Below are 144,179 nucleotides of genomic sequence, written 5' to 3'. Positions count from 1 at the left end.
CCATATCCAAATGGCTAGATATGGAATGACATTTACCTCTCCATAGGCCTCAGCATAAGCTGAATGAATGTACACAGTCCTGCCCACAGGGATTCAGACTTTTTGCACAGCATCAAGTCAACTTTTGCACAATGTTTACTAGGTGTGTTTTTCACACAAATTGAACAATTCAGAGACAATAACAATACCTAATTAGTATAATAATCATGCCCAGACATTTGTATCTACATGACATAAGTGTGACAAGAAACACAGGCCCTCATTGTGCTACAGAAGAAAACAATGCAGCAAGAGTTTTATTCCTGACAAGGGTGAGTTTTGCAATGAATTTCTTCAACCTAATGTATTTTATTGTATAAGGTAAGTGTTACTTCTTACAAACCCATTCATTTATATAGTGGATTCTTTTACCTGCTTTTGAACCTGCTGCCTATAATAAGTGTCAGTTTGTCAGTGTTGTGCTGGCCAAAGTGTACTGAGGGGGGGACATTTCAATGGTACAGCAATTATCAGAGAGAACTGTTAAGCTGTGTGGGAGACATGCAACTGAGTTATATTTAGAGCACTGTTAAATACTACTTTTGTCTTTATGCCATGGATCCTTGGTCAGTTGTACTTCTGCGATTGTTTTGTAATAATGGTTAGTAAACCTAGATGCCTGACATTTACTTAAAGAGTGTAGATACAAATATCTAACAGTTAGGCATAAATATGGCATGCTATATGGCCTAGAAGGATATTATTAGTGTTACAATTTGTAAGGCTCATGCAGTAACCAAGATTATTAATTTTATTGTTTTTCATTCCAACAGAGCAGTGCCTAAAAAACAGGACACTAGAAAACAAATACTGCATCTGCTGAGTAATGGACATCTGCCAGTAAGCCCAAATTCCCTGATGTGGAGAATGAGGTGATACACCAGGCCCATCATCTCTATGGCTGACGGATCTTTGATGTCCATGCAGCTGACCCTCCCTATTGTGGCCATGTCTAGGCTGTGATCATCACCACTGTGAAAGTGGTGGGTGGACAGAATTGGAAATACATAATGGTGATTTGCAGGACCACAGATATGTTCCACAATGCCACTCATATAGCAGAAACCATGGCATGGAAACTTCATTGAGTAAACTACCTCTCATGGGGACAGAGGAGTTTCTGGCCCCTCTTAAAACAGTATTACCTCCACAGAGTCCCACAGTGAGATGATGGATTTTGAGACTTAGCTAGACAGGCCACAGGGAATGTTCTCTGTGGATGCCCCAGGTAGGTAATCCTATTTCATTTTCTTTCTCTTTTTCTTTTGTAGTGAATTTATTAAAATTTATAAACATTGTTCCAAGAAACAGAGAATATCAATGTCAAGCCATCACTTAAAAAAAAAGCATAAAACAAGATGCATAGAATATTCCATAAAAATAAACTTGAACAAAGTTAATGACATAGTCATGAAATACATGAGTTCCCATTTTAAATGGTAATACATATGATCTTAGCTAAGGAAATGTAAATTAGGCTAGCACTAAAAGAAGGAGGAATTGATGAACATGTTAGAAACTAGAAATAACAGAGTTTAAGCAATGGTTATGACATCAAAACTGGGTTAAACAAGCCTATTTTATAAAAGTAAGGAGAAACATGTTAGATTTATTAATAGGCATCCCACTAGTAGAAAACGACCAAGGTCCATCCTTAAGAGATCTGGGACATCTGAAACTTCAGGGGAAGAATCTTCTTCTGGGCTGGATAATGATACTCTCTCCTTCACAGGTTCACCAGCACAGAAACGAAGAAATTCTAATAATTCCATGCAGTTAAACCTAGAAGGAGGAGGGGGGAGGCAGGAAGCATATGAAACATAGAGAACATAGAGTGTTTACTTTGCAAATATGTACAGAAGTAAAGAATGATAATGTTTTGAACATTTCTTCCTACCCCCTCTCCCCTCTAGAGAGAAATATCTTGAATAAAGGTTTGACATATATTCCTGGATGTTTTGTGTCTGAAGAATCTTTTGCAAAAGATGTTGTTGACTTCTGTTGAGCTCTCAATTTGAGATTATTTTTTCAACATACTGAAGCTACATGTGATAGTGATCAATTCAGATACCACAGGTCCTCCTTTGTACCGCCTATGAACCACAATGTATTATTATTCCAAAACTCTACTTTAAACGACCTGCATTTTCAATCCAGGTCTATACAGGCAAAGGCGAGTAATGTAACGAAACAAGAAATGGGAATTATCTCCAAGCTGGCTGATAATCATAACATTGTGATTGTAAGGGCGGACAAAGGAGGCGCAGTAGTTGTATAAAATTAGGATCAATATAATCTGGAAGCCAATAAGCAATTGGCAGACCAACGATATTATTTACAACTTAATTATAATCCCACCAATTTTTTTCAGAAACAAATTGATGACTTCCTCTCAGTAGCGGTGGAGGAAGGAATTATCACTGACAACACGAAAAAACAACTTACAATTCTGGATCCCAGGAACCAATATATCTACTTCCTACCAAAGATTCACAAAAACTTATATCATCCCCCTGAGAGACCAATTGTGTCCGGGAGAGGCTCATTAACCAAGCCCTTGTCGCAATATTTGACCAAATATTTGAAACCTCTGCTTGGGTGGGTTAGGTCCAGATTAAAGGACACCACTGAATGTATACAGGTCATCTCTGAAATGTAACTTGAACCTGGTTGGTTGCTTTGTACACTAGATGTCAAAGCTCTCTATACAAATATCCTGCATTGGGCTGGCCTGGAAGTCCTTGAATATTGGTTATATAGGTCGGGATTATATTGACCAGGTTTCATTACCTTTCTCCTTGGTTTGGCTGAACATATCATCATCTTCTTTCGGCTGTTCCCGTTAGGGGTCACCACAATGGATCATCTGTTTCCATTTCTTCCTGTCCTCTACATCATGCTCTTTCACACCAACCACCTGCATGTCCTCTCTTACCACATCCATAAACCTTATCTTAGGCCTTCCTCTTTTCCTCTTACCTGGTAGCTCCATTCTTAGCAACCTTTCCCAATAGACCCAGCATCCCTCCTCAGCACATGTCCAAACTAATGCAATCTCGCCTCTCTTGCTTTGTCTCCAAACTGTCCAACCTGAGCTGACCCTCTAATATACTGATTCCTAATCTTGTCCATCCTAGTCACACCCAGTGCAAATCTTAACATCTTTAACTCTGCCACATCCAGCTCTGACTCCTGCCTTTTCATCAATGCCACCGTCTCCAACCTATATAACATAGCTGGTCTCACTTCCCTCTTGTAGACCTTCCCTTTCACTCTTACTGGTACCCATCTGTCACAAATCACTCCTGACACTCTTCTCCACCCATTCCACCCTGCCTGTACTCTCATCTTCACCTCTCTTCCACACTCACCATTACTCTGAACTGTTGATCCCAAGTACTTAAACTCATCCACCTTTACCAACTCTACTCCCTGCATCGTCACCATTCCTCTACCCTCCCTCTCATTTACACACATATATTCTGTTTTAGCCCTGCTGACCTTCATTCCTATCCTCTCTAAAGCATATCTCCACTTCTCCAGGGTCTCCTCAACCTGGTCCCTACTCTCACTACATATCACAATGTCATCTGCAAACATCATAGTCCACGGGGCCTCCTGTCTGATCTCATCTGTCAACCTGTCCATCACCACTGCGAATAAGAAAGGGCTCAGAGCTGATCCTTGATGTAATCCCAGCTCCACCTTAAAAGTATCTGTCACTCCCACCGCAGTCCTCACCAATGTCACACTACCCTTGTACATATCCTGTACCACTCTTACATACTTCTCTGCCACTCCCGAATTCCTCATACAATACCACAACTCCTCTCTAGGCACCCTGTCATATGCTTTCCTCTAAGTCCACAAAGACACAATGCAACTCCTTCTGACCTTCTCTGTATTTATATTGCACCTGTAGTGCTCTTTCCTGGCATGAAACCATACTGCTGATCACTAATCATCACCTCCCTTCTTAACCTAGCTTCCACTACTCTTTCCCATAACTTCAAGCTGTGACTGATCCATTTTATCCCTCTGTAGTTACTGTAACTCTGCACATCACCCTTATTCTTAAAGATAGGTACCAAAACACTTTTTCTCCACTCCTCAGGCATCCTCTGACTTTCCAAAGTTTCATTAAACAATCTGGTTAAAAATTCCACTGCCATTTCTCCTAAGCACCTCCATGCTTCCACTGGTATGTCATCTAGGCCAACAGCCTTTCCATTCTTCATCCTCTTCATAGCTGTCCTTACTTCCTCCTTGCTAATCCAACGCACTTCATGATTCACTATCCCCACATCATCCAACCTTCTTTCTCTCATTTTCTTCATTCATCAGCCCTTCAAAATACTCTTTCCATTTACTCAACACACTCTCCTCACTTGTGAGTACATTTCCCTCACTGTCCTTTATCACCCTTACCTGCTGCACATCTTTCCCAGCTCTGTCCCTCTGTCTAGCCAATCGGTACAGGTCCTTTTCTCCCTCTTTAGTGTCCAATCTCTCATACAACTGTCCATATGCCTTATCCTTAGCCTTCACCACCTCTCTCTTTGCCATGCGCCTCATTTCCTTATACTCATGTCTACTTTCTTCATTTCTTTCACAATCCCACTTCTTCTTCGCCAGCCACTTCCTCTGTATACTCTCCTGTACTTCCTCATTCCACCACAATGTCTCCTTGTCCTCCTTCTTTTGTCCAGATGTCACACCAAGCACCTTTCTAGCAGTCTTCCTTACTAGCTCTGCTGTAGTTACCCAGCTATTCGGTAACTCTTCACTGTCTCCCAGTGCCTGTCTTAACTCTTCCCTGAACTCCACCTCACAATCACCCTTTTTTAACTTCCACCATTTAATCCTTGGCACTGCTTTCACACCCCTCCTCCTCTTCTTGATCACCAACGCTATCCTACAGACCTCCATTCTATGCTGCTTAACTACACTTTCCCCAGTCACCACTTTACAATCTACAATTTCCTTCAAACTGGCCCTCCTACATAGAATATAATCCACCTGCGTGCATCTTCCTCCACTCTTGTACGTCACCCAATGCTCCTCCCTCTTCTTAAAATACATATTCACCACAGCCAATGTACATCCTTTTCGCAAAATCCACAATCATCTGACCTTCTGCATGCCTCTCCTTAACACCATACCTACCCATCACTTCCTCATCCCCTCTGCTCACTTCACCAACATGACCATTGAAGTCCGCTCCAATCACTAGTCTCTCACCCTTGGGTACATTCACCACCACTTCATCCAACTCACTCCAACATTTTTCTTTCTCATCCATCACACACCCAACTTGTGGAGCATATGCACTAGCAACATTCATCATTACACCATCAATTTCAAGCTTCATAAACATCACTCTATCAGACACTATCTTCACCTCCAAAACACTCTTGGCATACTGTTCCATTAGGATAACCCCTACTCCATTTCTTCTGCCATCCACACCATGATAGAACAATTTGAACCTGCCTCCTATACACCTGGCCTTACTTTCCTTCCATCTGGTCTCTTGCACGCACAATATATCAACCTTCCTTCTCTCCATCATATCAGCTAGCTCTCTCCCTATGCCAGTCATACTGCCAACATTCAAAGTTCCTCCTCTCTTCCTGCCTTTGGGCATGCCTTCCCCCTCCTCTTCTCCTTCGGCCAACAGTAGCCCAATTTCTGCCAGCACCCTGTTGGCTAACAGTACTGGTGGCCTCGACCGATCCGGTATGGAAATATAAAATGTTCTCTGCATCAGTAATTTGGCAGAGGTTTTACACCCTTCCTGACACAACCCACCCCATTTATCAGGGCTTGGGACCGGCACAAAGAAATGCACTGGCTTGTGCATCCCCAGTGGCTGGGTTGGTTTGGCTGAGCATATACTAACCAAAAATGTGTTTTTCTATCGTGACTCATGTTTTTTACAGATCAAAGGGACAGCTATGGGGGCTTCTTTTGCCCTTATATATGCGGATATTTTATGGCATATATTGAGGAACAAACAGTATATGATTCTACCCATAATTTATATCTTTATATCTTGATCAAATGGATATTTGGAGGCAATACCTGGATGACTGCTGGATGGTATGGAGGTCGGATGAGGAATATCTCGGGGACTTTGTTGGATATCTTAATGAAAATAAGTGGGGGATTGAATTTACTGTTAATTGTAATAAGGATAAGATTATTTTTCTGGATGTAATGATCATCAGGGCCCCAGATAATACCCTCACCACTGAAGTGTACAGGAAATTCCCCGAATATAACTTTCTGCTCCATTCCTAAAGTTATCATCCACCCCATATATGCAAGAATATCCCTAAATCCGAATACATGAGGGTAAAACGTATATGCTCAGCTGAAGATTCATATTTGCATTTTAGAGATGACCTTACTAATAGGTTTAAAGAAAGGGGTTATCAGACTGGACACATTACACATGATATGGATAGAAATGAACTTGTAAAATATAACGAGAAGAATTCTGACACTACAAGGCAACTTAGATTGGTGACCACATATGGGAGGAACACTGGGGCACTTATTGAAAGTGTACGCCAGAATTGGAACATTCTTATGGCAGATAGTAGATTATCAGGGTTCCTTGGGGATAGGTGCTTTTTCTCATTTAGGAATGGGAAAAATTTAGCATCACATTTTAACCACTATAAACAGAGTGGGTTCAAACCAAGGGACAATATACAACGTACAATTGAAGGACAAATTGCTAAAGGGAGCCACCCATGCGGGCATTGTAAACAGTGTTGCAGAATGCTGAAAGCCACTAGCTTTAGTAGCAAAAATACCAGCACAGTATTTGAGATTCCATTTTTCACTAATTGTAGTTCGGAATGGGTTGTTTATTTGGCAACTTGTCAAAGTTTGGCTTTTTATGTTGGGCAAACATCCAGGGCTGTGAGATATAGAATATCTGAACACATGAGTGAAATTAGGAATCAGCGTGATACTAATGCTCTTTTTAAACATACTCTAACCCACAAGACAGCATCTTTTCATTTTACAATTATAGACAAAATTGTTGGTTTCCAACAAAATAAATCTGGATGGCATGAATTGCTTAATGTCAAGGAGAAAAAATGGATAATTAAACTAGGTGAATTATTTACACCAGGGTTAAATGAACATCTGTGATTGGCTTCTGAATTGATGACACAGTATAAATAGGGTGAATTTTTTCTGTATTTTTACACTGATGAAGGCTTGATATTACATAAGCCGAAACCGGTTTGGATAAATATATTTGATTTTATTCTGTCTCCACTGTCTGCTGGTCAATTATTTGTTAAAAAAGCCTATACAACACAATTTATCTAAGCAAAAATAAAAACAAATAGACCAGTATTCGTGCTAGTGTTGCATCTCCAGATAGCCATTGTTCCATGATCACATTCTATAACAAAGTCTGTGCACCTGATTTTCATAATTCTCGAAATAGGCTTCCATCCTGAAAAAATAATCCACAAAATTGTAGCAACCACATATCTAATCCAGAAATAAATAGTCTTGGAAAAAGCTAGACCTTCCTAGTTTAATACAAGCAACCAAAATTTGACATTTTTAATATTAAACAGCTGTGTTGTAGTAGCATAGTAGATGGCATACCACATACAGTCCCCATACTATGGCAATCCCAAACCAGATTTGCATAACTGGAATTCCTTAAGGAAAACCTGCAACACCCTATAAACACTCTTCCTGTCCTTTTTTTCAACATCTATATAAAAGTTAGCAATTTCAGGAAGGTCTCCATTTAACCTGTTTAGACAATTGTTTGCCATTCTCCTTTCAAGTGGCTCTATACTCCATTAACAAAGCAAATATCCCTACCAAATACCTATAATATAACCAATCCTAGATACAGATTTGGATGTTCTACTCGGGAAGGACATCCCAGCTCCTTCTTCAACAGTTAACCAGCATGTAAGACTAGCCTTAAGATGGCAATGTTGAATTCTCTGTTGTGACTGTAGATGCTGCCACCAAAGCACCCTCAACTGACCAAATCTTTTCTTGAGCTGATAAGGGAGAGAGGAACATCTAAATTGCTATCCCAGATGTCTTGTATAGCCATAATTCATCATGAGATGCACAGTTCTCAGTATAGACCCTTGCTGCCACAAGAGAGTCATAGAATGCAGTGTGAGGGCTGTGACTTTCCACCCTTGGTGTTTACTCCACAGACTTAAACCTGCTGGATCCTAGACTCTCGTAATGTAGGAAAGTATTGCTGTATGTTTTTTTCCTGAATAAACATACAGTAATACTTTCCTACATTATGAGAGCTGCCACCCACATTGCATCAAGAAAAATGTAATAAAGGGTCAGATGATTAGGTCATCCCATATAATAAGTGATGATAATATATTTTTAGAAGAAGTTGATAAATTAATTGATTTATTTATGGAAAGAAGTTACCCCCATGGATTTATTAACATCAACCAAGAAAGACATTGTCCAAAGAAGGGGAACAGACTTTAAACCTATTCTAATAGATAATCAAAGAGATACAGAAAAAGCTGTTGAAAAACATCATAAACATACTGACACCCAGGCAGGGATGGTGCTGCAGTACAACACTATGTCTGGTAAGGTGAAGGAAATTATTGAAATGGGATGGCATAACATATTCCCTACAGATATGCTAAAAGCCATAGGAGATGGTCCAAAATTTATTGATAGTAGGGGCACAAATATTAAGGAATTCTTAGAGAGAATTCATAAACCAGTTGGACAAAGACCTGCAAGGATGGCAAAATGTGGAAAATGTGAGGCATGTAAATATACTAATGATGGTCCGTATATACAAGTTGGCAATTACAAAAGGACACTGGTGTGTCCAGGTTACTGCAATTGTAACACAAATATGGTGATATATGTGGCCACTTGTTTATCATGTCCAACGTTTTACGTTGGTATGACCACAAGGAAATTAAAACAGAGAATATTGGAACACACCAGGGATATAAAAAATAAAAAGTCAACTAATTCCTTGTACATGCACAGTAAGGACTGTTTGAATTTAAAAAAATTCATATTTTTTGTCATTGACAGAATTTATACAAAAGATTTTGGGGTGATTACAAAAATATACTTGAAGTTAGAGAATGCTTATGGCAAATTACAGTAGATGCCAGTACAAGACCTGGCATCAATAACACTTTATCGTTGGCATGTATATTAAACATAAAGCTTCAAGTATTTGACACATTTTGGTTTCTTTTAAAAAAGAAAAAGAAAAGAAAACTATTGGTGGAATTTACAGGGTAAATGTTTTGTGATATGTTACTAGCAAACAATTGAATGAGAAGTAAAGTTTTTTCTGATTACTAAAATTGTGCTGTATTGTTAAGAGTTAATTCAGCAACTTTATTACATTTGGATGCTTATTGGTTGTAAAGTTGTTTGAATTCCATTTATTAAGGACTGTTAAAAATTTTACTAACTGACTCTGAGGATGCCCTAGTTGGGTGAAAGCACTAAGTCAGTTGTATTTGTACTTTTTATTTGTCCTATTAAAGCTGATGGTGGTTTTACTTTTAGTTTCACCAGTTATATCTTTTTACAAGTACATTGTTATACTTTAAACTGTATTTTATGCATGCCCTTCCATAGAAAAGGCCATTGTAGTAAGTTGAAGGTTTTGCTGAAGTCCATCAACACTGCTGCCATCCAAATAATATTTTGAAGGAGCCATGTCTGGGCATTAAGCTATAGTCTAATAAAATCCTAACTTCCTTTACTCCCTTTAATAAATCCTTGGTGATTATCCAGTACCACCTGAATCAAGATATTTTGCAGCCTCATAGCTAACACTTTAAAGCAAACATATGTAAAAGAGAGATGGTTCTGTAATTACGTGTAACATACTTTTTTATGGGTTGAGGCAACATAGTGACCTTTGCTAGCATACGATTAGGTGGATTGGTACCCTGCTCAGTTATCTAGTGATAAAGCAAAAGGAGTTTACATGCCAAAATATGTTGGTATACTTTATAAAATTCTGCTAAGAATCCATCATATCCTGGCACTTTGCCTAAAGTTAAGCTAGCAATAATGATTAAAACTTTGTGGCAGATAATGGTTTAGCCAGCTCCTCCCTATGTTCCTGTGTCAGTAGTTTGTTTGTGTCTTTCGGCTTTTCCCGGTTAGGGGTCACCACAGCGGTACTCCAGTCCGCTAATGATTGGCAGATGACTTTTACATACCAGCTTGGCAGGCCTGACGCACAACCTGCAACAAAGGTACGCCCATTCACGCATGTCTCCACGCAGAAGACGCTCTAGCTGAGAATCGAACCAGACAGTGTCTTACTGTGAGGCGACAATGCTACCGCAGCACCAGCACCACCGCGGGTCTTCCCCCAAGAACTTATCTCTATTAAGAGCATCATAACTCCGAGGGTATTTGACCTTTACTCACAAGCCAACAATCTATTTATTTCAAATGAGTCATGTGTGATACTGCCATTTTCATTTTTAAGGCTAGCAATCTCTTTTTGCTGCTCTTTACATCTGAGAACCATTATTTTCTGAGAGTTGAACACCTTGGCCCAGAAGAAAGCAAACTGCAACCAACTGAAAGTAAAAAACAATTAGATGTGGATCGGTAGACACCTCCTCAAGATAAAGCTCGTACACGAGAGAATAAAATCAATCCTTTATTCCACAATGTAACAGTTAAGCGCTTTCAACTGGTAAAACCCAGTCTTCTTTAGAACAGTTTCAAAACACTCACATACAAGTATTTATAGTCAAAGTGAGTCAGTCAATTAAAAAAGTCCGCCAAAACTCTTAAAGCTGTACTTCTCTCTATACAACTAATTTTACATAAAAAATAAATAAAATAAAATATACAGTTGATGATATATGAACAACTATATATCTACCTAACCAATGTGTATGTAAAAGTATCAAATTGTGTTAAAAGGAGCATATATATGAAAATAAAATAAAATCCTTTCGGATCAAGGTAAACCATAACGCAAAGTACATTTGAAAACTTCAGTTATCTAAATACATAAACTGAGGGGAATGTATCAAAAATAATAATACCTGAGTCCACTAGGAAAATATGCTCAAAAAAAATATGCTCAAAAAAAAAAGCTAACCTGTTGGTAAAATATGTAAGGAAGCGGTGAAAACATATAAACCTAGTCCTATTAGGAAAGTATCAAAAAAGGTTTGATACTAATGAACTCATTCAATCCAGGTGCTCTAGTAGCATCCAATACAATCTGCCACCTGCTCTCCAAGGCTGCCAGCTGCATCTTCCAATTCCCTCCAAATACTGTACTTTTCACTTGATCTATAATGGCAAAACGAAAATGGTGCTCCCCCCCATAGTCACTTATATGTCTGTATAGAGCATTTTTTAAATCTTTTTTCTGAATACGATATAAGTGTTCATAAATACGTTTTTTTAGATGTCTTTCTGTTTTGCCAATATAGTACGCAGGGCAAGATGTACAAGAGGCAGGTGTCTACCTTGGCCCAGAAGAACAGCCTCATTCTCTCCAATTTTTCATCTTGCATCAAAGCTACTATTTATCTATTTTGAAATCTGGCTTCTCATATTGAATGATTCAGGTCTCTATGACCTCCTCATTTAATTATAAACTGTTGCTCTAGCTTCCATACCTTAGTCTCTGTCTCCTCAAGCATCCTGCCCCATCTTTCAACCTCTTTTCTATTAATATTAATAAGAAATCTCTTCATCCTATACTTAAACCAATCCCACTTGGAAGTCACTGCTAATTTGTGGAAATTGCTGGAGTCCCAACATTGCTTGATCCATTTGTGAATATCTTTACAAGATTCATGGTGCTTAAGCAACAGGGAGTCAAGCATCCAGAGTGACCTACTCCTAGTTTTACTAGGAAGAAGAATTTCCAAATGCAAGAAGGGATGATCTAAGAGGGGTGCTGGATGAGTGTTTGTCCCCTCTGACCTTTATCACCAAATTCCTAGAGACAAAGCACTAATCAATCTTACTTGCACAGTTCTGATGATAACTATAGAATGCAAATTCTCTATCTTCTGGATGCAGCCATCCAAATACATCTACCAAACCTCAAGCTTTAAACAACACCTTTAATTCCTTGGCTACTTTTAGATGATGTAGTACATTGATAGGAAGTCTGGCCATAGACGGATCAAGTGCCACATTAAAATCCCTCCAACTATGACACAATATGACAAAATTCCCCTCCCTTACCTTTCACTAATGATCTTAACATGTTCATTGCTCCTGGCTTATTGCCATTGTGACCATAAAAATTAGCCAACTACAGTGTACATGTGTGGAGTGCAAGCCCTGAATAAGTCATCTTGCCTCTTTGTCGGTTTTAAGCTTGACAACTTGTTCTTGGATTGACTTTTATAACAAAGTCATATCCCCTTCTTTGATGCATTGGCTGAGCACAAATAACATGTCCTTATCCATTTATTTGAGACCAGAGATTCATACTTCTTTTGTAATTTCCCTGTCCTAGAAAAACTATCTTTCTCTAGATCTTTTAACTTAGCTCAGCAAGCACCTGCCTGGTGCCCTGCAGAATTCCACAGCAGCAGAGAGACAAAAGAGAGACTTTGGAGTGATTAAGTATAATTTTTTTGCATTTTCTTGCTGCCTTTAGCTACTTCCACCTAAAACACCAATTTTCAAGAGTTTCTGTGATTTAAAAAGCTTGTTTCAGCTACATATTGTACTTATTTTACTGCCTGCACTTTAACAAAGTTGTTCTTGTATTTAAATTACCTGTTTAACTGTTGTAGGCTACACACTCAAGTGTGATAGCCATTTCTGTGCATTTAAAGTGTTTTTTTGATTGCATCTGCTTTATGTCCTGAAAAAAACAAAAATACAAAAAAATATATTTATTTTCCTGCCTTTCTAAATTAGTATAGTCCAGTTTTCAGGTGAGTGCTGAATTCAGGGCTGTGTTACACGTTTCTGTGTTTGCCCATGCTTTTCTTGGATAGAAGGAAGTTTTTCTGTTCAGTGTGAGAAAGGGAGCTTTGAGCAGCCTATCTATCCCTGGAGGAGTGGTTTCAGCCCAGAAATTAGTAGTTTATTGGCCATTTTGGGCTAATTTCTATCTCTTTCATTTCCTTGCTATAACACCCACATTTGCAAGGTTTTTCTGCTAGTATACAGCTCAGCAAGCTCCTGCCTGGTGCCCTGCAGAGTCCTACAGCAGCAGAGAGATAAAAGAGAGACTTTGGAGTGATTAAGTATCATTTTTCTGAATTTTCTTGCTGCCTTTAGCATATTCCTCCTAAAACGCTAATTTTCTAGAGTTTCTGTGATTTAAAAAGCTTGTTTCAGCTACATATTGTACTTATTTTACTGTCTGCACATTAACAAAGTCATTTTTGTGTTTAGGTTACCTGTTTAACTGTTGTAGGCTACACACTCAAGTGTGATAGCCATTTCTGTGCATTTAAAGTGTTTTTTTGATTGTATCTGCTTTATTTTCTGAAAAAAACAAACAAAAAACAAACAAAAAAAAATACTTGTTTTCCCGCCTTTCTAAGCTAGTATAGTCCAGTTTTCAGGTTAGTGCTGAATTCAGGGCTGTGTTACAAGTTTCTGTGTTTGCCCATACCTTACTTGGATAGAAGGAAGTTTCTCTGTTCGCTGTGAGAGAGGAAGCTTTGAGCAGCCTATCTGTCCCTGGAGGAGTGGTTTCAGTCCAGAAATTAGTAGTTTATTGGCCAATTTGGGCTAATTTTTATCTCTTTCATTTTCCTGCTATAAAACCCACATTTGCAAGGTTTTTGTGCTAGTATACAGCTCAGCAAGCACCTGCCTGGTGCCCTGCAGAGTTCCACAGCAGCAGAGAGACAAAAGAGAGACTTTGGAGTGATTAAGTATCATTTTTCTGCATTTTCTTGCTGCCTTTAGCTAAGTCCACCTAAAATGCTGATTTTCTAGAGTTTCTGTGATTTAAAAAGTTTATTTCAGCTACATATTGTACTTATTTTACTGCCTGCACTTTAACAAAGTCGTTTTTGTGTTTAAATTACCTGTTTAACTGTTGTAGGCTACACACTCAAGTGTGATAGCCATTTCTGTGCATTTAAAGTGTTTTTTAATTGTATCTGCTTTATTTTCTGAAAATATATATATATACTTGCTTTCCCACCTTTCTAAGCTAGTATAGTCCAGTTTTCAGGTTAGTGCTGAATTCAGGGCTGTGTTACAAGCTTCTGTGTTTGCCCATACCTTACTTGGATAGAAGGAAGTTTCTCTCATCACTGTGAGAGAGGGAGCTTTGAGCAGCCTATCTGTCCCTGAAGGAGTGGTTTCAGCCTAAAAATTAGTAGTGTATTGGCCATTTTGGGCTAATTTCTATCTGTTTCATTTCCCTGCTATAAAACCTGCATTTGCGCAGTTTTGCGCACCGGGCAGCACCTGTTAGCTAGGGTATAACTATTCCCAGCTCTACAAAGTCTACTCTTCAATTTTTCCCTGGAACTAGACACATTTTCAACTTATGCACTCAAACCATTCACTTCTCATACTGACACTTGCTCAAAACTCAAAGCAAGCGCTAATAAACCTTAGCACTTGACCCCCCCTATACTGTAGAGAAGGACAAGGCTCTCTATTCGACCTTACCAGCCAATCAGTAAAACAATTCACTGTACCTATCCATGCATGTACAAAAGGGCAGTTTCAGGTGTACTCTCCGATCCAACCGGTGAATCTGGGCATTTTGAGGCAATGTTACAATTGCATCATGTACACAGACAACCCTCTCCTCCTTCCACCAAACACTAATACATGCGAGAGATGCAATTATAAGGCCAAACTGGAGGCTAAGCTCTCTCAACCCAAGTCTGGACCAGGCAGTCAAGAGGAGAAGGGAATTACTTGCATCACACCACCAGTCTCACATAGACCTATGAAACCAGCACTGGCAAAAAACACACACATAAATACACGAAAACATACTCTGACACTCTAAATAAAAATCTTCAGAAGCAACAGAGACCTCCAAAGCAGACATCCAAGCAACCTCCATCCCCCAACACAAACCATGAAACACATATTTAACAAAACCTGTGTGCCACACAATCATAGCCCTTAAGGCAAAATAACATACCCAACACACTAGTAATAGGTGACTCTATAGTCAGGCACACTGTTCCCACTCACTAGGCTGAACAAGGAGAAGGTTACTGTTAGCTGCCTGTTGGGTGCCAGGATCCACCACATAACACAAGCACTCAGGTCACTCCAGAACAAGTACAAATATGACTCTGTCATTGTCCATGTTGGTATGAATGACCTGAGCCATACCTCCCTGGCCTACATGAAAAGAGACATGGAGGGGCTCTCTGATTCCGTAGCCCAGGCCGGTATGACCCTAACCCTGAGTAGCATCCTGCCCTCACCAAGAATGATACCACAGTATAGAGAAAAAATTATCAATTTTAACAATTGTCTAAGCTTCTGGTGTCATTCAAAGGGGATCCAGTGTCTGTCAGCCTGGGATGACATGCTCGACAAGCCACGCTGCTTCACTAGAGACAGCTTGCACCTGTCACCCTTAGGCTTTCCAATACTGGCCAAGGCTCTTGCCACCCCCATAGTGCCTTTTTTAGGCAAGGCTCAAAAGACAAACCCACCACCGTAAACAGCACAAGTAACAAAAAACTGAGGGTAGTGCTACTCAATGCCAGAAGTCTAAACCTCAAAATGCACGCACTCGAGGCACTCCTCAGTATGAAGAAAATCAATATATGTGCAATAACAGAAACCTGCTTTAAGGCTCCAGAAAGCACCCCAGCACTACCAGGCTACAACTCATACCACACATTTCAGCCACAGAACCCGGACTGAAATACAAAAGGTGGGGGAGTATCCACATATTCATCAAGGATACCCCCACCTCTAGGTTAGCGGCACAGCACAATGCTTCAGAGATCATCCACGTGCAACTAACAATGGGAAAAACTGCTATTCAAATTATGGCTTGCTACAGATCACCTACCATGTCCCAGGACCCCCACTCCGCATTCCTGGAAACACTGGGAAACATAAAGGTCCTACCAAACACCCTGATATTGGGTGATTTCAATTACCCAAACATTAACTGGGAGAACTACTCAAGTACAAACTCCCTTGCCTGACATTTCCTAGAATTTATAAACTCAAATGCCCTAGATCAACTGGTCAACACCCCCACCATTAGTGACAACATATTGGACCTGGTCATCACCAACATGGGTGACCGGTGTTCCACACCAGAGGTCAACCCCTTGCTGGTTAGATCTGACCATAAACTAATCACTCTGGATATCCACATTCCGCCACCACCCCCGATCAAAGAAACAAACATGAAAAACTTTTCAAAAGCAAACTTCATGTTACTTAAGACTGAGATGGGAAGTTTCAAAGCTCCCATGCTAAAGGATAACGCTGTCCAAGCTGCAAAATCCTTTACTAATGCACTCTACGGGCACATACAAGAATGCATGAATCATGTTATCCCAAACAAAACTAAGACTCACTCCTCCAAGAAAAGGAAACCAGTCTGCTGGACCCCTGCCATAAACAAGCTATACAATAGAAGGAGGAAACTAGTACAGAAGAGAGTAAAATCCCAAGAAGAGAAGACATCCCTGATCAGTATCAGGAAGAAACTACGTTCCCTCATAAAATCATCCAAGGCTAGCTTCTAAAGAAAAATTGCCATGGACTCCAAAGATAACCACAGGACATTCTTTAGCTATGTCAAGAATCTAAGTGGCAATTCTCAGATCTGCTTGGAGCTGAACCGACTGATATAGCCAACATCCTGGCAGACAGGTTCAGTGCAAACTTCACCCCCCTCTCACCCCCAGAAAGGCCCATAACTATACCAGAAGAATGTAGTGCCCTGAAATCACAGACGGTCAGGTTAAAACAGCCCTCTCCAAAGTCAAAAACACAGCATCAATGGGACCAGACGGTGTCCCAGGCTGTGTCCTACTTGAGCTCAAAGATGAACTAACCCCTCACCTAAACACACTGTTTAAACTCAGCCTCTCCACAGGCTACGTGCCCACAGAGTGGTGCACAGCAATGGTTATTCCACTCCACAAAGGTGGAGCCACAACGGACTCCGGGAATTATCACCCTATAAGACTGACTAGCTTGGTCTGCAAAGCTACGGAGCGCATCATCCACCCACCCACCAGCAGACCCTCCCCACTGCACTACACTGTCACATCTAGCAATGGAACAATTATATCTCCTGATTCTACCACAAAACTACTTGGAGTACTAATGACAACAACCTTACCTTTGAGCCTCATATTAACAACACAATAAAAACAGTAAACAAGAAACTAGGCTCTCTCTACAGGATCAAACCTTTTCTGACTCCACTAGCCAGGACCACCATTGCCCACACTCACTTAATCTCAACCCTAATATATGCATCCCCTATCTATACTAAACTATGTAAAAGCAATCTCAACAAGCTGGCTATTTCCTACAATAATATTGCCAGATTTGCTATTGGGTCTACCTATAGAATCCATCATTGCAATAATCTTTATCAATTCGGATGGTTAGAGTTGTCAAATCTTATTCTATTAAACCAACTAACTATTGCCCATAAGATTCTGTATCAACCTACAAATACTCCAATACTCACTAACCTAATCACCCCCTACAATAACCTAAAGACCCTGCAGTTTTCAAATAAATTATTAGTAAAGATAGGTAAAACCAACAATCTAGCCGGAGACTCACTATTCTCTAACACAGTGGGTAAAACCTGGAACACCCTCCCTAACAACCTAACCTCCCTACCCACAATTACCCTATTTAAAACCAAACTCAAACCATACCTTAAATCACACTGGCTATGCCCCTGTGCAAAGCCAGAATAACTGCCTCCCTTGTCTCCAGACACTAATCCTCTCACTCACCCAATCTCATTAATATTTTACTAACAATAATATGCGTGTAATCCTTTTAGTTTAAAAGTGCCCTATTTCACTTACCTTTATATATTTTCTGACATATATCCATACTTATGTAAATAGGAATGTATTTCATGTAACTAGGAATGTATTTTTTTTCCTTGCTCATAAACTAATATGTAATGTACTGTTATAATTTGTCTAAACTTGCTATTGTACCTGTGTTTCTGTAATACTATTCTGATGTGCGGAGCTTTTCTCCCCAGGCCTCCACTGAAAATGGACATATATCCAGTTGGACCAGCCCAGTCAACAAATGTAAAATAAAAAACATAAAAAAATAAAATCGTCATGGATTTCATTAACAGAGACATTGGAAACCTTCAAACACAGGACCCTACCCAGTTCGGCTTTGTTAAGGGCAGATCATGCCTCCTAAACCTGGTGGACTTCTTTGAGACAGTTACCAAGGCTATAGACGAGGGAAAGGTTGTCCACACAGCCTACCTGGACCTTGCAAAGGCCTTTGACACCATTCCCCACTCAGGTATTATAGACAAGCTCACCAGCCTGAACATAAACCCCTACATCACAAGATGGGTTGCCAATTGGCTCATGGACAGAACCCATATGGTAAGAGCTGCGGGAGCTAGGTCTGACTCTAAACCAGTTATAAGTGGTGTTCCCCAGGGCTCAGTCCTAGGACCCCTCCTGTTCGGCATATACTTCTCAGAGGTACAGGCAAGCACAGGAGGACTATGGCTGACTAAGTTCGCTGACAACTGCAAACTAGGGACTATAATTGACTCTCCGGCTGACACAGACATCTTCCAAAAGGGTCTCACTGAGACAGATACCTGGTGTCAAAACCACGGCCTCAAGCTAAATGCCAAAAAGTGCATAGTCATCCCCTTTGGCAAAAACAAAGTACCCGCAAACTACCACATAGGTGGTAGCCCCCTAAATACGGAAGACGTAATAAGGGATCTGGGGACCCAAGTAAATAGTAACCTCTCCTTTGATAATCACATTGCCAAAGTGGTTAGAAAATCCTTCTATGTGGCCCACCTAATCACAAAAGGGCTTGCATCCAGATCGAAAGAGGTCATTGGGCCCCTTTATGCATCACTCATCAGACCCATCATAGAGTACAATGCCCCCATTTGGGATTTACCTTACAAGACACCTGCAACAACTGGAAAGACCACAGAAGTACCTCGCCAAGAGGATCACTGGCCTCAAGCAGATGCCCTATGCAGCTCGACTGAAGTAACTCCAGCTGTACTCAGTTGCATACCGCCTACTCAGAGATGATCTCTGCCTGACATACAAGGCTATGTCCAACCCAGAATTGATGGACATGCTCCACCTAAAGAAAACCATATCCCCCCGAGCCACACGCTCCAGGGATCTAAACCTCATTACAACAATAAATAGTACGTGCAGAGGGATAGATTCCTGTCCCAGAGATTTCCCATGCTCTGGAACAAGATTCAAATCTACATTAGGCAGAGCTCCTCACTAACCCTCTTCAAGAGAAACCTTGACGAGTGGATGGGAAACAGAAAGTTTACCCCGGGGATCACTTCAGTGGCTCTGCTAGACAGAGGCACAGGGAACTAATCTAAGGGGGCGGCGAAAGCCAACACATTTTGGCTAGGCTTATAAATGCCTTCAGGTAGATAGCCTAGTACCTACCTATGAACCTATGAACCTATGAACATAATAAGCAATCTTTTTACAGGGGTAAAGATCCCCTTTACATTCCATGATACCAGTCAGAGTCTAAAACTATCATCCTGCCACCTATCGTGACTCTCGTTAATTAATACCACAAAATAGTTGCCAGATACAGCTCTATGATTATCTACTGGGTTCTGATAAGTCAGAATTACTAATCAGTCAATGATGGTAATCTGGCTATTTGATAAAGCACAAGCACAGAGCTTCGCTCAGACACTGACTATTTCTACTAAAACCAGGCAGCAAAGAAGGTATAAATGTAAACCAAAGACAACTAAATGCTTAATGTTCAAAGTAGTTGCCTACTTTTAGAAAATAAAAAAATCCCAATTTCTCACCTATTCAGTAATTGGGTAATGAATCTCCTGCCTTAAATGAGACCTGGCACGCACTATCAGAAAAAAAAATGTAACTCCTTTGAGCAGTATATCTTTAAGTCCAGGCCTTATAACACACTTATGTAAATAAGTTCATTTCAAACCAATGCTCCCATAATCCTTATAAGCCTGGTGTCCAGATATCCCAAGCAAACAGTAAACACTGGACAAGCAGTAAACCCCAAAATATGCATCCAGTGGGGAAAAAACATTAGAATAACTCAGTCAATCCAGGTCTTTGCTTTATTAGTCGAGCCCCCTAGTAGTTGTGCACATGCTGTACTATTCTTAAGAAGTTATTAAGCCTTGAGCCAAAATCCTATACACAGAGCCAGTTTATTCTCTCATAGTACAAGGATACAAAACATCGTTGTTTGTTTCTCCATCTGGCTTTGTGATTCCTCCATTGAATCCACCCAGTTAGTTCCTATGGCTGAAATCTCCTCTGGTGGTTATCCATCCTTCCATCTTTCAGCAGTTTGTTCACTAACAGCTCAAAGCTATTAGAAACAGACATTGTTGGTGCAAACAAAACCTGTTTCACTGTAGAGGGGAGACTTTTTCTGGTCACTGTCTGGTTTTATTCCACATTACTGTCCTTCTTATGTTTTGGGGATTTAGTCAGGATTTTATTGGAGCTGTGATACTGGCAAAGGAGGTGCACACTCTCACTTCTTGGCTGCCAGAAGGAGGACAGATCTTATTGCCTCTGTGTGTGTCCTTTCTTGACCCATGCCTCTGTTACAGATGAATGCTTCAGCCTGCATTGGGGAAGTAAAAGAGAAGGAAAGGGACCCTCTACTGGCTGTAGAGATTGCTAGAAACTGGAGTTTCACTGTAAATGCCAACTCTCTACAGGGTTGTAAGAAAGGTACCGTGGCTTTCCTGCTCATATACAGGCCTTTGGAATAATCTGGTGCGATACATACTTTATACCCAGCAAATCTGACATTCTGAGCCAGCTCTCTCACTCTTTTCTTCATACCTTCCCTATCATTATAGTCCGAACACTTGAGTATCAAGATCTTGGGGACAGTACTGACTCTGTTCCAGTGGTTGATGCTGTGGGTTCCCTCTAGTACAAGAACGTGTGGTGCAGCCAGGAGCTTTCTAACAAAATTGATAGGATCACTTCCTTCGATTTGTAACTGCGAATTACTGGAAGTTAGCAACTGGTGTTCCATCATGTCAGCCTGTTGTTGGGCGAGAGTTTGTCGTATATTGGAGAGCTATATCTTATATGAGACAATACTGCTTTTGGTGTTCTCAGTATGTAAAGCTATTGACTTCATCAGATCCACTAACTCTTTTAGAGTATGATTAATAGTTGAGATATCATCTTCCCCAGCATGATGTTGTAAATTGCTCTTATTGGCCTCCAATAAACTTCTAGCCAGTACCACCAAGTCTAACAACTTAGCTGGTGACTCACTATTCTCCAATACCGTTGGAAAACAATGGAATCTCTTGCCATCTGACCTTACCTCACTTCCATCCCTTCCTCTCTTTAAACAAAGTCTTAAGAAGTACCTTAAAACTCACTGGCTATGCCCTTGCTGTTACCCAGACTGATCCTCTGGATTTCTCTTTGTCATCTCTTGACTTCCTACTTTCCTCCACTCTTTCCTGTCTACTCCTCTGAATTAGTAGCACCTATAAGTTACCTCTACTATTTAGGAACCAATTACATATCTTTTCTACTTGGCTATGAATGTATCCTAAAGGTAGTATTCCTGCCATTTTCGTTATAGCTCTTCCTTTTTCTACTGTTACCGTCTAACCCTTTGGAAATAGTAACTGTCTGGAGTAAACTAGAATAACCAAGGATTTAAATGTATTCTAATAATGTCTTGGGGCTGCCCAAGATATTCATACTGTAAAATGATCTGTAGGTGTATGATGTATTTATTATAGTGTGTCACATAGTCTTCCCAGAATTTAAACTGTAATACCTTTCTTGTTTATTATAAACATTTTTTGTGTGGTGGTGGTTGTTTATATGTGGAGCTTTTCTCCCCGGGCCTCTATTGAAAAAGGAAATATATCCAGCTGGACCAGCAAATGTAAAATAAATAAAATAAATAAATATTGTCCATATCAGAGTCAGCAGTTCATATACCATTGGGTACAAACAATCATCTGTTTTCCAGTAAAATCTCACATTCAGACCAAGCAGGGCCTACCACCTAGATCATCACAAATGTTTACTGCTGGGGCAATAACTTTCATGAGAAGAGTAAAACTTTGAGTTGCTATAAAAACATAATTGCTGGTCCATGACAGTAGCTCAAAAGACTCATAGCATCCTTCCCTTGTGCATACCCATGTGCACTTTCAGGTATGTAGTCCTATTTCACTGTATCAATACCTACAACTCCTTTTTATATTGGTCACTATATTCACTAATTCTGTCTGACTTGTGGTATACAGGTGCATTGGGGATTCAACAGTTACAACCATCTGTTCAAGCTATAGGCATAGGTATTAGTTTTTATCATAGTTATAATTGTAAAAATCTCAGATGGATGTTTAGGTGGTGCTGGGTCTTACTTTAAATGAGTAATTTTTTTTGCTTTGGTGTATGCATACTTGATTAGTTAGCCTGCACCATCACTGTGGAACTGCCCCCATCTGATGTTGGAGGATCTGTAGCTTCTAAAAATGATGGTGAGGATGAAATGCCACAGTCAGTGGTACAGAGTGTGTGTTTGCCTCACAGAATGTGACTATGGCATCCCCAACACAGACTATAGACACCAGGCAGATACCTAGGCTACACAAACATCAGAGAGAGCACAGGTTGATGAGGACCTTATCAGTCAGGGAAGTGTGCTGGCCTCTAGCACTCATAGGCGGAGAAGTCCACAAAAAGGGGATGTGATGGTACTTACTGAGGACACGGTTACTGCTCTTCCCTTGAGGCTAGTCTATCAGCAGCTGCAACCCAAAGTATATGAGTGCCATCATGGAGGCACATGTTTGTGCTACTACAGCCATGGCAGAGATAGTGAAGGGGTGATCTAGTGTGCCATGCTGACTTACAGGAGTGCCTGGCCTATATGAGTGATTCTTTGAATAGACTGAATCACACATTTGGAATGTGCAATGCATTTTCTAGCTCATCTCACAGAGGTGAGGGGCTTTCCTCAAAGCCAGTCATCTGTTGCATCTGCAGATGTTAGCCAACGTGGCCAAGAACACGTGAGATCCTGATCCCGCAGTGATAGTTCTTCCATAGCAACATCTAATGTGGAGATGTTCACCCCAAACAGAATCCATCCCAGTGATTGTGGCTGCCATCAAGCTGTCATATCTTCTAGCAGACATCACTTGATGCTGTACAGCACACCAACATTTAGACAAGATTGTAGTACAGCCAGTGCAACTCATAGCAAAGACAGCTCTCATGAGCAGTGTCATGCATGGGATGCTGAACCCTCTGTCATGCACACCTTGGACCTGTCCACTATGCTGCATGTCTCAGTGCAGTACCAGCTGTTGAGGCTGTGTCCCTGCAAGCTCACACTTACACCACCACAGCCCATGCGTATCAAACACACATCCACTGATTCTGGCCCTACGTGACATTAAGTCCGCTCCATACCAGTTATTACACATTACATAAATTCACTTTTTATATTTATACTCCTCAGTACTTATGCTTGCACACTTCCCTGTGAAAGACATGCAGTCCTGATCTCCCATTTTTACCTGTAAAATGGTTATAACTGTGCCCTTCCCCTTGTACACTGTTACTAGATTTGTCTTTCTCTGCTGCATAGCATGGCCAGCTAATGCAAGGGTGTTGGTTTTGCATGCATCATGTTTACTGTAGTGTATCTGATTAACTCTTTCTTACAATGTTGTGAAACTATGTGCAGTTTGCTGCCTTTTTGGTAGTGCACAGCATTATGTGCAAAACTCCATCTAGCATAGTCATTCCCTGCTGCAAGATCCTTGTCTACTACTGGACCTGCAGCAGCCCACCCAACTATAATTGCTTTGTAATTATATGTGTATGTAACACTGCACACATGACCAGTATTTTAGCACACATGGCAGGGTGGTACTGCAAGGTACCACCTGACCTACAGGGTGCGACCTGATGAAGCCAAACAGTGAAAGCGTGACTTCAGCAGCCCAAAGATACATTCTATAATGCTTCTGGCTTGTAATAGTTGTACCCATATTCTGTCTAATTGTGTGGATTTCTTATGGGTATTATGAGTGAGGGTTCCAGGGCATATCCAGCATCATCAACAAGAAGCCACTATTGGATGCCACCCCTCACAAATTGTTGATGCAGGTTGCATGTGCACCATATGTAGGAGTCATAAAAACAGCTTGGAAGGCCTTCACACACATTGTAGATGATACCCTGTACATTACAGACCACATGTAGTTCATGTATCTCTTTCCCAGTTCACTGAGTGTGGCCTTTATTTCAATATGGATACAGTCTATGTCTCCCAGTGCCTCAGGAAAATAGGCTGTATTAACCTGCATGGTGTTGCTCTCTCTCTCTTTCTCTCTATCTCCTCTGGGGGTATATTGGAACCACGAATGCTCTCCCACATAGATAAGCATGGCATCAAGAAACTTATGGAGTATTCTTGAGGTAGAAGGCTGAGATACCCCTATTCTTTCTCCAGTAGGTCACTCAAAGGTTCCTGTGCCTAATATATGTAAAGCTACACATACCTTGGTATCTACTGGGAAAGGTACACCATGATTCACATGCAGCTGCAGATGAGGCCGCACATTTCCATGATTTGTTTAATGGTTTCTCTATCAACAATGTACCAGCCTACAAAGTTAGTGCTGTGGAGGCTTTGAAATGTTAAGTGCAGTCAAATGACCTGGTGCCTCCTGGGGTGATGCCCCACATAAACCAGCACAGCAGGTACAATTAGAGCCTCCTGCTCATACATATTTACTATGGTTGTGGCAACCTTTAACATAATTCTGTGATTTACTTCATCTGAAAATGGCTGCTGTCTTGTTTTGCTTCATTATCATACACAGTGCTTCATTATATGGTCATTAGCATGTAGTGTGATAAACCACATTATTTGGGCTACCAATGTCATGTAACTTCATTCTCTGAATCTCACACACCCGGCACATGGTTGCTTGTCATGCAAATTTGTTTATCATGATGCTGTAATGTTTTCTGAATCAAGCTCACTATCTAGGGTAAGGTTGGGACTACATTCATGGCAAAAAGAGCTATATTCTAGAAGCTGATTAAGCTGCTGTAATACTCCAAAGTTGCTGGTTAGGTCCCTATGCTCAGATGTTTCATCTGATGAAGATGAATTAATTTCCTACGATCAGAGCTTCTTCTATACATCTCTGTAGGTGGGGATGTGAAGTCTGAATAAACTCAACCCCTCATGGGGGGTGCAGGTGGGAGTTGCCCCCCTGCTAGCAGCGTGAAGGTAAGTTTTTGTTGTTTTTTTTTTTTGTTTTTATTCAGTGGTTGACATTTCAAATCTCGATCATATGGTCTTGGCCGTATGGTCTTTGACATTCTGAAATGTCGATCATGTGAAGGGGACCCATATATACACACACACACACACACACACACATATATATATATATATATATATATATATATATATATATATATATAGGCACACACACACACACACACACACACACACACACACACACACACACACACACAAACAAACACACATATATATATATATGTCATTTTGAAGTGTGATTTAAATAATAAGATGACATTTTGACATGTCAACTATATGAAGTAGATCCATATATATATATATATATATATATATATATATATATATATATATATATATATATGTATATATTACATAGTTTTTATATATATATATATATATATATATATGTTCATATATGTTTTCTTACAGGGATGAACAGTCTTTCCATTATAAAATTATAAAATGCAGAACATTACTCACATTGTAAGATGTAAACAATTCAAGAAAAATTTAATGCAAAATATCTCTTTGGATGCTACTCAAACCTATAATTTTCTATATTAAGTACTGACTTTCCAGAAACAAACTCACGCTGACAATATGACCCACAAACTCACATTCACTACATGCCCAACATTTGTAAGTACCATCACTCTTATTTTTGTGACAGCGTTGTTATGCTCCAATATGTTACTCATAGTGTTGTCCTTCTTAAAAACAAAGCAAGGGGCATAACCCAGGGTGTCACTCAAAACTTTGTCTTGCAAGTATATTTTTCCGGGTTCCGGCATGTAGCTCGCAAGACATTTCCCTGGAAGCTACATCGCCGAAACCAAATGGCTGCAGCAGCACTTTGCCATAGTGCAATATGGCTGAAAAGCATAGCCGCTGCAGCCGTAATCTATGCACGGAAATTTTATACCTGGTGGCGATCCTTACAGACAGCTGTCCGGCTGTATTCACGCAGAGACAGCCATAATGGATGTGTAACACATTCCTTATTCTCATTCAAGGAATGCATTTATTTAATTATTTATTTATTATGTTGTCATAATAAATAAATAATTAAATAAATGCATTCCTTGAATGAGAATAAGGAATGTGTTACACATCCAGTATGGCTGTCTCTGCATGAATACAGCCGGACAGCTGTCTGTAAGGATCGCCACCAGGTATAAAATTTCCATGCATAGATTACGGCTGCAGCGGCTATGCTTTTCAGCCATATTGCACTACAGCAAAGTGCTGCTGCAGCCATTTGGTTTTGGCGTTAGAAATAATATTTCTAACTTTATGTGCTGCATGAGAGAAAGTAAAAATCATACAGTGTGAAAACAATATTTTCATCTAATTTTATGGCTCCTAGTTTGGCCAGTATAATATTACATAAAATAGCAGTATGATGTGTATCCCTAGCTACTCCATAAATTTATTGTAACAGATGGCAGATCAAGTTTTTTATGTATGTTCATATTTTACATTTTTAAGGTAACACTTTTGCTTATTTCATCATATCTAACATAATTGATTCTTTATTTCATGGTGTCACATGATGTTTTTAATTAAGTTTTGTATAAAAAAGGGAATGATGCAGAGCTGGTTTCTTTTTGTTTTGTGGAAGCGTTTAGTAATTTCAGATGAAAGTGCTAAATGTTAATAGGGTCGACTGGTACTGCCAATGGTCAGTGTTTTTGTTAGTTGCTTTGCTTCTACACTGTTGTGCCCACTTGGCTTTTCATTTATTTTTTACACATTTTAGCCAGATAGGTACACATTGGTTCACAGACCCTTTTCAGAAATGACCTGAGCCTATATAGGCAAAAACAAAAAACAGACACATTAAAAACATAAATATTAGTATACATTCACTACACAATCACAATCCTTGGTAGAGGATTTAATTAACCTGGGCCTATTTCGTGAAAAAAAAAAACATTGAAATATATGATCAGTAGTATATATTCATTACACAATCAAAACCCCTGGCATAGAGTTCAGAACAACACAACAGCAACATGCACGTCATTCTCACAAGAGAGTACAATTAGAGCTTTAGTGAAACTAAAACTGAAAGGGTTGCAAACATGTATTCATCAGAATATATAGGGTTGTGCTAGAAAGAAATAGAAATATATCTTATATGTGCAGAAATTATCATGGGAACATAAACGATGAATTTTGTAACCTAGAATGTGGTACATATAAGAGAGATTACATATATCAGAATAAATGGGATGGCAAATTGTTGTGCATCAGTCAAAGTAAGGCTAATGATCCTGTCTTGTTGGTAAGAAGGTGGCTATTTTTAATATCTAAAGGTGTAAGGGAAGTGACTGTTGACATGGTAGAAGTTTGTTGTCTAACAGCCAACCATCTTTGTATCACTGCAGTTTGCTCCCATTATTTTGCTTGTAACTAATCTCTGTGGGTAATTTACCATCAAATTCACCTCTTATTACCAGAGATTCCTATTCATATCAAGCACCACTCATGTCCTTTATGTTAGGAATTTGCATAAGTGTCAACATCTGCCATCTTGTGGTTACTTTTGTAAATGTTTGGGAACCAAGCTGCTCCTTCCTGTACTCTTGTACCCCTGGCCTGCATATAAGTCAGCATCAGCTGCTGAGGCTGTACTGTGATTGCAGTCACCCTCTCTTTTTCTCTCTGTAAGACAAGCCCTAAGATGTTTGGTACTGACTGCAAGAACTGCTGTAGTAAATAGGTCAGACATTTGTTCCACTATTTTGTTTTTTAAGTAAGTGTCAAGTTTTAACGCAAAAATCAGCAAATGTTTCTCTTGTTTCCTGTTTCCTTTCTGACACATCTAAATTTAGTTCTGTAAGCTTAACAAGTTAAATTGAAATATGCAATTAATATAGGTTTCACACATTCATAATCTCTACATTCATGACTGCTCATTTTACTAACAGGAACCAAACCCTTTCTTGCAAGTAGAGAGTTGTGCCTTCAAGCCCATTGTAATTGGTTAGTCTGGTGTGTAGTATTCATCTGTTCAAACTATTTTAAGAAAATGTCAAAACACTTACATGTAACATAGCCAGTAAACAATTTATTACTGACCTTAATAGCATGAAATGGATGCTCAGAGCCATTAATGACAAGAGACTAGCACAGGCTGAGAAGTTCTTTTTCACATTGATAGTACTTCACTTTTTCGGTACTCTCTCTCCTTTATGCTTTAAATTCTTTTGAGGCTATCAGCAGCTGATGCTGCCTTTCTTTATGTTTCTTCATTTTTATTCTTATTTTTTCTCTTTTTTCCCCCACATGCCTCATTTCCCAGTACAGCTCCATGTTATGCAATTCATCCTACAATCTCATATCATCAGATGATTTCTAATGTTTCACCTCAGTTTCTATAGCATCTGCCAGGCTGTTATGACTATAATTTAGGAATACTTTGGACCATACCATGACAACCAATTGGCTTCTCATATCACTGCTTTCTCACCCTAATCGCAGTCTTTAATAATTTGAATATTTGTACTCCTAAGCACTCTACAATAAAGACATATTACGTAAAAGCAATAGCAAAAATAATGCATGCAATAAACATAGTAGGATAACTATAAAAAATTTCAAAAATGTAAGTCATACCACAAATCTGGCCAAATAAATGGAATTTCAGGAACCTTCTAAAAGGGTCCTTAAATTCAAATGTCCTCAGTGAGAGATTTGAGTTCCACAGGATGTATTCCAGATATGCAAAGAAATGCCAGTCATCAGAGATTTCCATGTGTGTTCTGGAACCCATCAAGAGCCTTGGTCTAGCCGAGTGTAACTTGTAAAAAGAACAATAAGGTATTAAAAGTCCATATGGGTAGGCAAGACCCATGCTGTACAGTGTACAAACGTTTAACATGAACATATTAAAACATGTACTTCTTTTCAATGGGAAGCCAGTGTGGATCATTCAGGAAAGTGGGAATATGGCAATGCTGTGACATGCTAATCATTGCAGTTATTGTAATCCTCCAGTTTATAGTAAAGCAAGTTACAGTAAGCTTGCTTGGAAGAGATCACGGCATGTCCAGCTGTTGGAAGGTCACCAGGTAGAATAACATTTTTAATTCTGGAAAGTCTGTAGAGATGAAAAATGCAACAATTTCACTACATTTGCTACATTGTCCTTTAGTGATAGCATGAATCCAAATATATGCCTTGTGGTCTTACTTGAGACAACACTCAATGCTATTTGCTCTTTAAATAATAATAGGCAAATTTAGAAATGGAATTTTAGCTGACCAAACATTAGCATGAGTGGCCATTATCTCCATTTAGTGGCATTGACCTTAATAAGACCAACCATCATCCATTCAAGGATGCCCACCATGCAGCTGTCCACATCTTCTTCTGAGAGAATGAGAGGTAAAGTTGGATTTCATCAATAAAGCAAGGATATCTATGATCTTTACAGCAAGTGTCATCTCCTAGTGGCAGCATATATACTTTAGACAAAATGAGAGCAAAGACTAACCCCTATAAACTCTATACACAGCAGGGACAGGTTTAAATGCTGCCCTTATATACTAAAGCTGCTAGAAGAATACATTTTACATTACCATGCATTTTTGGAAGGATATGAAGTCTGAAACATAAATGTTTGTCATTATTTAGTGACGGCAATCCTTATCAATTTTCCAGAAAACCATAAATTTTATGAGGAGTACACCAAAAGACGTGGGCAGTCAAGATCTATGCCAAATAATTTGTCATGGAATACTTTAAAGCAGAAAGCACTCACTGGTTTTGCCCTAACAGATAGGAAGCGAGTCATTTAAGGACTGTGGAATTCACTCTACAGTGGACTGAGACTCCATGGCCTACAGTGTCAAATGTCATTGAGAGCCAAGCCTGAATAACAACTTTAATCTGTCACCATCAGGGAGCCAATATATTCTCTCAAAAGGGCAGTGCCTGTGCTGTATATGGTTTTAAAGCTTTACTGATCTGGATCAAAGATATTGAGATTCATATGATCATAGTAAGTTACTAAGCTATTATCCCTGAGGCCCTTACAAGCCTAGCCAAGAATTTAGCCCATGTTCTGACTAGTCAGCACTCGATGCCCCTCTCCAGCAGGGACACAGGTGGAATCCCAGAGGTGTATTTTCTGTTCCCCATCCAGTTATTCATGCTGCACTTAAAAGGGGTTGATGAGGTACTCTGCTTGATGTGGAGAGGGAGTCTATTCCACAGAAGGGAGAGTCTCTGGGACACAAATCTGTTCCACCAACAAGTCCTACTGATGTCACAGACCAGGTTGAGGCCATGCGTGCGGGTTACTCGAGTGGAGCTTGACCTGCAGATATTCAGCAGTCCTATCAAGGCAGGGTATAAGATTGCTTTGTATGCCAGACAGAGGTCACCTCTGATGAGTCTGTATGAGACTGAGTAGAGGGACAGGGCTTTTAGCCTATCTGTGTAAGGTAGGTGTTTGAGGCCCTGGATTCTCCTGTTGAGAAACCTCTGTGGTCTCTCCAGCTGCTGCATGTGCTTTGTGAGGTATATGCCGAAAGGAGCATTGTACTCAATAATGGGTCTTATAAGGGAAGAATACAGGGACATTATGACCTCCTTGCCCCTGGATGAGTTACCCTTACTAATGAGGTGGGTCATGTAGAAAGCTTTCCATACAATGGAGGCAATATGGTGGTCAAAAGTCAGTTTGCTATCAACCAGGGTGCCCAAGTCCCTCATGACTGTTTGTGTGCCTAGGACCTTGTTACTAATGTGATAATTTGTGGGGACGTCACTCTCCCCAAAGGGGATGATGATGATGCATTTTTAGCATTCAGTTTGAGACCATGTCTCTGGCACCAGTCATTTGTTTTGGTAAGACCCTCTTTGAGGATGCCCACATCACTAGGGGAATTGATGGCAGTGACCAGTTTGCAGTCATCTACCAACTTGGTCAGCCATTAGCCATAGCCCACTGGTTTTGGCCTACCCCTCAGAAAAGTATATGCCAAACATCAGAGGCCCAAAGACCGATCCCTGGGGTACACCAATCTTTACAAGTCTACTGTTTGAGGTGGCTTCCCCTATTTTGACTAGGTGGGTTCTATCAGTATCACACTAACCCACGCACGTTCAAGCTTGCACGGCCCAACAGCAGAACAGGAACAAACAAGAGCCAGCATACGGTCCCCAAGGCTTTATTGAAATAAATGTAGTGTCGAAGACACTAAATCACTCTCTTAACCATAAATGTAACAAAGACATGCCTCAAACTAGTTTCGGTAAAATACCTTCTTCAGTGAGGAAAAATAGCTATCACAATTCCATTAAACAGACTCCATATTTATATAGTTGTTTAGCCAATGAACAAATGGCTAGCAATCAACTAAAAACTTGTGATTATACAAATCATTATTTAAAGAACATGCACTTCCAAAAAACCTATATTATTAATAGAAATACATAGATGCACTAACTGTGCATAAATAATACTATATCAACAAAAATATTATGTCAATAATAATATACAGCCAAGGTATGGTGTAAAATACCATATAAATATATATGATAATTTATAAATGGTCATTTAATCCAGGTGGAAAAAGGGCTCCCAAATGTATAATCCAATATTTTTCTTTCTTACTTAGAATGCTCTGCCAGCCTATCTGATTTAGTCTATTTCCCTGTACTTTATCAATAGCACAAAATATGAATTTAGCAGATGAATGCTTAATAGTATGTTGATATAGGGCATTGCTAATTTTGTGAGTCCGAATGTCACTACGATGTTCTCCTATTCGGATTCTAAGGGACCGTGAGGTTTTACCAACATAAAAAGCCTGACAATGACATATAGCTAAATAAATCACCCAACTGGTTGAACAATTTGCAAATATGCGAATATCAAATATCTTACTAGTATTAGCACTAGAGAATTCCTTAGTTTTATTAATACTTCCACAGGAGGTACAATGACCACAAGGGAAAGTCCCCAATAGCTCATCCCCAGTGATGGTGAGTTGTCTGTATGTTGCACCTCCACTATCCTGATGTTTATAATGGGAAAATAACATACCCAAAGTTTTGCCCCTCCTGTAGGAAATGGAACATTGATCAGTCAGAATATGACGAAGATGTTCATTAGCCATAAGTATGTTCCAATTATTGTTCAACACATTTCTAATAATTTGGTGATTTTTCCCAAAAGTAGTGATGAATCTAATGGTATCTCCTTTAACATCATCCTTGATCTGATATTGTAAAAGATCTGATCTCTGCTGTTGATCTGTCCACACCCTAGCACTCAGTATTCTATCAGTATGCCAGTTTGCTACCCATCTGATAACATGTGGATTGATGCCTAGTTGACAGAGTTTATCTATTATACCTGAGTGAGGAATAGTATCAAAGGCTTTGGCCAGGTCAACATAGGTGGTGTGCACCGTCTTCCCCTCATCCATGGCTTTGGTGACTGTCACAAAGAAGTCGACCAATTTAACAGCCACGGCCTCCCATTGATGAAACCAAAATGTGTGGGATCTAGTGTTTTGAGGTTGCCAGTGTCCTTGTTAATGAGGTCCATGATAATCCGCTTCATGGTCTTGCAGATCAGGCTAGTTAGGATGATGGGTCTATATTTTCCTGGATCAGGGGATACTCCACCTTTGTGCAGAGGGATGACAGTGGCTGTCCTCCACTCAGCTGGGATGAAACCGGTACTCAGGCTTTGGTTGAATAGGCCGCCTAATGGTGCTACAGATTCCTGCCTGAGTTCATGTAGCATGCAGCCTGGGATGTTATCAGGTCCCATGGAGGCTGTATTTTTTTGCCTTTGAGAGGGCAGTGATGACTTGCTCTCTAGAGATAATGTGAGGGGGGCAGGTGCTGGGCATGTCCAAATTTACTGATGGAATGGACAGAGGGGTGAAGATTTCACTGAACTAGTCTGCCAGAAGGTTGACTATATCTATGGCATTTGTGTATGTGGTGTCCTTGACCAGTACTTCTGAGCAGATCTGAGGGATTCCTCTGAGATTGTTGACATATTTAAAGAAGGCCTTATGATTGCCTTTAGTAGATTTGGCCAGTTTGGACACTAGGTTTTCTTTGGAGGATTTCACTAGTGCTCATATTTGCTTGTTCAGGCTAAGGAGAGATTGCTTCCAGTTAGGCAGCTGCTCCTTGTTGGTCATGGACAGCAATTTTTCCTTTTATTATAGAGTTTATGTATTGCAGATGTCAACCAGAAGGGTTTACTCTTCCTTGAGGAGAAGGATTTTGTCCTGTCAGGTATTCCTGATTCCACGCAGCTATATAAATGTTCGTATAGTACTCTGGTGTAGGTTTGGACATATGTGCCAGTTCCTATGGAGGGGGACTGTGAAGCTGTATATACCTTCCCTCAGGAGGTTGTAATCAGCTTTGGAGAAGTTTTTTGTTTGACCCTAGCTGGTGGGGGAGGGGGGGTCAGGGCAGATGATGACTTCAAAAGTTACCACTTTGTGGTGGTCGGATCATACTAGGGAGGATGACACTGTAGAGATGCTGCAGTGGTTACTCATGTTGGTTAATACCAAGTCCAAGATATTATAATCTCTTGTGGGGGTGTTGATGAAATCAAGGAATCTCTGGGCATTTATTTTTTGGCATGAGTAGTCCTTCCAATCTATGGTTGGATAGTTAAAGTCGCCCAGGATCCTTCCTCAAGAATACACTAAATTGGTCCCATCCTACCATCTGAATCATTACAAATTTGGTTCAAAAACAATAGTGACACCACTGTTAGTGTTATCCTGTCAAGGGCTATGAAATATAATGGAGAAATCTGGTGGGTGGTAGTTACCAGGTAAGGGCTGTAGTTCTCCTCATGCTAAGTCTCCTTTATGAAAACCAGGCCATCTACTTACAGTAAGTCAGACATTAAGGTTGACCTTGCATATTGACTTGACACTTATTATTACAACCCAAGGATAGGACATTTGATTACAAATATTGTCTATAGAACAAAGATAGTGTACTGCTTAGGTGCTAGACTTAACTCAGTTTCATCCCAGGTTGATCAAGATAAGTTCCGATTTTTATTTACAAACCCTCTCAAGACCTCAGACCTGAGCCAAATTCCACCCTTCCCCAATTGGCTCTTAAGACTTCCAGACCGACTAAAAAAGGTTCATCTCTGCATCTGAAATTCTCCAGCCAGTAAAAGAGTGGAAGGCTATTAGAAGATCCCTGTTATGCACAAGATTTATAGCTGCTGGACTGAAGGACAGCACTCAGTTATATCCCTTACTGAAAAACCTCAAAACTAAGATGAATTAGGCAAATTCAGTATGGTTCAGATTGTTGATTAAACAAAGTGATAAGCTGGGAAACATAGCTTTTCAAAGCTCTAACTGGACAAAATTGTTCTTCAATAAAATTAATAACAGTGCAATCGCTTTAAAACTGGTTCACCTAGACGAGTGTTCACACACTACAATGTAGTCACTGTCTTACAAATGTGATTGGCCTACTTTTGAAATACTGTCTTATTGAAAACTAAGAAAATAACTTTTGCAGCTGTAAGCCACAAACAAATACTTCACCATTGCTAACCCCAAAATATGCAATGATTAATGTCTCATTAATTTGGTTAATTCTTATACATGCAACAGATAACTAAGAGAGGTCAATTGCTGCCCATCAGCATATGTGTCTCTGATAGCTAGGACAAACCTCACTACCGCCATCCCAGTATGATTCTGTTAGACACTGATATGGATCCCTCAATGCCCAGCTTCAGATTATAATGGCTGTGGCCTAACATTTCTTCACACAAAATAAAGAATCTTTGAGTGCCCTGGCAATTGATGCCAGCGTTCTAATGTCCCAAATTTCCACAGCTTTCTGCTTGCAACTTTTCATTCAGAATTAACTCAATAAAGTAAACTACAACTGCTAACATATGTCAAAATTCAGGGACATACAAGCTACCAAGGCTTGAAGTTCGAACAAGAGGTCCACTTTAGTCAAACTTTGAAAGGAGCAACTAAGTAAGGACTTATTACTAGAGCTTTTTGTAAGCCTATGATTAGTGCCTCCATTTTTATATCTAGGCCATAAAAGGCAAGAAAAAAGGTTAGAAGAGGCTGTGACTTGGATATAAGTGCAGGACTATTACAATTTAAGCATGATATGTACCCAGAAAAGTTTCTGTAAAATGTTCTACCAAGCTGGGCTTAAGCGCCACAGCACATAGAAAAGCTTTGATAAAGACTTTTCCTAAATACAGCCTAACCACCATAGGTACTTAGAAAGGTTTTGGTAAAAGTTTCTAATAAAGCTTGCATTGACAACTAATTCAATCATCTTGTGGTGGGTAAGCATCTCCATTGACCTGTAGGAATATGGACAGTTCTGCCCTAAGATCCATTCCAACTACATATCCTTCCAATCCAGTTCTACTTATATCTTGGCTGTTGCTCCACCCATCACTGAAACCTTCCATTCAAAACCAGCCATGGAATGTCCATTCATCTAAAGTCCGCAGGTAATACTCAGCATGTGAAAGTTAACACTCTTGAATGTTTTCTGCACAAAAGCAGCTAACCTAACCTAACTTATCCTAACCTAACTAGCTATCATGATCTTATTCCAACTTCATTTATCCATATTCTCATAACTTGATTAACAATGCTCATCAGAGAGATACCTTAAACTTTCTCTTAAGCTTTATATCTAAGGATATCTTATAAGAAACTCTTTATGTCTTAAAAGTTTTAACATATAGGACTTCCATTATCATCTGTATAGATACCCTTTTATCAGAAAAATTAGGGATCACTTGGCAACCTCTATCATTAACAATGTCTTAAAATATGGTTTTGTATAACCAAATCCTTGATACCAACTTCATTCTAAAGAACCTAATGACTCTCTCTGGAGGCTTTCTAAAAGGTTGTAAATAGTCCACTTAAATGACTGATGGCTGGAGAACATATCAGGGTCCATCAAATATCATAGCAGAGGGCCCAAAATGTGCTTATGCATAAATCCATACCTTTTGAGGGTGGCATAATACATACATTTACCATCGTGGGGGGGGGGGTCACAGCCTATACAGTCATAGCTCTTATGATGCCAACAGATGTGCAGCAAAAACAAATTTTATTGTTAATTGTCATAACAAATGAACAAAAAACAGCAAAAATAGTTGACATTCTAAGACCTTTTAACATAATAGAATAATGAGGCATAGAGGTATTGGATTATAGGATCAGCACTTAGTTCAAACCACAAACAAAATGATGCGCATTAGGGAGAAATGCCCTGGGTTCCACTAAATTAGCCCGTCATCTAGCACTACACATTATCTTACTGCCAGCAGATTTGGAACCAATTTAGCTTGTGAGTGTTCCAGACACTTCACATTAATTGGTAACTCTCAGGTCATCTGAAAAAATAAACACACACACAGGAAGTGTATGCAGTAGGTACAAGGTTTTTCTTCTACTTCCCAAACTTGCTTTTCTCCAGCATCAACAGAAACAAAAACAAAATCATTGCCAATAATTTTAAAAGAGTCCTCCCTGTTGATACAGTCTCTATCAGTAATAATCTCATAGAGACCTTGCAGTACATACACCTAACATAACCAGCACAATAGATTTCCACTCTACAACATAGAACAGAGTGATTAATGCAAAAAAGTATTAACAATTTCTGGCCCCTATATATTTTAAAAAGTCTGGAGTGCTAGGCCTCGTGCATTCCTTGGTAAGGTTAAAATTTCTGCTGAATTTCTGCTTCTTTCTATTCTATATAAAATGTATAATCTAATTTTTCAGGTGTTGCATAAATCTGCCCTGTAGGGGGCCTAATAGAGATCCTATGGGAAGACAACCTAATTGACAGCTCCCAATCTTTGAAGCATACCTAAACAGAGCAACCTTCACCGCTGCAGCAGTTTCCTCACTTTTGGCAATAGCACTCTATTATTGACCTCTATAGATGGCTGAAGAGAAGATACCAGCATCACACCAAGGCATCTAATGGCAACATGCCCATAAAAAAAATGTTGACACTTTAACAACCAGAAAGACGTAAAGTTTATTTTAAAAGCTTCTGTCTTCTTTATGTTAACATTATACCCTGAAAACACTCTGAAATCTCCCAAAATACAAAAAAACTCAAAAAGGATCTTTCTCTGGGGCAGACATGTACACCATAAGATCTTCCACACACATTAATACTTTGTACTCCAAACCCATCAATCTATACTTAGCTATATGAGCTTGCCTAAGTTAAGTTGCCAGTGTTTCTAAATAAATCGCAAACAATAACTGGAGAGTGGACATCCCTGCTTTGTGCCTCTAGTAAGAACAAATGAAAAGGACAGTTTTGTTTCCTATCTGAATCCTTGCCTATGAACTCTTGTTTAAACAATGAATGAAGTCACATATGCTGGAGAGAATGTCAGATGCCTCAAGAATAAAAAAAGGATAATCTCAGCAGACTTCATCAAATGTTTTCTCAGCATCCAGGATAACTATCAGTAGAGGGGTTCCTCTCTGGTGTGGGTCAGCAGTTATCAAAAATTCTTTAAATATTATCAAATTTCATAGAACTCTTAATAAATCCATTTTGATCTAACCAAACCACCCATTTCGGGTGTGTAGCAAGCCTAGAGGCCATAGTAAACATTAATAACTTATAATCATGATTTAAAATGGAAATAGTCCTATATGAAGTAGGCAACCTCAAGTCCTTATTCAGTTATAGTCTTAAAGTTATAATTGCTTGATGCCATACTGAAGAAGGGTTGACCCATCCAAGCGCTGTCTGACTGGCCAAGCCAGTAATAACTCCAGCCAGCCCATTTACAAATCTCCACTGGCTCTCCCTCTGGGCCCAAGGTTTTTCCTCCTTGCCTAACTTCTAAGGGCCTGCATGACCTTAGACTGGGTTATAAAGCCTGTTCATAAGTCCTATTGCTACTGCATCAAGACTGGAAGAGGAGTCAAATTCATAAAATCCTCAACTCTCCTCCTATTGGTTTGATCAAGGGAGTAAAGCTTGGAATAATAGACTTTAAACTGACTTAAGATTTCCATAAGGAGTATTATTTCCCTTCTGGTATCTGAGTCCTAGTACTTCTCTGTTATTTATAGCATAGTGCTAGAAGTCTGTGTGCCCTGGGAGAGTTATTGAATCTTTCAAATGCAGGGCTATTTTAGCAAATTCTATCATCTAATCTAAGAATGTTGCTATCTAAGTCTGTAACTCTTCTATGTAAAGCTTCTACCCTGCCTTCTCCTGCACCAAGCTCATTTGCTCTTTCAGTAATGCTTTTTGTAAAGCTGACAGCTTCACCAAAGAATGGCAGGAGGTTGGTCTTCTATGTGTCTCATGTAAGGTCTTCAACTCTGATTTAAATTTCTTCCATTTTTAAAAAGTGGGAGGTCCAGAAATCTGAAACCACGTCAGTTGTACCAACATCTGTTTACATAGTCTATCGCTGAAAGTCTGTCCCTTACAGTAAAATAAATTAAGCTTCCAATGTTTGTCATAGACTTCTCTATCAATCTGCAGGTTAGCTGTTACTGACCCATGATCTGAGAGGTGAATAGCCCTATAGAACAATTTGCTTATGATATATGCATGTTCCTTAGTAACATAACACATAATTATTCTAGAATAAGTGGAAAATCTATAAGAAAAGTGTGCATAGGATGACATGGAAAACTTTAAATGTTTGTGAATATCTACCACACCTGCTAATGAAGTAACATTTCCATGAGCTTTATCCAACTTTGGCAGTCAATTACAACAGGGATTTGGGTGCACCTCATATGTCGAGCAGACTATGTCCCAGTCTCCTGTTGAAATGGCCACCCTTTTCTGGCATTCTGTCTACTGCCTTAGCATAACAAGTAAGATATTAGGATGTGTGTTTGGAGGAATATATGCACTTAGTTAAGTTACTGTCCTCCCTTTCATTTTCCCTTTACCAGCACAAACCTGCCTTCAGGGTCAAGCAGTTGTTCATCTGGGTCAAGAACATCCCCTTTCTGATAATACTGCCATCCATCACTGATGACCAGCCAGTCTGGTAGAGTAATAACCATAGCATTCTGCAGATTAGCTGTTCCTGACTCACAATCTGAGCTCCAGCTTCAGATGCACATCTATTGACATATGCATTTCCTGCAGTAAAAAAGTGACAGATGCAGTTGCTGAAATAAAATACAGTATATCTTTACCTGCTTGAGGAATGCAAACACTCTAGCCCTTTTAACAATGCTTGAGAGTCCATTTATGTTTCAGCTTATAGATTTACAACCATACATTTTTAAATACAATCTATTATCGCAACTGTAAGTGTGCATGTAAACAAATAAAACTTGCAATGACTTCCAGTTCCCAATCCTGTATTATTTTAAATGTAATGCAAAACACATCTCTGCCCCACACTTAAGACCTAACAATCGAAGAGTAAACAACTTAACATAAAACTTAATTACAGAATTATACAGTCACACATTCCTAACCAAATATTTACATGTGCACATATTTGTCTTCCAAGAAGAAAGGAAAATATTTTCTATACAAGCGACCATTAAGTCTTAGCATTGCCCAAGACCATAAGAAATTACAAGTCTGATATTCTTTCTTTCTAGATTTCTCCTGAGATTTCAAATTTAATTTGCCATAGAACTTTACCTTCCCCTATCAGTAGCCAATTACGGCCATGTATGATAACCTATTGTAGCTAAACCTGAGAATTGCCTGGAATTTACAGGCAGTGCTGACTTCTTCTGCTGAACAAGACATGCTTGAAATAAAGGAAATGGCTCAACATCTTCACTGACCAGGCTGATATAAATAGATTCACTGTTGTGGAGTGAGCCCTGTTCTTCAGACTGAGGCATGAGAAGTCTGAGCACCAACTTCTACTGATCCACGAATGCACGTAGCCTCTTAACCACCTCTTCAGGTAAATCAAATATGTGCAAACCCCTGGTTAGCCAAACCTTTACACTGGCTGGGTGTTGCAAATGAAATTTCTGTTTATTCCACCTAAAATAATTGCAGCCTGATGAAACTTCACTCTGTGAGCCATCTTCTCAGGTGAATACACATTACTGGCTCATATTTGTATTCCTTTGAGAACAATAGCTCATCCTGGTGACCAAAAGGCAGAACTCCTTAATATGATAAGAAGAAAAACATACTACTATAGGTTTGAGAAACTTAGACCTCTGGACCAGATGGATGTACACATGATGGGCACATTCAATTAACAACCCTGTTTCAGCTACCTCAAACAATTCTGACAGTTTCTGCTTTATATATATGCAACTTAATCATTCTATTTGACTTATGAACTCCCATAACATGTATATTTCTGTGGCTTCCATAGTCCTCTAAATCCAATGAGTTCACTGCTGCATAGTCTAGCTGTGCCTGTGCAGTCTCTAGTTGTTTCATTTTCTCCATTTCAGAGGCCTGCTGTTCTGTCTAATATGAATTATCAGTTAAGGCAGTCTCTGTGTCCTTAAATTTATAGCCATTTAAGCTATGACTTCCAGACATGAGTTATTAATTTCCGCTATCAAAATTGAGTTTCCTATCAATCCTCTCCATCATTTGTTGCTTTGTACATGTCCACAGGGTCATCAGGAAGTGTTCACTATTAACACTCACATCCACCTGCTTGTCCAAGATGCACTAAAATTGTTTCCTGACAGTGTTCTCCCTTAGTCATGTGAACAGGGTTCTCTGAGCATTGAACTCCTGAGGGATAAATAGCTTGCAATCTATGTAGGGTAGTTCAACAACTACATTATAAAATTTAACCGGGAGAGAACTGCCAATGCCATAGTCTGCAAAACATTCCAGATTCACAGCATTTTTAGTGGATACTTCCGCTGCACATATCAACTGTAAAACTAACTTCTAGTCATATTTCTGCATGTTTATTTATTCATTAGTCTGTTGTATACTGGGAATACAGAGCCCCTTTTTAGTGGAGGCCCATGGAGAAAGGCTCCACATGAAACATAAAAACATAAACTGATTACATACATTATAAGTGAGTTCTTAAAGAGCATCAGATTGTAGTACATTACAAATATTGTGACAAGAATTATTTCTCATATTATTGATGGCTGAAACCTATACATAGTTTACATGCTAAATAAGAGAGCAATTAGAATAAATTATGCTATTTACTACATGCCATCTTATGAAAGCATCAACAGGACAAACAAAATGAATGCACAACACAAATTATGAGAAGTACTAAGAAGATGATTGTATCAAAATTCATAGCTGATGCAAACATTTGAAGATGTCAGCGAAAAGAAACTAGGTAGGAGCTAAACATGCAAGATCATAAAAAACAAAAATCTTAGAAAAAAAGAGTAACTTATACAAAGGAAAAATATATTGAGTAAGATACTGATACAATATATCGTGAGTAAAAGCTTGTGCATGCATATAAAAGTAGTAAAATGAGTTTAAAAGAGATTATGTATACTTAGGGGGATAAGATATTATGCTGTTGGAGATGAGCAGTGAGAAATTCAGCTGTTGAGGAGACAAGATTTTACTAGCATTTTGAACTGGTGAGTCCTTATATGCACAAAGTTATTGTAGGCAGGAGACCCATAATCTGATTACACTGAAGGAGTAAAGGGCGGCAATTTGACAGTTATTAATATGAGTAACATTTGATGGGAATGAATCTGAGGATATAAGTTTGCTTGGGGGGGGGGGTTAAACCACGAGAGTTGAAAGAGTTGGGCATTTTTCTGGAGTGTGAACAATTCTGTGGGCTTGTCTTAGCTGTTGCAATTTAAGGTAGCCTAAAAAATTAAAGAATACAAAATCACAACATAGCCACCTGGATAATCAACACTTTTAATGCAAAACCAAGTGCTTTCATCTCAATACATCTAGAGACTTCACCAGAGTTAAAGTCACAGTACAGTCCAAGTCCACACATCACAGGAATTTTTAAGTTAAAACATTTTCATCATTGAAATAAATGTATCAAGAATAATGAACAACCAAGAGCACTGTAAAAATAAAATACTACTCATTTAACATAACATACAAAGAATAACAGTGGTGATGTTATTCTGTGCCTTTAACTCTGATGAAGTCCCTAGATGTATTGAGACAAAAGCTCTTAGTTTTGTTGTAAAAGTGTTGATTATCTAGGCAGCTACTTTGTGATTTTGTATTCATTTGTTTTCATCTGTGCTTGCGGTTACTAGTTTAGATAATTCTAGGCAATTTAGTTGTTTGATAACGGCAGTTTGGATTTAAGTTATTTTATGAGTATGTTCAGGTTTTAAGAGTTGATCAGAGTGAAGTTTGGTGAACGTCGATGCTGCAATGTGAGAGATGGTAGTACTAGCAGGGATGATGCAACACATTTTCAGGCAGAGCCAGTGGTGAAGGATTTTGTGCTGTATAGCTGACCTATTTTTTGTGATTTTTATTTTAATGATTTGTGGTATATGAATATTAAAATTAAATTTTTCATCAATAGTGAGGCCAACTAATTTTATGTTACTGACGGTTTGAATGTTAGTTTTGGATGAGCAGAGTAGAGAGAGAAATATCTGATTTAGTATTTTGGTTGTTGCTTTCTGGGGTAAACAGCATCAGTTTCTTGGTCTATTTATGGAAGAGAGAGTATAAATAAAACAAAGGGGAGGTGATCAGTATGGGAGTCTGGTAGGACTCCAGCATGGGCTATTATTGGGATTAGTTGTTAAGATTAGATTGATAACAGTTTAGTACCTGAAGGCTTGTTGAGTTTGGTGGGTGAAGAGATTAGTTGGACGAAGGAGTAAGGAGCAGAGATGACAAGTTGGACAGGAAATGCGGGATTCAGTTATAGTGTAATATGGATTACAAGTAATCCAGTTGGTATGCGCATCACCTAAAATAACTGTTTCAAAATGTCTGGGAAGGATATCTTCAATTGCTAGATATTACATGTATGTTTTATATATATATATATATATATATATATATATATATATATATATATATATATATATATGTATATGTATATATATATATATATATGTATGTATAGATATATATATATATATATATATATATATATATATATATATATATATATATATGTATTTGTGGTTATTAACATTTAGAATGGAAACAAATGTTTCAGTATAACTGAATTAGGGGATTTCTTTGGAACATGGCCATACTTCAGAGTATTTGAGTTGAAGATAGCAATGCCACCTGCTCTTTTAGAGTGCCTGTCTAGTTGAAAAATATTTTATCCGGAGGGGTTAATTTCTTAATTAGAGTTGGTTGGTTTTAGTCAGGTTTCAGTCAATATTAGAATGTCAGTTGCATGTTGGAAAATCCATGCTTTTAACTGATTACTTGTTACAGATGCTGCAAATGTTAACACAAAATAGTTTAAGATGCTGTTGTGAGAAATTAGGAGGGCATGCAGAAGTCAAAAACTTGCAGGGGTTAATTAGGAGAGGTGTTAAAGATGACTGGCAAAATGTCGATGTCAAAATGTTGAAAAAGTGGTCACTGACATGCTAGTATGAATGCACTCAGCACTTGCAAACTTTTCATTTTTTAAAAATGCACAAAAACATTGTTTTGCAGGAGCCATCTCCCTGTACCCCCACACCCCCTACTAATTTTATATGTATGTTGTAGATCAGTATGTATGTATACCTTTAAGAAGCTTTCCATGGGCTTGCACATGTGTATAAATACTGAGCAGGTGCGAGTGAGATTGCCATTTTGTAGAGAGCTGTTGAGATGTAGGCATGAATATATGTAATGGTCTGTCAGTTAATCAGTTTGTTTATATTTTATGTTGCTGGTATCCATCCTGATGTGTTAATATATAATAAAGCATATAAACAAACTACCCCGCCTGTTTGTCTTGAATCATAACATAGGATGAGCGACACGGTGTCAGAAGTGGGAGCAAGAGTCAAGACCAAGAGACACTCAATTAATGTTGGAGGAATATAGAGGAATGGATCATCCCTACTGCACTTACAACTCACAAAAACAGGTTAGAAACGAATTCCAGCTACTAAAACTTGCTTAAATAGTTTTTTACTCGATGAATATAAACAATGCACTCAGAACACTCAAAACAAATTTCTAGTTAAACTAAATGTCCGAAACTGTGACATACTGATAAAAATATCTGAAATAGTCACGAAAATGTTTGAAATAAGGTCTGAATCACATAAAATGTATAAAATAAGGAAACTGACACATTTTTTCACATTAACTAAGGTTATTCGAGATATCCAAAATATACAGAGTGTTTGCAAGTTTGTGCAGTATTACAGTACAGTTATTTCACAAAATACAGCCATTTCAAAACATATTTCACAAAGTACAGTATTTCAAAGAGTTTATTAAGCATTTGAATGCTATTACAAGTACCTGGTGTGTGTGCATGTTCATACATAATTACAAGTAGGCCAGGACTGCATTGTGTTTTACTATAATTTGTTCACATGACTGAAGGATTTTGTAGATGACTCCACTTGTATTTGATAATAATATTCCAGAAAACTGAAGAGTGTTTGAGAAAGAGTATGATATTTTCATACAAGCTGCATTTTCTGATAATGATCCATGTACAAAGGTATTTATTCTGCTTAATTTAGCTGGTTTTGAAGCCATAGAAAGAGAGTGTTCATTTGTGTACACACCTGCTGTGATTGCAGGAGAGGAAAGCCATCATATTGTTGTACCAGCTGAGTCAAGGGAGGACCCTGAGTCCTTAAAATGTAAATTTAGAGAAATGTGTAACCCCCAGACAAACATTACAATGTAAGGGTACTTATTTTACAGAAGGGATCAAAAGCCTGGTGAAACTTTTGTAGCGTATATAACCGACTTGAGAAACAAGGCTAAAACGTGCACATTTGGTCATTTAAAGGATGAGTTGATAAAAGACAGACTTGTGTGTGGTATTAAAGATGATGCTGTGAGAAAGATTTTGCTTTGTGATAGTGATTTAACTTTGAATAAGGCCATTGAGATTTGTCAGGTATATGAGCTCACAGAAAAGCCCACAAATATGCTTACAAATGAAAAATGCATACTTCCAGTATCTTCTAGTGCTAATGTTGATAGCATGCAGCATGTGGTTAAAAGAAACAGGCCCAAGCACATGACAGCAACTGCAGGTCCTGTGATAATCCCTGGTAAACCCTGTAGCTTTCTAGCAAATTCCAGAGCATGCATAGTCTCAGTGAAGTATAGGGGTGACTCAGCAAAATCAAAGAATGTGCCTCTACCCAGTTTCATAGTCAGTTGTCATAACTGTGGTGCAAATCATGAACCCAAAACAGAAAAGTGCTTAGCTTTTGGTCAGCAATGCAACAGATGTAAAAAGTGGAATCATTTCCAAATATTTTGTAAATCAAAAGAGGTCCATTATTTTATTAAGAGGACATTCAAAGAGATAAGTTGATCAATTAGAAAGCTGTGACCCAAATTTTTATGTTGATGTTGTGCTTGTGCTTAATGAAACAGTCATTGCAGTAGATTTGTGGACAAAGAATGAAGTATTTTGTACTGTTTGGATAAATGGAAGACCCATAGAATTCAAAGTTGACACAGGTTCAAAGTACAATGTCATGTCAGTAGAAACATTTGCTAGAGGATGGTCTGGTGAGAAGCTTGATTTGGCAAAGTGTGCAAAGCTTGTTGCTTATGGTGGTGAAGAAATTCAAACAAAGGTTCAGTAGTACTTTCATGTTACTCTGCTGGGAACAGCTATGACTTGCAATTTTACATAGTCAAAATACATGTGCATTGGTGGGCTTCCAAGACAGTTTGAGAACTGGACTGATTTCACTTACTAAGGAAATCTACCATGTAAGCTATTTTCTCTACCTATGCTGATCTTTTTGAAGACAAACTAGGCAAACTCTCAGTTGTGTACTCCATGAAGTTATACCCTAAAGTCATCCCAGTTGTCAGAGCAGCCAGGAAAGTTCTAGTAGTTATGCAGAACAGAGTCAAAGCTGAGGTAGATAAAATGGTGCAGCAAGGTGTGATTTGTCCAGCTGATGAACCAACTGAATGGGTATCTTCCATGGTAGTAGCTCATAAGAAAAGCTCAGATGATATAAAAATATGTATTGATCCAAGAGATTTGAACAAAGCACTGAAAAGACCTCATCATCCGATGTGTACAGTCAAAGAAGTCACTGCTGTTATGCTAAATGCCACTGTTTTTTTTTGTTCTGAATGCAAAAAGACCATTTTGGCAAATTTTACTTGACCGAAAATATTCATTGTTAACTACTTTCAGTACTGCTTTTGGCAGGTACAGATTTTTGAAAATGCCATTTGGGATAAATTCTGCCAGTGAAGTCTTCCAGCATGCAATGGACCCAATTTTTTCTGGATTTCCGTGTGCTATTATAGTAGATGATATTCTAGTAGGAGGTAATGGTGAAGCCGAGCATGACTTAAACCTCAGGAAAGTTCTGGAAAAAGCAAATGAAGTGAATCTTAAGATGAATCCTCAGAAGTGTAAGTTCAGTCTATGAGAAGTTACTTATGTTGGTGATTTGTTTACCAGTTCAGGCTTATGACCAGATCCTTCCAAAGCAAACAGTAATTCTTTTGATGCCAGCTCCAGACAATGTTCAAGCCCTACAATGTTTTCTTGGCATGGTTAACTACCTAGGAAAGTTAATTCCTGACTTGAGCCAACTTTCAGCACAACTCCGAGAGTTGACACACAAAGGTGTATCCTGGTCCTGGTTAGAGCAGCACCAAAGAGCATTTGATGTCCTGAAACAGAGAATTGCCAGTCCGCCAACTCTCAGATACTATGATGTTCACAAATCAGTCACACTTTCTTGTGATGCTTCAAAATGTGGTCTTCGTGCAGTCATTCTTCAAGAAGGTTAGACCAGTAGTCTATGCGTCCAGAGCTCTAATACAAACTGAGATGCAGTATGCGCAGACTGACAAATTGTGTTTGCATGTTTGAAGTTCCATGATTATATTTATGGTTACCCAATTCAAATCGAAACAGATCACCAACCTCTAGTCACTATTTTGAGAAAGCCTATGCATACAGCTCCTGCCAGATAGCAATGCATGACGCTCAAATTACAAAAGTATAATTTCAGTCTAGTCTACACAAAAGGCAAACTTCTTTATCTTGCTGATACTTTATCCAGATCACACAGAAATACCACTGAACAGCATGAAAATGAGCAACTTTGTTTGAAAGATTTCTTCCACCCATCTTGATGAGCTTAGAAGTCACACAGCCTCAGATCCAATTCTTCAGAAGCTCAACCACTTTATCAGTCGAGGATGGCCAGTAAAGCAATCTTGTTTACCTCATGACCTGCAACCATATTTTCCTTACAAAGATGAGATTTTGTTTGACAATGGTGTCATCATGAAAGGTTCAAAAGTGATTGTTCCAAAATCCTTACAACAAGAGTACATTACCATCTTGCATCGTAGCTACCCAGGAACTTATTCTACCAAAAGAGGGGCGAGAGGACTATTATTTGGCCATCTGTGTCAAAGGATATTGAGAAAATACTTTCATCTTGTTCTGTATGTAATAGTACTAAGCCACATCAACAGAAAAAAAAAACTTCAGCTAAACCAGATTCCTGAACTACCTTGGTTGACAGTGGCTACAGACATTTTCAAATGGAGTGGTCAACATTACCTGGTGTTAGCAGACTCTTATTCAAACAGGTTTGAGATTGACCTACTTCCTAATCTAGCATCTAGTACTGTTATTACTAATTTGAAGTGTCATTTTGCAATCCATGGTAGTCCACACAAAGTTATTTCTAACAATGATACACAGTTTACAAGCCAGCAGTTCAAGATATTTGCTGAAGAGTAGGACTTTATTCATGTTATGAGTATCCCTGAGTACCTACACTCAAATGGTTTGGCAGAACATGCAGTTCAAAGTGTGAAACCATTATTAGAGAAGTTAAAAAGAGACAATAGCAATGTTTTCCTGAATCTCCTGAATCTCAGAAATATTCCGCATGATAAATATATTGGTTCACCTGCACAAAGTCTTTTGTCTAGACAAACCAGAACTGCACTACCAATCAGTAGCAATCTGTTGGTTCCCTGTGCTAAGAACAACAAAGCAGTGAGAGCTCAACTCATGAAAAAGCATTTGTCTCAGAAGTCCTATTATGATAAGTTCATCAAACCACTCAATGCATTACGAGAAGGGGAGATAGTGAGGATGCAGACATCCAAAGGTTTTGATCAGACTGGAGTCATGAAAAGTGTCATCCAGAGCTGAAATCGTACTTTGTGGAATCACAAGGAGTGGAATTTAGGTGGAACTGGAAACATTTAATACTGGTGTCCGAGCCTGTATTGCAGCATCTTGCCTGTGAAAAATACGCTAGATCTCACAGTGAGTTATCCAGTGTTCCAGTTCCAGAGGAAATCTACCCAAACAGCAGAGATCACCAAGGCAGAGACACACTCGACCACCACAACATACCACAAACCACAAGACACATAGCTCACCTACACAGTGTGCCCCTCAACCAAAGCCCCTAAGGCAAAACAGCTTGCCCAATACACTAATCATAGGTGACTCAATAGTGAAGCACACTGATGTCCCACTCACTAGGTTGAATAAGGAGAATGTAACACTCAGTTGTCTATCAGGTGCCAGAATCGGACACATAACACACAGACTCAGGTCACTCCACAGCAAATACAAGTATAACTCTGTCACTGTCCATGTGGGTGTGAATGACCTGAGACACACCTCTCTGGTGTCATTCTAAGGGGATCCAGTATCTGTCTGCTTGGGATAACATGACTGACAGACCTCGATGCTTTGCCAGAGATGGCCTGCATCTGTCACCCCTGGGTTTCTGGATACTGGCCAAGGCTCTTGCCACTTCTATAGTGCCTTTTTAGGCGATGTTCCAAAGACCAAATTACCACTGTAACAGCTGTAAATAAATGCAATTTGAGGGTCATGCTGCTCAATGCTAGAAGTCTAAATCTCAAGATGCACTTGCTTGAAGCACTCCTCAAAATGGAGAACACTGACATTTGTGCTGTAACGGAGACTTGGTTTAAAGCAGCAGAAAGCCTCCCTGTGCTACCAGACTATAACTCATTCTACACCATTCAACCCCAGAACATGGACTGAAGCTCCAAAGGCAGTGGTGTATCCATATTCATAAAGGATATGCACACCTCCAGACTAGTAGCACAGAATAATGTATCTGAGATACTTCAGGTACAACTAACATTGGGTAAAACAGCGATTCAGGTCGTAGCCTGCTATAGGTGCCCATCCATGTCCTAAGACTTTCATTCCACATTCCTAAGCACCCTGGAAACTATTAGGGTCCAACCCAATACTCTCATACTAGGTGACTTCAACTACCCCTCCATCAGCTGAGAAAACCACTCATACACCAATACACTGTCCCAACGCTTCCTGGTATTCATCAGTTCCAATGCCCTGGACCAGCTCATTATTAACCCCACTAGAGGAAGCAACATCCTTGACCTGGTTATTACTAAGATGGGCAACTGTTTCTCTACACCAATAGTCAGTTCCTTCCTGGTTAGATCCGACCACAAACTAATCACCATGGAAATCCAGATCTCATCCACATCCCCCGCAAAGGAAACCACCATGAAAAACTTCTCCAAAGTTGATTTTTAGCTCCTAAAACAGAGGTGGCTAACTTCACAGCACCCATGTCAATGGAAAATAGATGCATGACTGCCAAATCATACACCAATGCACTGTACAAACACGTTTATAAATGCATGGAACTAGCCATACCCAACAGCACCAAGATGCTCTCCTCCAAAAAAAGGAAGCCAATCTGGTGGTCCCCTGCCATTAATAAACTCTACAACAGAAGGAAGAAATTGCTGCAGAAAAAGGTGAAGTCCCAAGACTGGAAAAACTCCCTTATTAGCCTCAACAAAAAGCTGAGATCCCTCATCAAAACCTCTAAAGTCAGCTATGAAGGCAGAATTGCAGCAGACATGAAAAACAACCACAAAGTCTTTTATAGTTGTAGCAAAAATCTCCACAGCAATACCCAGATTTGCTCTGATTTACTGCACAATGGTACCTCCTATACTGAGCCAACAGATATTGCCAACATACTGGCCGACAGATTCAGTGCCAACTTTACTCCTGTCTCCCCCCCCCCAAAGGACCAATCACAATACCGGAGAAATGCCAGGCACCCAGCATTACTGCAGCACAGGTTAAAGCTGCATTGTCCAAGGTCAAGAATACAGCTTCCATGGAAACCAACAATATCCCTGGATGTGTTCTACATGAACTACAAAGTGAACTGCCACCACATCTGTATGCCCTGTTCAATCACAGCCTCACCTCAAGCTTGCCCCTTCTGAATGGTGCACTGTTACAGTCATCCCTCTCTATAAAGGGGGAGTGATTACAGACCCTGGGAGTTATCACCCCATTAGCCTGATGAGTCTGATATGTAAGGCTATGGAGCACATCATCATGGACCTAATTAACAAGGATGTAGGGAATCTTGATCCCATGCAACTTGGTTTTGTGAAAGGTAGATCATGCCTGCTCATCCTGATTGACTTCTTTGAGTCAGTCACCAGAGCTGTGGTTGAGGGCAAGGCAGGTCATACAGCCTACCTAGATCTGGCCAAGGCCTTTGATACCATTCCCCACTCAGGAATTATTGATAAACTCATCAAACAAGGCATCAACCCCTATATCACTAGTTGGGTTGCAAACTGGCTCACAGATAGAACCCACAGTGTGAAATTAGTGGACTCCAAGTCAGACTGCCGACCAGTCACAAGTGGAGTCTCACAGGGATTGGTCCTGGGTCCTCTCCTCTTTGGCATCTACTACTCAGAAGTCCAGGCCAACACAGAGGAACTCTAGCTGACCAAGTTTGCAGATGACTGCAAGTTGGGAGCCATTATTAACTCCCCAAGTGATGTAGACATCTTACAGAAAGGCCTCATTGAGACCAATGACTGGTGTTGAAACCATGGCCTTAAGTTTAATGCCAACAAATGCGTCGTCATCCTCTTTGGGAAAAACTCAGTTTGGAGTAATTACCACACTGATGGGAGTCCACTGAACATTGAAGGCGTTATAAGAGATCTGTGGACACAGGTTAACAGCAACCTCTCCTTTGACCACCACATTGCCAATGTGGTCAGAAAGTCCTTCTATGTGGCACATTTCATTACCAAGGGTTTTGCATCCAGGAAGAAGGAGGTCATCATCTCTCCCTACTCTTACCTTATTAGGCCAATCATCGAGTATAATGCCCCATTTGGCATGTACCTCACTAGACACCTGCAACAGCTGGAAAGGCCACAAAAGTAACTCACAAAGAGGATCCTAGGCCTTAAACACATATCCTACATGGACAGACTCAAAAAACTCCAGCTAATCTCTGTCTCATATCATCTACTAAGAGGTGATCTCTGCTTGACTTAAAAATCCATGTCTGACCCAGCTCTGTTAGAAATGCTACCACTAATGAAATCCCAATCCCTCCACATCACACACTCCAGAGATCTCAACTTCATTACTACAATCAGCAGAGCATGCTGGAGGGACAGGTTCATAACCCAGGGACTGTCCATGCTCTGGAATAGACTTCCCATACATGTTAAGCAGAGCACCTCACTGGGCCACTTCAAGGTAAATCTTGATGAGTGGATGGGAAATAGAAAGTTCACCCTGGGGGTCTCTCCAGTGGCTCTACTTGATACAGGCACTGGGAACTAACATCAGGCGGCACGATGCCAGGGCTAGGCTTGTAAAGGCTCCAGGGCCAATAGCCTATTACATACCTATGAACCTATGAAATATACCTTTTCCCAGGAAGATTCCCAAAACTCCTGAAACAGACTGTTCAGCAATGACTGTCCATGTTGCTAAACCCAATCCTAATTACTATATCACTAGATCAGGTCACATTTCCAGACCATGCTCCAGATACACAGCAACTTAGACATGAACGTTGTATTTATTTCTCAATGTCTGTGTAATTGCACATCTTTTTTAGATGTCATTTTATTGTGGGCAATTCACTAAAGAGGAAGGATGTAGATCAGTATGTTTGTATACCTTTAAGAAGCTTTCCATGGGCTTGCACATTTGTATAAATACTGAGACCCTGCGAGCCCAATGGCCAATTTGTAGAGAGCTGTTGAGATGTAAGCACGCATGTATGTAATGGTATGTCAGTTAATCAGTTTGTTTGTATTTTATGTTGCTGCTATTCATCCTGATGTGTTTCTATATAATAAAGCATAGAAACAAACTACCCAGCCTGTTCATCTTGAATCATAACATAGGATGAGCGACATATCCAACTACTTCTGGTCCTTGATGGTAACAATAATCCAAAGCGAAGAAACCATTTAGTGCTGTATAATCCAAAATGAAAAACCATTCGGTTCTGATATCCAAAAACGTTTATTAATGTGAGCGCTTTCACGGCTATTACAGACCGCTTCTTCAGACAAATGACCATTTATATACTAACTCAGAGATTGCACAAATATGGGGTAAAGGCAAATTTCCCAATCTCACACACATGTTGATCCACTGCCTTGTAGACTACTATATATGCAGCTGACTATGCAGCTCACATCCTAACAATCAGCCTTCACAATAGCAGCTCTCTCTCTCTCTCTATATATATCTATCTATATATATATATATATATATATATATATATATATATATATATATGTGTGTGTGTGTGTGTATGTGTGTGTGTGTGTGTATACATTCAGTACATATATATGTGTAAATAAAGATGTATGTATATTTAGATAGATGTGTGTGTGTCTGTGTGTGTGTGTCTGTGTGCGTGTGTGTGTGTGTGTGTGTATACATTCAGTACATATATATGTGTAAATAAAGATGCATGTATATTTAGATAGATGCATGTGTGCGTGTGTGTGTGTGTGTGTGTGTGTGTGTGTGTGTGTGTACATGTACATACATATATTTATAATACTCATGCATATATTTATAATTTAAAACACTGTAGAGATGTACATACTGTTTGTTGAAGTGTGTTTATAATGCAAAAATGGAAAAAGGGGAAATAAGAAGCTGTAGTAAAACTGGGATACAATGCAGTTAGGCACCACACAGAAATTGTGGTTCTCAGCGTCTAGCTGATATCTTCAGAGCAAACAGTACAAGCAGATTGGGACAGGCAGCTCTACAAACTACAGTCTCTTTAAAGAAACAGAGACCAACAGATATTTTATTACAACTGGAACATTTTCAGTTACCTGGGATTACAAACACTTTACTTACCAAAAAAAAAAAAAACTCCAATAGCATCCAAAACATTTAAAACTTGATGAAAAACAAGTTAAAGGAACATTCCACAACCCTACAAAAAAGGACAAAAACACCAGCAGCAAACTTGCCAGTCAACAACTATGGTCTGAAGTCTGGTACTCATCATGAGAAAACCAAACCGGCAAACTACTGATCATACTGTAATTGGAATATGAACATAAAAGGAATAGTTCTTCCTTTGTATTATTTGATTAAATATACTTCATATAGGGACAGCCAGGGTCTTAAGTTCAGATTTTACTTAATATACTACATTCAGGACCTTAAGTCCATATTTACTTTCCCTAGAACTATGGTTGCTCTTACAAGAATAGCTCTTCTCTTTTCTCTGTATTCTATCCTTCCAGTAAAGAAGAGGTATAACTTGACAGTCTTATAGCAACTTAATGGGCAACAGACTGACTGAAGAAACAATCACAGTGCAGCGGTGCAGCAGTTAGTATTGTCACCTCACAGCAAGAGGTTCTCCAGTTCGATTTCCGACTGGGGTGCCTTCTGTGTGGAGTCTGCATGTTCTCCCTGTGTTCATATGGGTTTCCTCTGGGTGCTCCAGTTTCCTCCCACATTCCAAAGACATGCGTCTGGAGCATTTCCCCCTGGACTCCACTGAAAATAGGTTCTGTCCTAGTCAGACTTTCCCAGTCAACAAATGTTAAATAAAAAAGAAATAAATCCAAGAGGGGTTCCGGCATGTAGCTCACAAGACATTTCCCTGTGAGCTACATTGCCGAAACCAATTGGCTGCATCAGCAATTTGCCATAGAGCAATATAGCTGAATAGCATAGCCGCTGCAGCTGTACGCTATGCACAGTAATTGTACAACTAGTGGCAATCCTTACACACAGCTGCCCGGTCATATTCTAGCAGGGATGGCCATACTAGATGTGTACCACGTTCTGTATTCTCATGTAATAAATGCATTTATTGTATTATTTATTTATTTTATTGTCAGTCTGACAATAAAATAAATAAATAATACAATGCACTGTTCTCATCCATCGGGACTATGTCCAGCAAAAGCGATCTGTTAGTGTCAGCCCAGCCATCTAGATATAATTCATCAACTGTATATCACCAGTTTTGTTGCTTATACATGACATTGCAGTAATGATGGAATATGATTGAGCAGACTGTGTTATATGATTTCCCAGGCATCATTCATATTTCCATAATTTAATTCCACTGCTCCCTTTACAGGCCCCCCATCATGACCTATACATTGTAATTATTTTTCCTTCTATAAAACATGCATTTCTGCTTTTATTTCCATCCTGCTCACATCAGTAAAGATCATGCTGTCTCATTTTACTGTCTATTATGTTTGTATTTAAAAACCCTTGTATGCTTTCAAAGGATGCATGCATACCTGTGCTGATCTTATAGCAACAACTTTATACACAAAAAGCTGTTTTTTGTCCCAAAGTGTCTACAGGGTCACACTGACTATTCATTTAGTTTTAAATGCATAACTTTTTGTCTTAACCTTAATTTCATTTATGTATGTTTTCTGGATTCAAGCATTTGTTCAGAAGATAAACTAGACAGGAATGCTTTTTAGTGGTCACTTTGGTCACACAAGTGAATGACTTCTATTTTTAAAGGAAGAGGCAGATGACTCCCTCATCAGTAGATCAGTGCAAAATGTGCAGTGAAGGATGTATCGGGAATGTCGTAAATGCTCCCTGAAAGTGCAGATTCAGGGAAGGCAGTTTTACATTCCTTTTCAATAACAGGAATTGCAAACACTGCTTTATATGCTGTATTGCTGGTACAAACTTGGTACCCTAAAACTGAAAAGACAACAACTGCTCTTTACACCCTGCACTTAAAGTCACCCCATGACTAACAACCTCCTACAGAAAAAAAACTACACACGACCAACTGCTCCTTTTCTATTTTAGCCCCTAGAACTTGGGAATCCCCACCCATATCAATAACAGAAACCAGCACCTTCCACAAAATCAGAATAACTGTGAGAGGAAACATCTGTTTCAAAGAACCAAGCAAATGTTTCCTAACAGGTAAAGTTACATAATCTTTCAGGAGCCGCTACACCCAATTTCTCACACATTACTTACTCCCACTGCAAAGTTCAGGACTATTGCTTCTCAAGTCTAACCATATCTTTTTGTAAATGTGTTTTTTACGCATGATGATTATGTATTGTTCAAGTTTACTGCTAGTAATATCTGTTAATAGAACTCCTCAAACTTCTTGACTGAGTGTAACATGTGCACATATATATCTGTATCAACGTTTATGTTTCATTGTATTACTTTATTTCAGTGTTTCTCCAAGCCTGAGCCTGAAAATTGTCCATCGTGATTAGAGCCCTACCCCAGACAACAAATAGAAATAAATAAAAATAAATATATAAATATATAATGCTCTTAAATAATTAAGATGTGGAATGCCCATAATGCATAGAGAATCTTTTGAGAGTAAGAAGCTGTGATGGTGGTTGTCTTCTCCATAAGCTGTTACTTTGTGGGAAATAAAGCTTTATCCTAACTTTGAATATATGTGTCTAGTGTCATTACTAATATCCTACAGATATGCTCCTGTTGAGTCGGCCATGTCATGATTAATGTGAAATAGGCAATACTGTTTACTGATCTCCCTATTAGAGGTATGAGATCTATGATTTTTCGTCATGCAACTTAAAACAAAAACAAGAGTGTAATTGTAAGAAAAGAATACAGAGAAGGTCAAATCACTCTGTAGTATTTTGGGATTATTCTATCGCAACTCCCACATCCTTGCTACACACACACACACACACACACACACACACACACACACACACACATATACATATATATATATATATATATATATATATATATATATATATATATATATATATATATATATATATATATATATATATATATATATATATATATCTATATATATATATAGGTAGGTTCATAGGTAGGTACTAGGCTATCTGCTCGAGGGCATTTATAAGCCTAGATAGAGTGTGTCGGCTTTTGCCCCCCCATTGATTAATCAACTGATCCTCTGTCAAGCAGAGCCAATGAAGTGAGCCCAGGGGTGTATTTTCTGCTACCCATCCACTCGTCAAGGTTTCTCTTGAAGAGAGTTAGTGAGGGGCTCTGCCTGATGTAATTTGGAATTTTGTTCCAAAGCATGGGGAGTCTCTGTGACAGGAATCTATCCCTCCAGCATGTTCTATTTATTGTTGTGGCAAGGTTTAGCTCACTAGAGCGCGTGGCTCGCAGTGACTTGGATTTCTTTAGGTGTAGCATGTCCATCAATTCTGAGTTGGACATGGCTTTGTAAGTCAGGCAGAGATCACCTCTGAGTAAACGATATGCTACTGAGTATTGCCAGAGTTTTTTCAGTCGGGCTGCATAGGACATATGTTTGACACCAGTAATCCTCTTGGTGAGGTACTTTTGTGGTCTTTCCAGCTGTTGGAAATGTCTTGTGAGGTACATCCCAAATGGGCATTGTACTCTATGATGGGTCTAATGAGTGACGAGTAGAGGGGCACTATAACCTCTTTATTTCTAGATGGGAGCCCTTTAGTAATTAGATGGGCCACATAGAAGGATTTCCTAACTACTTTGGCAATATGATTGTCAAAGGAAAGATTGCTATCTATCTGGGTCCCCAGATCTCTTATTACCTCTTCTATATTAAGGGGTCCACATATGTGGAAATTCGTGGGTGTTTTGTTTTTCCCAAACAGGATGACTATGCATTTTTTGGCATTTAGCTTGAGGCCATGACTTTGACACCAGGTATACGTCTCAGTAAGGCCCTTTTGGAGGATGTCCATGTCAACCGGAGAGTCAATTATGGCTCCCAGTTTGCAGTCATCAGTGAACTTGGTTAGCCATAGCCCTCCTGCGTTTGCCTGTAAATCTGAGAAGTATATGCCGAACAGTAGGGGTCCCAGGACCGAGCCTTACGGGACACCATTTGTGACTGATTTAGAGTCGGACTTGAAGCCCGCTATTCTTACCATGTGAGTTCTGTCTGTAAGCCAGCTGGCAACCCATCTCATGACGTAGGGGGTTATTTTCAGGCTGGTGAGTTTTCCTGTAATACCCAAGTGGGGAATGGTGTCGAAAGCCTTGGCAAGGTCAAGGTAGGCTGTGTGAACCACCTTTCCCTCATCTATGGCCTTGGTGACTGTCTTGAAGAAGTCAACCAGGTTTAGTAGGCATGATCTGCCTTTAACAAAGTCGAACTGGGTTGGGTTAAGTGTTTTGATGTTCCCAATGTCTTTGTTAATGAGTTCCATGATGATGCGCTCCATAGCCTTGCAGACCAGGCTAGTCAGGCTTAAGGGGTGATAGTTACCAGGGTCAGATGTGGCCCCTCCTTTGTGGAGAGGAATAACCGTTGCTGTGCACCATTCTATGGGCATGTAGCCTGTGGAGAGGCTGAGGTTGAACAGCATGTTTAGGTGGGGGGTTAGTTTGTTCTGTAGTTCATACAAGACGCAGCCTGGGACACCATCGGGTCCCATTGATGCTGTGTTTTTGGATTTTGAAAGGGCTGTTTTCACCTGTGAGTCTGTGATTTTTGGGACACTACACTTTTTCGGTATTGTTATGGGCCCTTTAGGAGGTGAGAGGGGGGTGAAGTTTGCAATGAATCTATCCGCCAGAATGTTGGCAATATCAGTAGGTTCAGTATATTTTGTGCTAGTTTGCACTAGTTCAGTGCATATCTGCGAGTTGCCACTTAGATTCTTAACATAGCTAAAGAAGGCTTTGTGGTTATCTTTTGAATCCTTGGCTATTTTTCTTTCAAAGTTAACCTTGGACGATTTCATGAGGGACCTCAGTTTCTTACTGATACTGATCAGGGATGTCTTTCCTTCTTGGGATTTGCTTTTTTTCTGAACTAGTTTCCTCCTTCTATTGTATAGCCTGTTTATTGCAGGGGTCCACCAAACTGGTTTCCTTCTCTTAGAGGAGTGAGTCTTGGTTTTGCTAGGGATGGCACAATCCATGCATCCTTGTAGGTGCTCATAGAGTGCATTTGTAAAGGTTTCTGCATCTTGGGCAGCATTATCCTTTAGTGTGGGGGCTGTGAAACTTATTACCTCTGTCTTAAGTAAGGTGAAGTTTGCTTTAGAAAATTTTTTATTGTGGTTTCTTAGTGGGGAGTGGTGGTGGGATGTGGACATCCAGAGTGATTAATTTATGGTCTGATCTAACCAGTGATGGGTTGACCTCTGGTGTGGAACACCTGTCGCCCATGTTGGTGATGACCAAGTCCAATATGTTTTCACCTCTGGTAGGGGAGTTTACCAGCTGATCCAGGGCATTTGAGTTGATGAATTCCAGGAAGTGCTGGGCCTGGGAATTTGTACTCGAGTAGTTTTCCCAGTGAATGGCAGGGTAATTGAAATTGCCCAATATCAGGGTGTTTGGTAGGACCGTCAAGTTTTCCAGTGTCTCCAGAAAGGCGGAGTGGTGGTCCTGGGTCATGGAGGGTGATCTGTAGCAGGCCACAATTTGCATTGCAGATTTGCCCGATGTTAGTTGCACATGGATGATCGCAGAAGTATCATGCTGCACCACTAACCTGGAGGTGTAGGTATCATTGATGAATATGAATACACCACCTCCTTTTGTGTTTCGTTCCGTGTTCTGAGGCCGAAACGTGTGGTATGAGGTGTAGCAAGGTAGTGCTGGGGTGCTCTCTGGAACCTTCAACCAGGTCTCAGTTACTGCACAGATGTCGACGTTCTCCATACTGAGGAGTGCTTCAAGTGCGTGCATTTTGAGATTTGAACTCCTGGCGTTGAATAGCATAACTCTCAGTTTTTTGTTAATTGTGCTGTTTATGGAGGTGAGTTTGAATTTTGAGCCTTGCCTAAAAAAGGCACTATGGGGGCAGCAAGAGCCTTGGCCAGTATTTGAAAGCCTAGGGGTGACAGGTGCAAGCCGTCTCTTGTGAAGCAATGCGGCTTGTCGAGTATGTCATCCCAGGCTGACAGACACTGGATCCCCTTTGAATGATACCAGAAGCTTAGCCAATTGTTTAAATTAATCATTTTTCTTTATACTGAGGTATCATTCTTGGTGAGGGCAGGATGCTACTCAGGGTCAGGGTCATACCAGCCTGGACTACATGATCAGAGAGCTCTTCCATGTCTCTTTTCATGTAGTCCAGGGAGGTACGTCTCAGGTCATTCACACCAACATGAACAATGACAGAGTCATATTTGTACTTGTTCTGGAGTGACCAGAGTGCTTGTGTTATGCGGCGGATTCTGGCTCCCGACAGTCAGCTAATAGTAGATATATATATATATATATATATATATATATATATATATAGATATAGATATATATATATATATATATATATATATATATATATATATATATATATATATATATATAGATATATATATATATATATATATATATATATATATATATATATATACTAACTCTGACATGGCTGTACAACTGACTGAGAAGGTGGAATTCTCTGTATTACTGCAACCTTCGACTTAATACATATCCTCCATATTCAAACCTAGGGTCTCAGTATTTTGAGAATCACAGAACTGGTCTTTGCACTTTCAAAAAGAAGCTGAATCGTTAGTATTCATTAGCAAGGTGCATTCAGTCACTCAACATTGCTCCTTCTGTTCACAGAGGTCCGTGTGGTGAGCATACTGCAATTTGGCCTGTTAATTTACTGCATGCTGTAGTCAAGTACAGATTAATATTGCTGCCTAGCTGCTCCAGGGTTTGAGTTGTTCTCTTGACCAGTCATTATTATCTTGATACAATTTGTATGTCATCATCGCGCGCGCGCGTGTGTGTGTGCGTGTGTGCGCGCGTGTGTGTGTGTGTGTGTGTGTGTGTGTGTGTGTGTGTGTGTGTGTGTGTGTGTTTGTTTATTATGCATACTCCCCATACTCATAGATAAAGTACAGCCAAACAATTCACTTATGCTGTGCTGATGAGGCCACTCAAGAAGGACAAAACATGCATGTTCTCAGCTAGTGAAGTTTGGCCTGAATGTACTCATATAGACTTAAAAAGTAAAAAGTCATAGGCATTCAGAAGCCATGTAATTGAAACACTGGCCTCAAAGAATAATTTGTATATATCCCATGAGCCTCCATTACCAGAGGCTTAAGGTATAACATAGTGAAAATTCTAGCTAGGCTGTTTTTTTTCTTTCAGTCTTGGCTATTTACAAATATATACATTTCATACCATTTCTTCACAGATGCACTTGCACCATTATATAGGTAAAATAAATCCAAATGAACAAAGTGAATAACAAACAGGACAGCTTGCTGTAATCCCCACACACGTGTGTGGGTATTATACCATTATATAGGTAGTTACAGTTTAGCTTGTGATATGATGGGGAGAGGATAAATGGAATTTTTTTTAATCGATTACAGTGAAGCAAAGGTAAACTTTCCTGAAGCCAGTCACATAGACTGGAAAGTTGCAGGTAGATTATGCAGTGATCTCCTATGGCCAGCAGCAGCAGCAGGGACAGATCCCTCTCTACCTCAGTACAGCCAAATGGGTCGCTCACTGGGAATGCTGGTGCTGGTTCATGCCACTGACATACAGATATGTCGGCTGCTGACTGTAGTATTAAAGCTCCTAAGCATATGTAAGGGAGAGGAACTGTTACCATTATCAAAATAATGGACTGTCCATGGTTTTATGTATGTAACCATAGTAAAAATGATATATATATTGGGTAAAATCAAGTTATATTTGCTAGGCTTATAAGGGCTCTTAAGCTGTTAACCTAGTAATCTCCTATGAACCTATAAACCTATTAGTCATTGATTCAGACAGCAACATAAATGCAGTAGCCTGTTTTTCTGTCGTTTTTGAATATGCCCAGTACAAAGAACCTAAAATGTTCTTTATTTGCTAAATTAAGACAGTGAAAAACATTTTATTTGTAAAGTTTAGGACAAGAAAATATATTTCTCTGAGGCATAAACTAATGTCTGCTTGAAATTACTTTGGTCAGAAATGTTCTGTAGCAATTTATCTCCCTGTTTACCTAGGAACATTTATTCCTAAGAATGACTTTTTATATGTGATGTGCATAACTGCAAAATACATGTCTTTCTATAATTACTTTTAACCCACCTTCCCTCTCTCTGTTCATAGATGAATAAGCATTGTGATTTATGTGACTACACAATTCTAATTCAGTCCATAAGTATCTCTGTCTGTCACTCTGTCTTTCTCACACCCCAACAAAACACATTCAGCATTTATTGTGGTGGCTGTTTGGATCATCAGTTCAGTCTTTTGGTAATGAAATGTATGTATGTATTTCAACAGCTTGTTATTATTCTACTTATGCATAATATGCCCCCGTAGTATATTTTAATTGCTTTAATATAATTTTTTTACACTCTCTCTGTCCTTTGTATTCTTAAGGCATGAATCAATCTACTTTCTTATTAGTTATCAACTTAAAAATCATGATTTTTCATCATATTCTTCTCATGTAATTTTATTTTAATTTGTTTATTTTTATTGTACGTTTGTTTACCAGGAAAGTCTTTGTATTATCACCCGTCAACTTTGCAAGGGATAGTCCCTCTTTGGGCAGTTGTGTCCTGCAAAGAAATAAAAAAAATGGTTATTATTTTATGTAATAGTTGGATAAAACAGTTATTGTGTATCTGAAACTCATAAATGTGATAAGAAACAGAATAAGCAACTAAAATGCTACAAGAATAAGCTTTTATTTAGGCCAAAAAGTGAAGTTCTGTGCTTTGTACTGGCCGTGGGTATGTTTTGCCCTGCAAAATATGATGTTTATACCACAAATGTCCCACTTTGGGCATTTGAAAAGGTGGAAATCCTAGAATGTCTGACTGGGTTTGACAAGACTTCTTTAGCAGAGGCCAGGAGGGAGAAGTTCCAGATATTACAGACTACTGCATGCAACCAGATATTTTTACACACACACACACACACACACACACACATATATATATATATATATATATATATATATATATATATATATATATATATATATATATATATAAAACAGTGTCATGTACAGGTCTTATCAATTACAACATGCATAGAGAAAATATACAATGTGGAAGCTTAGAGCAGAAAGACAATCGCACATATGAAAAGGTATATTGGCCTTGCAAGGTTGAGTAAGAAAAGCTAGAATGTATAATATTCAAAGATTTTTTTGAGAATTAGACAAACAAGCTTATATGCTTGCAGCAGTAAATGAGTGGCTAAGTAGATTGGGAAGCAAAGAGTAGTAATTTAATTTCATAGTGGTGTTTTAAGTGTCATACCTTCTCAACCTCTTAGTGCAAGAAATCTGGGCCTGACAAAACGGTGAGACAAAGGCCTGAAAAAAGGGACAGGTTTTAAATATTGCTCTTATAAACTTATAAAGTTGCTAAAGTAACAGGGCTTGTGTTGGCATACATTTCTGAAGGATTTGAAGTCTGAAACTCAAATGTATGTAATTATTTAGTGACTTCATTCTTCAGATCATCCCAGTGATTTGTCAGAAAACCACAAATTTTATGAGAAAAAGACAAAAATATGAGGCAAATATCTGGACATTCTGCAAAAATTTGGATGAAAAGTATGGTGAAGGTAACCAGGAGAGATGCAAGAGAAGCCAGTTATATGTTAGCGATTCTTAGATGTGTTTTACTTCTGGAGAGAGAGCGAGCAGTGAATATGGTCTTAGTAGGTGACAACCCAGTGAAAGTTATCATAAATAGGAACCTGCAAAGTTTAGATACAGAGACTGTACAATTTGGAAGTGGTACACGAGAGACAACTGCATGCCAGCATGTGACAGTGCTGAGGAACAAAGAATAAAGACGCAAATGCGTTATCATTAATATATCTCCTTTTTGACCTGTTTTCACTTGTTTCAATATTCTGAAAAATTATGCTGCACTCCAGAGGTTTTTGTTTTCTTGGCTGCTACTCTCTAGAGTTGAAAATGGTTCTGCTTAGCAACTTCCTGTTTTATCTGTGTTTTCTCTCAGTGAAACCATCCACAGTCCTTTTGCCTGTCCATAAAGCAGTAAGTATACTAAGTATTTTTTTTACTTCAGCATAAACATACCCGCATACACACACACACACACACACACACCCACACACACCCACACACACACAACCCACACACACGCACCCACACACACAAACACACATACACACCCACACACACACACACACACACACACACACACACACACACACACACACACACACACACACACACACACACACACACACACACGCACACATGCACCCACCCACACACACACACACACACACACACACACACACACACACACGCACACACACACACCTACACACAGACACACACACACACACGCACACACACACTGATATAGACCTGACTGAACTAAAGTGTAGGACAGACACTGCAGTCCTTACAATGAAAAGAATCCAAACAAGTGCTAAAGAAACAAAATTCTTAATGTCCATTACATCAACGAGGATGACTAAGTCATGGCAATCTCTTCTCAACACATAAAAAGGGATAAATGTAGCAGCCAAATGAAACTAAATTGAAACTAAATTCTTAACCACCTTTGCAGGATTACAAACAACTACAGCTTAGTAGATAAAGATGGAAGCAAGGTCCCACCAACAATTTCATACCATACAAAGCACAAAATCCAGTGGAAAAAGAGATACAGGAAATACAATGCTGAAATACGGATCATTGTTTATGTAGGTTAGCTATGCTAGTAAAATTCATTTGTTAGTTCTTCCACATTCAATATCCAATTTCTCCAGTTCACTGTCACAGGAAGCTGGAGCCTATCTCAGCAAGCAGCAAGTGTAAGGCAGGGATCAATTCTAGGTTGGATACCAGTCTATCAGAGAAAACACACACACACACACACACACACACACACACACACACACACACACACACACACCCACATACACACACGCGCGCGAGCGTGCACACATATACACCCCACACACACATACACACCACCTTCAAGCGCTCACACACACAGGTATATACACGCAAATGCATAACCATACACACACACACACACACACACACACACACACACACACACGTGATACCAGTCTATCAGAGAAAACACACACACACACACACACACACACACACACACACACACACACACACACACACACACACACACACACACACACCCACATACACACACGCGCGCGAGCGTGCACACATATACACCCCACACACACATACACACCACCTTCAAGCGCTCACACACACAGGTATATACACGCAAATGCATAACCATACACACACACACACACACACACACACACACACACACACACAAGTGCACGTATGCACACATGCTCGCACACACAGATGCATACCATATAGATACATACTCAATGATAGTTTAAAACAGCATGAATCCATTTTCCTGCACGTCTTTCAGATGTAAGAGGAAACATGAGACCTTGGTTAAAATCCTGGTAGATAAGGGGAGAACATGCATTTTTTGCACAGAAAGCACCTTTGAATTGAACCAAACAAGACAATCAAACATAACATCCCCAAAGCACTACATCGTCTAGGTCATTGTGCATATAAATACTTTGGAGAGTAGTACCAATGTTGTTGTTGTTGTTGTGTCTTTCGACTTTTCCCGGTTAGGGGTCACCACAGTGGAACTCCAGTCCACTAATGATTGGCAGTTGATTTTTACATGCCGAGTTGCCAGCCCTAATGCACAACCTTCAACGAAGGTACGCACATTCACGCATGTCTCCATGCAGAAGACGCTCTAGATGAGAGTCAAACCGGTCAGCATCTTTCTGTGAGGCGACAACGCTACCGCAGCACAATATTTCTGGAAATTAAGGCTGTTGTATCACTGAAGAATTATTTATTTTACCGCAGATAAGGCAGCTTTCCTAACTGTGTTTTTTTCCTTTAATATTCCCTACTTCACTTATTTTGCCATATCATTTTATAATTATTTACTGGTACACTTTCTTTCTCTCTTCTATTATTCATAAATTGGTAATACTGCCAACACTGATTGCATTCTAAAGTCTCAGATCAGTCATATCAGATTAAAGTGTAGCTATAATTCCAAACCTCTTGGTTTAAGCACTTGGGCTTCAGACCAGTTGTTTTACATTAAGAAGGTTTGTGGTCTGCACTGTTGTGGCAGGACAGGTAGCTTACATCCTTCTAAGTTGGGAACTGCTGATTGAAGGCTCAGTGTCTGTTATTTTAAAAGTGTATTAGTTCTGGTTTAAGTACTTGGGCTTCAGGCCAATCATTTTACATTAAGAAGGTTTGTGGTCTGCACTCTTGTGGGAGGAGAGGCTGGACTCTAACCTTCTGAGCTGGGAATTTCTGGTTAGAGGCTTATAGTGCCTGCATATTTGAACTGTTTCTTACTGAAATTAGTGTGCCTTGTTTGCTGTCACATAAACTAGATTCAGGCCTGTTGAATCTAGCTTTGTTCGTATAACTTGAGCACTAATCCAGGCCTTCTTTTTTGGAGAAGGTTCCCCTGCACCCCAGTGGCAGAAATGTGCAGTTAGAACTTGTCTGATTGAAGACTACAGTAACAGGGCTCATTTTTGAGATTTTTTTACTGGTTTATTGGGTAATTTGTTTAAAAGCCTTTTCTGATTGCTTGTAGTTATTTAAAACTGTTTAAGTATATTTTTACTGTTTGTAGTTGTTTAAAGCTATTTTAAGTGTATTATTTACTGTTTTTGCCTTATCTTTTCAAAAAAACATTTTTCCTTGTTTCCCACCTTTCTAAGATAGTATAGTCCAGTTTTCAGGCTAGTGCTGAATTCAGGGCTGTGTTACAAGTTTCTGAGTTGCCCATACCTTACTTGGATAGAAGGAGATTTCTCTGGTCACCTGAGAGAAAGGGAGCTTTGAGCAGCCATCTGTCCCTGGAGGAGTGGTTCTAGCCCAGAAGTTAGCAGTTTATAGGCTATTTTGGGCTAATTTCTATCTCTTTCATTTCCCCTGCTGTAAAAACCATGTTTGCACGGTTTTGCATGTCTGGGCAGTGCCAGTTAACTAAGGCTAAATTATCCCCAGCTCCACGAAGTCTCTTCAGTTTTTCCCTTGAAAGTAGTCTAACTCTCAACCTAAGCACTTAAAATGCATCCTACAGTCCAGCACTTGCTCAGACCTAATAGCAAGCGCTAATATACCCCGACACTTGATTGCCCAGCAGAGCAAGGCTCATTATTCACCCCTCACCAACCAAGTGACTAAGCAGCTCACTCTACTATTCAGGCATGAACAAAATGCAATTTCAGGTATACTCTCCAGTCCAGCTGGTGAACCTGGGTATCTTGAGGCAATGTTACAACTGCCTCATGTACACAGACAACCCTGTCCTCCTACCCCAAAACATTAACATATGCGAGAGATGCAATTATATAGCTAACTTGGAGGTTAAGCTCTCTCCACCCAAGACTGGAACATGCAGTCATGAGGAGAAGGTTAACACTTGCACCACACCTCCAGCTTCACATAGACATACTAAACCAGCAATGGCAAAAAATACACATAAATACACAAAATCATACTCAGAGGCTCTAAATAAAAACCTGCAAAAGCATCAGAGACCTCCAAAGCAGATACCCAAAAAACCTGCACCTCCCGTCACAAACCAGACAACACATAAAACACAAAATCAGTGTGCAACACAGTCACAGCCTTTAAGGCAAAATAACTTACCTAACACACTAGTAATAGGTGACTCTATAGTCAGGCACACTGACGTCCCACTCACTAGGCTGGACAAGGAGAAGGTTACTGTTAGCTGCCTGTCGGGAGCCAGAATCCGCCACATAACACAAGCACTGAGGTCACTCCAGAAGAAGTAGAAATATGACTCTGTCTTTGTTCATGTTGGTGTGAATGACCTGAGATGTACCTCCCTGGGCTACATGAAAAGAGACATGGAAGAGCTCTCTGATCATGTAGCCCAGGCGGGTATGACCCTGACCCTGAGTAGCATCCTGTCCTCACCAAGAATGATACCGCAGTATAAAGAAAAAAAATGATCAGTTTCAACAATTTGCTAAGCTTCTGGTGTCATTCAAAGGGGATCCAGTGTCTGTCAGCCTGGGACGACATGCTCGACAAGCCTCGTTACTTCGCAAGAGATGGCTTGCACCTGTCACCCCTAGGCTTTCGAATACTGGCCAAGGCTCTTGCTGCCCCCATAGTGCTTTTTTTAGGCAAGGCACAAAAGTCAAACCCACCTCCGTAAACAGCACAAATAAAAAAAAAATGATGGTTATGCTACTCAACGCCAGGAGTATAAATCTCAAAATGCACGCGCTCGAAGCACTTCTCAGTATGGAGAACTTTGACATCTGTGCAGTAACTGAAACCTGGTTCAAGGCTCCACAGAGCACCCCAGTACTACCAGGCTACAACTCATACCATACATTTCGGCCACAGAACATGGACCGAAACACCAAAGGAGGGGGTGTATCCATATTCATCAAGGATACCTACACCTCTAGGTTAGTGGTGCAGCATGATACCTCTGAGATCATCCATGTGCAACTAACATCGGGCAAATCTGCAATGCAAATTGTGGCCTGCTACAGATCACCCTCCATGACCCAAAACCACTACTCCACCTTTTTGGACACACTGGAAAACATGAAGGTTCTACCGAACACCCTGATATTGGGCGATTTCAATTACCCTACCGTTAACTGGGAAAACTACTCGAGTACTACTCCCAGATGCAGCGCTTCCTGGAATTTATCAACTCAAATGCCCTAGATCAGCTGGTAAACTTCCCTACCAGAGGTGAAAACACATTTATATATTTATTTATTACAGTTTGATGACCGGGAAGGTCCACTGAGCTCGGGGAGCCAGTTTTCAGTGGAGGCCCGGGGAGAAAAACTCCAACAATACATAGTTACATGAATAATTACTAAGAAACTTTGCATTACTGACAAATAAACAGGTAGCATTCATAAAAAAAAAACAATTACAATTTTGTACAAGTGAAAAAGACAGGCAAATGGCCTTGAGGTTAGATTTTACAGTATAGTTATTTATACATAATACAAATGAGCGAGGTTAGCTAGGTGAGAGGTTAGCCAGGAGTAAAAGTGGAGGAGACCTTGAGAGGTATAGGGTGAAGAGTACAGTTGCATTTCCTGTTTGAGTAAAGGTGAGAATGAAGAAGAGTTTTAAAGTTTTTGAGGTTATCGCAGGTCCTAAGAGTGGAGGGAAGAATTCCATTTTTTGGCTAAGGTGAAAGAAAGCAGAAGTTGACCAGCTGGGTGCTTGGGTTTGTGGATGGTGATTAGGTTTTGGTGGGTAGATCTAAGTGTTCTATGGGGAGTATATGGTTGTAGGATATTGGATAGTGCAGGGCACTTGGTAGGTTGGAATAGTAGTCTATAGGCAGTCGTGATTTGGAGAAAGTCAAGTTGGTTACGGAGTTCAAGCCAGTTTAATGAGTGAAGGGAGGAACAGTGATGACAGGAAGATTTGGCTTTGGTAGCAAATCTGGATATTTTATTGTAGCAAACTTCTAGTTTGGAGGATAGTGAGGAGGATAAATTAGTAAGCAGAGGAGTGGGAAGGAGGTAAGTAGTGGCAGGAGTTAGTCTGGTAACAGGAGAGAGGAAGTGGTTGTTTCTATAAAGTAGGCCGAGTTTTATGTGGGTTTTATTTATGTTTAGCTGGGCATGAGTATTAAATTTTAGGTGTTCATCAATGGTTACACCAAGAAGTTTGGCGGAGGTAACGACCTCTAAAATGGAGTTGTTATGGCTGGTTATTTGGAATGAGTTTTTATCAATAGGAGAGAACTTAAAAGGAGAGAATAGAAGGATTTTAGTTTTGTTAGCATTTAATGAGAGGTGATTTTGGAGCATCCAGTTTTCGGTAGTTGAGAATGCTGTTTGTGTCAGTAGTTGGAGATCTATTAAGTTGGAGCTGCAGCAGATCAAAGTAGAATTATCAGCATATTGAACAATTTTAGTATTGGGTATGGCCTTGTAAAAGTCGTTAATAAAGATGTTGAATAGAACTGGGCCAAGTATGGATCCTTGGGATACTTCAATGGGGGTAGGACGGGAGGTGGAGGTGCCCTGGCACCATTTGACAGCCTGGGACCTGTTGGAAAGATAGCTGGAGAACTAGGAGAAAGTTTTGTGGGAGAGATTGAGATTAAACAGATGATTTAGAAGGTGGGTGTGGGAGATGGTATCAAAAGCTTTAATTAAGTCCAGCATAACTGAGGATACTAAATTACCAGAGTCACGGGCTAAATTGACAGTATGTAAGAAGGAGAGAAGGATGGTGTTGGTACCATGTCCTGGGTGGAAGCCGTGTTGGGTAGGAGAGAGTAGCTGGTGTTTGGTAAGGAATGGCAAGAGCTGAAGGTGGATGCATTTTTCAAGGAGTTTAGAGAGAGGGGAAAGGATGGCTATGGGGCAGAAATTAGATACGTTACAGTTTTTGCCACCTTTGTGAAGTGGAAGAATATATGCAGAGTGCCGTAGTTTGGGTACATAGGATTCAAGTAGGGATCTACTGATCAGCATGCTAATAGGAAGAGCAATACCATCAGAGGCTATTTTTAAGAAGAAGGAGGGAATGTTGTCAGAAGCATTGGAAAAAGGCTTTAGTTTAGAGAGTAGTTTCTTTATTTGGTAGGTGGAGATGGGTTTGAGTTCGAAATTAGAGGGGGCAGACGAGGGAAAAGATGTTTGGTTGGGGTGGGGTTGAGGGTTGTTGTTGGTAAAGGTCTTGGTTAGCTCGGCAATAGAAGTGGTGAAGAAGATGTTGAATAGTGAGGCAATTTCAAGGTCTGATTTGCTGGTGTCGGGACAGGGATTGTTTTTAGTAGCTGGCCTAAGGAGAGAGTTGATAGAGTTCCAAAATATTTTGGGGGGGGGTTGCATGATTTGTTTGCATTTTGATGTAGTAGGACTTTTTATCTTCGATAACTTGTTTTTTGGCAAGATTTCTTAGTTGTTTGTATTTAAATAAGATGTCTGGTTGTTTAGTTTGGAGGTATGTTTTTCAGGTTTTATCTCTTTGTAGCATAATCTCTTTGGTGCCTTTGGTAAGCCATGGGGTGGTCTTAGGTTTTTACTCTTTTTGTTCTTACTGGAGCTAGGGAGTTAAGGACATTTAAGAAAGTTGAATTGAAAAAGTCAATGGTTGAGTCTAATGGAAGAGTTTTCAGGGGGATCCAACTGGTATTCCTGAATGAATCAGAGAAAGTAGTAGGGTTAAAGTTAGAGAGGTTCAGAGTGTGGATAAACTGGTGGGAGTGTGAGGGGGTGAGGGAAGCTCGATGGGTGAAGGCAGGGAGGTGGTCTCCTAATGGGTCTGGTATGACACCATATTGTATCACTTTATTGGGATGAGATACTAGGATCCAGTCTAGTACGGAGCCTGGGGGGTTGGCTTTGTTGGCTCTAGTGATGGTGTTAGTAAGTTGAGTGTAGTTAAATAGACTGATTGACATGGTGGGGTTTGGGTTGTTGATTTTGTTCCAGTCTATCTTTACATCACCCAATATGTAGGTTTCCAGTTTAATATTTGAGGAGGCCCAGGACAGGATGTCTTCCAGGGTGTTGGTGTTGTTACCTGGAGGAATATAGATGGAAATGAAGCAGATGCTTTTATGATTGTTAATTTTCAGAAGGCCTGCTTCAAGTTCAGCATTATTGAAAGAAGGGATGGGATTAGGATATGGAGTAAAGGACAGCTGGTTGGAGTAGGCTAGTGCAACACCGCCACCTTGAGTACTTAGGCATCAGAGTCACTTATGTAAGGTTTTAGCTAGGTTTCAGAGATGGCTACAATGTCAGGTGAGTTGTCAGTGAGCCAGGCATGAAAGTGGGTGGTTTTATATTTTAGGCTTTGGGTGTTGATGTTGAGGAATTTGAGGTATTTATTGGTGGAATTATTGTGGGAGCTAGTGTGGTTAGTAGGAGAGAAGTTTGGTCCTGGATTAGGGTGAATATCACTGGCTAAGCAGTGGTAAGTGAGATAAGGAATACGTTGTTTTGTTTTGTACTTAGTTAGAATTGTCTGGTAATGAAAATGTCTGGGTTTGTAGTATTTAGTAGTGATTGGGAGAAGTTTTACTTTGAAGAGGAAGGAAGGGTGGGAGGGAACTAAAGAGGCTGAGATGTTGTGGAAGTGTGTTGTGTGGGGGAGGTCGAGAGGCACAGGTGGAGGGTGTAGATGGAAGTGAGTATAGGAGGTGGCATGGTATAGAGGAAGTAGAAGAAGGATGAGGATGGATGTGGAAATAAAGGTTTTAGGAGTAGGAGAGTGCATGATAGTTGGGGCCTGTTAGATGTAATAGAGAGGAGGTTAAGGGACTTAGGAGGGAAGGGGTGAGGTAGTGAGGGGCAGGTGGGGTGGAGGGAAAGTGTTATGAATTGGACGGTGGAGAGAGGGAGGGATGTTAGGAGGAGAATAAATGTAGGAGCACTGGTGGTGGGTGAGATTTGGGGGTAGGGTAGGTGAGCGGAGTGAGCCCACAGGGCAAACAGAGCGGGTCAGAAACAAGGAAATGGAAGAGCAAGTCAGCGAGGAACAATCAGTGTGGTGAGTAGTAAGCACAGAGCAGCAAGGCTCAGGAGTAAAGTGCAGTTCTGCTAAGAGAGATTGAGGGGGCGAAGGGAGGCTACAGAAGGTAGGGCAGGGAAATACAGCAAGTAGGACAGACAGATATCCAGTAGCTTGATTTACTTTACAATAAAATATTTAAAAGTAGTTTAATGCTGCCATCTAGTGGACAGATCAGTTAACAGCAGAGGAGGGGTAAGGGACAGGAGAGAGCAGGTTGAGTGGGTTCTGCGGTAGGCTGCTAGCATGCACACATAGTATTACAAATAGCTATTGGATGTGCAGACAACTTTCTAAAAAGGTACATACACTTTGGTTTTTTTGAGTGTTAGTACAGATTCTGCTCAGGGGACTGGTACAGCACTGGGAAAGTAAGCATTCACTTTAGATGGATGCCAACATTCAGGAAATTCAGGATTCAGATATTGGTACAGTTGTTTCATGCCACTCAAAAGTTGTACATATCTTACATGAACAATACCATTAAATACTGCTAGTCTAAATTCGGTCAATAGACAACAACAATTTACAAACAAAAAAAATGAAATGCCATTAATATTCTAGTCTCAAACTCAGACCAGTCTTTTCAGCTCATCGTCTTAGTATCTTCAGCTGTTGAATTCAAATTTGGTTCATCCAACAGGTGACCATTTTGATGAAGCAACCCGTCACTAGTTAGATCAGACCATAAACTAATCACTCTGGATGTCCACACCACACCACCACCCCCAACCAAGAAACCACAGTGAAAAACTTCCCTATAGCAAACTTCACCTTACTTAAGACAGAGATGGTAAGTTTCACAGCCCCCACGCTAAAGGATAACAGTGTCAAAGATGTAAGAACCTTTACAAATGCACTCTATGAGCACCTACAAGGATGCATGGATCATGCCATCCCTAGCAAAACCAAGACTCACTCCCCTAAGAGAAGAAAACCAGTCTGGTGGACCCCTGCCATAAACAGGCTATACAATAGAAGGAGGAAGCTAGTTCAGAAAAAAAAGCAAATCCCAAGAAGGAAAGACATTCCTGATCAGTGTCAGTAAGAAACTAAGGTCCCGCATAAAATCATCTAAGGCTAACTTCAAAAGAAAAATAGCCAAGGATTTGAAAGATAACCACAAAGCCTTCTTTAGCTATGTCAAGAATCGAAGTGGCAACTTACAGATATGCTCTGAGCTAGTGCAAACTAGCACAAAATATACTGAACCTACTGATATTGCCAACATCCTGGCAGATACATTCAGTGAAAACTTCACCCCCCACCTAAACACACTGTTCAACCTCAGCCTCTCCACAGGCTATGTGCCCATAGAATGATGCACAGCAATGGTTATTCCGATCCACAAAGGAGGGGCCACAACTGACCCTGGTAACTATCGCCCCATAAGCCTGACTAGCCTGGTCTGCAAGGCTATGGAGCGCATCATCATGGAACTCATTAACAAAGACATTGGGAACCTCCAAACACTTGACCTGATCCAGTTCGGCTTTATTAAGGGCAGATCATGCCTACTAAACTTGGATGACTTCTTTGGGACAGTCACCAAGGCCATAGATGAGGGGAATGTGGTTCACACAGCCTACCTTGTCCTCGCCAAGGTTTTTGACACCATTCCCCACTCGGGAATTATAGAAAAACTCACCAGCCTGAACATAAACTCCTACGTCACGAGATGGGTTGCCAACTGGCTTACAGACAGAACTCACACGGCAAGCATAGCGGGCTCCAGGTCCGACTCTAAACCAGTCACAAGTGGTGTCCCACAAGGCTCGGTCCTGGGACCCCTACTGTTCGGCATATACTTCTCAGAAGTACAGGCAAACGCAGGAGGACTATGGCTAGCCAAGTATGCTGATGACTGCAAACTGGGAGCCATAATTGACTCTCCAGCTGACACGGACATTCTCCAAAAGGGCCTTACTGAGATGGACACCTGGTTTCAAAGTCATGATCTCACGCTAAATGCCAAAAAATGCATAGTCATCCCATTTGGGAAAAACAAAACACCCATGAATTGCCACATAGGTGGCAGCCCCCTTAATACAGAAGAGATAATAAGAGATCTGGGGACCCAGCCACTGGGGATGCACAAGCTAGTGCATTTCTTTGTGCCGGCCCCAAGCCTGCATAATTGGGGAGGGTTGCATCAGGAAGGGCATTCGATGTAAAATTTTGCCATATCATACATGCAGACAGCAGTACAGATATACATACCAGATCGGTTGAGGCCTGGGTTAACAATAACCACCACCAGTACTGTTGGCCAACAGGGTGCTGGTGGACATTGGGCAACTATTGGCCAAAGGAGGAGAAGAGGGGGAAGGCATGCCCAAAGGCAGGTAAAGGCTAGGACTGTGATAATGAGGGTCAGAACTTTGAATGTTGGCAGTATGACTGGTATAGGGTGAGAGCTAGCTGATATGATGGACCAAAGGAAGGTTGGTATATTCTGTGTGCAAGAGACTGGATGGAAGGAGAGCAAGGCTAGGTGTATCGGAGGTGGTTTCAAATAGTTTTATCATGGTGTGGATGGGAGGAGAAATGGCGTAGGCATTATCCTGAAGGAACAGTATGCTAAGAGTGTTTTGGAGGTGAAAAGAGTGTCGGATAGAGTGATATTTATGAAGTTGGGAATTGATGGTGTAATGATGAATGTTGTTAGTGCACATGCTCCACAAGTTGGGTGTGCTATGGATGAGAAAGAAAAATTTTGGAGTGAGTTGGATGAAGTGGTGATGACTGTACCCAAGGGTGAAAGACTGGTGACTGGAGCAGATTTCAATGGGCATGTTGGTGAAGGGAACAGAGGGGATGAGGAAGTGATGGGTAGGTATGGTGTTAAGCAAAGGAATGCAGAAGGTCAGATGGTAGTGGAGTTTACAAAAATGATGGACATGGCTGTGATAAATACATATTTTAACAAGAGGGAGGAGCATAGGGTGACATACAAGAGTGGAGGAAGATGCACACAGGTGGATTATATCTTATGTAGAAGGGCCAGTCTGAAGGAGATTGGAGACTGTAAAGTGGTGGCAGGGGAAAGTGTAGTTAGGCAGCATAGGATGGTGGTTTGTAGGATGACATTGGTGATCAAGAAGGGGAGGATGAGTGTGAGGGCAGCACCAAGGATCAAATGGTGGAAATTGAAAAAGGGTAATTGTGAGGTGATGTTCAGGGAAGAGTTAAGATAGGCACTGGGTGGCAGTGAAGAGTTACCAAATAGCTGGGTAACTACAGCAGAGCTAGTAAGATAGATGGCTAGAAAGGTGCTTGGTGTGACATCTGGAAAGAGGAAGGAGGACAAGGAGACCTAGTGGTGGAATGAAGAAGTACAGGAGAGTATACAGAGAAAGAGGTTGGCAAAGAAGAAGTGGGATTGTCAGAGAGATGAAGAAAGTAGACAAGAGTATAAGGAGATGAGGTGCATGGCAAAGAGAGAGGTGGCGAAGGCTAAGGATAAGGCATATGAAGAGTTGTATAAAAGGTTGTCACTAAGGAGGGAGAAAAGGACCTGTACCGATTGGCTAGACAGAGGGACCGAGCTAGTAAAGATGTGCAGCAGGTAAGGGTGATAAAGGATACTGAGGGAAACATACTCACAAGCGAGGAGAGTGTATTGAGCAGATGGAAAGAGTACTTTGAGGGGCTGATAAATGAAGAGAATGAGAGGGAGAGAAGGTTGGATGATGTGCGGATAGTGAATCATGAAGTGCAGTGGATTAGCAAGGAGGAAGTAAGAATAGCTATAAAGAGGATGAAGAACGGAAATGCTGTTGGTCCAGATGACATACCTGTGGAAGCATGGAGGTGTTTTGGTGAAACGGCAGTGGAGTTTTTAACTAGATTGTTTAATGAAATCTTGGAAAGTGAGATGATGCCTGAAGAATGGAGAATAAGTGTTTTGGTACCGATTTTTAAAAATAAGGGTGATGTGCAGAGCTGTAGTAACTACAGAGGGATTAAATTAATCAGTCACAGCATGAAGTTATGGGAAAGAGTAGTGGAAGCTAGGTTAAGAAGGGAGATGATGATTAGTGATCAGCAGTATGGTTTCATGCCAGGAAAGAACACTACAGATGCGATGTTTGCTCTGAGAGTGTTGATGGAGAAGTCAAGAGAAGGTCAGAAGGAGTTGCATTGTGTCTTTGTGAATTTAGAGAAAGCATATGACAGGGTGCCTAGAGAGGAGTTGTGGTATTGTATGAGGAAGTCAGGAGTGTCAGAGAAGTATGTAAGAGTGGTACTGTATATGTACGAGGGTAGTGTGATAATGTTGAGGTCTGCGGTGGGAGTGAAAGATGAGTTTATGGTGGAGGTGGGATTACATCAAGGATCAGCTCTGAGCCCTTTCTTATTTACAATGGTGATGGAAAGGTTGACAGACAAGATCAGATAGGAGTCCCTGTGGACTATAATGTTTGCAGATGACTGTGATCTGTAGTGAGAGTAGGGAATAGGTGGAGGAGACCCTGGAGAGGTGGAGATATGCTCTAGAGAGAAGAGGAATGAAGGTCAGCAGGACTAAGACAGAATATATGTGTGTGAATGAGAGGGAGGACAGAGGAATGGTGAGGATGCAGGGAGTTGAGGTGGTGAAGGTGGATGAGTTTAAATACTTGAGATCAACAGTTCAGAGTAATGGTGAGTATGGAAGAGAGGTGAAGAAGAGAGTACAGGCAGGATGGAGTGGGTGGAGAAGAGTGTCAGGAGTGATTTGTTTCAGACGAGTGCCAGTAAGAGTGAAAAGGAAGGTCTACAAGAGGGTAGTGAGACCATCTATGTTATATGGGTTGGAGGCAGTGGCATTGACAAAAAGGCAGGAGTAAGAGCTTGATGTGACAGAGTTGAAGATGTTAAGATTTGCACTGGGTGTGACAAGGATGGACAGGATTAGGAATAAGTATATTAGAGGGTCAGCCCAGGTTGGAAGGTTTGGAGACAAAGCCAGAGAGGCAAGATTATGTTGGTTTGGACATGTGCTGAGGAGGGATGCAGAGTATATTGGGGAAAAGATGCTAAGGATGAAGCTGCCAGGTAACAAGGAAAGAGGAAGGCCTAAGATAAGGTTTATGGATGTGGTGAGAGGGGGCATGCAGGTGGTTGGTGTGACAGAGCAAGATGCAGAGGACAGGAAGAAATAGAAACAGTTGATCTGCTGTGGTGACCCCTAATGGGTGCAGCCAAAAGAAGAAGAAGAAGAAGAGATCTGGGGACCCAGGTAGATAGTAATCTCTCCTTTGACAATCATATTGCCAAAGTAGTTAGGAAATCCTTCTATGTAGCATATCTAATTACTAAAGGGTTCACATCTAGAAATAAAGAGGTTATAGTGCCCCTCTACTCGTCACTCATCAGACCCATCATAGAGTACAATGTCCCATTTGGGATGTACCTCACAAGATGCTTCTAACAGCTGTAAAGACCACAAAAGTACCTCACCAAGAGGATTACTGGCTTCAAACATTTGTCGTATGCAGGCTGACTGTAAAAACTCCAGCTGTACTAAGTGGCATATCGCTTACTCAGAGGTGATCTCTGCCTGACTTACAAAGCCATGTCCAACTCAGAATTGATGGACATGCTCCACCTAAAGAAATCCAAGTCGCTGCGAGCCACTCGCTCTAGTGAGCTAAACCTCTCCACAACAATAAATAGAACATGCTGGAGGGATAGATTCCTGTCAGAGACTCCCCATGCTTTGGAACAAAATTCCTAACTACATTAGGCAGAGCTCCTCACTAACACTTTTCAAGAGAAACCTTGACAAGTGGATGGGTAACCGAAAATACACCCCTGGGATCACTTCACTGGCTCTTCTTGACAGAGGCTCAGTTAATTAATCAATGGGGCGGCGAAAGCTGAGACACTCTGGCTAAGCTTATAAATGCCCTTGGGCAGATAGCGTAGTACCTACCTATGAGCCTATAAGTCCTGGGATATTAATGATACAAGCTTTGTACTGGTCAGTACAACAATATTGTTTTTCTCCCTGTATGAAATTGTGCATTTAATTTATTTTATTTATTCATCTGTTTGTGAACCAGGTAAGGAAAACAAACTTCACAGCTAAAAACAGTAACCAATGACATCATACAGATGGTAAACAATATATGTATATATATTTTGATATGTTTTCTGATGGCTGCATCTGTTAATGATCGTGACTGCACTAATAATACTCAGTAACATTACCAAAGCAGAAACATACATCATTGCTATGGTGTTGTGATTACTTGTTTCTGTAATTCAAACACTGTGCGTGTGTGTGTCTGTGTGTGTGTGTGTGTGTGTGTGTGTGTGTGTGTGTGTGTGTGTGTGTGTGTGTGTGTGTGTGTGTGTGTGTGTGTGTGTGTGTGTGTGTGTGTGTGTGTGTGTGTGTGTGTGTGTGTGTCTGTACATGCATAAGGGTATGCATTTATATCTGTGTATGCATATGTGACCACATTTATGAAGACAGTACCTGTCCAAAACCAACAGTTTTTTGTTATTATATAATTATATTTTGTCTTCATCATGCAACTGCTTTATGCATTCTTGGTCTACAAGTTTGAAGTCTGAAATAAATTAATACTATATTAAATGGCAAATAAATATTCATAATGTGCTTTAATTTACTTTATTTATTATTTTTGTTAATACTTCTGCTTGGTCCATTCTTTTTATTAGATATAAATGCCCAGTAATAGCAGATCCAAATCTTGCAACTATGAATTTTGTGTTAAAAGAAGAAACTCCACATTGAGAACTTTTAGGATGGAGGTAGACAGACCCAGATGAAATGGCATCATAAACAGATGATGAACTTTTTAAGTCTCTGCACCTTATAATTAGTGAAATGGATGCAACATTTTTGTAACTTGTGCAGCACTGCTCCGCAGGGCAAGTGTGGGATGCTGTCAGATGTGGCAGTTAGTCAGACACAAGACCAGTACTAGCAGCCTACTCATGCTGAAAAAAATTGCTGAAAAAGGATTTTGGTATCTATTCTCAGCATCTGAATGACAAAGGGCAGCAGCGACCTGAAACAACAGTTTCTGTCACCTGACATTTAATGTGTTCACTCACTGAAATAACAGCAGGAAAAAGATGCAGTACTTGGTCTCTCTGCACTCTCTTCTGTGGTTTTCATCTCAAAACTACAGTGAGGTAGAGATGTAGTATATACTACACATTTCTCAACTGCATTTATATTGTGTAACTTATAGTTATTCAGTGCATTGTAGCACTTTTAAACATTCCTTTGATGTACCTTACCCCTCCAACAGATTGGTCTGATATCTGACCTCTATGGCCTCCTTTTCCAGTTCTGATTATAGGTATCTAGATGCTAAATTAGTGGCTTAATAACTGACATGCTCTAAAGTCAGCCTTCTTCATATTAATGGAACTGCAGAGTATGCAGTCAGACTGTCCTGCAGATCATCTGGAAATCTGCGGCACAGTGGTGCAGTAGTTGGTGCTGCCATCTCACAGCAAGAGGTTCAATGGTTCAGTTCTCATCTGGGGTGCCTTCTGTGTGGAGTCTGCATGTCTTGCCTGATTTTGTGTGGATTTTCTCCGGGTGCTCCACTTTCATCCCACATTCCAAAGACGTGTCTGGAGCCTCTCTCCCCAGGCCTCCACTGAAAATGGGGTCTGTCCCAGTTGGACTTTCCTGGTAAACAAATGCTAAATAAATAAATAAAAATCTGAATCCTTTCCCTAATTCATAACAACCTCCCTCATACTCTAATGCAGACTAGTGATGCTTTGGTTTCATAGATAAAACTGAAGCTTCCCCTGTTTTCAGCTTCACCTTTACATCTTTTAAACTACTTGATGCCAAGCACTGTACAATAAAATAAGAAAACATAAAAAAGATATAGTAAGACTTAAACAAACACCAAAAACATAGTCATAGGTTTTACAATAAAACTGTGATTGGAGAAAATAATAAAATTAGTCTTAAGCAATCTCGTCTTAGTAGGCCTTAAGGGAATGTTTAAGCCACCCAACATCAGTGACACCTTCTGCAATGCAGCAAGTATTTTCTAAAGGCACAGTCCCTCTTGGTCAAAGACCTAGATGCCTGAAGACTTCATCTTCATCCCTGGAATCTCTAGTAGCCCTAGGGTGGCCGCTTGCAGTGAACAGAATGTCTAATACCAGGACAACAAATCCTCAAATACCCCATATGCTATAAATCCTATGTTGAAGACAGACTAGAGAAAAAAATCATGTTAAATATGTACTACAAATAAATCGGTAGCATATACTGACATGTTGAAGAAGTTTAGTGTTGTAATTTGAAGCACTCTGTTTTACACTATTCAACTTTATATTATGGAATGGATTTAATCTAATCAAATCTGCTCCTTAGTGGTTCATACTTATATGCTGCTTTTAATATAATCATGGTGTTTCTATGATTGCTGAAAAGTATAGCTCCTATTTGACAAAGGCCTTTGTCTTACAGGTAAACTACCTGTTTTGGGAAAGGATGCTGCAATCAGTCTACCTTGTCCAATTAGAAAAGAATCAACAAAACAAATTAATTTGCATTGAGGAATTTGAATCTCACCCATCTGCTGACTGATTTCCCATCTGACTGCATTTTTTAATCTATTTTTAATAAAAGTTTGGTTTGACTCAATTGCATGATGTATTATAACAGCAGAGAATTGTAGTTAAGGCTTTCCCTGAATGTGCTTTAGTAGTTTTTTGCTTATTTTTGTACACATCATGTGTCATATCCAGTCTTTTACATGATATAATAACATTTATTATACCATGATCCCCCCAAAACGTGCACGCTGATTGGCCAGCGTGCCCGTTGTAAATCGAGTTATACTAATGGAAAAAGGTCCGGTCGCCCGGACTTTTTTCCATTAGTATAACTCGCTTTCCTAAAACACTGTCTCGCTATGTTAAATGGGTTTAACATAGCGAGACAGCTTTAAAATAAGCAACAGAGATCTCCGTTGCTTATTTTAAAGCTGTCTCGCCATGTTAAACCCATTTAACATAGCGAGACAGTGTTTAAAACAACGGAGAAAGCAAGATCTCCGTTGCTTTTTTAGCTATGTTAAATGAGTTTAACATAGCGAGACAGTTTTAAAATAAGCAACGGAGATGTCCTTTGCTTATTTTAAAACTGTCTCGCTATGTTAAACTCATTTAACATAGCGAAACACTAAAAAGCAACGGAGATCTTGCTTTCTCCGTTGCTTTCACAGCACTGATGTACTGCGCAGGCGTGCAGTACATCAGAACTGCCGCGGATGCCAGACATCTGCGGAAGGGCAGTAAACAGGCATTATACTATGCCATTATTTAAGAAAAGTAATAGTTTCTTTTCTTAAATAATGTCATGGTATAATAGCAATAACCCACTTCTGGGTGTGGGTAATGCTAAATTTACCCACGGTTGGCTTTGTTTGGTCCTCGGCCGCCTCGGGACCAAACCACGCCAACCGTGGGTAAATTTAGCATTACCCACACCCAGGCGTGGGTTATTGCTATACTAGCACACACTTTACCTTGTAGTCTGTATGAAATAACTTTTACTAGTACACAAAATGTATTTAATTGGTTTTAAAGCTAGAGTTGTCTTCTTACTTTTACATCCATGTAAGCTCTTTTCACTCTGACTTCATAGCATCTCTCTTAATAAACTTTTAATTCAATTTATTGTTTGTGCCTCAAACCATGGTATTTCATTCTTCTGTATAGATCTGCATGTAGGGTTAATGAAGTCCATAGAGAACTCCATTTACACTCCTTTAATTTGTTATGGGTCAACTGTTCCTCAAACATGGATTGGTTGACATTTAGTTTGGCAGCAGAAATCAGAAAATCAGATACATTAGTGTTTTATAGATCAAGGGTGCTGTGCTGAAGAATTTCACTCTTACCAGATACCTAAGAGTTAGTACAAAGTTTGAGTGTTTAAGAAGAAGGTCATTCTAATGGGTTATGAGTGTTAAAGACAGCTTATCCTTACAAACAACGTTTGTTGCTGTCTTTTTCTCTGGTTCGTTCCATAGTGCTACAGTTGTCAGCAAATCAGACATCACAAACATTTTGTCAATATGTTTATCACACTGCCCCTCAACTCTGTTTCTGATGATCTGCTGAAAATTCTAGTATCTTCATTGTGTCTGAGATTCCAAAGTATGGTTTTCCTAGGGTGTAGAATGATGGGGCCAGTGTTCTGTCTCTAAAATGAACACAATATTCTGTTTAAATGGCTACATTTGTACCTAGATTTATTCCTAAACAATGCTTTCCATGGAAATTACCTGTTAAACGATAACTCCAGCTTAGAACTAAAAAAAGCATGTTTTTTTCAGTGAATCTTTGTTTTCTGAGCTATTTTAATGCCTCAAAATCACCTCAAGTGCTTCTTTTACAATTTAATGTGTTTCCCTCAAAATGGCGGATGATGGAGCCTCCCTTGGTAATGTGATCTTGTTCTCTTGCATCCATTCCTTCTTCCCAGAACACATTCAAAATCCTCTTTATATGAGTCATGCTACACATAAGGAAGTGGTGTTGTTTTCTCCTGCAGGACTGTGAAGCACTGTCATCTAAACACACTTTCTGTAACAGAGCTACTTTTATGTTTTCCCCTGACTAAGCCTTATTTATGTGTCTGTCAGAGCTTGTTCTGTGCTATAAATAGCTATCAGCTACTTCCAGAAAAAGAAAGTAGATAAATAGTTGGCTTTTGTAATTGGATTTTTTTATAGTTCTAAAAGTATTGACAGACCTTCCACCACACTCTCATGCTGAAGTGTGAAAAGTCTCACTGCAGTAAATGATCCTTGTACATTTACAGGTGACAAGTAGTAGGAATTGAAACTGTCTGTCTGCTACTTCCCAATGCCTTCAGTGGGAATTTTTTCTCTATCAAGAATGATGCAGAATTAAAATGTGCTTTACTAGCTCCTTAATTATTTCAGTCATGTTCACCTCTTTTTTTTTCTACTTCATATTTATTTATTCTTTGGTAATCAGGAAAGCTACAACTCAGGCTACACTGGCAAATATAATGACAAGTAATACATTCACTTAGCAATACAAAGAAAAAAATATTGACAGAAAGACATTGGCAAAGATTGTATGTGTAACCCATAGCCAATGTGTCACAGTGAATAAGTAAAATATTAAGTAACATTTACTAGAATGTATTAATAATGCTTAACTTTATGTGTTTGTGTATATGTTTGTGTGTGTGATTATATGCCTGTGTGTACACTTCATGTCCTTTAAAGAAAAGCAAATCAAAATGGAAATTTTGTGTAACTGTACATGTGTCTACACACACACACACACACCCACACACGCGCATGCGTATATATATATATATATATATATATATATATATATATATATATATATATATATATATATATATGTGTGTGTGTGTGTGTGTGTGTATGTAACATGGTAGAATACTATATGTGAGATGCAATACTGTGTTTAAATGCATGTCTGACTGTGTGTGTGTGTGTGTGTGTGTGTGTGTGTGTGTGTGTGTGTGTGTGTGTGTGTGTGTGTGTGTGTGTGTGTGCACATTTAAACACAGTTAAGTAGTTCTGATTTCCTTTTATTTATTTTTTGTTTTGTTTTATTTTATTTTATTTTACTTTGTTTACCAGGAAAGTCCGACTGTGTGGTCACCCATTTTCAGTGGAGGCCTGGGGAGAAAAGTTCCACATACAGAGAAATACTGGCAATGCACTTAGACATGATATATCAAGTTAATTTATAAGAATATTGCAAGAATAATTACATGTCCTCCACAAACAATAGGTTCATAGGTTGGCACTAGGCTATCGGCCCTACGGCCTATGCAAGCCTAGCCATAACAAATCCCTGGATATTTCTTCCCACAATATTTACTTCTCTGAGCCCCTGTCTAGCAGGGCGACTGACATGATCCCCGGGGTGAATTTCCAATCTCCTATCCAATCATCAAGGTTCCTTTTGAAGAGGGCCAATGAGGCGCTCTGCTTGACATGTCTGGGCAGTCTATTCCAGAGTATGGGTAGTCTCTGGGTCAGGAACCTATCCCTCCAGCATGTTTTGTTCATTGTGATGACAAGGTTTAGATCCCTGGAACATGTGGCTCCGAGGGATTGGGATTTCTTTAAGTGGAGCATGTCCAACAGCTCAGGATTTGACATGGCCTTGTATGTTAAGCAGAGATCGCCTCTGAGTAGACGATATGCCACAGAGTATAGCTGGATTTTTTTAGACGGTCAGCATATGGCATCTGCTTTAGGCCTGTGATTCTTTTAGTGAGGTATTTCTGTGGCCTTTCCAGCTGTTGCAGATGTCAATGCCAATGTTCAAACAATGCTTTTTTTTTATATACAACATTTTAAGTAGTATGCGTTTGAGTATATATAAGCAAGGAAGAAGAGAAGCAGTTTAGGTGGTTTGTAGTAGGGAATTGTTTATAGGGGGGGTTTTAGTAGTTTTAGAAGAAGAGTGAAACATAGATACAGCAATTTCATGGCTAGTTTGCTGTAATGTTTTAAATAAACACTAGGTCTAGGGATGGTATTTTATATCTAGAAGGCTAACCTGGGGTAGTACATGAGCAGAGCCATGAGTTAGTTTGGTGATTTCTAAGTACCTTTTTGAAATGTTTAGTGTTTGTTATGGATCTGATGGAGTCCGAAAGTGCATTCTAAGTTTTTGCTGCATGACTTGAGCAGAGCGTTTCCCCTGCAGTGTTAGTAGCCCTGGAGACTTTTAGCAAGGATTTATTGGTGGAGCGTAGTGTCCGGTTGATGGAGTAGGATACCATTATGTTCTGGATAGATGGTGTTCTATCAGGTTGGTGGAGTATTTTATGTGTCATTGTCAATTGATTATAGGATATTAACTGAGGTAATTCTAACCAGGATAGTTCTTTTAGAGATAGCCAATGGTGTGTCCTGTGTGGCGAGTCTGTGGCAAATTTTGCAATCTTATTTATAATAGTTTATATGTTAAGATAACTTAAATGTAGTATTAGATTTCTGCAAGATTTATTCAAAAGTCAGAAAATATTTTTTCTTGTAAAGTATCAATACATTTACCATTTTCAAGCCCCGCCCCCATGCCCCCGAGAACAAATAGTAAACATACATTAAAGTAAATTCAGCTGTATATTATGGTTGCCTTCAATGGTCACATTTCCTCTGTGGGCTACAAAATGTTTGTGCACTCTAACAATGTAAGGACTGACTCAAAGTCAGGAGGTAATCTACTACAATGGATCTATATGCACCAGATAAGCATCCCCCTCTGGGAGGATGTCACAAAAAAGCATAAAAGACCTTTTTAGCAACATTATCAGTGCACCTAGTTGATAGGGTTTCCCCTTGTCTCTCTTTCTGCAGTTTTGCCTGTGTGTGGGGGAGGGGGGCTTGACAATGGTAAATGTGTTGAAAGTTTACAATGAAAAATATTTTCTGAGTTTTGTCTAAATTTCACAAACATCTATGATACTACATTAAAGTTATCTTAACATATAAACTATCATAAATAACCAATATTTAAAGCTTAGCATTTCAATGCTGTGATGCTGCTTATGTAAATTTGTCAGAAGAGGTGACAGCTGCCCATAAAACGCTGATCTAATTGCTTTGTTTTGCTATGAAAGGGGAGTGCGAAGTTTTCATCCTTTCTGCATTAAAAACAGTGGAAAACAGTTCCACATCTTTCTGTCTTTTTTTATATCAGCTGCTGTGTTCCTGACATTAGCAGGATTAATTGCTCATCTAAAACTGACAATAGTACCTGACAGGGTAAACTACAGATTTAACTGTATTTATGATATGTCATTCAGGCAGAGATTAATTCCTTTGCAAAGTATGTGAGAAGTTAAACTTTAAAAAAAAGTAGGTTTGCTTTCCCTTCCTTTGATTCCAATGCAAGGAAATAAAAGTTTTAAAAAGTACAAGCGGGTTTCTGGTACCTATACAATATTGGAATCATACTGTAGGGAGAAAAGGAACCTTAAGTTTGAGTTAAACTGTAGGAGAGGGCAGGGTTTTCCTTTAGTATATGATTCCATTTATTCAGCTGTTCTCCCTATAGTACATTCATTTTCCAGTCACACAGAAAACGATTGTGTACTATGATTTAGTAAGTGTAGCCATTGTAACCTGTTGCTAAAAACTCAGATACCTTCATCAGGAATACTATTTGCGTCATAGCGGAAATGGAAAAACGGGAAAAGACAACATGCATAACTGTCAATGCATATGAAAGACATTTACACTTTGGCAGAAAATATTAGCCATCTATGAGGAACATGAGAAAATGATACAGTTTATTGTGTAAAATAAAGCTTTTTATGCTTCGGATGTTTGTTTTTTTTCATTTACATGGGAATAATACTGAGACTGCTTACGCTTTTATATAACTAAAGAATTGATAGTAGACTAAGATTAAGTTATCTTTCCAGCACAGGAACCACCCCCCGCCAAAGTGTAGCAGAAGTCAATGCTGCAGGGTAGCTCAAAAGTTATCTAGAGAGTTAACAGGTTGCACAAGGAAAGTTACTGACTTCAAGATTTAGGATATGTTTTGGTTAAGGTGTTTTAAGGTGTTCATTTCCAATATACCTACCGCTCCTTCCTTGCTATGCAGTTTTAGTGAGATTGGCTTTACTGCCTCATAGCAGACCTAATATTGTAATGTTTCCTTGTCTTTATTTTCCTTTTATTACATTTCACTGGCTTCCAACTTACAGAGACCTCGTGGTGCAAAGCATTGCCTTATAATACTTGCCAGGCAGCTTAGTTAAGTGGAGAACTCAATTAGTAATTCTACTTTCTCATAGCTCGAAGACCACAGTGACACCTGTGTCAAATAAGGGCATAATGTTTCCTTTCTGACTTGACTGGTGCAGAACATCTCTGATTTTGCTTCTTATTTTCGCTCTGTCCCTCCCTCATATGTTTTTTTTTTTTTTTTTATTTTATGGTAAATCTCTGAGGATTATAGTCAGTTAATCATAGGTTTTGTATTACATATTGTTCAAAATATGCATGCTGATGCAAAACATGTTGCTTTTGTATCAATTGTTTTTGTTTAAGTAAATTAGAGTTGTTGTTTGTCTTGCGCCTTTTCCCGGTAAGGGGTCGCCACAGCGGAACTCCAGTCCGCTAATGATTGGCAGTAGATTTTTATGAAATGCTGAGGTGCCAGCTCGATGCTCAACCTTCAACGAAGGCACGCCCATTTACGCACGTATGTCTTTCGAACACTACCCAACCTCGGGGAGGACATGCAGACTCCACACAGAAGGCAATCCCAAGCCCAGCCGAGAATCGAACGGGAGAACCTCTTGCTGTGAGGTAACAATGCTACCGCCGTACCACCGCGGCATCGTTTAAGTAAATTAGAGTAATATTTAAAAATTGTCCCTAATTTTGAATGTTTTTCTCTCCATTATTTCTAACTTTATCCAAAATTCCTGGACAAAGAAGTTGAGAGGTATGTGTGCTATACAAGTCTATGCATAAATATTTAAGTACTGTTCATATAGTATATCAAATATAGCGTAGATGACATTTGGTTTTATGACCAAAGAGCTGACTTTGAGTTTGCTGTTTAACTATAGTTAACTGAATTGCTTCCAGCTAGAGATTTGCATGCTAGCGGCTTATCAAGTATTATACTTGTCTTTTTTATCAGGAAGATCAGAAAGTTTCTGGTTCTAGTCCCAAACCAAGTACTTAGATTCATTATTCTAATAATAACATTGCAGTGAAATATAAATTGGTATTGCACTTCTTATGTGCTATACTTTAAAATGAGACACTCAAACAAGATTCTATCTTTAAGAGAAAGTAGATAATGTATACAATTGTTGAAAAGACAATTTTTTGTATTAAAGTACACAAACAGTTGACATAATTATACTTGGCTAAAATTCTATGTATTACTCAAGTATAATGGCGAAGCTTCTCATATGTCATAAGATAGTTATCAAGCAATGCTTCTTCTCTGACTCACTAATGACAACACATATATTTACATAAACACAGCATTTTCCCTGCATTTTCTCAACCTGCTTATCTTATTTAGCATCAATATTTTCTCTGTAAAAAGGCCAGATAAACTCTCAAAATGTGTTATGCCAGTGTTTCATTCTGCACAATAATATAGGCAGTCATTATAGGCATCTTCCTATATAAAACCAGTCTAGCACAATTTTATTACATAAAGCTTTCTTTTAGTAGGAAAGGGTGTTGGCCCAGTGCTGCATCTGAACAATTAATGACCATTTCCCACATTTCACAGACAAATAACCACATTCTTTTCATTTTACCTGAGTGTCAAGACTTCACGGTATTTTAAATATATAAATATTTCTGAACACTTCAAAACTCTTCCAAGTGAGATTGATGTAAATCTTCCCACAAGAAAAGTTGTATAAGGAAATTAGAATAGGACGTGCTATATCACATACAAATCACCCAGTTCTTCTACCATATAGAAATACATTTTAATAGGGTGTAATCTACAGTGCCATACAACTCAAAAAGGCTCCTTACTGCCACTTTCATACCTCGCATTAGATTATAAATACCTAGTTATAAACATGCCCAAAATTAATAACACAGGTTTAAATACTGTTTTATGTAAGACACCACAAACTTACATTCTCCAGAAGAGGTATTAATGGTAATTAACCCAAAACCGAACTGTAAGGAAACTTACATCGTGTTAAAATAATTTATTTTGTGTCTAACCTTTCTGCCTTTGTTTGTGCTCTCTTCCCTATCTTCATAAAGACAAGAGGAAGACAGGCTTTGTTTTCTGTTTTGATTCCTGGTGGTGTGGTTTCAGCAGGCTGTTTAAGCCAATGTAGAGCAACCTCCAACTATTTAAAATGTCCCATATGTGCAGATGCAAGTAGAGGAGACGCAAGTCTATAAAAAAATGTGAAGTTTCCATGACAAAAGTTCTTTATATACTGGGGATATATTAATTAAACAGAGTGTGAGTAATCTTGTAAATCTTTTATTTTTTTTTCAGCTTGCATTTTACCCACTAAACATGTTAATTAAAACATTATAACAATTGAATCTTATTGTTATTTTGATTATCTGAAGCTACTTTTATAAGTTTGCTTCTTAGTATTTATTTTAGTTAGTAGACGGTTACAATTTAAGCCTCACAATAGTAACTAATATAATTAACTACTTTAGTGATTGCAGTCTGAATATTATGGTTAATTATATCAGCAGTTTTGGATATCTACACTGGTATATGCTCATTATTTATTGCTGGAAAGTTAATGTTGGCATTAGTAAATAATTATTTAATTTATAACAGAGGTAGTATGTCATTTTTTCAACATCCAGTACTTGGACATACACAGTAATTACTTAATTTTAATTTTCTCTTGTCTGTGTGCACTTAACACACACAGACAAGATCCTGGGAACTACCACCCCATCAGTTTGTTGAGCCTGATCTGCAAGGCCATGGAATGTATTTTCATGGAACTTATAAACAAAGACATTGGCAACCTTCAAACACTGGACCCCACGCAGTTTGGGTTCGTGAAGGGCCGATCTTGTCTTCTGAACCTGATTAACTTCTTTGAATTAGTCTCCAGAGCTGTGGACGAGGGTAAGGCAGTCCACACAGCTTATCTGGACCTCGCCAAGGCCTTCAACACCATCCGCCACTCTGGAATCATAGATAACCTTACTAAGCTGGGCATTAATCCCTAAGTCACTCGATGGGTTGCCAGCTGGCTTACTGACAGAACCCACACTGTAAAAGTAGCCGACTCCAAATCCAACTCCAGACAAGTGACAAATGGAGTACCTCAGGGTTCAGTCCTGGGACCACTCTTGTTTGGCATCTACTTCTCTGAAGTACAGACCAACACTAAGGGACTCTGGCTAACAAAGTTCGCAGATGACTGCAAACCAGAAGCCATTATTGAATCCCCAAATTATGTGAATATTCTACAAAAGGGCCTTACAGAAACAGATGCTTGGTGCCAGAGCCATGGGCTCAAGCTCAATGCCAAGAAATGTATAGTTATCCCCTTTGGCAAAAAACATGTACCCATGAATTACCACATAGGTGGCAGTACACTAAACACCAAAAGTGTGATAACAGACTTAATGACACAGGTGGACAGTGGTCTCACCTTCGATAACCACATCGCCACATCAGTCAGGAAATCTTTCTATGTGGCACACCTCATCACTAACGGCTTTTCATCCAGAAAAAAGGAGGTCATTGTCCCACTGTACTCATCCCTCATTAGACCCATTAAAGAATACAATGACCCATTTGGTATGTACCTCTCAAGACATCTGCAACAACTGGAAAGGCCTCTGAAATACCTCACTAAAAGAATTACAGGCCTAAAACAGATGTCCTATGCTGACCATCTAAAAAAAACTCCAGATATACTCTGTCGCATATTATCTACTCAGAGGCAATCTCTGCTTAACATACAAGGGCATGTCAAACCCAGAGCTGTTGGACATGCTACTCTTAAAGAAATCCCAATCCCTCAAAGCAACACACTCCAGGGATCTACACCTTGTCATCACAATAAACAAAGCATGCTGGAGGGATAGGTTCCTGACCCAGAGACTCCCCAGACTCTGGAATATACTGCCTGTACATGGCAAACAGAGCTTCTCTTTGGCCCTCTTCAAAAGGAACCTTGACGATTGGATGGAAGATTGGAAATTCACCCCAGGGATCATGTCAGTTGCCCTGCTAAACAGGAGTCCAGGAAAGTAAATATTGTGGGAAGAATTAGCCAGGAAATTGTTATGGCTAAGCTTGCATAGACCCTAGGGCCGATAGCCTAGTGCCAACCTATGAACCTATGCTGACTTTAAGTTAGTAACATTGTTAAAATGTAAGTGTTATAACAATTAGCATATTGATTAGATTAGCTTGCAGGTGAGTTAAAGCTTTTTTATTTTATTTTGGGACATCTTACATTTAGGTATGTGCAGTGTTTATTGTTATTAGTTGTCTGTTTGTTATTGGAAACTTTATACTTGGGTGTGATTGCAGCTTATATTCAGCACCTGCATCTTACAGTTACTGCCGGCTTTTCAGCTGTCTCAGAGCATTTTCCACAAGTTTGCATTTAAACCTCAAGCCTTACAATAATAACTACTATACTTATTTATCATTAATTGACTAAGTTTAACATTTGGCTAATATAACTTTTCTAATTATTTCATGCATTTATTTTAAGTGAATTTGACTGTTGAAAAATCACAGCATACAATCTGTTACTTTTTGTTTAGTTTAATTTGATTTTTTGTGATACCTCATACACTATTATAACGTTTTGTTAGCTTTTTGAATTGATTGTCAGCAGGGCTGATGTTAGCATTATGGGGCCCCCAGCAAGCTTAAAGTTGAGACCCCTGGACACTTCTAGCATTTGTATCTCCGTGTTGCTGCCACATCTCCTAAGCAAACATTTAGCACTGGATACTAAGCTTCAAGAGCAGTACATGCAGAAAAAACTACATTGCACCAGGTCGGCATACTACAACAAGATGGTGAAGCCCACAGACAGACTGATGTTTAGTTCCAATTATGTTACATTACAACAACTCTGTGTACAGGGTTGGCCATGGCACCCACCCTCACTGCCCATCTCCCCCACACACATCACCCAGTGTTCCTCTGTTTATTATTCAAACTGGCTGAGATTGCTCTGTAATAATTGTAGAGGAAATAACTGAATTAAGTCAGTGGTGCAGTGGTGCATTTTAGAACTTTTTCTTTTGAATGATATTTTTTTTGCCCAGTGGTGAGCTGAACAAAAATCATGATAAAGGAAAGAAATTCAGTCACACTCTTAGACGTTACTTTTTTCTGCTTCCTTTCAACATAATCTATCTGGCCAAGGCCACATTATAGTAACTGTGCAGGAAGGAACCAAATTAAGCCGGGGGTCTATTATAGATGCTGTGAGTGGTATTTTATTTCACTTTTCCAACCTGTTGATTAATAATGGCTTTGACAAAAGTCATGACTATGGAAAGAAATTCAGTCTTATTTTTTTCTTTCAAGAAAAAGAAATAAGTTGTGCATAAGACTTAATTTTCAAAGCTGATAATGAAGTAGTTCAGAATAAACTGAGAAGATAAATGCTTGAAAGCATATACAAATCCTATCTGTGAATAGTTCTTGCCTCAATATATCTCCCAAAAAACGTCTATGTTTATCTCTAGTGTTAGATTAGTATGACAATGAAGATATGACAGAGTCAAATTTCAAATGCTAATATCATACATATATCCAGCATGCCTCCCCAATTACAAAAAGCAGACATCTTCTGTGAACTCCTCTCATATCAGGCTAAGATGAAGCGTATTTAATGACCACAGTATCCCTAGCACTCACACAAGCTATAGCAACCTTCTAAGCAAACATCTGAGGAGCAGAGGCAGTAGAACCATGTCAAAATCCACATATTTATTCTGGGGTGTGCGGCAATAAGGCTTCGATAAGCTCTAAGGATCTGGGTCTTTGATGTTACATTCTATGCCTTATTCTTGAAAAAATAAAGACATTAACTTTTTTAAGAGCTATGAATATGCTCTGCAATATTGTGTGTGTACATAGATAAAAATCAGTTTTAATATTACTTGTCCACACATTGTTCCTGATAAAATCAGTCTATCAAAAATGAAGAAACACACACACACACACTTCACACTCATTTTTAGGCGAATTGGAAAAATGCCATTTCAACTATGGCTTTTCTTTAGAGAGGTGGAGGAAACCAAGTTACACGGATAAACTCACACAGAAACACTGAGGACATGTAGGCTCTACACAAAAAAGCCACAGCCAATAAAAATGACATACCTTTGAACTGTAAAACACCAATGAAGTCAATCTGACCATCACATAACCACTGTTAGGAAATCCTTTGATATAATCAGACTAATGTCCAGGGACATATATTCCATATACTAATAAAACAGAATAATGCTCCTTTGGTATGTACTTGGTTAGTTATATTAACCAGCTTGAGAGACTGTAGCATTTCCTTACCAAAATATCAAGGGCACTTCCTCCTTGCATTAGCCTTACCACCTTAAAGTGCTCACTCTTTCCATTCCTACTGAATATGACAATATCTGCGTTGCCTACAGAGTCTTGAATAATCTTGTCCTCTGTAGCCTCCTACACATACACAAAAACTAATGCCACCCTAATTACCTGCTCATCAGACCTGAAGGGCAACTGAAACATAAATAGGAATTGTTGGCAGGATAGGTAATTTTCACAGATATGGAATAAACTCCCCTTAGAAATAAAGCATTGCAGTTCCATGACCCTTTTTTATGCATAACCTATTTGACTGGAAGGACACACATAATGGGAAAGGGACCAAAACTAAGTCAGGGTCTGGAATTAACTCATGTCATACTAAATAGGTGGATTAATTGGATAGGCTACAAATGGTCTACTGGAGCAACAAAAGTGTGCTGAGATGACAAAGATATTCACCTTACGCACAGATGGGGATGCAGGTGCTGCACTCCTGAGTGTGTCCTTCTTTGGATGATATGCCTAGTAACTATGAATCTGTTGCTGGTTTGACAGCCATTCCATATGCAATAGTGCTAGCTTATCAAATTGTTTTTAAATGTAGCATGGGAAGTCTATTCTTCAAGAGCAGCAGGCACTGAATTTGTATGTGAAAAGTACAGTTGTGTACACTTACCATACATGTAGATGTTTGAGTGTATTCACTGTTGCACTCATCACGTTTGGGTTATCCCTGCCAGGGTAGCCCTCAGCCGGCCTGAATACCAGAGGATTAGTATTTCTGCGTCGGTTGCTGTCGCCTCACGACTGACATCAGGTCATCAGTAGTACAAAGTAAGGCAGCCAATGCCATTACATCCGTTTTTCTTGCCTAGATGTCAGGAGCCCACAATTGGGAGCCAGGTTATGGTGGAAGAACCCCACCAGTAGAAAGTAAATACCAAAATGTCCCTTGTAAGGAGAGAGAGAGAGAGAAGAGGGGGATGAAGGGAGGGAAGGCAGGACTGCAACAGTGAATACACTCAAACATCTACATTTACGGTAAGTGTACACAGCTGTACTATGTTCTTCGTGTTTTACTGTTGCAGTCATCACACTTGGGTCAATTCCCAAAGCTGAGAAAAAGGATGGAGGCAGTCAAGGAGACTAGGGGCTGGCTAGGATGCCCTGCAAGACTGCAGTGGCAAAGCCTGCCCTGGATTTGGAGAAAATAGGCAGGTGGTAATGTTTGGTGAAAGTGTGAACAGGTGTCCAGGTGGCAGCCTCCAGGATGTCCTTGGTGGGGACTCCTCTGGGGAAAGGTGCAGAGGTGGAGGCTGCTCTGGTGGAGTGAGTCCTGACCCCCTTAGGGGGAGGCTTTCCATGTTGCTTGTAACAGAAATGGATGCAGTGTGCTATACATTTAGAAATTGTTTGTTTGGAGATGGCTTTGCCCTCTGCCCCTGCAGCAAACCTAACCAGCAATTGATATTTCTGAATGGTTTAGTCCTGTCTAGATAGAATCTGAGCTGTCTGTGCATATCTAGAGAGTGCAGGATCCTTTTCCCCTTGTTCTGCGGGTTAGGGAAAAAGGTGGGTGAATGAATGGATTGGTTGAGAGCCACACTGGACACCACTTTGGGCATGAAGTATTGGTTAGTCCTGAGGGAAATCCTGTCAGCATGAAAGATGATGAAGGGCTCCACAGCCATGAGTGCTTTCTAGCTCAGAGACCCTTCTGGCAGAAGTGATTGCCAAATGAAAAGCTGTCTTCCAGGAGAGAAATTTTAACTCTGCTGAAGATGCTGGTTCGAAGGGGGGCAGGGTGAGCTTTTCCAACACAATGTTAAGGTCTCATGCTGGGGTAAGTGCTCTTCTGGGTGGCCTCAAGTTGCTAGCCCCTCTTAGGAATTGTTTGATCAGAGGGTGTGAGAAAAGAGGCTTCTCAGTGGGGAAATGATCAGAGATAGCAGAGGCATGGATTTTAATAGAGGAAAAAGAGAGACCACTGTGTATCAGGTCAGCTAGGTAATCCAGGATGAGAGGGAGGGAGGGAGGGCTGTGCCTTATCGGCTCCCTTAGCCTGAATCCAGGTGCAGAACCTTTTCCATTTGTCAGCATAAGACTTTCTAGTGCTAGGGCATCTGGCCTCATGTATAACATCTAGTACCTGTTTACTGAGGTTGGCAGATTGATCAGTGGTTAGGGAATAAGCCAAGCTGCCAAATTGAGGGTCTGTAATTGGGGATGCATGAATTCTCCTTCCCTCTGGGTCAGGAGGGTTGGAGTCTGAGTGAGATGCCATGGTGGCAGTGGGGACAGGCTGCGCAGCAGTGGGTAACAGTGCTGGCGAGGCCAGTCTGGAGCAATAAGAATTGTCCTTGGTTTTTCCTCCCTTATTTTGAGCAGTACTTTGGCAATGAGAGGTAGAGGTGGAAAGGCATAGACCGATAGACTGACCCAGGGGAAGGACAGGGCATCCACTTTCCAAGCCATGTTGTGATGCTCCCTGGTGCAGAACTTGCTGAGCTGATGGTTGGTGTGGGAGGCAAAGAGGTCGACCTTCGGGGTGCCCCATTTCTGAGTTATTAGGGTGAAGGTTCTTTTGTCTAGCTGCCACTTGTGTGGATCCAGAAGATTTCTGCTTAAGTGATCTGCCATAGAGTTTAGAGAACCTGGCAGGAATTGTGCTAACAGGTGTAGTTTCATGCCAAAGGCTGTGTGCCAAAGGGTCATGGCCAGCCTGCATAGAGGGTAGAAGTGAGTCCCTCCCTGCTTGTTGATATACCACATCACAGTGGTGTTGTCTGTTTTGATCAGGAGAGCCCCTTGGGAGAGAAGGGGCCTGAAAGCTGTCAATGTGTGCTGGACAGCTAACATCTCTTTTTGGTTGATGTGCAGAGGGATTTGCTGTGGGCTCCATTGGCCCTGTATGCACTTGCCATCCAGGTGTGCACCCTAGGCATAGTCTAATGCATCTGTGGTGAGGGTTTGGGCAGTGGGGGGTGGTGAGAAAGGTAGTCCCTTGTTGTGGGAGCATGCTGCTGTCCACCAAAGAAAATTGTTCCTGAGGCAAGGTATCATGGGTATAAGAGTTTCCAGATCTTGAGAGTGTTGACACCAAAGGCTTTTTAGGTACCATTGAAGTTTCCTCATATGCAGTCTGGCATATGGGATGAGTAGAATGCAAGATGCTATGAACTCCAGAGCTTGCAGGATTTTCCTTGCAGATAACTGGGGTCTGGTGGCTAGTTGCAAGAAGTAGGCTGTCAGGTAAGTTTGTTTTTCTGGTGTAAGGAATGCTATCTGGGATGCTGTGTCCAAGCTTGCTCCCAGGAATATAATCCTTTGGGTGGGTACAAGTTTGGATATATTTTCATTGATAGTGTACCCTAGGGAGGTCAGGAGGGACTTTAAAAAGGCCAGGTGCTTGAGCAGCTTTTCCTGACTGTCTGCCTGAATTAGGCAATCATCTAAATATGGATACATTTGAATATTCCTTTATCTGCAAAAGGAAATGGCCAGAGCCAGACATTTTGTGAAAACTCTGGGAGCAGTAGATAGTCAAAGGGAAGTACAGAGAACTGAAAGTGCAGAGATCCTGCCCTGAAACATAGGTATTTCCTGCATGATTCCCTGATAGGAATTTGGAGGTAGGCCTATTTTAGGTCTAGGTTGGCTAGTCAAGCATCCTTGGTGAGCATGGGTAGCAGTTGCTGGATGGTGAGCATTTTGAATTTTGTATCACTAGGAAGGTGTTTAGGATGTCTAGATGGAGGATGAGGCACCTGGTGCCCTCTTTTCTGGGTACCAGAAAAAATCTGGAGTAGAAACATTGGCCTTTCTGTTCTGCAGGAACATGCTCTATTGCCCTCATAGAGAGCAGGGAAAGGACTTACTTTTGCGTCTCTGCCCACTGGTTTGGAAGTAGATCTGAGAACCTTTTTAGGGTTGGAAGAATGTAGAAAGAAAATTTGTATCCCTGGGACACTATGTTGAGGACTCAGCGGTCACTGGTAAGGGTGGCCCAGGTGCTTGCATGAAAGGAGAGTTTTCCTCCTAGGGGTAAGTGAAGGTGGGCAGAGGGAGGAGGTGGTGGAGAAGAGTCATTGTGAGTTCTTACCATGAGGGGTGTCTTAGAACTCCCTGTTTTTGAAGTGGAGGGATTCCACTGTTTTGATCTCTGCATTCCCTGTGGCTGCTGTCGGGGGGTGGGTCTGCTTCCACAGGGTCGGGGCTAAACTGACCTGGTGGGAGCAGGAAAGGACTGGTGCTTGGAGGGGCAATGCCTACTGAACCTGGGTGGCTGATCATGTAAGAAATCCTTAACTGTTGGAATAGATTTAGCTTTTTCTTCCATTGTTTTTAAGACCTCCTCTGCCTTAGTGCCAAATAAGTTGTCTTTGTGCAAGAGTGCATCCAACAATTTAGATTTAACATGGTCTGGCAAGGCCTGTTCCTTAAGCCATGCATGCCTTCTAAGGACAGAACCGGTGACTGCTGCCCTGCAAGAAGCTTCTACGGCATCAAAACCACAGTGTAAGGTGTGCTTGGTTACTTGACTTGCAGAATGCATTAACTCTTGTAACTCTTTAGATTCTGCACAAGCAGGAAAGGAAGACACTTTTTGTTTGAGGAGTTCCATGGTATGTTGCTGAAATGTTAGCATATGGAACTGGCAATTTAGTGCTCTGATAGCAAGAGTAGCAGAGGTGTATACTTTTTTACCCCATCTGTCTAGTGCTCGGGAATCCCTATCTGAGGGGATGGAATTCTTAGCAGAGGTTGCTTTAATACTTTTAGGCCCTTTGAGAAATTACCTCAGGGTCAGCAGTAGGATTTTTGAAAAGCAATTTGTGTGAGTCAGTGACTCTGTAAAACCTGCCAGGTTTTCTGGGTGCAGGAGGTAGGGTGTCAAGAGTCAAACTGGATTCCAGGAAAACATCGTCCACAACATCGAGGACTGGGGGAATGGCCAGGGGTCTGTGCTGTGGAAGATCTAAGAATTCCCTATCTTTTAGACTGAGGGTAGTCCTGACATTCCCATTGGAAATGCTCCAGTAAGTTCTGAAGGGTTTCCCCAAAGGAAAAGTCCTCGGGTGGAGAGGCTGAGGGAATGTAATCCTATGCATCAGAATCCTCATAAGCAGAAAGGGCTTGCATGTCTTCATATTCAGATGCATCAGAATCATCCGACTCCTGTTCAGACAAAACTACTGGGGACAGATCTCTTTTTCTTTTGGAAGGAGTAGCTTGGCTTCCCCTGAAAATCATGATAAGGTCTTCCGCCATTTTAAGCATTTGAAAGTGGGGCGAGGAAGCAGCTGCCTGAGAGTGAATCGTTGGTTTCTTGGGTGTGGTTTGTACCCTGGGCCTTAGAAACTCCGTTGTTTTGGAAAGAACAGTACACGTGAAAGAAATCGTCGGTTTGTGTCGAGAATCGGTAGTGCGACCAGACCCATCCAATGGAGAGACAACTGCAGGGTCCTTAGTCAAAGAAGAGTTTTGCAGCATACTGGATTCTGAAAGGGTCTTGGTAGTGGCCTGCAAATCCACAGAAGCGGGCATCAGGGGCTGCAAAAGTGCCTCACTGAGGACCGGAGAACTGACGACTAGCTTAACGGAAGCATTGTCGGTAGGTTTGGACCTTTGTGGTCTGTCTCTGTCTTTATCCTTACATTTTTTCAGAAGATCTGCCATTCAATGGCTTACCAAAGCCATATCAGAATTCAAGGACTGTAAGCAAAAATATCTAGCTACAATAAGGGCCCGATGACATATAGTTCTGGCGTTGAACAAAGCACAAAAGCAACAGTGGGGAACGTCGTGGTCTGGGCCTAAGCAAGAGATGCAGTAAGAATGAAAGTCACAGTGTGGTATTTGCTTTCCACAGGCGAGACAATTGTTAACTTTTTCTGACATTGGTTAGGGCAAAAAAAAAAAGGATCTCCAATGGGGTACTTACCTTTAGCAGACTTCAGCTTCAATTCGGAAGACGAATCTCAGGTAGCGGCCAACCAGCACTCATGCGAACTGCTTCTGCTTCAGGCTCCGTGGCAAGAAAGACTGATGTGATGGCGTCAGCTGCCTTACTTTATACTATTGATGGCCTGACGTCAGTCCTGAGGCAACAGCAACCTACACAGAAATACTAAGTCTCTGGTATTCGGGCCGGCCGAGGGCTATCCCGGCAGGGATAACCCTAATGTGATGGCTGCAACAGTGAAACATGAAGAACATCACTGAAATGTAACATTTGCCAGCAGCAACCTCTTAATTAGTTTTAACTCTTTTTAATGTGGAATTATTCAGATGACTTTTACTTCTGCAGAGATTGTGCATATTGACTGATATTGGTGGAGTGTAATGACAGACATTTGAGTGGCCTTTTGTGTTTGAAATGTTCTGTAATGGGTAGTTTTGTCCTTATTGGTTCATACATTTTGTTTCATTGCTTACCAGAAAAATGCTCAAACCTACAAATTAAAAAAGCACTATAAGAATTGGTGCTGTATTATACAAGGAACATTATTTAATACAATCAAGATGGTACATCAAAGAACACATGCATTTGTGCATGGTCCAAAAAATGTGTGCAAGGGACCTATGGTTTGAAAATAGCCCAAAGGTAAATTTGATCCACCACTGGCCAGATGCATTTTCTTTGAATACGTGTTTCAATGCATTTCAATGAATTTGAGTTTCAAGGACACAGAAGATCGCTGTTTTTATATCTCATTTCAATGCAAGACTGTATTGCTTTGTTTACCAAATGGTTACAGTGTTTGTGCTATAAAATTTGAAATAAAAGTTTTAAATGTTTCGAATTATTGTAGAAGTAAAGAAGAAAATAGTCTGCGCACTGACAGTTTGAACAACATTTACGGTAACTGGGAGAAATAGCCACGTAATGGGACACTGCTATGGCTGGCGGGGTGCCTGATACATTACCCTGCCTAGAGCTCCACCTGACCATGATCCGGCTCTGGGTCTGACAGCATATTGTGGAAGCTGGCTCATTTAAGGATCCACATTCAATTTAAAATTGACAAACATGGCATTAACTGTGATGCTTGGTGAAGAAAATGTTTCAGTGTTTTACTGATATTCTGATTTCTGACATACTGTCCTCCTTTCAGCAGCTTCAGGACAAGAACACAGCAAGGAAAAGGGATTTCTGATTGTATCTCCAGACAGGATTAGCAACTTTTGTCTGGATGACACCTCTCCTAACTGCTACAGCACTGTAGCTTTTGCAAAATACATCAAGCACATTTCCTTCAAAATCCACAGCTCTGCATTCTTGCAAAGTAGCTCATATTTATGAAGTTCTTATAGTGAGCAATGGGAAAGTACTAGCAAACATCTATACAGTGTTCAAGCAAACTACAGATATTTATGATAACGTTCTTGGACTGTATATCCTTGCACATTTTTAAAGGTGTAAAAGATGACCCAAAATTATTCTTATCCCATTTGTTCTATCTTCATGGTAACTTTTGGAATCCAGAATTTAAAGTGAATAAAGGGTTTGGCACCAAGATAACATGTGACACATTCATACATCCAGCAGCTGGCGAAAAATACAAATGCTGTGACTTCCCTACTTTAAATTCTCTGTGAAAGAATATATAGGATTCAGAAATACTAGGTATATGGTCCAGGAAACCATTTAGGAATGAAACATAATTTCCCAATTGCCCAAAGCACTGGCTGGTTAAGATCAAACCTTAAGACTACAAGAAGCAATTCTATAGCTTCTGCTCTAACTGCCAGACTCTTTTTTTTTTTACATTTTTCATACTGTATACTAGATCTGCAAGTCTTTAACAGTGTCAGTGAGTCACTGGCACAAGAGACAGCAGGTAATTATAGTAGCTTTACACAAGCAATGCAGGCACTAGTGTTGCCTTTCACTGAGTGCCCAGGAACTGTCATGGCACAACACCCAGGTGAAAAACAGTCACAACCCAAAACCATACCTCAGAGATCAAAACTAGATACAAAATTTCTTGAAAAGTAGGTAAAGCCAGACAAAAATCAGGACACTTAATTAATATAAAATTTACATATGGAACAGCATATTACTCTTCTCACTTCCAGAAGGACTGTGGGATACTTCTTAGAAACACACATTTAAACATTAATGTCTAATAAACATACTAGCAAGACTTTAATATGAATTAATACAGCAGAACAACCTTAATCTCTTTGTATTTTATATAAATTGCTCTTTTTCTCTGTCACATGCACTCTCCCATCCACACACCCACTTTTATTCCAAAGCCATATGCTAAAGTAAAGCTAATTAGAGATTACTAACTGCAGTATGCTGTTACTTTGTCTGAATGGTATGCATTTTACACTTTCAAACCAATGCTTTCAGACATTTAATTGTACAAGGACAAAACTATGTAAAAAAAAGCTAAGACTTATAATTGTGCCTATAAGCAATTATTCAACAAAAGTTGTATGACAATATGTCACAGAGTTTTACTACAATATGGAGGCATGCGTGAATGGGCGTGCCTTTGTTGAAGATTGTGCGTCAGGGCTGGTAACTCGACACATAAAAATCTACTACCAAACATTAGCGGACCGGAGCTCCGCTGTGGCGACCCCTAACCGGGATAAGCCGAAAGACACAACAACATAGTACTAGATTGCTCAACTGAAATACATCCCAATGGTTTCAAGCAAATAGACTTGGAAAAACAATGTATAAAAATAGGCATGTAGTTCATAACATCACATAGGTTTACTGATATTTTAGTATCTTCATTAAAGAATTTTCCCTGTCCCTGCTTTGTAACAGCATGATGTGGTTTTCCTCTCTCACACACACACACAGACACACAGACACACACAGACACACACACACACACACACACACACACACACACACACACACACACACACACACACACACGCACACACACACACACACACACACACACACACACACACACACACACACACACACACACGCACACACACAAATACACACACACACACACACACACACACACACACACACACACACACACACACACACACACACACACACACACACACACACACACCTCATTCACAAAACACAAGCAATTCTGTTATACAGGCTTTTTTTAAGAAAAACTTCAAAAACTTTGTCTTATCTGTCTAGAGTTTGAACAGCCAATTAAAAGCACACTATTTGAATACATTTTAACCAAGACAATCTCCTAAAGTAACAAAAATGTGTACATTACATATTTCATTTATTTTATCTCATTTGCTTGCAGTGGTTGGCTGTTATTGGGGGGGCTACTACACCATCCTTGTTAACTGACACTGACCACCTCTCATGGCTCCTCAGCTTGATAGGGTACGATTACCTAAAATATGTGTATATAAACTGCTGGTACAACACACATGGAAAACACCACCACACCTCAACTTGATTGGGAATTCCACTGTGTTTTGCTTATTTTGAATCACATTAACCAGGTCAAACTTTAATTCATCTCTTCCTCTGTCTCATGTACATTATGTATTCCCAGGCACCCACTTTGAATGTCACTTGCTTTTGTGGGCTCCAGTTGCATTACCTGGTATTGTGACACTTCATGTGAAAAAAAACAGAAATCTTGTAAATCATGCCTGAAACAGCAACTGAAATCTGTAAGGGAGAAAACCAAGTTGAAATATTGCAATTTTACTCCAAATGTGGTATAACTGAGTGGTATGTGCAGAACTCATGCTCAGGACTACAAACAAAATGAAGGTACCACTGCAATCCTTATAAATGCATTGCCTCAGTGGAAACAAATCAGTGGGAGCTGACATCCTTACCATTGCTGCTATTAACATGGGTGCTATTCCTCTAAATAGTATAATTTGTCTTGTCTTGGTATCATTAACCAAGTATATCTTTCAGTACTTTTTGTTACTCCTAACAGTTTAATGTAAGAAAGCACTGCAATGTAGAAATCACACTTCCAAAGTATCAGCTGGCACAGCCTACAGTAAAAATAATAAGTGCATTTTGTTTCTTATTAACAGCATAATTAATCTTCACAGTCTATCTACTTGTACCACATTCACAATGAGCTAAAGTTTAGAGCTATACTGCCTGCACCACTCCACTATAATATTATAGCAATTTTATAAAACAAGATCTTGCTTGCTTCCTCATGAATAACTTCACTTTCTCTCCTCTAATAAGCCAATGAAATTATCACTGATACTGACAGACTCTTTGCATTCTTTGAGACACACTGCCAAGCTAAAAAAAGGAAAAACATGTAATATAAGGGAAGAACAAAAACAGAATGCACAAACAAACAGCACAATCAAGAGATGAACATATTAATATGGGAAATGTTGCTCTCTGACCAAATTGCACATCCACCAGTGTTAACAATGACAGGGATTCAAGTTTCACACTTCATGCCTTCAGAAAATGCATGCTAATGTGAAACCTCTTAACTTAAAACTTTCTACGTATGAGAGAAATATGTAAAATTGTCTGTGATTTTAAGCATTTCTCAAGATATAGCACAAGTTGTGCTATATGCATGAATGTGTTATTTCTTGTATTATTTTTAGGTCAGCTTCTGAATCAGCTATCTAATATTTAGTGTCCCTTATTTGGATTGTTTGACCCAGATCAGAGTGTCAAAATGGTGAGACTGAAAGCTATGAACTCAGTTCCTGATGTAATATGTAATACAATGAACCTGCTACAAACAAAGAAAGCAACAAAATGCTAAAACCTATCAGAACCTTTGTTTTGCATTCAGAGATCTGAAAGGTTACGGCTATTGAAATATTGCTCACTATGTTCCCTTTTACTGCACTAAAAACTCAGGTAGAAAGCAAGGAAAACACACAATCAGGGTATGATGATAAAAGGTACTGCCAGCCATGCCAGAAAGAAGTAGGGCAGTGGATGTATGACTTGTGCCAGCACGGGTCCCCTTCAGAAACCCAAATGTTCACTTACCTGACTTTTAAAACACTGTGATGAAAAGGCTGAAGTCTGCACAACACCGACATCCCATAACACTGACTTTCCACTCCAAGTAAGTAACCACTTGGCCATCCTGTTAAACTTTGCCCCTTTCTCCCACAGTAGTGTGATCTCGGAGTTGGAATACTTAGGGGAGTTGTGGGAGGTATGATTTTCTTTGATTTACGTTTTTGTTTAGGATGGCCAAGTGGTTATTTACCAGGAGTGGTAAGTCAGTGTTCCGGGATGTCAGTGTTCTGGTGCTGTTGGCCTTTCTGTCTTGGTGTTATGAGTTTTGGGTAAGTGAAATTTCATTCTTGTAAAGCAGACCTGCCAGCACAGCTAGCTGGAATTTTGTAAATAATTGTATGTCATTAGTATATCAAACTGATCTGTACAGATGCTTATGTTGAAAATGCATTTGTGAGCTTTGCTTGTGTTAATTGTGTAAAAATGTATCAACAGTGCACCCTGCTGAAATGAAGAAAAATGTACATGTATTATGGTATCTGAATTAAATGCATATGTTTTAATAGAGGACAGTGGCACAGCATGGTTAACCAGCTGGCTTATTTTAAGAAAAACAAAAGGAATGTAAATGAGCTGTTAAATCATTGAACAGTACCCCACAGTGCTGAGTATGCCCAGAGATGGTAGGTCTGGGAGCAGCCATTATCTGTTAGCTTTAGCAAAGAAGGGGTGAGGTGTTGTTAATGTTTCTGGCTCCTAGGCACTGATATAAAAGCTCTAAATGTGTATTTCGGTACTCTGCTAAAGTCCTGTCTCAAACTCAAAAGGAGATAATGTGAGAACGTAGAGTCAGGTGATCAGATGAGATCATTCTGCAAGTCATCTTGGATATTATATTTTACAGGAAGTAATCTCAAAATATAGAGTATTCTGTTTGAGAGCCTGACTAGAAAGGTTGCTCATGTGTTTCATCTTGCCTTGCCCAAGTAAGTTACTAGGGAATCATAAACTTCTTTTAGATTCAGTCAGGAATATAGTGAAGCTTAGTTTAGAGATTGTTTTTCTTTATTTGTATGAGCCTGTCCATCAATGTTGGTTTCAATATTTTCTGTTATTTGAACTCTGTGGTTTACTGTGGATATATATTTAGTATTTTCATGCACTTTTATTATTTATTATTAAATATATTTAATACTTTTATTGTGGCTGGTTCTTGTAGAGAATATCTAACCTTACTTATATTTATATGGTGACACTGTGTGGACCACTCCAGAAGGCCTAGCCATCTTGGTGAACTACTAACATTTGTATTAGCATTAATATTAAACAGTATAACTGGACACCCTTTGTTAAGCACCTTAGAACAGCTGATTGTGAAGTGTCTAGTGGCAGTGATAACTGCCTTATACTCTGGCCAGAAGGGGCCACAGCAGGTACATGTGTGCCAGCCTTTCCCAGGTGTGCGTGTGTGTGTGTGTGTGTGTGTGTGTGTGTGTGTGTGTGTGTGTGTGTGTGTGTGTGTGAAAAATAAAATCTTTCATTGAGTGTGTGTGTGTGTGTGTGTGTGTGTGTGTGTGTGTGTGTGTGTGTGTGTGTGTGTGTGTGTGTGTGTGTGTGTGTGTGTGTGTGTGTGTGTGTCAGCTGCTTGATGCTGTAACACGAAGCACTGGGTTTACAGATAGGGTGCTGGAGGACTTGGCTTGAATACTTGTCTGAGGACCTAACCCTACACCTGTACCAGTGGGAAGTCTTATTGTGGATCTGGAGGGAAACAAATATAGAGACATCTAGACCCCTGGCTGAGTGTGTTCCCTGTGTGCTCTTAAGGGAAACTGTACTTGATGCAGAGAGGGCTGCATCTGGAAATACTGAGTGTATCCATTTGTATTCCAAGTGCACATCCCTTGCCAGTGTCAGTGGTGAGGATTCAGGCTCCTTGATTACTGGCCCAACGTGTGGATGACACTTAGTGTTACCCGTCACATATTGGCAGCAGAGGTGGATGTCACAAAGGGCTGAAATGGACCTGAAAGACTGCAGTTTCAGAATTATGTCTGCTGACAAAAAAAAAAAAGGCAAAACAGAAGAAGCCACCATAATTAGCCTACCACTGAAAGTTGTTTGGGAAAGGCACCAGCTCATTCCATTCCGCGTGGCTTACTGATACTTTTGCTTTCTCTGGGTGCATCTAGCAGTAAATCAGCTGGAGAGGCTCCTGCGGCTGCATATTTTGAGGGTGCCTAATGCTAACTATTATTGTTAGTGAGTAAGAAACAGAGTTTTCTTGGCAGAGGAATTTGTCACTGTGATGTGCATTTAAATCTAGGAAAGGATGGGAGGTTGGTGGAGGATGGAGATTTAAGTGAGGACACAAGATAAGAAGATATAAAGTATTTAGTTAGTTTAGTAAGCATGGGTAAGCTGAGTGGGGGACAGATGCTGAAGAGTGTTTTTTTTCCTGGTTCTTCAGAGGGGAGGCTTTGGCCAGAGTCATATCCCTCCCCTCCCCTCCCTCAACTGTCCAGAATTTTGCAGATGATGCAGATTTTTGTTTAATATTTTGTTACCTTTTTAGACCAGTCATTACCTGTTGCTCAGAGGGAGTTACTAACAATGACCTACACATTTTATAAAAGTTTATTCTTGAGTAATGCAAGAAGCTTGGGTATCAAGCATTCTGAGTTAGCATTTATTCTCGTGAATTAAGACATCAGTGTCACAGCTATAACTTGAAGTTTGGGATTCTTCTAACTTGATATTTCCCGGGTTCAGCAGAGCTGAATGTCTAAGACCATGAAAAAATGGTGGTGTTCTTTTTCTGAATAAAGATAACTAAATATAGAGTGACATACCTAATACAGCTGAATTTAAAACTTTAGTTATTGATTATTTAAATTCTTATTTTAAGAACACAATAAGACTAATATGCAATTACAGGAAACCATCAACATCAAAAACATTAATAATTAGTATATAACTTATCTCAAGACACCTTGTAAACATTTTGGAACTATTTTGTTGCATGATACAAACAGCCATAAAATAGACAGAACATTGTGCTGAAGAGTATAGCATTAATCAGTTTATCACAACTGGCAAAGAGATCTAAAAGAGGAAGTAATTAATTTGATCTTATTCTTACAAATATTCCTTCTGCGGTAACTGGTTTGGATCTATGTTCACATATGAGTTGTTCTAAGCATAATTCCTTGTTCTTTAACATTCACCTTATACATAGCTTGAACCTTTGTCCTCTTAAACAATACAACTTTAATAAAATAAATTATGCGAATTTACCTGACCTAATGGATAATGATGACTGGTCTGAATTAAGTGATAACAACCCTGACAGTGGTTGCAGGATGTCAGAGGTAATGTTAAAATTGACAATGGAAAAAAATAGTGCTTTTAAACACCTTTAACTTCCATACTAGTGGAGTAGTTATTTATACAAGTTATATAAGAGAAATTGAAGACTTTATAAAAAACAGAAAAAACCCACAGCAGGTACTAAATGTAAATTAAATCATATAAATAAACTTTAAAAAAAGTTTAAATGAAAGTAATTTATGAGACAAACCTATCCTCTAATACTGTGGATAAGAAACAGTTTTGCAAATATATTAATACGAAAACCAAGAGTAATAACTCAATTATATCTTTGACATTTATTCTCTGATCATAAAGTCCTTGCAGATGAATTTAATTTATATTTTTCATACTCTGGTAATCAATGGCAGGAATCAGTGGAATATTTCCTTAAGTAAATTAAGTTAGTTAAGTACATTTGCATATATTAGTGTTGGAAATGATAAAGTTGCTATTGATAAAACAGGCTCAAAAGGATCAGTGGTACCTGATTATATTCCCACAATATTAATAACAAAAGTTAAGAAAGCATTACTACCATTGCTGCAGTCAATGTTCAATAAAAATGCTTAAGGGGTGCATTTTTCCACCACTTTAGAAGAAATCAGTTGTTTCTACTATTTACAAAAAGGGAAATGCATTTGAAATGTCCAAATATAGACCCATTTGTCTCGCATAAGGCTTGCATAAGTGTTATGAGAGATACATATGGTGACTATTATTTGATCCTGAAAATCATAATGGATTTTTTTGATTTACATCTGTATTGATTCTGTTTCGGGAAATTTACGATGACTAATTTTATTGAATTTTATGAGCAAGTGACCATAGCCTTAAACTTATCTCTGACTGTTGGGTGGTCTTTCTGTATTTAGCAAAGGCTTTTGAAACTCTGTCTCTCACACTTCTATAATTTCAGATTTAGCACATTATGGATTTAACCCATTCATAATTAATCACAGAAGGCACACACATGCACGCACTCACACCTAGGGCCAAATTAAAGTGTTCAATCCACCTACAGCATGTCTTTGGGATGTGGGAGGAAACCAGAGCAGCCAGAGGAAACCCACGTGACCACAGGGAGGACATGCAGACTCCACACAGAAGGCACCCCAGCCCAGAATCAAACCTGAGAATCTCTTGCTGTGAGGCAGCAACACTAACCACTGCACCACCGCAGCCACCCAATTCAGATACTAAAAAAAAAAAAAAAATTCAGATACTAAAAATGATGATCTCATTTTTAAAAATACTTCTCTGAGAGATGAAGTCAGTTTGGATAAGGTATGTTGAACTTACATTCAACCTCTTTTAGAGTTTAATAATACATTTTGTAGTTAATACAAAGGAATTATACCAAATGAATACCTTCTCTTAGAAATCTTACAATGTCTTAATGTTGTAAGATGTTGAGATTATACACTCTTCATTACAGACACAAAAGTAGTAAAGCAGTTCTTGCTTACAACATATTTTAATGATGAGGTTTTATGAGCAATCTTAAATGTACCATTAACCAGTATTGTAATCAAAGGTATGAAAATTTTAATTTTAATATAACTAATGTAATAAAAACTTTAGCGGAAAATTATAGTTAAATTATTCCTGTGCTAAATAATAAAATTTCAGTTAACATAACAATATCTAGACATATTTTATTGTTCAAAGCAAATTTTGATGATTGGGTAAATATTGATGTTTATAACATTGATTTTTGTGAAGCACATTGCATGATATTCTCCAAACTTCAATGCTAAGAGTATAAAACTATGAGAAATTATAATACCATAATCTGTTTGCAGCTATATGTTTTGTCCATGAACTTACTAGATCTGCCATATCCTTCTGTCTAAACATAGTTAAGGACTTACTCAGTTTTGCTAGTTTCCTTCACAACAATCTAAAATATTGTGTGCAAGGCCTATGAATCTTGACTCAGATGGATAATACCATCAGGAGACCTAGGAGTATGAAGATCTATAGTACTTCATCATGTTTAAGCACCTACCCTCTTCCAAATCTTCTATCTTGATTGTTTGTTGTCATTGTTCTTCTTCTTCTTTTGTCTTTTCCTGGTTAGGGGTCACCACAGTGGAACTCCGGTCCGCTAATGATTGGCAGTAGATTTTTACGGTGCCGAGGTGCCAGCTTGACCCCCAACCTTCAATGAAGGCACACCCATTAATGCATGTCTTTTGAATGCCAATTGACCATGGCGAGGACATGCAGACATCACACTATATTGATTGTTTGTACTGTCTCATAAATGCATAACACAGATACCACAGGATTCCAAAGATGCCTTGCTTAATAATACCTTTCCTATTTTTATAAGGTCATCCTTCTGATCATTTACAAAAGGTTAAATCATGGAACGTCTGTACACATCAGCAATGCATTGCCCATATAGATTCACAGATGCTTATCAAGACCAAATAACATACTGTACCAAATGCCTTTTGTGCTTCCTGCATCATACAATCCACTTTTACCCCATACAGTGATATTCACAGATGTTTTCACAACATTAAGCAAAGTCCTACTCTCTCTGCAACTACATTTCTTTTTTCAACAACTCTGTAGCAATAATTTTAACCACTTCTGCATAATTCTTGCTACCAATTATAGTCAACCTTGAGGATTACCATAGGCCTCCAGTTCACTCATATAATTTTATAACCCTTATATACCAGTTTTACCAAGTCTTTAAATAAACAAATAATCCCCTGATACCCACCATGCAGCAATCCATCTAAAACTTTTCCCAAGACTTCAAGCAGTTACTATTCCAGTTGTAAATAATACCAATAATCTATACCACCTAAGGTCAGTATACTGTTAAAATTAACATCCTGCAGGACCTGTTGTAACACTTCCTTCCATTGTTCATGCCTAGGCATCCCCATTTCAGCAAATGCAGACAACCAGAGGGCAATTCCCCCGTTCAAACATTCCTTTTCAGTATTCTTCTGCTTCCATCAGTCTCCATTCTTGTCTATTGTTCTGCCTTTAAAATATAACTGCTTCATAAAGCAACCATCAGTTAGGCCATTGAGGCTTGACTTCTTGGCTTCATTTAAGAACCGAACAACCCACCTCTGAGATAATTGGAAATGGCTTATAACAAAACAGAGAGATTTGGGCAACAAAAATATATTGAAGCCATTTACACAAATACTAAGCTAGCCAGAGCTGACAAAGATACTAAAATTCATCCATCTTCCTTGAGTTATTCATATCACAAGACTCAAGACCTAAATGTTCAAATGTCCTCAACAGTGGATAAAAATGTAATGAGACTGTAATTTTTAAACAGCCTAAAACTTCTACATTCTTATCTCCCAAACCTGATGACTGCAAATAAAATCTGCAGTGTTACCTGTTTTGTTATCATGTTGCTACAGAATTTATGCTACATTGTCTGCATATTCTAGGCATCTAATATCCTATCACAATAGATATGTATTCTTCATTCTCATCTCTAATATTTTAATAGTAATACTTTCTAGTTAATCTTACTGCGATTATGAATGCAGTTCTACTGTCAGTGTTTTAATTGCAGTTATTACCATGTTGATGTACTTGAGGTCTGTGTCTGAACTACAAATCACACAAAACTTACTACATCAGTTAAACGTGCATCACAAAAGCACTTGCATCATGTAGATAATTTATAGACTGTGTTATATAGCTGTTGCATAAACAGATGTGACCCAATATCTGCATATGCGACTTGTACATACAACTATATAACATGCTGCAAACTGAGGCATATTCACACTGTGACATTATTACATGCTGTAAATTGATCAACAAGTTTTATATGTTGCATTTTAGTTACCTGCTTTACTATGGCTGTAACAACTGTGAATTGTTAATTCATTGTATGTTTTATATCTTTGATGTAGACCATTTGCATTTGATCTGTTTAGCAAAGAGGTATATACCACATCAGTACTTAATAAATAAAGGCAACTGAGAGTAAAACTGTAATGGGTTACGTTTTATTGTATATACATTTATAAAAGTAGAAATACCTAGCCTGTTTCATTCATTCACATTTCACGATAAGTCACTGCATGTGTGAGTGCTAGGATGGTGGATGCTGACAAATGGCTGACGAATTTGTGAGTACTGGAATGGGGAATTTTGACAAATGTCTGATGAATGTGTGAGTACTGGCATCGTGAATGCTGATGAATGGCTGACAAATATGTGAGTACTGGAATCATGAATGCTGACAAATGGCTGATGAATGTGAGTACAGGAATCATGAATGCTGACGAATGGCTGACAAATATGTGAGTACTGGAATCATGAATGCTGACGAATGGCTGATGAATATGTGAGTACTGGAATCATGAATGCTGATGAATGGCTGATGAATGTTGAGTACTGGAATGGGAGATGCTTCATCAACAGCTTGAGCTGTTGTGGCCAATCAGATGAATGAGACCTTTATGTGCATGGATGTGACAACGGCTGTGATGTGTGTGTATGTGTGTATGTGCGTGTGTGTGTGTGTGTGTGTGTGTGTGTGTGTGTGTGTGTGTGTGTGTGTGTGTGTGTGTGTGTGTGTGTGTGTGTGTGTGTGTGTCAGTGCAAGATCAGAGAACAGTAGAGTGAAGGAAGTTTCTCCTCTTCCCTCACTGCCATGCAATCCCAGTGTTAGTATATATTAAGCTGTAGGGATGTGGGTGTGCATGCTCTCACATGGGTGAGCATGCTCTCACATGGATGTGCAAGTGGGTGTGCATGCTCTCACATGGGTATTCATGGAGCTAACTGACATGCACAAAAACATATTTTCTTAATTTATTATGAGAAGTCAATGGACTCTGCCATCAATGAGTGGTGTCCAATGATGTGAGTGTTAACAGAAGTTACTTTCACAGAACTTGCAAAAACTCACTATAGAAAATGCACTTTAGTGTGTTCTTCATATGAAGCATTATATTTATGTCATGAATCCATCCAATGGAAGTTGTTGAATGGAATACTAAGGAATCCAGTAGAATTTCCTGAAGTTTCAAGAGGAATCTTTAAAGTCTCATGGTCAATTTGTTTTCATTTGCTACAAAATGCCATCAGCAGTTTAGTCTAATTTAAAATACCGTTTTTATATCTGTAAATAACCCCCTAAAATGCATGGATTCATGCATGCATGCATACAGGCACACACACACAAATACAGACACATAGATACACAGCATATACACATACAATCATACACACATGCGTGCATTTACACACACACTTTCATTCAGAATTCTATAACACTGTTTTTCTGCAATAGATAAAAGTGGTCTGGCATTATGGTGTAGACTGCAAAATAATAGTCAGGTAATTGCTGACACCAGCAAACTTTTTCTGAGAATGAACCAACCAAAAACCACTAAACTTCTATGGATACTCAGAGGAAAAGAAAACTCATCTTTGGTAAAAGAAATACCCTATATTAAAATGTAAAATAACTATATTGACAACATTGGTCAGTACAATGCTACTTTTAAAGAAATTTCTAAAACACATAAAAGTCCCACCCTTATGTTAAATATGTGCATTGATAGTTATGGCATTAGATAAGTAATGAAGAGAAACTGGAACATTTTAGAAGGGAATTCCAACTTATTTAAAACAATAGGTAAAGAGACAAATTTTGTATACAAAAAATACAACTGTTTGAAAAGTTTATTACAGAAAGATAAAACTTGTATAGAGCTACCACATACTAGGAAGACCAAAGGGATGTTTATTTGTGGTATGTGTACAATATGTCGATTCATTAATGTTAGCCCTTATGTAGCGCTGGAGCATATTGATTATATTACTCATCTTGGGAGGCTTTATACCTGTAAGATTACAGGGGTTGTTTATATTGGGAAATATTCTGGATATCAGGCCTTTTATGTAGGGATGACAACCCATAGTTTAGAAAAATGCATTAAGGAATATCTTTATTCCATTAAGACTAAGGACACTAATAATGCTTTATATAAGCATACCTTGGTTTGAGCTAAATACAAAAAGTTTGAACAGGTACAATTGGATATGAGGGGTCTCAACAAGACCATCAATATTAAATGTTTTTTACAGAAAAAAGGTTAAAAGTTAACAAGGTTAGTTAAAGTTATGTTGCAACATATATTTTTACTCAAATATGTACTATTTTTTCTTTAAAAACCTAGGAAAGGATGTTTTTTAATGGTATTCTATTCTTTACTTCATGCATTTGCTGTTTCAAACTTAAATCGATTGTTAAGCAGTGTTTCACCCCCTTTAATTGAAATAATGATTTTATTGGCTTTCATTTTTTTAAAAAGACTTGCTTTTTTGTGTACTATTGTTTTGCTGAAGAAGTCCTTTGGATGAAAGAGTGTCTTCTTTTTCTTTCGGCTTTTCCCGGTTAGGGGTCGCCACAGTGGATCACCTGTCCGCTCATGATTGGCAGTGGAGTTTTACGGTGTCGAGTTGCCAGCCCGGCGCCCAACCTTCCACAGAAGGCACACACATGCACGCACTCACACCTAGGGCCAATTTAGAGTGTCCAATCCACCATGAAAGCGTGTCATTAAAGTAATTTAACCCTAAAGATGAATTTTCTTTTCCTCTGAACAGCCGTAAAAGTTTAGTGGTTTTTGGTTGGGTTTGAAATTTACCACTCTTCATTCAGGCTTGTGTTCACTGTTTCTGAGAATGACTTGACATTCAAAAACTAGCACTTTTAAAAAGCATGAATTTAAACAAGCATAGCGAATACTTACATCATTATCAAAGGTGTTTGGGATAACTTATCTCAAATGTTTATCAGGGAACTGTGTCATATATTAGAAATCAGAGCTGTTCATAGGCAAATACAGTTACACATAGCCCAACAAAACTGGGTAAAGAGCTGAATGTTGCACAAAAATCACATGACCCTAAGGTTTTCTCCCAGTAAATGCAAGTTATCATGCATCATTATCTTGCAAGACAGAAACATTTGAGTTGCAAAGCAAAGTAGATAATAAAGAATAACACAAGCATCTGTTAGTAATAGCAGGAATGAGTGGGTTTGACATGCTTCCTTTTCACTTCCTGGGCATTAGGGAGATAAAAAATGACATTTAAACAGAAAGAACTGATGAAAATGCATTTCTGTTAACAAAGTCAGAGTTTAACATTTGACAATGCTGCACTTTGTTGTAACCTTATAAACAAAGTGAGTCTCATTCTAAAAAAAAATAGTAAAATTATGTTACTCATGTTTTGTTTTAAATACATTAATATAAAACTAAATGCAGAACTCTCAGTACTCAGTGTGAAAACATACCATACTGCATACAGCACCCTATACACGCAATACTATTCTATGCAGTACCATAGCCTACCATACAATCCAGTACTATACTGTACCTTCCAGAACCATATAGTGGTGTGCTGTACTGCAGCATGCTGACATAGACAACCCTGCACATATGATACCACTCCATACATTAACAATAGCGTACTCTACTATCCAGTACAATACAGTGGTATTTTGCACCTTAGCATACTTACATATAACACCCTATGTACATATAATGGCACTTCATATAGTATCATACTATATCATCCAGTACCATACAGTGGTATGTAACACCTCAGCATACTAACATATAACACCCTGCACATATAATGGCACTTCATAGAGTATCATACTATATCATCCAGTACCATACAGTGGTATTCTTCACCTTAGCATACTGACATATAACACCCTGCGCATATAATGGCAATTCATAGAGTATCATATTATATCATGCAATGACATATACCTTGCTTTCCTCCCTATGCTAATTCAAAGCTAAACTCAAACAACATCTAGCACTAAACTGGCTTTGCCACTGTAACAAGCCTGGCTAACTCTCACCATGAATGTGTATAATCAATTAATCAAAATACTGTTTAATTTTTCCCCTGACTGTTACCAGGGGTAACGTGAACTTGTAATATTGTCTAATTCATGTCTGCTTATGTATTTTTTGTAAATACCATATCTGTAATACGCCTTCTTTGTTATTACTGAATCGGTCTACCTTGGAGCTTTTCTCCCCGGGCCTCTGCTGAGAATGGACATTAATCCAGTCGGACTATCCTGGTCAACAAATGTAAAATAAATAATAATAAATAAATATAACACTCTGTACATATAATGGCACTTCACAGAGTATCATACTATACCATCCAGTACCATACAGTGGTATGTAGCACCGTAGCATACTGACATATAACACCCAGAACATATAATGGCACTTCACAGAGTATCATACTATACCATCCAGTACCATACAGTGGAAACATAACTGGTGATTGAAGACTGTTACAAATGTGACTCCTTTACAATCAGGATACTAAAAAATGCTCCCTACACTTGCAAGAAGCATTACAATTAAATTACAGTATGCAATTCTACTTGAATTAATAAAAAAAAAATTAGTATTACCCACTTCATCGGCTAAACAAGTTCATAATATCAGTGCCTTGAAGTTGCCAAAGAGTAGCCACTTATACCATTCTGCAAAATATACACTACTACACAATACTACAGTATACTACAGTAGCATAACAGTGTTTGCCTACCCCCTGCATTCTAATCATGTGCAGGGCTTAACCTGCCACTCTATCCTGCTGATACATAACTCCAAGGTTGGAAATATGGTTGTACCTTTTCAAATGATCAAAATGAGACATTTTTTTATGGAAGCATATAAGATTTTGCTGGACAAACCATATACACACACACACACACACACACACACACACACACACACACACACACACACACACACACACACACACACACACACACTGCAAAGGAATGGACTTCACTTGTGGGCCAAAATAAAAGCTCATTCTTGTAGCATTTGTTGTTTTATGCTGTTCTGTATAACATTTGGTTACTTAGATATCAAATCATTTTTATGTAACAATTAAAATACACTTAGGAAATATTTTTCTTATAATCACAAGGCATTTGCTATTTTTTTAATGTTTTTTGCAGGATGCAACTGCCCAGGCAGATAGTGTCCTGTATACTGAAGGCCTGGCAATAACCATGTTTGGAAAACCACAGGGCCATGAGACTTATAATTATTTCCTTTCCCGTAAGGTTGTGCAGTCTTGGAATTTTCATAAAGAATGTAATATGCTGCACTTGAATTAAATTTTGTTTTTGTCATGTAGTTTCTTTTAAGTTTAGTTGACTAAGTTTTCTGTAGTGAAATCAGCTTCAGTAAGTCCCAGTCTTCCCTATTATACCATATTTTATCACACCACACACACTAAGAGAAAGAAAACAGAGAGGCCATTGGTAATGCTATAGAAACTTTCAGCATAGCCCTCATGTAATACAAAGTAAACAAAAGTTTACTTTTCATTGTAATTAATAAATACGTCTTCCTTGTGAATACAGTTGTGATATTTCAATAATGTCTGGTTTTGGATGATTTTAGTATTATGATCTTTTTTCACTCCCAAGCTATACATGTCTTACTTGCCATTTCAATGATTTTGTTAGCCTATAACCACTCTTTATTTATTCCACCGTGCACAGGACAACAGTCACAGTGTCCCTGTCATGCACTTGCTGTGGAAACCTCTTTACTTTAACCCTTATCTATTAGCTTTTCCATCAAACCATGAAATCTGCTCAAGTCTGTAAATTTCCTGACCATGCATGTATTCATGTATCCTGGACTTTTCAGTGAGAAGCTCCATCTGTTATACTACATCACTATTTATTTTATTTTATTTTTTTTCTTTCTTTTTTAACCAGATGGGTAGACCAGTCCAAAGACCCTTTTCAGCTATGACCTGGTCCCAAATGAGCAAAACATACAATTGTACCATTTAGGAAAATTTACATATACAGTTATGGAATCAGACTATGTACACATGTATACAGTGGAGAATGTTACATACAGTTACACATACAGAGAACCTCAGTGAGAACATACAATCACTTGTATGCTGTAAAAAAACAGATATACATGATAAAAGTCTGGAGACAGAAAGAAGTAGGTATCACAATTGCTAGCCATTATCAAGAAAACATTTATGTGCTGTGTCACTAGGTAGTGGCTCAACAAGAGTTATTTTGAATTATGTTAAAGTTTTTTGACTCTAAGATCAGAGGGAAACTTGTTCTGTAAAGCAGACCCAAGCCTTAAAAAGGCCCTTTCACCAAATGTTATTTTAAAAGGTGGTCTGTGAAGGTAAATGTGATCAGGTTAAGAATTTATTTTGGGGTAGTTAAGTTCTCCAGTGGGTATGAGTCTTTTATATGGGGGTAGTATGCTTCATTTAAAATTTTAAATAACAGTGAACTGAGTAAAAAAGTGGATCTTTTTAGTTACTAGGAGGCAATTTCCTTTCTGAAGAAGAAGACAGTGATGAGTATGGTTGCTCACCATAAGGCCAGACCTGCAGATTTTGTTTACAGTGATCTGAAGACATTTTGTATTGTAGAAAGAATGAAAGGTCGGTAGAGGAAGGGTTATTCCAGTTTGGGAATGAGAAGATATTTACCTATGGCCAATCTAGCAACAGTGTAACAAGGCAAAAGATTTTGTAACAAAGCTTCAGCTGAGAGAGGACTTTGTGCACAATGATATCTGTGTTTTGGAGAGGGAAAGAGAACTAAGTATTTATATTCTGTGACTGTGGGTATGGTATTGTTTTGTAAATCTGTTATTGTGATTGTGGGTAAATCAGGGAGTTTATGTGTTAAAAAGAAAAGCATAAGGTTTTTTATGTTTTATTGACAGTTTGTTGGTTGGAACTTTAGTATGGTTGTTTAAAGAATCTTGAAATTCATTATTGTTAGGTTTAAATGTGTTAGTGATGTCATGAATGGAGGTTAGGGAAATGCTTAAAGTCTTCTGCCTAGTTACTACTGTTATTCTCTTTGTTTGAAGAATGGTATAGAGAGTTGTTAAGCATATGACCAGTAATTTGCCTAACTGGTTGGGTAAGAGACAGCTGCTAGTAGTTTTTCATTGAGAAACGAGGATTTAGCAGTGTTAGTGGTTATTTTAGCATTTTTCTTAGGTTAATGTAATTTTGGTGAAGGTTTTTAATAGTTTGGTTTTGTTTCCATAAATTCCAAGCACTGTCTCTTTCTTTCATACTTTTTTAATATCCTGTGCCAGTGGCATGTTTGTCCTCTATGTCAAGCATGTAACAAATGGGAAAAGAGTGTCTTAAATGGTGGAGAATGATAATGCTGTTGTAGGGTCATTAGTAGGGTAAATGGGATACCAATTGATAAGACTACGGTGTTGCTGGAGAGTGAGTAGTTGGTGATGAGGGAAAGGCCATCCAACAACTATTTGAAGTGGTGGCTTTGAGATCTTGAAGGACCAAGAAAATAGGACACATAAAGAACTTGATAATATGGAGATGCTTGTGTAGTGATGAGCAATATTTGACATAATGAGATCTAAAGTAGCATGGTGACCAGACTGTAAGTTAGGTAGAGTAGGGTGTTTTACTAACTCTTCTCAATGAAGGAGGTATGTTGATTCATTGCCTAAGGCATCAACATTAAAGTCACACAGACAAATAGTATTTTTGTTACAGCCATTGGGAAATATTTCTGAGAGGGTTTTCATAATAATGGAGGAAGAAGAAGGAGGTGGAACATGTCCAGCTGGGATGGTAAGATGACTATACTTACCTAAGGTAATATTGACCAGTATCCAATTACTGGCTTTCTCATTAATTTGGTTTGAGTTGGAAGATGTAATGATATCCAGACAGAAGATGTTTTTGATTAGAAGTATGATTCCACCCCAACACTGTTTCTTGATTTATTGTCATATAGTGTAGTGTAGTTTGATTGTATGTAGGTAGAACTGAAGCTGTTATACTTTAGCCAGGATTCTCTGATGGACAAATGTGGATTTTCATTAATTATTCATGCTTTAAGAAAGGCCCACTTGTTGTTAATACTGCCTGTATTGATGCAGCCTATTATTAGGCCTTTGTACCTAAAGATGGTATTGCTGTGTGGTCTGTAACTAGTTGGAAAGGATATCATATTAGATTCATAGGTAAATAGTAGACAATCAGACTGCAGACCATTTCAAGCCAAGCCAAAAAATCCTATTCAAAATTTCCTTCTAGCCTCAAGGAGGGCAAAACAAGATAGTCCAGGAAAGCTTTGAGGTTGCCCATCCAACTATCTAGGTTTACTTTGAAGGTGGCATAGGTGCTACTCTGTTTGATATGCAGTGGAAGTTTGTGTTGGAGGTGAGGTATACATTGACATATAAATCTAGAACCCCAGTGTGTCTTATTTATCTGCTTATGATGATTTAGTTAATTTAACCAAGAATATGATGTACCATTAGTTCTGCAAAGAAATAGGAGATCAAACAGGGTTAGATCTTTTATGGTATGAAAAGCTAGACATAGATCTCCACAGAGGCGTTTGTAACAGGCTGAGTACAGAGAAAGAGCTGTCAGTCTCTCCTGATAAGTAAGATTTTTGAGGACGCTGATCTTTTTAGTTATGAATCTCTGAGACCTTTCACATTGCGGAATATGCTTAGATACATACTTGTCAAAAGGTGCTTTATATTCACTAATGGGTCTGATAAGATATGAGTAAAGGGTAATTAAGATTTCTTTGGATCTAGTGGAGATGTAAAAGGCTTTCCAAACTACTGTGGAGACATGATGGTCAACTGATAAGGAATTATCAACAAGAGTACCCAGATCCCTTACAACAGAGACTGACTGGAGGGCTGCATATCCTATATGATAAGTGAAACTGTTTTGTTTACCAAAAATGAACTATGCTACATTTTTTTACATTTAATTTGAGACCACTGTCCTTGCACCAATTGTTAACATGGTCTAAGCCCTGTCAGAGCAATTGCGAGTCAGCTGGAGACTGAATAACAACACACAAACTTAGTGAACCATAAGCAAGAAGTGTTGGCCTGAAGTTCTGAGAAAAATGTACCAAATAGGAGACAGCCCAAAACTGAACCCTGTGGTACACTACTGGTACCTTTTTTCTCGCAAAAGTAGCACCTGCTTCTCTAACTGTAGATCAGAGCATGTGATATACCTTTAAGAAGCTTTCCAGTCAGCAAGCACATGCATATAAGTACTATGTGCAAACAAGAGTGCCATTTTGTAGTGAGCAGTCAAGATGTAAGCATGCATATGTGTAGTAGTCAGTCGGTTAGTTTGTTTAAGTTTAATGTTCCTGCTATTTATCCTGATGTGTTTGTTTCTAATAAAGTACTTAAACGAACACCCAAGCTTCATTGCCTTATTTAGATATACAAGGCAAGCGACATAGTGTCAGAAATGGGATCCAGAGTCAAAACCATGAGGTGCACAGTTAAAGTTGGAGGAATATACAGAAGTGGATCATCTCTACTGATCAAGGAACTCACAAACAGGTCAGAAATGAATTCCAGGTACTCAAACTTGGTTAAACAATTTTTTACACAATGAATATAAAACAAAGCACTCAGAACCCTCAAAACAAATTTCCAATTAAACGAAATGTCCGAAACTGTGACATATTGATAAAAAAATATTCAAAATAATTATGAAAATGTTTGAAACAATATTCAAATCACATAAAATGTATAAAAAAGGGAAAACAACTGTATTTTTTTTGCTATGTGCTAATTTTTTGCATTAACTAAAGCTGTTAGAAGTATCTGAACTGTACAAAGTGTTGGCAATTGTGTGCACTTTTACGGTATAGTTGTTTCTCACAGTACAGCAGTTTCAAAAAATAATTCACAAAGTACAGTCTTTCAAAGAGATTATTGTGCATTTGAATGTTATCAGAAATACCTGGTGTGTGTGCATGTTCATGATTAATTACAAGGGCCATATTTGCATTGTGTTTAAACATAATTTGTTAGCATGGCAGAAGGATTTCGTGGACCAAGTCCACTTGTGTTTGATAATAATATTGCAGAAAATTGAAGAGTGTTTGAGCAAGAGTATGATGTTTTCATACAGGCTGCTTTTTCTGACAAAGATACATGTAAAAATGCATTTATTCTGCTTAATTTAGCTGGTTCAGAAGCCATTGAAAGAGAGTGTTCATTTGTGTATGCACCTGCTGTGTTTAATACATAAATTTAGAGAAATGTGTAGCCCTCAAATGGATATTACAATGGAAAGACACTTATTTTACAAAAGGGATCAAATGCTTGGTGAAACTTTTGCAGCATATATAACCAGCTTGAGAAATAAGGCTAAAACATGCAGATTTGGTGATTTTAAGACATGAGTTGACAAAAGACAGGCTTGTGTGTGGTATTAAAGATGATGTAGTGAGAAAGATACTGCTTCAAGACAGTGATTTAACTTTGAATATGGCCATAGAGATTTGCCAGATATATGAGCTCACAGAAAAGCACACAAATATGCTTACAAATAAGAAAAGCATGCTTCCAGTGCCATCCAGTGCTAATGTAGATGGTATGCAGCACATGGTTAAAACATACAGGCCTAAGGGTGGGGCAGCTTCAGTAAAACCCAGAGCCTTTCTAGCAAGTTCCAGATCATGCTGTGTGTAGCCAACATGCTCAGTGAAGCACAAGGGTGAGTCAGCTAAATCAAAGAATGTGCCCCCACCTAGCTTCAAGGTCAACTGTCATAATTGTGGTGGTAATCATGAACTTAAAACAGAAAAGTGCTTAGCATTTGATCAGCAGTGCTACACATGTAAAAATGGGAATCATTTCAAAAGGTTTTGTAAATCAAAAGAGACTCGTTCTTTTATTTAAAAAAGCATTCAAAGAGGAAAGTTGATCAATTAGAAAGCTGTGACCCTACTTTTTATGTTGATGGTATAGCTGTGCTTTGTGAAACAGTCAATGCAGTAGATTTGTGGGCAAGGAATGAAGTATGTTGTACTGTTCAGATTAATGGAAGACCCTTAGAGCTCAAAGTTGATACTGGTTCAAAGTGCAATGTTATGTCAACAGAAACATTTACTAGAGTAAAAGCTGGTTAGAATATTGATTTGGCAAAGTGTGTGAAGCTTGTTGCTTATGGTGGTGAAGAAATTCAAACCAAAGGCTAAGTAGTCCTTTCTTGTTACTCTACTGGGAACAGTTATGATTTGCTATTTTATGTAGTCAAGAGACATGTACAGTCATTGTTAAGCCTTAAAGACAGTCTGAAAATGGGACAGCTTTCATTTAATAGGGAAGTCTACCATGTATGTGTGAAGGATAACAGCTCCAATTTCACCCAGACAGTTTTTTCTGACTATGCTGATCTTTTCGAAGATAAACCAGGCAAACTTCCAGTTGTGTACTCCATGAAGCTAGACCCTGAAGTAGGCCCAGTTATCAGACCAGCACAGAAAGTTCCAGTAGCTATGCAGGACAGAGTCAAGGTTGAGCTGGACAGAATGGTCCTGCAAGGAGTAATTTATCCAGTAGAAGAACTAACTGAATGGGTATTCTCCATGGCGGTAGCTCATAAGAAAAGCTCAGATGATATTAGAATATGTATTGACCCATGAGACTTGAACAAAGTGCTAAAATGACCTCATCATCCAATGTGCACAGTCGAAAAAGCTGTTGCTCTTATGCCATATGCCACAGTTTTTTCTGTCTTAGATGCAAAAAGTTAATTTTGGCAAATTTTGCTTTACAGAAAATCTTCATTGCTTACTGCATTCAGTACACCATTTGGAAGCTACAGATTTCTGAGAATACCATTTGGAATAAATTCTACCAGTGAAGTCTTTTAGCATGCAATAGAGCAAATTTTTTTTCTGGCTATCCATGTGCTATTATAGTAGATGATATTTTTGTAGGAGGCAATGGTGAATTCGAACATGATAGAAACCTCAAAACAGTTTTAGATAGAGCTTGTGAAATGAATCTTAAGCTGAATTCTCAGAAATGTAAATTCAGGCTACAAGAGGTTACTTATGTTAGTCATTTGCGTACCATTTCAGGCTTACAATGAGATATTTCCAAGCAAACAGCGATTCTTGAGATGCTATCTCCAGACAATGTCCAAGCCCTACAACATTTTCTAGGCATAGTCAACTATCTAGGCAAGTTCAATCCAGATTTGAGCCAACTTTCAGCACTGCTCAGAAAGGTGACATGCAAAGATATAACCTGGTCCTGGTCAGAACAACACCAAAGAGCATTTGATGTCCTGAAAGAGAGAATTGCTAGTCCACCTACTTTAAGATACTATGATGTTTACAAACCAGTAACTCTTTCCCGTGATGCTTCTAAGTTTGGTCTTGGTGCAGTCATTCTTCAAGAGGGTAGACCAGTAGCCTATGCATCGAGAACTCTTACCCAAACTGAGATGCAGTATGCTCAGATAGAGAAAAAACTCTTGGCAATTATGTTTGCATGTTCAAAGTTCCATGATTATATTTATGGCCGACCTATTCAAATCGAGACTGACCACCAACCTCTAGTCACTATTTTGAGAAAGCCAATGCACACAGCTCATGCTAGATTGGAACACATGGTGCTCAAATTGCAAAAGTACAATTTCAATCTTGTTTACACAAAAGACAAACATCTTTATCCTGCTGATACTTTAGCCAGATCACCCAGAAAAATATTGAACAGCATGAAAATGAGAATCTGGATTTTGAAGTCATGGAAGTGGGAAATGTTTCTTCCACACATCTTTATGAACCTAGAACTCACACAGCTTCATATCTAATTCTCCAGAAGCTTAACCACTTCCATAGTCAAGGATGGCCTTCTAAGCAATCTTGTTTACCAGTAGAAGTGCAGCAGTATTTTCCTTACAGAGATGAGATTTTGTTTGACAATGGTATCATTATGAAAGGTCCAAAGTGATTACTCCAAAATCCTTGAAACAAGAGCACAATAAGATATTGTATTGTGGCCACCCAGGAACTGATTCTATCAAAAGAAGGGAGAGAGGACTAGTATTTTGGCCTTCTATGTCAAAAGATATTGAGAAAGTACTTTCATCTTGTTCTGTTTGTAATAGTACTAAACCACATCAACAAAAAGAACCACTTCAATTAAGCCAGATTCCTGAACTACCTTGGTCAACAGTAGCTACAGAAATCTTTTAGTGGGATGGTCAACATTACTTGGTATTAGTGGAGTCTTATTCAAAATGTTCAAATTGGTTAGAGACTGATCTACTTCCTAACCTAACGTCCAACACTGTTGTCACTAAGTTGAAGAGACATCAGGAATGTAACCAGTTGAGAGGCTTAGATTAAAGAGGCTAAATAGAGGTTCAGAAGGGACACATTTGGCACTGATAATCACACAACCTGATATGTTGTCTGGGCCCATGGATGAAGTATTCTTAGTTTTAGAATGGGCTGAGTGAGCTTGTTATATAGTAAGTAAAGGGGAGGCTGGGACTGTGTAACCTGTAGGATAGCTATAACTGAATGGAGTAAAATTTCCACTAAATTTGTTAGCTAGGATGTTAGCTATTTCCTTTGGGTTCAATGAGTGTAGTAGTAGTATTACGGACTAGCTTTGAGCACTGATGGTTGTTAGTTCATAACTTCCTAACATGGTTAAAGAAAGATTTGCACTTATATTAGGTTTTAGTGGCAATATGAAGTTCATACTCAGCATTGCTTAAGTGTACTCTTAAGATAAGTAGAACGAGACCTCATATAAGCATTAAGCAGTTTCTTTCTCTTCTTATAATTTATTTATACAGAAATTCTGCCTCAGGGTTTGTTTTTAAACTTCTCATTAGATTTGTTGTGGTTAGGGACTGCCTTATCTATACAACTGTTTAACTGGGAATAGAAGTCAGAGGCATAGGTAGCAGCTTTAGCAATGGGATCCTTCACAGGTGGTTTATAGCAGAATTTATTCCAGTCATCAAGTAACTGACAAAAGTTTGATTTTGAGAAGTCCCTAAACACAGAGCTATTTACAGGGGAAGTACCACCAGCTTTAAAGGAAAAAGTCGCTAAATTATGGTTTGATTTAACAAGACATAATGATACGTATGAAGGTGTGCAAGAAGTGGCCGTTATTTGTGAGGACTAGATCCAGGATACTGGGGCTCCTAGTAGGGTGCTTAAGTATTTGTGAAAGAGAATTAGCATTTATAATATCAAGAAAGCGCTGTGCATGCCAACCACCGGCAGTGTAGGTCAGCCAGTTGATTGATGGATAATTGAAGTCCCACAGTAGAAATTTCTTGGATTTAATGGTAATTTCAGTTAATGCAATCATATAGCTGTCATGTTCCAAAGGGGACATAGAGGGTGTTCTGCAACTATGAAGTGGTAATTAGTCTTGTCTAGTACGATTTGGACTGCTAAGAGTTCACATATGGTGTTCCAAGGAATCTGTCATGTGTCCCCCACGATTGCCAGTGGGTATAAAGACATGATAGGCATTATACCCAGAAACAGAGGGAGTTCGTTCATTACTCTAAAAACATGTTTCTGTAACTACACATACATGAATGTATTCACGTTGCAGAATAGCCTCAAGTTCAGACATTTTTGTTAAGACTCCTGGCACTGAGCACATGAATGTGTTCTAAATTACAATTTACTAGGTTGGAATGTCCATCAGATGGAATCTGCCTAAAAAGGCACTATGGGGATAGCAAAGGCTTTAGCCAGAATATGAAAGCCTCCCTGGCAAAGCAGGAATACTTGTCATCCATCCCATCCCAAGCTTGTACATACTGGATCCTCACAGAATGACACCAGCTACATAGCTGATTATTAAAGTCAATTATTTTGTCTTTGAATCTCAGTATCTTTTTGGGTGATGACAAAATACCACTCAAGGCCAGTGTCTTTCCTGCCTCAGACACATGCATAACAAGCTCACTCATATCCCTCTGCATGTCCTTCTCTGTACAATGTGTGAGATCATAAACCCCCATATGGGCAATATCAGCTCATAATCATATTACTGGTATTTACTTCAGATGAGGAGCCTGGGTTGGACTGAATGCCACCTGATGTAAGCAGTTTTTATATGAGATCATTTCACCATTTCTGAAGTGTCTTTTTAAGATTCAGTGCGATCCTAGATCACTACAACATGTAAACCTCCGCCAAAAATTGTTTTTTTGTTAAAAGGAGTATGTCAGTAGTAGGGTAAAAGAAATGGAATGTGGACTGTAATGTGGACTGAGTATGTATGTGTTCGAATTAGGATGGATGGGTTTCAACTGAGAAATGATCTATAAGATATAGTGATAATACAAGTAACAGAGTCTTGATAAGAGATGTCAGAAGTAGAAAAGGCTTTGTCATGTTTACAAGATAGAAGAGATATAAGTGCTAAGTGGGAAAAATCAGGAGATGCTAAAGTAGAGAATATGATGAATAGTAATAAGAATTTTGAACAGGTTGGAAGGTTTAGGAATACAATGAGAAGAATTCAGGAGTTACAGGATCTATAGCCTAAGGTTTAAATCAGCTGCATGTGCAGTCATGCACTAGGTAGAGGGATAGCAAGAGTGAAGCTAGGAGATGAAGAGGTGGGTCACAGACAACACAACGTTGATGATGCAGTAAACTCTCAGTTAACCAGAAATCAAGCAACTAGCACTCTCAAGCAACTGAGAAAAAAAAATCAAAGAAATAGAGTACAATTTTCATGCGTTGCACTTTCTGTTTTCCCCCATGCAGAAACATACCTTACGTTTTTAGAGTTTTAGTGTTTTAAAAAGGAAGATAGGAGTAAATTCCCTCTCTCCCCAACCTGAGAACAAGTCAATCCAAACAAACAGTATAGGGTACAGTATTAGTCAGGCCAATTCTTAATAGTAACTCTCAGGCTACCAGAAACTACAGTTATCCAGCATCTACCAATCTCCATGGATACTGGTTAACTGAGAGTTTACTGTATGCATTACCAGTATCTCATATATATACAATAGCTGACAGTTTAACTAACTCTAATGTTTCTCCAGTGTATAAAGGGCAGAGAAAAATAGTCTAACTATAGACTCTGCTGATAGATATGATTATTGGCAGGGATTGAAGGCCCTTGCATAGTTTTATATGCATGAATTTGTTTATGCAATAGGATGACAATGGTTGAGATTCTAGTAGTTTTGGAAGTAGGGGGGATTACATATCTACCACCTAGGTCCAGAAAAGATTGAGCCAATCTGCTATTTTGGCTGTGTGGAGTGGATGCAATATGTACAGAAGGAATACAAAGAACAGAGAAGAGTGATATGCTGATACGTTCTGATCTAACTTGGTTGGAAGTACAAGGTCGGGGGAGCATTTCTGTCAAATGAGCTTCTGAGGTAGAATTGGTAGGTTGAGAAATTAAAAGAATCATTCGGACTTTCAGTCTTTGGGATTACATAAATCAAACCTTAATATGCAAGAGAGGTGAAGGAGTGTTATGGAGTTGGTGTGGTTGGAGTAGATGATTGAAAGAGTAGGTGGATTAATTGAAGTGGTTTTCAGTGATGTGGTTTTGGGTGGTTATAGGAAATTAGGTGTGGTTAGATGTCTATAAATTAAAAGATTTCTCCATATATCCTTAGAGTTTGCAGGCATACCTCACTCCATTGCACACACCAATAGCCTTGGTATCATCTCTTCCCAGCATGTCTCCTATCATCCATTCAAACAAAAGATGACTCCCTAGATTTAATACAATCCATGTAGGCATAGTATGGAGCCTACATGAAATGTTACCATGTCTGTATGCATGGTTCCATCTCAGCAGCGTGCCTTGCATATTAATCATGGAATGTTGCCGAGGGAGAGCCATGGGTCACGGTTATTGAATCAGTGTTGGGAGTGTGGTGCTAACTGTGTCTATAGATGAGTAACACACTCCCTGCACTGTCAGATTGCATTATAGCAATGTAATTTATTATTATTTATTTTTTTTTTTTTTTTTGTAAACCATGCTTGCACACTGGGGCATGCTGCTCAAACATACCCAGGGTATTACAAAAAAATAGTTTAAATTATTTTCCATATGGTTTTGGACACATTCTGGTTACGTTTGCACATATATGTGTCCTCTATACTATTTCTGCCACTGTAACTACACTTTCATAGCCCCTGGTTTCATTTATACTTCCTGTACACAAACATTTTCCATGTACATTACGGACACCAACACAGGGTCAGCACGACTACCTATCTGCTTTCTGGGTTGCTCTACCTGCCTCATTTGCATGCATTACAGCTACTTATGAGGTGATTTGCATGCCACAGACGCTTCCATGTTTGCACGCTCATGCACACCCCCTGCCTCCCTTTACTGGATTGCTCATCTGCATACTTCCATGTAAGCACCGTGCCACTATGCCTACATGGCAAATAAGTCTGTGTAGGCTTTATTAAATTCCCCCCAACATCTTTTTTTAATCTTTTTCTGTACACAATCTCTGTCTTACTAATACTCCTTAATACACAGTTGATCAATGACTGACGTTTTGGAACTACTGTATGCTTGGAAATGCCACTCTGTATTACAGAAATCCTCTTCTCTATTAGAGCTGCTCTATTTTCAGCTTTTGTTTCCCTCTCTGTATTTAGTCAGCTCTACTCTGCTCCTTATATCATCCTCTCTAGCAGAATACCTTATTGCATTTGTTTTCCACACTGCTAAACCTAACTAATCATCTCCCATATAAATAAAACGGTTCTATACTAAGCATATGTCCTAACATAATAACTAATTTACTAAATAAATAAATGCATCAAGCTAGTCACTCTTTGACTGCATTCCAACCATTCTTACTTGCTAAAGTAAAACTCCACCCTCTAAGGCTTATCATATTTCTTTTTGCCTCCTTGACTGCTGACCATCTGTCTTCCTTCTATAAAATATGGTAATTAATTTCCTGTCACTTACAGCGCGAAGATTGACTCAATGACAGCCAATCAGATGGAGTCATCATCCAGGTAGGCATCATCTGAGTGGCTTTCCTATGCCTTTCCACAGATTATCTTGACTGATATCCCAAGGGCCCACAGAAGAGATTTAATATTACAATCAGACCTCCCCTGCACCCTATATGCTCACTTAGTGATTCAACACTCCCACCTCCATGCTGCCACTCCCTTTAGCAATCTGTGAACTCACAAGGAAGTTGTTATTAATATAGATAGCTAAACATTTTTAATTAAGCCTTAAACGTACCCACAATGACTGACACAACTGAACACATCACTGTTAGAACCTCCTACATGTACTCCTTTGCTTGTGTATTATACTTTGCTTGTGTATTCCCACACACTCACAGACACAGTCATCAGCTTTGGAGTGCCAAGCCTAAGCTCCTGGTTTCCTGGCTGCATTTCATTGCCAGCAAGCTTCCACTTGCTGGTATTAGCCTGTCAACCAGATCATTGTACTATTTCCCAGCATCAGTCACTCACTCTTATTATACAATGCCTCCTCTAAAACGTGCACACTGATTGGCCAGCCCAACCAGCGTGCCCGTTGTAAATCCCTCAATATACTAACGGAAAAAGGTCCGGTCGCCCGGACTTTTTCCGTTAGTATAAAACACTGTCTCGCTATGTTAAAAGAGTTTAACATAGCGACACAGGTTTAAAAAAAGCAACGCAGATCTCCGTTGCTTTTTTAAAGCTGTCTCGCTATGTTAAACTCCTTTAACATAGCGACAATGTAAAGCAACAGAGATCTTGCGATCTCCGTTGCTTTTTTTTTAACCTGTCTCACTATGTTAAATGAGGTTAACATAGCGAGACAGTAAAAAGCAACGGAGATCTCCGTTGCTTATTTTAAAGCTGTCTCGCTATGTTAAACCCATTTAGCATAGCGAGACAGTAAAAAGCAACGGAGATCTTGCGTTCTCCATTGCTTTTCCCACAGCTCTGATGTACTGCGTAGGCATGCGCAGTACATCAGAACTGCCGCGGAACACCAGACAGCTGCGGAAGGGCAGCAAAGAGGCATTATACAATGCCATTATTTAAGAAAAGTAATTATTTATTTTCTTAAATAATGTCATTATATATAATAACCACTTCTGGGTGTGTGTAATGCTGGATTTACCCATGGTTGTCTTTGTTTGGTCCCTCGGGCTTCGCCCTCGGGACCAAACCACGCCAACCGTGGGTAAATCCAGCATTACCCACACCCAGGCGTGGGTTATTGCTATATTATACCATGATCCCCCCAAAACGTGCACGCTGATTGGCCAGCGTGCCCGTTGTAAATCGAGTTATACTAATGGAAAACGTCCGGTCGCCTGGACTTTTTTCCATTAGTATAACTCGTTTTTTTAAAACACTGTCTCGCTATGTTAAATGGGTTTAACATAGCGAGACAGCTTTAAAATAAGCAACGGAGATCTCCGTTGCTTATTTTAAAGCTGTCTCGCTATGTTAAACCCATTTAACATAGCGAGACAGTGTTTTAAAAAAAAGCAACGGAGAAAGCAAGATCTCCGTTGCTTTTTTTTAGTGTCTCGCTATGTTAAATGAGTTTAACATAGCGAGACAGTTTTAAAATAAGCAACGGAGATGTCCGTTGCTTATTTTAAAACTGTCTCGCTATGTTAAACTCATTTAACATAGCGAGACACTAAAAAAAAGCAACGAAGATCTTGCTTTCTCCATTGGTTTTGCCCACAGCTCTGATGTACTGCGCAGGCGCGCAGTACATCAGAACTGCCGCGGATGCCAGACATCTGCGGAAGGGCAGTAAACAGGCATTATACTATGCCATTATTTAAGAAAAGTAACAGTTTCTTTTCTTAAATAATGTCATATATAGTAATAACCACTTCTGGGTGTGGGTAATTCTAAATTTAAGCACGGTTGGTTTTGTTTGGTTACTCGGGTTGCGCTCTCGGGACCAAACCACGCCAACCGTGGGTAAATTTAGCATTACCCACACCCAGGCGTGGGTTATTGCTATATTATTCCCAACTTTGATCCTCCAGTTATTAAGTTTTTACCTAGATTTAGGCAATTAGAGTTACAGTCAAGAGTTTATCATTCTATGCCATAGTTAGTTTAGCTCTATAATAGAACTTCTATGTTGTTTAATGCCAAGAAAAGTCTTTATTGCATGCTATTTCTTTAGTTCTGCTTGTCTTCCTTCCATAGATCATGATGGTCCAACTCTCATTTCCTGTTGAAACTTCACATGGTTTCATAAACAAATTTGCCACAGCTTGTAAGACATAGGCTAGAGATACTAGTTAATATAGTAAAACTGAAATTAGTTACTGCCTGGAGTTTTACATCCTGAGAATGTGTTTTGTTCAGCAAAGTACTATAAAGCTCAAATTAGCAGCCAATGTGAAACTGTTTTCCACAGAGTTAATTATTGGAGAAATTTGAGAAATTATTATATTTAGAATATGGATGAGTTATAATGCAAAACTTCTTAAACAAACTGGTAAAGTCCCTGATTTCTGCAAATAAAATGTTGGTTTTATGCACATAATGTTACAAAAGTAAGGACAGTATCAAAAACTACAAGCATATGTTAGTCACAGGTGAGTGAGCAGAGCTGCTAAAGCAGACTGACAAATGTCACTGATTCTGAGAAGGCAAAGATGTGTCTGAAATTTATGAGGACTACAGCTTTGAACACTTAACAAAACCCTGCCCTTCACCTGTTTTGTACTAGAGGTGCCCTAATGGGCTGGGAGGGTGGCCTAATGGTTAAGGTGTTTGTCTTACAAACACAAGGTGCAGGGTTTGAGTCTCACAAGGGATAATTGGCTAAGCTTAAAATGGCTTGCAAGGGCAGTTAGCTTAGTACTAACCTATGAACTAAAGACTATGTCACTTGATAATAAAAATTCAATTATAAGTAAAAAAATGGCACTGCTTTTAGACATCATCTAAGAAGACATTGACTCACAGCACTACTGATGTAACTAATGGAAGAGAAAAGACTTATTTATTTTAGGATGTTCCAAATTTTAGGCATCCAAACTGCTTTCATAGAAGAAGATGAAAGATACTGAAAAAAATCACATGAGTATCGTATTCCACATGGTGGGGTATTTTGGAGAATAAAGAACTAAAATTAATAAACACACAGGTTGATTATAATGCATTATTGCACAGAATATCAAATATAGTAACATTTATGTAAGTTTTCAGCTCCAGAATAAATGTGTCATTAATTGTGGCATTTTATTCTCCATCCAAAGTCAAACGACCTCTTTCAAATCCTATATTCCTTATTTACTCAAAGTCTAACATATAACTATTTCCCTTGAAATATAACTTATTTTTACACTATTGTCCTTTTGTCTGTATACATGTCCTTACAAGTTTATTAAACTCTGTTATTTTACTTTTTTGTAGAAAAGCTCATATTCACCCAGATACATAAATACATTGTAGCATATGGAGCATGGTGATTATGCTCTGATATTCAAAAAAAGACAACCCAATTAAGCTCCAGAATGGTACGCAACCCAACCTTAACAATTAGGCACCCCCTGCTTATGTTGTTAAGGTGTGTCTAGCACCAGGCAGTAAAATCTGCATGTACTGTCCAGCAAATGATACTGGCAGAAATAAAAGCTATACCTATGGGTAACATGTCCTCAACTTCCTCAAAAAAAAAAAACACTCAGTTGCAAGAACAACAGGATGTGTTAGCATCCATTTTCTGAAGGATACAAACTCTGAAACTCAATTGTGTGCCATGATTTAGGACTTCAGTCCTCATGGTTTGTCCAAACCCCCCAGATTTTATGAGGAACAAACCAAAAATATGAAGCAATAATCTGGACATCCTGCAATAATCTAGACAGTTGAGAGGTATGAAACAGACTGAGTTATACTGCCTCTCTTGACAATGCTCACTAAGTGTTTTATGGCTTTGAAAGCTGAGAAAACACTTAGGGATTCTTCCCCTGTAACTAGTAGTACATGGAGCAGATAAAGCTCCATGCACTAGAAAGAATAATGACAGTTGCTGATCATAACATTAGATTATGTGTTCTCAACATGGATGTCAAGATTCACCTCTCAAGATTTGCTGTCAAGGCAAATGTCCTGGCATCCATATTTTGAACACATAATAGGTGGTTTATGATCAGCAACCAGATCATATTTCAGTATATATTGTATCACAGGAAGGTGTAATTTTTTCCTGCTGCGTTTCTGCTCATTTCCAGAGGAAATAAGCCAGCTACATGTTTTTGCTCTACCACCCAATACATTCTTCTCATCCAGATTCAAGTCAGCAATCAGTCATCATCCATTATTGTAAGCAGTATAGCTCACATACTGTGTAAACCCTTTCCAGGCTACTGTAGTATCAAAGTGAGAATTTTATCCTTCACCATCAGAATGAACTGGCCACATAAGGTAAGTACAAAGTGAGAAAAACAGTACATCAACAGCAGAAAAACACAGCTGATGGATTTTCCTTCTAATTAGAACTTAACCTCCATATAAATCTGACTTATTAAATACTACTGTTATAACAGTGATAAAGAAATTGCAGACTATTGAGGTAACTCAAAAGAAGTAGTATAAAGTGTTAACTTGATCCTAGGCCTTACGCTACAAACAGGCTGTGAATTAGGGCTTAGTAACTGCAAACCCTGACTTGATTGCTAGGTGTGTTACTGGAAGTTTGTGGCCATTAAGTAGGAGCCCATGATGGGCTGTTGCTACGGCTGAAATAATTTGATTGAAACACACTTTGACTGAAAAGCCATTTCATGGAATCACAAATCATAAAAATCATTCTGCAGAACAGAATACACCATAAACATGCTTTGTGGGGTGGGGGGCAATCACCCCTGCACCCCCACACTCTATTTATATCTGCTAATTACACAGCCACACAATTATGGAGAAAAGAAAAAAAAACAGCATGCATAGTGAATCAGTGTTGGTACAGAAGAATAACCATCTATACATTTACGGTTGTGACATGACAGAGGCCCTGCCCATCCACACATAATCTTCTATACTCACTTCACTAGCAAATGCACAAAAGCTCAAAAAGTGCAATTCAGACTAGCTAAAGAAGAAGAAGATAGATTTATGCACCCACAAATTTGCTCTGGTGATCTATCTGAAATGACTAGAAGAAGAAGAACCACTTTTGTTTATTAAAAACTCTCCTGCTAAACATCTGGTGCTCATTAGGCTATAGTTGTGCAGGTAAGGCTTATAACTTAAAAGATCAGTAGAAACAATTGATAGACAAATCTCAGGAGTTTGAGGTTTTCTCATTCACAGTCTTTACTGGCCTGTTCTTCAGAGCAGATAAGTGCAGTTCATGTTTGCTACATTTCTTAGGAGGTGACTCCATTTATATTTGTTAATGGAGGGGACATGTTTCTGCTCCAGCCATCCCTTGGACATGCTCAGATATTGGGGGTGTGTCCCAAATTGGTGAGTGAAAGAAAGCCACACCTCCTAGTCATTACATGGCAGTTTTGACACCAAAAATATGGTAAAACAGGGCTTGTACAACAATCGAGTTTTATTCAAATGAGAAATAGATCCATTTTGACAGTAAAACAGGGTTTACACAGCATTCAAATTTTAATAAAATATGAAATGAAAGCATTTTTTACTCATTTAAAATGTCACAGAGTGAATTCAAATATAATCAACCATTGAGCCAATAAAGAAAAAAACAAACAGAGCCAGGTTTCTGAGGTTTGTGTAGGTAAAGGTATTTCCCATGTTAAAAATAATCATGATGCACTTTCACCTAAGCTTCATCAAATCTGCTCTAGAGGGGGTGTCGAAAGGAAAGTTTAAGCAGTGCTTAAGTCCGACACCATGCTGTTTATGTGTAGAAATAGAGAAAACAATTTTGCCATACTCCCCCTGCCACCATGGGTAATTTGTAATAGGGGTGCTGGCCAGTGTTGGGTATAGCCACTGGCAATCCTGCTACGTGGTTCAGCAAGCAAAAGGTCTTTGCTGAGCAGAGGACCATAGTGTATGATTATACCACTTTTCTCCAATCAACTTTCTGAAAAAGCTTTTTTGAACAGAAGGTTTAGGAGTATGTCAACCACAGTAAATGCTTAAACTGAACAAAAATCATCTAAGAAATCAAACCACCTTTTTCATACTCTAACAGTCTCTCATCAAATCAACAAATGGATCAAGTAACAATATGCCCTGCCTTCATACTAGTTATCTTATATTGACAGAAAATACTTGATTTAGTTTACCTGTATCACTGTTATAGTCAATGTCCTCCATCTCTTATAGATCTTCTTTTCTCACTATTAACCTATGTTCTCAGTGGTTGTATATTTCAACTTTAATCTCCTTTCCCACCTTTAATCCATTGTCATATGATATACCACTGTTGCTTTGTTTAATCACCTGTCTCCTGCCTTTCAAAGGCACAGACTACTTGTTTCTATAACTGCCTCTTCCTCCTTCACCACTTGAAATGCATACAAATTGATTAATTTTTGAACACTGAAAGACTGAAATGTATGTATGGATTTAATTACCTTGTGATTGAGTAATAAGTGACCTTTTGTCCATAACCCTCTACTGAAAATTGGCTTTAGCTCAGTCAGACAACCCATTAAGAAAGGCATAAATAACATAATAATAAAATGGAATCTATTCCCCTCCATCCATGCATTTATGGCCTCCCTCTGTTTGCCAATGTTCTTTTTTTCCTGTTTGCACCCATTGTCTAGTGCTGAGCAGCCCCCCCTCCCACCTAACTATCCTATTCCTTCACCCATCACAGGGTAGCGTCATTATTCAGGCAGTCATCAGGGGCAGTTCAAGATTTTTTCAGGTCCTGATTTGACTCTCTGCATGCACCCAGTGTAGCACTGGAGAGGGAATGTGAAGTGGACTGTGGTGAAAGGCATCACCTCACTTCTGCAAGAGGTATATCATCTCAGGCAACCCTATGAGTGGGGGGAGGGTTACCTGGTCTTCACCTGGGAAATCACACCACCAGCATGCCCAAGAATGTGCAAATTCCTCTCAACCTTTTGAGATGAATGGACCATGCTACTTCAACCCCCCCCCCCCCTGTTTGAATCCTCCAGTACCAAGGCAGCAACCCCATTCACTCATGTTGCAGCCAGGGTTTAACTGTCTGTGCCATGGAGCCAGGAATTTACCAGCATTCTTGCTAGTATGATGCAGAGCTACTAAAGCTGTGTGAATGAGGTAGAATGACGTTGAGATTGATCATATCATTTGAGTGACAAACCTAGACTGTCACATGACTATTTCATTTTTAAGAATGTCAGGACTCTTGCTCCACAGTTAGATATCACTGAGATTTGAACAAAATAACTTCAGCACAGTGGATAGTTTGGATATATCACTCCGTTTAATCAACCATACAATTTTAGCTCCTCAATGAAGAAACTGTCACCGGACTTTAGGAACCATTGAAATAACAGACCCATTTGAACACATCTTTTTAGAGAAAAAAAGTGGGTTGTGGAGTCACAGCTTAAAATCATGACTTCTTCTTCTGTATCAGATTTATTTTTGACAAGCTATGTTTCCCATTAAAGTGCTGTTAGGTCTCTATCAGTTGACAGATCAACGGTCCTTTTTGATACCCTTGCAGCATGTGACATGGTAAATTATAGGGTTTGCCTGACCACCTGCTGGTTCTTGCAGACTGCTTGCTATAGTCACTAGATGGACATCTTATGCAGATTTCAGTGTAATCTTTGGAAATACATTTTCAGGTTCTTTTACCCTTGTTTCCTGGAGTACTGAAGAGGACATCAGTGATTTTGTTCAGCATATGTTGGTTTGGAAGCAAGTAGACTCCAAACTCTAGATATGTAATCTAGCTAACAGATTGGAATCTATTGTATACTGTGAAAACACTGAGAAAGTAGCATGGAAGAGTTGGAAGCAAAAATGGAAATTTTTCCTTCTTTCAAAAAAGATCCTTTATTCCCTTTGGTTGGCCCTGACAAGCTGAAAGTTTACAAATATCTGTGGATATGAAGTAGAAAATAGACTGTAAGGCATTGCCAATGCCACATAAAGAAAAGAAAATGGAGGATGAGATTATGGTTTCAAGTAGTTACACTACCAGAGATTGCATCTATCAGATGCTTGGAGGTTCAGACGTAAATAGTAGGCAATCAGTCTTTAGACCATTGCAAACCTAGCCAACACCTCCCATTCAAAAGTTCCCTTTAGCCTCAAGGAGGGCAAGACAAGATAGACCAGGGGAGAATTTGTAGCTGCCCATATCATTATCTTTCATGGCTCAAAAGACTAGACACATATCCCTATGGAGTAGTTTGTAAGAGACCGAGTAAAGAGAGAAGACTTACAGTCTGTCTTGATAACTAACATTTTTGAAGCTACTGATCTTTCTAGTTATGAGTTTCTGAGGTCTCTCAAGTTGAATGATGTGTTTAGACAAATGCATGCAAAAAGGTGCATTATGTTCAATAATGGGGCCGATGATGTATGAAAAAAGGTGGATTAAGACTTCTTTGGATCTAGTGGAGATGCCTTTGGAAATTAGATGAGCCAGATGGAAGGCTTTCTGAACTACTGCTGAGACAAGATGGTCAAACACACATGAATTATCAACAAGATTGCCTAGATCCCTTACAACAGAGTCTGTTTGGAGAGGTGTATCACCTATATGGTATGGAAAAATGTTTTGTTTGCCAAATGCTACATCTTTTCACATTTAACTTGAGGCGATTGTCATTGCATCCATTTTTAATGTAGTGTAACCCACGTTGAAGCAGTTGTCATTCAGTGAAAGACTGACTAAAAACACTGTCTACAAACTTAGATAACCATAGGCCAGGACTGTTGGCCTGAATGTCTGAGAGGATGGCAAATAGGCAATAGTCTTATCTTGGGGCAGCTTGGTGGAGGGATAACACAGAATGAGTCTAGAAGATTTTTTTATATTGCACTATATTTATATGAGATGTGCATGCAAAAGATGTTTTTCTTTACTTCATAAATCAGATACATCAGCGCCACTGGTTCCAGAAATGGAGCATTTGATGCACGTGACCTGGTCATACTCAATGTAATGTTCATTTTCATGACATGTTGTTATGGGGCATTAGAAATAGAAGGTGGCTAGGAAGTCATTTTGTGCTGCTAAACCAGCTTTGTGTTTTAAAAGTTATGAAGATTATTAACAGGAATTTATACTGGCAGATTAGACACTAACTAGTGATTGGACTTTGATGACTTAGCACTAAGGGATTGGCAGTATTGAAAATAGTATCAAAGATGTACAAGAATTCTGACATGAGTAATTGTGGAAAATACCAACAAAAAGCCTCATTCCAAAAAAATGGTGAACCAATGAGTACCTACTGTTTAGACAGGACAAATTACTCGATTGATTATTGCATAAATACATATTAAAGGTTGTGATGGAAACCTCTATTTTGAGACTGCAGTTCAAGAAACTTAATAGATTATTGATTTGAGAAATGAATTTCATTCATCAGCAGAAAAAAGTGCTAGAACTCTAGTCTTGTGCTTCCCTGTTGTGTTTTATCATTTGGAATTGGCTCCTCTATGGACTGCCATCCATAAAGTCTACACAGTAAAGGAGGCAATGATTGGTGTTTTCAGTTTTGTGTTGCCTTGTAGCAGAATCAGAAGCCAATAGATTGATTTACCAAGGATACAAGAGTAGGATTTATCAATTTCCTCCATGAGAAATACAACTGTCTGATGACAAGGGTAGTCTGTTGCTCAGCCATGCTGATGGAAATGGCAGCAGATTAATGCACACAAAGAATGAAAAGAACTATTGTCTTTAGGATCAGTATGACCTTTCCTCCAGGTAAGGGACGATGACCCTGCCACTATGGCTGAAGCTGTGTTGATGCTTTATTGCTGGCCTTTAGCCTTAACTGTAACTTAAGTCTGACTGCTTACAAAAAAAAAATAAAAAAGAAGTGCAATCCGCTAACAGGCTGACAAAATGGATTTACTGACAGGGAACATAAATAGCAATGACTCAGCTGCTACCACACTATGGTTTATTACTGGCAAGAAAAAAATAGCCAAGTAGCAGTTTCCACAGGCTCTGCTGTGCCTGCTCAGTATTACACAGACCAAATAACAACACCTGACCTGTGAGTGCATGAAACGTACAGCTCAGTCACAGAAGCACCTGATAACCAACTACATAAGGAGTCAAGCATGAACACTTCACATGGAAATACTACATATACTGCAAATATATGAAAGTATTTTTTGCAGGACATCAAGTTCTCCAGCATCTTCTTATGCCCTTACTTTATTGTTCTGACTCCAAGGTCACTGAATCTGTGAGAGAGAGAAAACTACCCAAGGCATACATAAAACCTGTTTTGATCTTTCTCCTGGAAGCTGTGAGCTCAGGCAACACAAAAACAGCACACATCTTGTGCAGCAACATATTACTGCTATATGGCGGGCAATAAAGAGATCATTACTTATAAACCATTTTTGTACATCACATACTAACCAATTATTACTACTAAGACCTTTTGACATCCAAATGTCACTTTGAGATTTCTTCCATTCTCTTGTTACTGTTCGTTTAGGTAATAATAATCAATGTCTTTCTGTAAGAGAAGTTATCACCATAGTAATGATGTCCCTCAAATCCTCTCAATAAAGATATACGTTTATGTTTTATGCAATGGAATCATAGCTAGAACAAATTATGGTACATGCTAAGATATAAAGATCCTATTGATCTTTGCTTTCTGCTGTATTAGGTACAAAATATGTTTGTTTTCTTGTTTGTTTGTTTCTATTACTTGTGCTAAGCTGTTACCACATACATTTAACACGCTGGTCAACACTGCTCTGACTGGCCTGAAATACATTGAGACTTGTCATTAACTTAGCAATGTGATATAATATATAATGAGTACAAGTGCTTCAGATTATGTTGACTGAAGCATAAAGCACACACGTCTTACATGTTCCTTTCTTGGCAATGCAGGCTTATAGATACATGCCCTCATTTCAGCTCCCTAATAGAATTTACATAGTGCTGTAGAGGTTTACTTCTGCCTGTTCATTGGGTTTTATGTTTAAGAAAAAAATAACTGCATAACTCTCCAACAGTGAACTCATAACATCCTGTCTTCTGCGTGTCTACATTAACCACCTGGTGGGAGATGCATATTGTCACAATTCTCATAAACAGTGCTGGTGGGTTTGATTCTCTCATCTACAAAAGTTACAGCTTTACTGTCGGCACACAGTTAAATAAACAATAGTCTGTGCTTGTAGATAACTACAAAGATACTCAAGTCATGAAATCTCTGCATTTCTTACTGCTAAGTTATAACACCATTATAATGATTTGAAATAGGTATAAATGAAATCTGTCTGGCAGACTAAATGAACACAAAACCAGTCTTTCTCTATTCTTTTACATTTTTAATAATTGCATAATCATTTTATTCCAGAGTTGCTAGTAGCCAAAGCAAAGGCAGACAACAAAAGTGAACAATACTTACATTAATCATTAACTTATTGTCTTTTTTTACCGGGAAGTTGTGATTGGGCACAAGTGCCATTTTCAGTGGAGGACCAGGGAGGAAACATCCACATAAAATACATATTTACAATGAAGAAAAATAAAAATTAGACATTTTATACATTACTTTGCAGATAGTATTGAGACGAATAGTACAGACATTTGTCATATACTTTGGAAGTTATATTATTTTACAGAAATCAAGGACATGATAATATGTAATAGCTAGAGAGACAAGAACAATGATAATCCATATCGGTTCAGTATGTATATATTGACATTAATGAGGAAGGATGTTACTAGAGAAGGAACAGAAAATAGAGGAAGTGGAAAGGTATGAGCAGAAATAATCAAGAAAAATATAAGTAGAAAAAGTTATGATAGTGGAGAGGTTGAGATAACAGTAGATAGGTAAGCTGATGAGATGGGTTAGTAAGGGTATTAGTAGAAAAGAACTAAAGATATAGGTTAGTTGGAGGCACACTAGTGGGGATGAAAGAGAAGGAGACAGGGATAAGAAAGCTGAAAGAGTCAGGAGGATTTTTTTAGAGAGATTGGCAATGGAAGAGAAACAGAAAGAATGGTGGGTTTGGTCAGGATGGGAGCTTAAATAGCCATGAGGAAACTAGGTTTCGTTTAGGTTATGTTTGAAATGTGTGATCTTGTTTTAGGGTAGATGAGATGAAGTTCCAGTGCATATCAACATAGGTTGAGTAAAGTGAGTCACTTGCACTGTTATGAGAATTGTTCCTAGTCAGGAGATATTTGTTCTTTAAGTGAAGATTCCAAGGAAAGTAGTGTTGGAGAATGTTTTTGTACTGATGGATATCTGTACGATTTGTGTATTATTATTTTGTGGGCACTAAGCAGTTGGGAGTAGGTAAGGCAATTACGTTGTTTGAGCCAATGTAGGCTTTCAGTTTGTACTACAATCAACAAAAATTTTCTCAGTGTCAATGGTCTAAAATTTAGACAATTCCTTGCAATTCTGATTACAGAAAATAATTATTCCCATGGAACTGTAATAACTTTTTCTCCAAGGTGACAGATTTTTAGCAGTAGGGTATCTGGAGTTCCACAATCAAATTGCCGTTGAGACATCAGACTTTAAAAGACCTAGTACAGAAAATCCATTGCCTTCTTCTAACTGGTAGAAGTACAAAGAAAAAGAATTTCATTACCCCTTCATTTTAGAAAATAAACATTTTGTCTTTACTTTTAATACCACTTTTAATGGCTGTCTCAGATCCCTCATCAAAGTTAATGTCTGTTAGCTGGGGAGCATCATCAAAGTTTAATTATCTGCAGTTTTACATTCTCATGCATTAGATCACTATTGGGGACATGGGAACTGATTTGCAGCCCCTCACATAATCTGTATCCTTCTCTACTACTAGAGCAGGTTGGACAGTGGTGCAAGATGCCATGAGATAAGTCTCATCTCAGATAAAGACTTTATGTAAGAGGAAAATCTCAGACACTGTGCAGTCTTACATCAAGAAGTCAGCTGGCTATAAGTCTAACTAGAAAGTAATAAAAAAGGCCATTGCATTTAATTTCTCAGTCAAGAAAATAGTGTTATAAGGATTAGTACTAAATACAGAAACACACCATAATTGTCAGAAAACATGAAACAATTAACTACATGGAACAATCTACAAGAAGGAAGACTAGGTTGGGCTTAAGCAGGAGCGGCCTTAGGTCAACTGGTGCCCTAGGCAAAAGGGCTCCATGGTGCCCCCCACCACACCACCCGGTGCCCCCATCCTAGTCTACCTACACCAAATAAATACTGGAAAAGTGCCCCTACTAGAGAGGTGCCCTAGGTGGCCACCTAGTTGGCCTATGCCTAAGACCAGCTATGGGTTTAAGGTAGCCAAAGCACAAGGGAAAAGGAAAAAAGGGTTATGTGAATATATTTTAGCTAGATCCTGCTGTGCCTTGGTCTAACAGATAGCCAGCTTTAATGATGGGATGCAGCAGGAGCACAGATAGGGGGCATTAATGGTGGGACACAGCTGGAACACAGATAGGGGACTTTAATGATGGGACACAAATGGAACAAATTATGCACAAGGTTAACATATAATATTCCTTCTACTCTTTTGATATCTAATTAGCAAGTAACTACTGTTGCCACACAAATGTAATGAGGGATAGCAGTGTCCTTAATAACTTGAAGTAAAGTTAGGCATTATCTCAACAGCAGCAATCCATTAACTTTGTAATACAAGTGCTTTAGGAGAGATACATTTGACACATGAATCATACAACACTCCTCTCTTGAAAAACATTCTAAGTTGGATTTCTCATGAAGTATGATTGCTGTTCTTGACTATAGAAATACTCAAAACCCAATCATGAGCTGGGTTGAGTGCAACCTATGTTCTTATACAAAAAAAAAAGCAGTTTTAGGTCTTCTGGATGTGCCACTGATACTTTCCAATTCATTTTCTAAGCCAGAGTCATGGCATAGACCTGTGAGGTTCCAAAAAGAACTTCAAAATATAACTTACCTTCTAGAAGACTCCACAGTATTTCAGAGGTAAATGCTTCTATATATTCATCTGCTGAGGTAGCCTCACTTTTATTTAAACACAACCAAGTCTTGAACCCAGGATGCTGTGCACTATAATCACAACAACATAATTCTACAGCATCTGAACACATTTGCAAACCACACCATAGTAG

The sequence above is a fragment of the Protopterus annectens genome, chromosome 12.part0 (assembly GCF_019279795.1).
Source record: "Protopterus annectens isolate FY-2018-M chromosome 12.part0, PAN1.0, whole genome shotgun sequence".
Lineage (NCBI taxonomy): Eukaryota > Metazoa > Chordata > Ceratodontiformes > Protopteridae > Protopterus > Protopterus annectens.
Note: the sequence above shows the minus strand (reverse complement) of the source record.